This window comes from Oryctolagus cuniculus, chromosome 11, assembly GCF_964237555.1.
Source record: "Oryctolagus cuniculus chromosome 11, mOryCun1.1, whole genome shotgun sequence".
NCBI lineage: Eukaryota > Metazoa > Chordata > Mammalia > Lagomorpha > Leporidae > Oryctolagus > Oryctolagus cuniculus.
Genome location: NC_091442.1, coordinates 27,160,249 through 27,301,157, shown reverse-complemented (window position 1 = coordinate 27,301,157; position 140,909 = coordinate 27,160,249). Strand labels below are relative to the sequence as shown.

The following is a 140,909-nucleotide window of genomic DNA, read 5'->3' as shown; positions in this document are numbered from 1 at the left end:
ACCGGGGCAAAGAGGTCAGGCTTCACTCCAGGCAGTGTAAACACCGGGGCCCTTGACCGTGCAAGGAACGCGGCCACGCCGCCACCTGTGCGCGGACCCCTCCCAACTCACCTCTTCACCGGATGAGTAACTGGGCGCTCAAGGCGCGTAACTGGAGGACCCCCTATCACTACCCCCACCTCGCACAGCCGCAAACTCGGTGCAGCAGAGCCTGCCAGACTAAACGCACAAAGGCGGACCGGGACGGGGGAGGCAGGCAGTCCACCAGACACGGCTGCATCCGGAGGCCTCGGGGCTTCCGGGCTTCCGGGCTTCCGGTCCCCCTGCCCAAAGGCCGGGGCTTCCGGGACGTGCGCGCCGCGTGGGCCGCGCACGCAGGGCGGGGCGTGCGGGGGCGCGCGCGTGCGCAGGCGACGCGCGGAGGGCCGAGCAGAGCCGCGGAACCGCTGCCAGGTCTGCTCTCGGTCCACGCTGCCCGCCTCGCCGCCCGCCCAGCGTCCGCTGCCGCCATGGGAGTGCAGGTGGAGACCATCTCCCCCGGAGACGGTGAGTAGCGGCGTCGGTGGGCCGGGGTGCCTCCGCCGCGCGCATCCGCTCACCGTGCCGGTCTGTGTGTCTGTCTTCTCAGGGCGCACCTTCCCGAAGCGCGGCCAGACCTGCGTGGTGCACTACACCGGTGAGTCTGGAGGGCCCGCGGGGTGGGGAGCTCCGGCCGCACACCCTCTAGTCTGTGTGCGGCCCGCCGGCGCGGCCTGGGGACCTGGGGCGTGGCGGCAGGGAGGCCCGCGTGGCCCGAGGCAGAGGCCTGGGCGGTGGCTGCTCCCCGGAGGGGCAGCCTCGGGCCTGCCGAACCCGGGAGGGTCCGAGCCGGCGGTGGGGAGCCTTGGCTGCGGGCTAGGCTCTGCCTTGCGCATTTGAAGCAGTCCTGTGCCTTAGGTGCAGCCATTATGCACACTGCACACAGGAGGAAACTGAGGCTTGGCGAGGGAAGTCATTTGCCCAAGGTCACACGATCTGGACTGGGCAGAGTCCTGGCCAGGGCCCGTTGGGAGGGATGTGTAGCATTTCTGTGCTACCCCCCGCTTCCGGCGCTCGCTTCAGTGGAGCCAAGAGGGACGAGGTAATTCCGAGTCTACAGAGCTGCCCCTCACCTCCGAGAACTTCGCGGGCAGGGAGTGCACGTCCCACTTCCCAGGTCATTTCTTCGGCTCAGCCTGGCCTTGGGGGAGACAGATGTGCACGGTTTTGTTCCTCTTCCTTTCGAGCCATTTACAAATCCGAGCCTCAGTGGCAGTGGTGGCTCAGGCTCGTGAAAAGCTGTTCCGCCCTTCCGCGAGTCGTGATTTTCTCATCCCCATTTTAAAGATAAGGAACCTGGAGGCTCAGGGCGGGCACTGCAGAGCTGTGTAAGCCAGGGGGGACTGGGAGACCCCAGCCGGGATTCAGACATCAGAATTGTGTGTCTTGAGACCATCTTTTTACTCCATGCCCTTACAAGGACCTCTTGGGTGGTGGGGGGGTGGAGGGGGCCGAGCTGGCGCAGACTCCATGGCTGTTGGCTGGGGGAGGAGGGGAGCGATTGGTGTCGCGCAGTTGTTGATCTGAATACTCCCCCCCCCCCCCTTCCTCAGTTCCTCCTCTTTCCTCCGGTTCTTCTCCTGCCCCCTGCCCGCCCCTTCTCCTTCAGGCCAGCAGACTGGTGGGTTCTGACCAAGGCGCTCCGGGACCGCTCGGCCTCTCAGATCTTGGGGGAGGTAGGGGGAGCGGCTCTTGAGGGAAAGGACTTCTCATTGGGAAGGGACAAAAGGCAGCCCGCAGCTCACAGCCCCCTGCCTGTGCCCCTTTGTGTCTGGCCCGTCCCAGTCCCCGTGGGTAGAACTGGGAGCAGGAGGTGGAAGGAGTGCACTGGGGCCTTGGAAAGGCTGCCGCGGGAGGGGGACTGCAGGGAGCAGACTCAGGTCTCTGAAAGAAACTGCAAAGTGATCCTGACATGGAAGTAGCTGTCTTTGTGGCACCTGAGTCTGGTGCTGGGAGGTCTAGCTGGGGAACACCCTTGGCTTTGGTTTGGTCGATTGTGATGAGTGGGGGGAGAGGAGGAGCTGTCGCCTTTTATTTGCAGTGAGTGAGTACTTCATTCTGTCCCTGCATCTGACTGGGGTGACGACGGGCTTACAGGGTGGAGAGGTGCCTGGGGCACCCCTCGCCAATCCCAGTTTCTAAGTCCCGTCACTGGGACCGCAGTCTGTACCCCAGCCCTTGCCTCGTCCATGTTCTGGGGCTGCTGGCAGGGCCAGACAGCAGCATGGAAGTAGGTCCACATTTCACAGTGCCCGCGCTTGGTCAAGCGTCCCGCCCAGCGTGTCTGGAGCCTTCGCCTGTGAGCACAGATGGCGGTGGGACTGGAACACCATCAGGGCTCCCAGTGCCTCTTCAAGTCTGTGTTTTTCTCGCGGGTGGCACCCACCCACGTGTTCCCAGAACAGCAGCAGGACCCTGGTGTACATTAGCACAGAAGCTTGCTTTATTATTTCATTTTGATAAGCTCTACAAAGATGCCTTAGTGAGAAACCAGCTCTGCCTCCTGTTCAGAGTGGATGGTTCTCCAGCTGCCGGGAGGGCGGGAGGGCACCTTTGTTCCCACGGGGTCTTTGCCTCCAGCCTGCGGGGAAGAACCTGTTTGAGGCCTGTGGGGGCGTGGAGGGGTGGGTAGGTGCTGTGAGATCTCATCTGTAGCAGTTAAGCCTTTTAAGTTACTGGGAACAGACTCCATCTGGAGGGAACATGCGCACAAGGAGACTTGTCATCAAGAGGCAGGGCTGGGGGATGGAGGTGTCTTCAAAAGCAGGAGGCCCCAGGAAAGGAGAAGGAATTCCCATGATGGCCCTGGGTTTCCTCTCCTTCCTCTACCTGGCTGCCTCAGGCGTCTGTTCCAGTTTGCATTTTTTTTGCTTCCCTTAGCTGGTGGATAGTGGAAGTTCCCTGCATCCCCGGCCCCGCCCTTCCCTGTCGCGGCTTCCTGGGCTCCGTGTGAGGGTGTCCCTTAGGTTGCTGGCTCAGAGCATCTGCTAGATGCAGGTTTGGGTCAGGTGAGCGCTCTGGATCCAGTCACCTGGCCAGGTGTCCACTACAGCGGATTCAGGGGCAGGTCCAGAGAAAGCCGTGGAAGCAGGGTGGGCCAAATCTCCCCTCAGCCACCCCCGAGATGCCTAGCACGGGCTCACTTTTACCACGTGGCGGTTTTCAGTGCCACTAGCAGGCTGGGCCGCCAGAGATAGCCCGGCTCTGCTGGCCCTCTGCTGCCTTCTGTGGCCTCTCAGCAGTGCCCGGCACAAGGAAGGCCTCGCCTCTGAGGGACACCGGCACCTCCTCCTCCTCGCGGTGCCTGCGGGGAGGTGAACGTTGTGCCCGCACCAACGAAGCCGTCCCAGGAGCATGGCAGGCCTTGCCGTGGGAGGGAGGAGGTGGAAGCAGCGCCCAGTGGGTTCCCACGCCCCTCCCTGCCTCCAGGAGCTGCGTCACTGTGGTCGAGCTTGCCCAGCTGGGTTTGAGTTCTTTTACTCACATCACAGGCCACGTGCCTGCATGGTGAGAAGGACCTCAGGTGGATCGAAGGAATTCTTTGTTAGTCCTCCTGACAGTAGCTGGATAGCTTGTCCTTGGGATCTGGCTCGAGACATCCATAGCGCCCTGGATTGGCTGAAAAAAGCCAAGTGCCCCTTATCCCCTCATCTTGGTCCCAGGAGGGCCATGAGCCTCCCAGGCAGCTGTGGCGGCTTTTCCTTAGCCGCTGTCCCCACTTGGGCCTATTCTGTTTCCTCCGCTCCCCTGCTGGCTGTGTCTGGGTTGGTGATGTCACATCTGGGGAAGAGGGGCTGAGATGGCCTCCCTTGATGGGTGCCGCCACCCTGTGGGGTAGTCTGTGACCCTTTTCCCTCCTGACAGTTTCCTGGGGACTAGGGACATGGCCAGTGAGCTAGGCAGACAGGCCTGCTGTGGCAGGGCTCCGCGCTTGGCAAGGAGACCAGCATGACCACGTGCCACGTTGGGTCTTGGGAGAGAGTGCAGCAGCGTGGGCAAGGGGACGACAGGCGAGCTGCTTTTAGAGAGGGTGGCTGGGACAGGCCCTGCTTGCACTCCGAGGACACCGTGCGGCGGAGGGGGGAGCCGGCACGTGCAGGAAGACTGCTGTGGTCAGAGTGGGCCGTGTGAGGTGGACGTGGCAGGCGATGAGGGGACGGTGGTGCTTGTCCGTGGTTTCCTTTGAGTCAGGCGGCAGCCATTACAGGTCTTGAGCTGATGTGGATTTTTAACCCCCTCTGTTGCGGCTGCTGTGTGGACTGGTGGGGCAAGGGTGTTGGTGCTCAAAGCAAAGATGTATGTTAGCCAGTAAGCACTGAAGGCTGCCATTTTAAATAGACATCAATGAGAAAGGGGCAGTTGAGCAAAGCTGCAGTAGGTAAGGGAGTGAGCAAGAGAGTTTAGGTAGTGGGAACAGCAGGTACAAAGGCCCTGGGGTGGCAGTGTCCCTGGTGTGAATGCAGAACACAGGAAGCAACCTTTTTGGAGTGGAGAAGTGAGAGTAACCAGGTGAGACTGGGGTGGGGCAGCTCTTACACATCTCCTGGGCTAATTTAAAGGACGTTGGCTACTTTTCTGAATGAGATGGGGGCCACAGGAGGATCTAAGCAGCGAAGTCTTAGGGTCTGACTTCTGTTTGGAGACTGCCCATCTGGCTGTAGTGACAGGTTTAGACTAGGAGAGCAAGACTGAAGCAAGGAGACGGCGGAGGGCCAGAGCTCAGGCCTGTGCGCCCTGTACTCCACAGGAAAGGCCTACTGCTCCGCTGCCAGCTGACCAGTTACAGTGTCCCCTCTTCCCCTCCCCGGGACGTCAGGTGGCAGTGTGATAGTATGATGAGAGTGGAAGATGGAGAGACAGGGCTACAAGGGTTTGTTCTGGTCTATGTTCTTTGTATTGCTGTTGGAATCACGTGGGGTCTTCCCATTTTGGGCCCTCCCTCTGAGAATACACACTTGTCATAGGCCCTAAAGGAATTTAGCCAAATTTAGACGCATTTCCAAACTACAGATGGGAAATGAGCTTGCACTGCATTTGTGATCCCTGGAAATGTGGCAGGGGGCACTGGTTGCCTGTTCGGGTAGTGCAGTAGTCAGCTTTCTGTTGCTGTAACTCCGATATCTGAGAGGAGCTCACTGGAAAAGGAAGAGGCTTACTTCCGCTCACAGTTGGAGATTCACAGTCCCAAATCAGGCCACGCCCTTGGTCTGGTGTCTGGTGAGGGCGGTGGATGGGGAACACACACACGGAGGAATCACATGGAGAGACAGGGAGAACTCTCATCCCTGTCCTTTTGGTCTCCTGACCAAGCTGTCACAGACAACTCTCTTAAGGAACCCATTGGAATGCAGCCGCAGACACCCAGAGGGGAGGGGAGGGGGGCACTGTAGGCGTGAGGCTTTTGTTAACACCTTTTACTTACCTAAGTGTAGAATCCTCCTGCCCATCATGATTGGAACAAGTGGGTGATTGGTATGTTAATGACAAAAGTGCTGTGGTTTCTCCAGATGTTTTGTTTTAGACTCAAATAGAAATCACTTGCAAAAGGGCAGTGTCTTTGAGCATGGCTCTGTTGGTGGAGTTTCCTATTGTAGTTCTTTGGAAAAACTTTGTCTTTTTTAAACGTAGAGCAAGGAGTATTGTGAGGTCATCCAAATAGCAACCTTCCCAGATTTTCCGATCCTTTCTGCAGGCATACGGTGGTGCCCTCGTCAGGTCATTTTTCTCTGGCAGTGTCTTTTAGTGACTTGCCTTTATTGAGCCTTTCCAAATAGCCAGCACTGGCCACGCCAATCCAGCTCCCTGCTAATGTGCCTGGGAAAGAGTGGAAGATGACCCAAGTGCTTGGGCCCCTGCCAAGACTGGCAAGAAGTTCCTGGCTTCCATCTGGTGCAGCCCCAGCCAGTGGCCGTTGGGGGTGGGGGGTGAACCAGATGAAAAATCTCTGTCTCTCCCTTTTTTTTTTTTTTTTTTAATTTGACAGGTAGAGTTATAGACAGTGAGAGACAGAGAGAAAGGTCTTCCTTCTGTTGGTTCACTCCCCAAATGGCCGCCACGGCCGGCACTGCGCCGATCCGAAGCCAGGAGCCAGGTGCTTCTTCCTGGTCTCCCATGAGTGTGCAGGGGCCCAAGGACCTGGGCCATCCTCCACTGCACTCCCGGGCACAGCAGAGAGCTGGCCTGGAAGAGGAGCAACCGGGACAGAATCCGGCACCCATATGGGATGCCAGCGCCGCAGGTGGAGGGTTAACCAAGTGAGCCACGGCGCCGGCCCCTGTCTCTCCCTTTCTCTTTATCTCTGTGCTGAAAGTAGAAGTCCTTTCCTCCCTCTCCCACCTGGGAGGCTTGGGGTCACTTGGTTTAGGTCTTTGGTTTTTTAATCTTAAACTTTGCGTCTTTTGGTTCCTACAAGACGCTGCCTGTGAAGACCTGCAGATTCATGCGCAGCGGTGAAACCGCATTGTGGTCACAGTGAATCGGAGCTTTCGCTGTGGCACTGAAGCCGTCATCTGCCTCCTGCGCTGTCTCCCCTTAACCCAGAGTGCACTGGAAGCAACTCCATGTCTGTCGGGTTATTAGTGAAATAATAACCCTATGAATATCTGATTCCTAGTTTTGGGTCTTCACCATTTTTTTTATGTTCTGTGGCTTGGACCAAGCACCAGCAGCAGTCTAGGGCACTTGTCTGCCCAACAGCTGCTGCCCGAGCCTGCCTCCGCCAGTTTTCTCAACAAGAACAAGCTCAGCTACGCAGCAGGAAGGAGTGGGCTGCCGTGGCGCTGACACACTGGAGGCTCTCCCCATGCCCCCTATCTGTTTTAAGCCCTGCTGCTCCTCCCAGGCTGTGAATATGAGTCTCCCCCAAAGACCAGCTCAGCAGTCAGAAGGAGACCCAGGCCAAAGTGACAGCAACAGCCTCTGCCGGTGAGCCATAGCTTTCGTTCCTTTCTTAGGCCGGAAACCCCCAATTCCTACAGTGTCCTCACTGATTAGTAACTTAAAGGTACCGAGACTCGAGGTGGCCATTGTGGGATTACCTCTGAGATGCTTTTTACCACGTAGGGAGGAAGCTGTAAATAATGGAAGCCTTGTGCTTTCCTGCTGGTTCCTAAAAATCATGCCAATGAAGCAGGTCCAGAAGTGCTCATGAGTGGCGGTATTGCAAGTACCAAGGGCTGAGGCCAGTGCCATGGCGACACAGAACTGACTGCAAGTCTGCATTCAGTTCAGAGAGCCAAGAATTCATACTTGAAATCAAGAATGCAGGGTTAGAGGCGGGTGTTGTGATGTAGCTGGTTAAGCCGCCACTTATAACGCCTAGGGAGTGCTGGTTTGAGTCCTGGCTGCTCCACTTCCAATCCAGCTCACTGCTAACATGCCTGGGAAAGCAACGGAAGAGGGCCCAACTGCTTGGGCCCCTGCCACCCACGTGGGAGACCCAGACAGTTGCTGGCTCCCGGTTTTGGCCTGGCTGAGCCCAGCTGTTATGGCCATTTAGGGAGTGACCCAGTGGATCAAAGATCTCTGTGTCTGTTTCTCTTGCTTTGCCTTTCAAATTAAATAATAGATAATTATTTATTTAAGAAAAAAAGCATGTGGAGCTCTGTGGCAGTTTCTCGGTCATGAGGTGTAGTCTGGCTGCAAACAGCAGGCAGTGCCGGGCCTGTCTCTGCCAGGAGCCCTCCGAGCGTCAGGAATGTCAGCTGTCAGGGCTGCCCTGGGACCTCAGCTGCCTCCTCTCTGAGGATCGTGCTTTCTCTAGGAAATGATGGCACCAACCCGGCAGGCGGTTTCACTGTTCAAGGGCTCCAGGTCCTGGCACAGAGATCTCTGAGTTAAAATTGGAGCCACTGCTGGGATTTGACCTGTTTCCTGCCCTCCATTTTACTGAGGCATGACTGACATCCAGTAAATGCGCAGGTCTACCTTTCACAGATTTGAACGTTGACTCCCCTTGGAGTTCTGCCTCCTGCCCTCTGCTCCCAGCCGCTGCTTGTCTGAAGTTCTGTGCAGAGAGTCAGCCAATGGGTGCTCTTGTCCAGCGTCTTTCTTCAGTTATTGCTGAATCGTTTTCTGGGTGAGGATAGAACTTATTTATTGATGTATCAGTTGTGGAGATTTGGGTTGGTTCCTAGTTATGGAGTATTACAAATAAATGTGCTTGGAAGATCAACATGTGAGTCTTTGTATCAACATAGCCTGTCACTTCCCTTAGATAAATATTCAGGACTAGGAGGCTGGGTCAGAGGGGCGGTGTGTGTAGCTTAACGACCCAGGTTTCCTGGAAGCTTCCTCCCTTTCTTCCCATCAGCGGTGCATGAGAACCCCAGCTCCTTCACTTCCTCTGGAATGCCCGGTAGGGTCAGTCTCGGTTTCACTCCAGTCACCAGGGTTGGGTGTCTCTCCGGGTGGTTCAATGTGCGTTTTGTGATGAATGGGAATGTTGAATACCTTTTATGTAACCTGTGCGAAGTCCTGTATTAGATACTATGCTTTGCAAAAATCTTCCCCTGATCTGTGGCTTATCTTTTCATTCACTAAGTGGTGTTTAAGTACAGAAGTTTTTAATATTGATGCAGTTCCAGTTATTTTGTGGATTTTTGACATTGTATCTAAGAAATCTTTGCCTAACCCAAGGTTACAAAGATTTCCCCATGTTTTCTTCTGGACATTTTGTAGGTTTAGCATTTGCGTTTAGGTCTGTGATCCATTTTGAATTAATATTTGATTCTTAGAAGTTACTTAGAAACAGTCTGACTTTTGTGGTTCTGGAGCAGTGCTCAATTTAGGGCTGATTCCTTATTTCCCACTAGCACCCTGCCCAGGTGCCTGATGAACCGTGAGCTTCCTAGCCTGGGCACTGTTCCTGCAAACCCTGGAGTGGTTCTTTTCCTGGCCTTGAGTACTTAGTTGCTAGAGCATGTGCACGGATCAGTCTTGACTGATCAAGGCAGGCACTCTGCAGGTCTTTCCTGCGGTCCTCCCTCCAGCTGCCTGGAGCTTCGTTCCACTCCCCTGTCTTGGGAAATACCCCAAGGACATAAGGTAGAGCTATCAGAGGGCTCACCATGTTGCCCTCTACCGCCCAGGGGTGCTGTCTTTCATCATGGGTGCCTAGTGCTTGGTTGTTATTTATTCATTGCGGGTTGGTTGGTTTGGTTGCTTTGTGGTTGTTTCCAGGACAAATCCATCCCTGTTCTTCCGTCTTGGCCAGAAGTGGAAGTCCTCACTACCCGTTTTGACATCACAGCTTCTACATTTTGCATTCAGTGCCAACCAGTATAATTCCCATTCTAGACAACTATGTGTATACTCATTCCTGCTGCTTTTGCCGCTGCTGCTTTTTTCTCCCCTAATTTTTTTTTCTAAGATTTATTTATTTATTTGAAAGTCAGAGTTACAGAGAGAGAGAAGGAGAGGCAGAGACAGAGAGGTCTTCCGTCCCCTGGTTCATTCCCCAATTGGCCACAATGGCCGGAGCTGTGCTGATCCGAAGCCAGGAGCTTCTTCTGGGTCTCCCACGTGGGTGCGAGGGCCCAAGGACGTGGGCCATCTCCACTGCTTTCCAGGCCACAGTAGAGAGCTGGATCGGAAGAGGAGCAGCCAGGACTTGCGCCTATATGGGGTGCCGGCACTGTAGATGGCTTTACCCGATACACCACAGAGCCAGCCCCTCTCCCCTAATTTTTATTATGTATTTTACTTCAGAGACAGAACAAGTTCCCATCTGCTGGTTCACTTCCCGAATGCCTGCAAAGGACCAGGGTTGGGCCAAGCTGAAGCCAGGAACTCAATCCACATGGGTGGCAAGAACCCAACTTCTTGAACCTGTACCACCCAGGGTGCACATTGGCTGGAATCTGAAATAAGGATCAGTGGATCAGTCCTGGGACTCAACACCAGGCACTGTGGTAGGGGATGTGGGCAGCCTAGGCTGTGAAACTAAACATCACACCTGCCTGCTTATCACACACCACTCCCCCTCCTGCATCCTTTCCCCTCAGCCAGCCCTCTCACAGCCATGTGCAGGGTGGCCTGTGACTCCTCCCTCGTAAACTCCATTTCCAGCAAAGGCTTGTCCTAGAGCTCATGTCAGTTGTGTGACACCCACTTTGTCATGTGCTGTCCTGATACTACGTTGTTTTTTAAGATTTATTTATTTATTTGAAAGGCAGAGTCACACAGAGAGAGTGGGAGAGACAGAGATCTTCCATTCACTGATTCAGTCCCCAAATGGCTGCAATGACCAGAGTGGCACATTAGCAGAGAGCTGGGTCGGAAGTGGAACAGCCGGGACTCAGATTGGTGCCCATATGGGATGCCGGTGCTGCAGATGACGGCTTTATCTCCTGCACCACAGCACTGGCCCTGCAAATTTTGTTTATAAAGAAATAAAATCGGCCGGCGCCACAACTCACTAGGCTAATCTCCACCTGCGGTGCTGGCACCCTGGGTTCTAGTCCCGGTTGGGGTGCCAGATTCTGTCCCGGTTGCTCCTTTTCCAGTCCAGCTCTCTGCTGTGGCCCAGGAGTGTGCAGTGGAGGATAGCCCAAGTCCTTGGGCTCTGCACCCGCATGGGATACCAGGAGAAGCACCTGGCTCCTGGCTTCGGATCAGCGCGGCACCAGCCGTAGTGGCCATTTAGAGGGTGAACCAGCAGAAAAAGGAAGACCTTTGTCTCTGTCTCTGTCTCTCTCTCACTAACTCTGCCTGTCAAAAAAAAAAAAAGATAAAAAAAAATTAAAAATGGGTGTGTGTACTAGGTCCCAACATCAAGCACAAGTCTGCTTGTCAGATCAGTGGTGGCTGTTTGTGGTCTTGGTTGTTTGTCACTCTTCCTAACAGCAGCACTGCATTGGGTTGTACTAAGTAAAGGTTTACTGCTTACCATTTGGGTTAGTATTCTGTACAAGCAATTAAAAACTCGATTTTACTCAAAGGACACTTTTTATATAAGACTTTTTAATCAGTTTTAGATTCTCAATGAAATTGAAAGGTGAAATTTCCCATATATCCCCTGGCCCACATGTGCATGACTTCCACCCTTTATCAAGATCCTGCACTAGGATGAAACGAGTTAAAAAGCACTCCCTTCCACTGACACGTTATCATCACCTGGGTTCATAGCTACCTTGAGGTTCGCTTGGCTGTGGATGGCTGTGTGCTTAATGACATGTGTCCACCACGGTTTTCACTGCCTTGGAAACCTGCTGTGCTCCATGCAGTCATCGCTCCCTCCCTAACTTCTGGTAACCGCTGAGGTGTTTTGTTTTGTTTTGTTTTGTTTTTTTAAAGGCTTGTGTATTTGAAAGGCAGAGTGAGAGAGAGAGATACTTTCCATCTGCTAATACCCTCCCCTGAGCAAGGCCAAAACCAGAACCGGGAACGCCATCCTGGTCTTCCACATGGGTGGCAGGGACCCAAGTACTTGCTCTAGCTTCTGCTGCCTTCCCAGGCGCACTCACAGGGAGCTGATCAGAAGTGGAGCAGGTGGCACTCAGCCAGAGCTCTGATAGGGGATGCGCCCCAGTGCTGGCCCCAGTGCGCATCTTTACTCTCTCCATAGTTTTCACTTCAGAGCAGACTTTCCTCACTTCAGGACATAATTGGGGCTGGTTCAGAGCATTGGCCTGACCACCTCAAGGTCACACAGTAGCTGCCATAGAGAGCTGCAGTCATCCTCACACAGCAGCATCAGCAGGAAGGAATGACAGGAGCTTTCGTCCTGAATGCCTTTTTTTTGTTATCAGGCAAGACTTCTTGGGAGACTTGAGTAAATTTCACAATAGGTGAAGTAGTGCCTGAACTACGTAAGTCTTGTCTTAGTGCCCAAAGTGGGCCATGTTGCCACCCCATACTAACCCTAATATGGGGGAACGACTTAGATTGATTCCAGTTCATTTCCTAGCCCTGGCTGTTACTGCTCTGGGAAAGTGAGTTGATGTTCAACTAGAAGAGGACAAGAGTCTGGATCAGAGCATAGTTCTAGGTGCCCCTCCAGGCTGGTTTTACCTGGGTTTTGTACAGACAGGCTTTGTAGACAGGACCACTCTCACATGCTGGCCTTGTCCACCAAGTGCTCAGGAAAGCCTGGGCCCCAGCTCGAGGTCTGTTCAAGAGTGCAGACCAGAAAGAGGTTACTTCTGGTTTTCAGTCTCCTTTGTGGCTCACAGGCCCTGTTAGGCTAAATAAAGCCTTTTGCTACAGCCAGGCCCCACTACTCACTGGCTTTGACCTTGGTGGGTTGCTGAGCCCTGGAGTCGGTTTCCTTATTTCTGTTACAAGTAGTAGTCCCAGGAGGGTATGTGGAAAAGCTCCTGGCCTGGCCAGGCAAAGGGATCTGAGAATCCGAGCTGTTCATTGCCTGCACTCACCCTCTACTCTGAGCTCAGTTGGGTTGGGTTCAGCAGGCTAAAGGGAGTGTGCAGAGCGGGTATTGTGGCCAAGGAGACCTCTCTTCTCCCAGGTACTCATTTACAGAGGACTCTTCAAGCCCGGCCAGCCGTTTGTCATGTCTGTTATGAGGTGTTAAATTGTTTTCTGGTGAAGGAATGAGCTAACGGTGAGCCTGCTCCCCAGTTCTCGATCACTGCTCCTGGTTCTGCACTGGCTGTGAGCAGGGACAGCCCCCACCCGCCTGCCCCTCCTTAGACCTCAGCTCCCGACTCCAGGCTTCAGTGGCTGTCGGTGTTGGTGCCCATTCCAGGACATCCGTCTCCCCACCTGCTTTCTTGGGACAGCAACGCTGCCCTCCCCCACTCGCCCGCCCTCGTTTCCTATTTTGTTGAAGTCCGCAGTCTGGTGGCTGTGATAACGCTGTCGGTTCCTCTCTGCTTCCCCTCCTGCTCATGAGTGCTGCTGCTGTTTGACGGGTGGGGACTGTGTCCTGATTTCGCCCCTCCCCTAAATGCACACAGATCCCCATGACACAAGCTGTTCTGACGTGTCTCCTGAGTGAGGCTTACAGCCATGGTGGCTGCGTGCCTTGTGCCTGTCATGTCCATAGCTGGCTGGCCAGGCCACTCTGATCTAGCGAGAGTTCTTGGGAGCCTTGGGCAGCTATCACAATGGGCTGACACTGGCTTCTGGAGGGACGGTGCTGGGGGCGGTGTTTTTGACAGTGGCTTGCAGACGTCTGTCCCAGGGCGGACCCTATTTTCTTGGGATGACCCCGCTTTTCTCGCCTTCCGGGGCTCTGCCTGCAGCTTCCCTTTTCACTGGAGGGCGCACCTGTGTTTGTGTGGCATCTGGGAAGCCGGTCTGGTGGAAGGAATGTGGGCGTTCCAGCCTGACCACTTCTCCCTGCTTCAGCCTCTTCGTTTGTGAGAGAGGGACAGTGCTGAGGAGAGGACCGAATGAGTTCGTCGGGGGAAGATGAGCTTTAAACAAATGGGACTCACAGTTCAGTCCAGGTTGGTTTTTACTTTTCCCAGGAAGATGAGGACAACTCGAGATCTGCCAGCGAGGCTGGACCTTGGGCCCCAGATGTAGGTGTGAGACCCTCGGCAGCAGCCCTCCCTGGGGCTGAGCGCCCGGGGTGCAATAGTGTGTGTGTGTGGGGGGGGGGAACTCGCCCAGCGAACCCAGAGGAGTCTGCCGGCAGCGGAGCAGTGGCAGGGCTGCAGATTAGGCATCATGTCACCGGGAATGTTGCTTCTTGCCCTCTGTGACTTTCAGTGTAGGGCGATGCAGAAGGGAGCTGACATTGTTAGCCTGCGAGGAAATCCGCAAGTTGCTGCAAGATCCTGACAGGGGCATTTATATTCCGCATCTCCAGAGCCACAGAGACCTCCTGCCTCTGCCGGCCCACTCACTGCTCAGCGCAGTCGGGGAAGGACATCCGCACGGCTGGCTCCTTAGGTGCCCAGGAAGTCACAGGAGATCCTCCACGCCCCAGAACGCTCTGTGGGCTGTGAGGGGAACGCTGCCGCTCCTTGTTACTCACGTTACACCTGCCCTTTTTCACAGGGATGCTTGAAGATGGAAAGAAATTCGATTCCTCCCGGGACAGGAACAAGCCCTTTAAGTTTATGCTGGGCAAGCAGGAGGTGATCCGAGGCTGGGAAGAAGGGGTTGCCCAGGTACGTTCTTGGTTTGTTTCCTAGTATCTGCCTTTTAAATTATTTTTGAACATATAGGTAGTTCAAAAATCAAAGGTATAATTAAGTCATATTTTCATCCCACCCCCTCTGCCTGGTAACCTAACAAGTAATGCTTGTTAACAGTGTTTGTTGTGTGTATTGTAGGCGTTCTTGAAGCCCATGTACAAACACATACTCTCATTTTCCCTGTGTTAACATGCACCGTCCATGTTGTTTTCCACTTTGCTTTCTACTACTGTCTCTTGGATGCTTTCTGTACCAGCACATAAAAGAGGAGTACAGGGGCAGAGTGGTGTAGGATGTGTGGGCTTGGGTTTATCTGGCCAGTGCCCTACTGGTGGGCATCAGGGTCATGTTTGTGTTTTGCTGTATTATCAAGGAGCAGAGGTTCGTCTGGGGTGGACTTTATTTGACCTGTGTGCAGGTGTTGCTGTTGGATGAGTTTTTGGAAATTGCTGGGGTGGGTGACTTAAGGGCTTGTGTGCACTGTACCTTGACAGCTCTCGCCCAGTCGCCATCTACAGGAACTCAGATTCTGTCTTCCTCCAGCCCCTCCTGGTAAACTTTTGGACTCAGGGCAACATGATAAGAGGAAAATGGCATCTTGTGGTCGCCTTAATTTGCCTCACTACTGACCATATTGTGTCAGACCATATGGGAGAGGTCAGACCCAGGCACAAAGCCATTTTGTTTGTCTTGGTTCTGTTTTTCCTCACCTCTTCCTTCTCACAAAACTCCCAGGAGACAATAGGAGACCCAGGGCCGCCAGATCTCAGATGTGCTCTGTCTCCCATCAGCTTAGGAATTTGTCTTGGCTTTGCCCAGGTAAAGGGATGCTTTGGCCTGAGACCCTGCATGGGGGCTCTTCAGTCTGTTTCCCTCCCACCACGAAGAAATGGGACTCTACCAAGATGAAAGATTTCTGTCCATCGCCCATCCCAGAATGCACAGGCCCCAGTTCCTCTGTAAATGTCATGGAGTATTCTCCAAATAAGCCGCTTAGCTTTCAGAGATCTTCCCAGGCACCTGGGTTTCCGTTCTGGTGGGGCAGAGGCTGGTATTTGCAAGGAAGAGGATCCGTGTGGTTTACGTCCCCTGGGACACCTGGCCGGCTCTGTCCTGCCTCCTCTCCCATTCCCCACGCCAGCCATTGTCCACCCCATAAGCCATATTTTGCGACTGTTCCAGCGCTGAACAGTACTGTGTTGTGTGGGCTGAGTGCTGTCGCTGCCATCGAGATAACGTTAGCAGCCTGCTTCACGTCGCAGGCTCGGCGAGAGGTGTTGGAGTTAGGGCAGTTGCCCGCACTCCCACTTGGCCCAGAGCTTTGGGGATCAGTCATGGCCCTGTCACATGTGAGGGGAACTTTCCTCCACTGAGTGTCTGCAGCAAGTGAATGAAAAGCCCAGCAAGGGAAGACTGTCCTGTGCCCTTTCCCTTTACTTGGGCTGCTGTTTGGTTTTGCCTGTTTATAGGTTTTAAAAAAATCTATTTGATTAGTGTATTCTGGGCATCTTCCCAGGTTAGCACATTGAAAGCAAGTAGAGTCTAATGGCTAGTCCATGTAGTGAATATGCTGTGAAAACACTCCCTTTGTGATGGCCATTTAACCTGTATGCAGAATATTGTAGAAGTGAAAGGATATGATCGTTTTGGATTTCATTAGACAAAGCCTGACGCTGTTGACTACCTGCCGGTCCTGGTCTGGCATGCCCCAGCTTCTGAGGGGCTGTGAGAAGCAAGGGTCTCAACTGCACCAGAACCTCACGACAGCCTGCAGCTTCTCTTCAGTCCCCACAGAGCCCAGAGTTCACACGTGGAGACTAAACGTAGAGCGAGGCGGAAGGATGCAAGCATAGCAGACCGCCTCTTGCTGTTCAGAAAACAGACCTCTGCACTTACTTGTGTGTTGGATTAGAAACTGAAAAAATACACAAATATATTTAAGTGAAGATTTTTCACTCCACATTTATCACTCTCCACACTCCACACTGTTGTCCTCATAGAAATTGCTGGTATTATTTGTGACCTACCAAGGATGTTGTCTGTTTATGCAGTAGGTAGAAACACATAGAAATATTTGCATAGATAGTAGTATAATATACATGATATATTTTCTCTCAAAAACTCAATCTTTAAAAATTATTATTTTATTGTACATGTTTATAGGGTACAGTCTTAACTGAACACATGCATTCAATGTGTGAAGATAAACCATGTTAAATTAGTTCCATCTCTTTAAATATTTAAAACTTTTGTATTAACAAAAATTGTATATATATATATTGTGTAGAGTGACATTGTAATATACATTTACAGTGTATACTGATCAAATCAGTAACTAACTTTTCCTTCCTAGTGTTCCCCCACACAGTGGTGTAACTGTAGTTAACAATAACCTATTACATATTTTCTGAGCAGATAGGAGCTCTGGGCCAGCATTGGCACAGCAGGTTAAGCCACTGCTTACAATCTTGGCATCCCATATTGGAGTGCCTGCTTGATTTCCAGCTGTTCCACTCCCAGTCCAACTCCTTGTTAATGGCTCGGGAAAACAGAAGATTGTCTAAGTACTCGTGCCGCTGCTTCCCACATGGGAGACTTGAATGGATTTCAAGGCTCCTAGCATTGGCCTGACCCAGCCTTGATCGCTGGAGTGAACAAGGTGGAAGATGATCTTTATATCACTCTGCCTCTCAAATAAATAAATCTTAGAAAGAAAAAAGGACGTTGAGGCTGGTGGCATAGTAGGTTAAGCCTCCACCTGTGGTGTCAACATCCCATATGGGCACAGGTCCAAGTTCTGGCTGCTCCACTTCTGATGCAGCTCTCTGCTGATGGCCTAGGAAGGCAGTGGAGGATGGCCCAAGTGCTTGGGCCCCTGCACCCATATGGGAGACCCAGAGGAAGCTCCTGGCTCCTGGCTTTGTATCAGCCCAGCTCTGCCTATTGTGGCCATTTGGGGAATGAACCAGTGGGTGGAAGACCTCTCTCTCTGGGTTTCTCTCTAACTCTGCCTCTCAAGTAAATATAAATAAATCTTTTTTTTAAAAGACATTGAAGGCTTCAATCTTGAAGTAATGACATATTTTGAAGTATTTTGCTAAGAGTATAAATACAGAAAGTACAGAAAAATAACTCCCAAATATTGCTTTCTTTAAATGCCATGTTTTGGTGGGTTTTTTGTTGTTGTTGTTTTTGTTTTTGTTTTGACAGGCAGAGTGGACAGTGAGAGAGAGAGAGAAAGGTCTTCCTTTTGCCGTTGGTTCACCCTCCAATGGCCACCGCAGCCGGCGCGCTGCAGCGGGCGCACCACACTGATCCGATGGCAGGAGTCAGGTGCTTCTCCTGGTCTCCCATGTGGGTGCAGGGCCCAAGCACTTGGGCCATCCTCCACTGCACTCCCTGGCCACAGCAGAGAGCTGGCCTGGAAGAGGGGCAACCGGGACAGAATCCAGCACCCCGACCGGGACTAGAACCCGATGTGCTGGCACCGCAAGGTGGAGGATTAGCCTAGTGAGCCGCGGCGCCGGCATGTTTTGGTTTTTTAAAAATTGTTTTTATTTGAAGGGAGGAGGGGAAGAGGACTTCAATCTACTCGTTCACTCCCCATTACCCACAACATCCATAAGGTGAATCCAGGAGCCGGGGAGTCCATCCAGGTCTCTGTTGTGGATAACAGGGACTCAAGTACTCGGACCATCACTGATGCTTCCCAGCCCCACTATCTGGAAGCTGGATCAGAAGCAAAGGAGCTGGGTCTCGAACCAGCATTCCAGTATGGGATGCAGGCATCCAACTAGCAGTTTAACCCACTGTGCCATAATGCCTACCCCTAATGTGAAGTTTTGCTCAAAGTGTAGACAGCCCTCCGTATCTGCAGCTTCTGTTTCCAGGGAGTCAACCAACTATGGATTGAAAACATTTGCTTGGGTGGGGGGACAGGGTGCTCCACACAGACTGACTTCTTGGCACTCTTTCCTAAACAATGCAGTGTAGCAGCTGTATCCACAGCATTTACACTGTATTGGGGATTATGAATGATCTGGGGGTGACCCACAGTAGGCAGGTGCCTAGGTAAACACTATGCCTTTTTTTTTTTTTTTTTTAAGGTTTATTTATTTGAAAGCCAGAGTTACACAGAAGGAGAGGCAGAGAGGCAGAGGTCTTCCATCCGCTGGTTCATTCCCTAATTGGCCACAACAGCCAGAGCTGTGCCGATCTAAAGCCAGGAGCTTCTTCCTGGTCCCCCACATGGGTGCAGGGCCCAAGGACTTGGGCCATCTTCCACTGCTTTCCCAGGCCATAGCAGAGAGCTAGATCAGAAGTGGAGCAGCCAGTACTCAAACCAGCGCCCATATGGGATGACAGCACTGCAGGCAGCAGCTTTAACTGCTACGCCACAGCACCAGCCCCACACTATGCCATCTTATACAGGAGACCTGAGCATCTGGATTTCAGCATCTTGGTGGTCCTAGAAGCAATCCCCTGTGGGTTCTGAGGGATGTCGTCTGTGTTCCCTAACAAGAAGTCTGGGGTGACAGACCACTGAAGGGCCAGATGGTGGGTCTGCTGGAGTGATAGCAGTGTCAGTGAGAGCTGGGTGTGAAGGCTGAGGGCCTGACATACAGGTGTGGGAGTCGAGGAGCTTGTACTGCCATTGGTCCCTCGGAGTGTGATGCAGGGATGTGGAGCTTGCCAGCTACTGGAGGCCCTAGGCAGTGCCCTCCTGGCCACCCAGCTCAGCAGCTGTGCTTTTACAGACACAGTTAGGGTGTGTGTCCATCTGAGTCTTTTTCCCTTGTTCTTTTCACAGATGAGTGTGGGTCAGAGAGCCAAACTGACCATCTCCCCAGACTATGCCTACGGTGCCACTGGGCACCCGGGCATCATCCCACCACACGCCACTCTCGTCTTCGACGTGGAGCTTCTAAAACTGGAATGACAGGAATGGCCTCCTCCCTTAGCTCCCTGTTCTTGGGTAAGGAAACTTGATGCTGAAGGGCTGTGACCACCTCAGCTCCTCCCGCGTTATGTCCACTGTTTAACAAGTAGCAGAGAACAGGAGACATGCCACAGGACTTTTCTCACGCACGCTCTTCAGTGTTTATGAGTGTATGCATCAGAGTAGTGGTGGTCACCTGAGGAAAGGGAGACCTCGTGGAGATGGTGCTGTGGAAGCGGCATCTTTGCATATACACAGCTTAGAGCCTCAGAAGTGAGTTGGGGGCCGTGGAAGCAGGCCAAAGTTTTAGTGCCAACATTTTAATTCTTTGGAACTAGGACTCTCAAGGCGTTTGCTCTCCCTTGTTTCCAGAAGCTAGTAAGAAAAGCATCTCTGACATGAACATTCTGTCTTAGTGTGGGCAGCTCTCCCGTCCATACAGTTTGTGGTCATTGCCTGTCAGATGATAGGAGAGGCATTGCTATTTTGGTCCACTAGCCTCAGGGAGCAAGCCCAGGACGCCTGAGGCCAGCAGGCCAGCTTCTTATTAGTGACTGGATAAATGAGGCCAGAGGATGCTCTTGGATCGTACAGTCCTGGAAGGGACCTCAGGCACCTGAGTCAGCCTTCCTGTCTGTGTCACAGGTGGGGAGACTCAGGCCCAGGGAGAAAGCCTCACTCAGTCACATCCAGGAAGGGGCGAGCCAGAACCGGAACCTGTTTCCTGACTCCTTGTTCTACCCTCATTTCTTAGGAAAGCAAGCTCCGTGGCTCAATGACCCCATGGCTTTTGGTGTTGGCTCTAGAAGCATAGACACATGATGTCATTGTCCTCTTTCTAGCTGGCCCAGCCTTTCTCTTCCTCCTGCCCCTGGAACCGGGGGCCACAGATGGGCCGGGTGGGAATACTTGGTTCGAAAATGGCAGTCAGAGCTGCTGGTGACCTTGTCCTGCCCTGGCTGTGTCTAGTGATGGCTTTCTGTTACCTTTGTTCTCTCAGTGGCTTGAGCCCCTCGCACCCAGGAAGGGCAGGCCTTCCTACCAGGAGGGAACCTGTGGCACTTCTCAGAGGCTCCCTTTCTTATTCTTTGAGAAGTGGGTCATTTGAACTTGGACGTGCGGGGCGGTGGGGGGGGGGGGGGATTGTCTCAGGATACCGTGGTTTGGGAGTAGGCTTTCTTTTTTTCTTAAGGGAAAGAGTTTATTGGGGGAAACCCAACAGACTGGAGGGAAGGGGCAAAGAAGGAAAAGAGAGAGAGATCAGGAGACAAAGAGAAAGAGAGGGGAGTAGTAAGTAGGCTTTTCTATAAACCTGATAGGGCAGTGACAGGAGAGACAAAGGCTGCACCTCTCACTGACCTAACCCTCCCACCCACTGCAAAGAATACCTTAGCTTCTCACAGGGGTCCTGAAGTTCAAGAGTGAACCCAGAAAGTTAGAAGGGTGAGTGAATGAACATAGTGAGAACTTCTCCCTGTTTGGTCTAACAGATACCAAGGTAGGGCTGGGGTGCTCGGTCTGGACCACACTGCAGAGTCACCCACTAAGCTTTTAAGAATCTCTTGGTACCTGTTCTATACCCTAAACCAGCTAGTCACGTTCATGTGGGTGGGGGATCCAGGCATTAGTAGGTCTGTCACCATGGCACACCAAGAACAGAGTTGTAGAACTCATGGATGTTTTGTCTCCAACAGATCTGCCATGGAGGGTCTGGTGCTCCAGACACGTGCACATGAATCCATCCGGAGCTTTTCCTGCAGTTCCACGATGCCCTCTGTACAAACATCTGCCCGACTGAATGTGTTCTGTCACTCAGCTTTGCTTCTCACACCCCTACTCCTCTTCCCCTTCCCCTTGTATGTGTGATCACCTAAACCATACGCCATAAACCTCAAGTGACTCGATTTATTCTGTTCTCGTTTTGGGGTGAAGATTCAGTTTCCATCTTGGGTCTAGGTTTCCAGTGAAGATGTGGTCAGGTGTTAACAGCACAAGTGATGGGTTCACTTTAGAACAGGAATTGGTGTTGGGGAACGGGGTTTGCAAGAATCTTTATTTTATTTTTATTTTTTGGATGAGATTTGTATCTATTATGTATTAAACAGTCTTGCTGCGGCACTGCAAAGCCACAGCAGAAGTGAGACGCTGCTGAGGGCTGAGAGGTCCTCGGGTAGAGTAACAGCCCTGCCCAGACTGAAGTGGGGACGGGAGAGCCTTTGCCTCCACAGCCCCAGCCCAGCCTCCCCGGAACCCTCTGCCTCTGAAACTAGATCACTTTCCTGCAACGCTGGACACTACAGGTACCTGTCCCTGGGCCAGCAGGGACCACTGAAGCCTTCTTTGTGACCTGGCTTTTTCTTTTCCCCTCCATCCTGTGGTTTTTCTAGTGGATTTTCAGAACTTTTATAATCTCCTAGCTATCCAAGACTCCCAACACTTCCTAAATTTTAAGAAACTTTTAATTGAAAGTTTAAATTGAAGGTGCTGTTTGTAGACCATCACCCAGCGAAAGCCCGGCCATCACGACACATCCTTGAGTGTTCTCTTGAAAGTGATGCTGGTCATCGCAGCTTCAGCATCTCCTGGTGTTTGATGCTTGGCTGTCTCCGCTGATCTCGGGTTTCCCGGCTCTGCCTCCCACCCCCTTCACACCCCTCTGCTCTCCTGTGTAGTGATTTGGTGAGAGAAACTGTTGCTGCCCCCACTTCGCTCCAGTACCACATGAGTTTCAAGTTTTATTATTGCAATAAAGTGCTTTATGCTGGCTTTTCTCAGCTCTGTCTCATGGTGATCACTTTCAAACCCTGCCCCGACATTTTGGTGTAGGGAGCTGAGGTTGGACTGGTGAGCAGTAGAAACGCAGGGTCTGAGGCTGTGTCTTGCCGAAGACCCACAGCAGTGAATAGCTTTAATGGCCTTCCTCATTGTTCTATCTGGGGTTAGGGGTGAGGGAGAATGAGGGGCAAGAGGCTGAAATGGGCTGGGAGCATCCTCTCCTTACCATCCAGTGACAGTGGAATGCTGTGCGGTTCCCAGGGTTACAAAGAAGCAGGAGGCACTGCCAGGAAGGAGTCACCACGTGGTACAGAGGAGCTCCTTGTGGCTCGACTGTGTCCCAGAAGGAAGGTGAGCGTTTATATCGGTGCTGTTTAGTGACTTCTGGGGTGCAGAAGCCTGCTGTGCACCTGCCCAGTGGCTGCAGTAGCTTCCCTGCTGCCCCTCCTCCACTGTTGCTGAGCTTGAAGGAGAAACATTGCCATGTCCATGTGTCACAGAGCTTACTGTCCAACAAGCCATCCTTTACATCACATTTCAGAGGAGGTGGCTGACATCACCGCCACCCCCCGTGTATATCAGCATACCCCTATCAAAATACAGGGCAGCACCATCACTGGGAAAACCCTACTAGGTTCTTTTCTCAGTCCGCACTGCACCATCTGTTTTTGTTTTCTGCCGTGAATAATGCTGCCTTTTCTAGAAGGCAACTTGAATGAAGTTCTGCACCGTGACCCTCTTGCGCTCAGCCGGCAGTGTGGTGTCTTCACTCACGCACACAGGGAAGCTGTTCTCAAAGTTCAGGGAAATGCTCTGGGTCAGGGTGGGCTGTGGGACCTGTAACAGGCAAAGTCTTGGCCCTGCAGAATGCCCACATCCAAGTCCTTGGGGTTGTGATATGTGGGAAAGGGACTTGCACAGGCCGGTGCTCTGGTGTAATGGGCTAAGCCTCTGCCTGCGGCACCAGAATCCCATATGGACACTGGTTCAAGTGCCGGCTGATCCTCTTCTGATTCAGCTCTCTGCCATGGCCTAGCAAAGCAGTTTGAAGATGGCCTAAGTGCTGGGCCCCTGTACTTAGCATGGGAGACCTGGAAGAAGCTCCTGGCTCCTGATCAGCTTAGCTTGGGCTATTGTGGCCATCTTTTGAGAATGAACCAATGGGTAGAACATCTTTCTGTCTCTCCCTATCTCTGTTACTTTACCTCTCAAATAACTTTTTAAAAAAAACTTGGGCAGCTGTGATGGAATTAAGGACCCTGGGATGAACTGCCCTGGATTGCAGGCAGTCTGGTGTACTAAGAAGTCTTGTGGCTGGCACTGTGGCGTAGCGGGTAAAGCCTTCCTTCTGGGACACAGCCTATGAATACTGGCAATCCCATATGGGTGCCAGTTCAAGTCCCGGCTGCTTCACTTCCGATCCAGCTCTCTGATACGGCCTCAGAAAGCAGTAGAAGATGGCCCAAGCGCTTGGGCCCCTCCCTGCACCCGCATGGGTCACCCGGAAGAAGCTCCTGGCCTTAGATAGGCGCAGCTCCAGCTGTTGTGACCAATTGGGGAGTGAACCAGTAGATGAAAGGCTCTCTCTCTGCCTCTCCTCACTCTGTGTAATTTGAACTTCCAAATAAATCATTAAAAAAGAAGTCATACCAGAGTATGAGACTGAGGCATGGCAGGGGTAGAGGGAAATGTTTGGGATTCTGTGGTGTTAGCTTTGAAAATGCAGGAACAGGCCAGGAGGCAAGGAGCCTATATGAGCCAGGGAAGGTGAAGGAAAAGGGTTCCTTAGGGCTCCTGATGGAACACAGCCCTGGCAATGCCCTAATTTTAACCCTAAAGGACCCATTCTGGACTTCTGGCCCCCAAGACTGTAGGATAATAAATTAGGTTTTTTAAATCCATCAGTTTATGGTAATTTATTACAGCAACACAGGGAATGAATTCAGGACCATTTAGGGTATTTTTGTTTTTTAATTTTTAGTGTACTAGGGCACTTCCAAGGTTTGTGGATACAGGGGCGGACGTGTGGCACAGTGGTTAAGTTGCCACTTGGGATGCCTACTCCACATTGGAAAGCCTGGTTCAAGTCCCAGTTCTAATCCAGCTTCCTGGCAGTGTGCACCTTGGGAGGCAGCAGATGATGCCTCAAGGATATGGGTGCCTGCCACCTGCGTAGACCCATAGTTCCAGGCTCATGACTTTGGCCTGGCCTGGCCTTGGCTATTTCAGGCATTTGAGGGGGTGGACCAACAGGTGGAAGATCTTTGTCTTCCTGCTTTTCAAATAAAATGGAAACTGCACCCATGCAGCTAATGCAGGAGCATACCCTGCTGGAACACAGGTGACAGCAGAAAGTGTCCTTTGCTGCAAGTTTATGAAACAGTAGCCTCTTAATTTTGCCTTGACCTTCAGGAGGGTTGTGTGAGATTTTTGCTTCCTGAATACATGTTGTTTCACTCAGTTGATATCTGGACCTCAGTGGCCTCTTAAGGAACTCTCAAGAAGCCAGGGATCCTTGTTCAGACCTCAGAGTGAATTCAGTGATTTAATGGAGGGCAGCTGACACTAAAAGTGGATTAAAATTAAAATGCAACCAGCAGCACATGCTGGCTTCCACCCGGAGCATGTGATAAATCTCAGTTCTGTGAGTTCCAGGCATGCACTGGGCAGACTGATTACGGGCCCATCTGAGATTGGGCAGGAAGCAGCAGCAGTTGCCTCAAGCAGCACACAGTGGAACAGCTGCCAGCTTTGTTAGGATGGGAATATACGCCAGGGGTAAGGGCATGGCACCGGTATGCTGCTGGATCTGCCTGCTAGGGAGCAGTGTTCCTTTTCCCATTGAAGGTGAATCTGTATTTCTCAAAGCAGTACATGCCCAAGACTTAGACACATTAATCTAGCTAGCTCCAGAGAATATTCACCGTAAGCCATTCCTGGCATCCGTGCTGTTCTAGATGCTCAGAATGAAGACAGGATGGATTAGGGAAAGGCACCGCCCTCAAGACTTTACATCCTAGTGTGTGACACCTAAAACAGATGAACAACAACAAATTGGAAAATGATGCACAAAACCCATGTATAGTTTCTTCATAATATGCATTTTCCTTGAATCTTTTGAAGTCCTCTTGTAATGTATCCAAAGTGTAAAGGCAGTGAGGGGCCAAGTGAAGGCAAGGGCAAGTGCAAATGCCTTGGGGCTGGGTGACTGGGGTGCTAGGAGAACAGCAGTAAGCCTAGCAGGTGGAGATCAGAGGTGTCAGGGGCCAGGAAGTCACAATGGAAGTAAAATGAGCAAAATGATGCCACTGGTGGATCTCAGCAGGTAAATGATGTCTTTTTTAATTTAATTAATTTGAAAGGCAGAGTGATAGAGGCAGAGAGTGATCTCCCATCCGCTGGTTCACTCCTTAACTGGCCACAACAGCCAGGACCAGAAACTCCATCTGGGTCTCCCACGTGGGTGTCAGGGGTCTAAGTACCTGTGTCATCATCTGCTGCCTTCCCAGGTGTGCTGACAGGAAGCTGGACTGGCAGTGGGGCAGCCAGGACTCAAACCAGAGCTCCAGTATGGGATGCCAGCATCATATATGGCAGCAGCTTATCCTGCTATGCTACAGTGCAGGCCTCCCTCTTTTTTTTGATCTCTGAGAATGAAAACTGACTGCAAGACTCCCACAAACAGCCCCAGCGATTCCTCCATGCCCTGTGAATCTAGAATGGCCTCGTTACTACTTTGACTGTTAGAAGGCAGTGAAAAGAATACTCTTGGAATTCCAAGCCCACACCTAAGAGGTGGGGAACTTTTATTCTGTCAAGGACCATTTGGATTTTTATAACCTCATTTGCAGACCATAAAAAAAAAACTTAAAAATTAGCCTGTTACAGATTTATTGAATTTCGAGTCCCACCTATGGGGCCAGACCAAATGATTTTGTGGGCCTGATACAGCCACGGGCCAGACGTTTGCCACCTCTGTGGGCAGCAATGGCTTCCACTTCCTTCTCCGTACAGCACCACCCCTGGGCCTACACTACACAGAGAAGCCCCAGGGAGAACAGGCCCACGGGCCTGGCTGAGTACCAGTCACTGCCAGCGAGGAGCCACTGTGGCTGTGCTGCCTAGTCAGCGACACCACAGAACAGGAGACAACAGAATCATGAGACAAACTTGGTTTACAAGGTGCTTATTTCACAGCAGTCTGTAACAGAAACAGGACAGGGGCAGAAGCAGGACACCAGCGAGCCAGCTGTTGAGGTCGTCAGGCGAGGCAGAGGGACAGACATGAGGCCGACAGGGCTAGGGTTGCAATGTGAGGGAAAGGGAGTTCTAGGAGGGACGCGGCGACTCCTGGACCTGCCCTGATCACTGCAGGCCGCGCCACGGAGATGACTGTGACAGACTCTTAGGCATGCTCGCCGGAAACTGCTGCCATGTGGCACCAGCCCGTTGTCTATACTGTCATTGTTTCTCTTTGTGGCTTTTTTTTTTTTTTTTTTTAAGATTTTATTTTTATTTATTTGAGAGGTAGAGTTACAGAGTGAGAGAGAGAGAGGTCTTCCATTCACTGGTTCACTCCCCAATTGGCCTAAATGGCAGGAGCTGCGTCGATCTGAAGCCAGGAGCCAGGAGCTTCCTCTGGGTCTCCCATATTGTGCAGGAGCCCAGAACTTGGGCCATCTTCTACTGCTTTCCCAGGCCATAACAGAGAGCTGGATAGTGGAGCAGCCAGGTCTTGAATCAGCACCCATATGGGATGCCAGCACTGCAGGTGGCGGCTTAACCTGCTATGCCACAGTGGCAGCCGCATAAATAAATTAATAAATCTTTTAAAAAAAAATCTCCTGGGGCTGGCATTGTGGTGTAACAGGTTAAGCCGCTGCCTGCAACACCGTCATCTTATATGGGTGCTGGCTCGAGTCCTGGCTGTTTACTTCCTGGGAAAGCAGTGGAATATGGCCCAAGTCCTTGTGCCCCTACACCCACATGGGAGACCAGATGAAGCTCTTGACTCCTAGTTTTGGCCTGGCCCAGCCCCAGCCATTGCAGCCATTTGGGAAGTGAACAAGTGTATAGAAGATCTATCTCTCCCTCTCTCTCTGACTTTCAAATAAATAAAAATAAATCTTTAAAAACTCTGCTCCCTCTTCCTCCTGCTCCTGTTTTTCCTTACCTTGTGGGCACCTGGAAGGTCATTTTCACCTGGAAAACTGTCTTTCAGTTTGAAAGTTTTCTTATGTTATTTCTTTGATAGGTATATTTTCTCACAAAAATACGACAAGAGTGATATTATTTTATATTTTTGAAACATCTCTTTAATTCCTGACTCATTAGAACACAAATGAATTCTCACATCCACTTTTGCATTCAATCTATTGCAATCTGTTGTTTTGGTTGAGGTAGATGAAGAAATTATGACTAAGCGCATTTTAAAGGAGACTTGTGTCGGAACACAGAGCAGTAAAGAAACGAAGAGAACTAGAAACACCTGGCATCTCTGTAGTGCGGCCTTTGCTAAGTGGGAGGTATTGAGTTATCTTTTCTGAAAAGAATGTTTCTAGCCTTGCACTGGTAGAAAACAAAACCGGTTTTGTTTCCATGTCTAATAACCACTTAGCAGTCCATGTGTACATCTGATATAGAAGTGTGTGGAGAGGCTGTCAGAGAAATCATGTAGCCAATCTGTAACTGTTATTCACCAGGACAGCCTATACAAAGTCAGATCTCCCCCTCACCTGGTCTGATGGTGGCTGTCACAAAGGGATTCAGCCGCCCAGAGTGACAAACCAACACCACCAGGCATTTTTAACTCAAACTAATCCATATCAGCCCCCAGTGATTCAATAAATGTTTAAATTTCTCTCCTAAAACGGGACAAACTCCCTGCATTGAGCCCTTTTATAATTTCATTCATGAGGGTGGGCCCGGTGATTCAGTCGCTTCCCAAATACCACACCTAACACACCCTCCGGGGCATGAACCTTCAACATGAAGGGGACAAAAACTCTACAGAAGCAGGTGTCAGGCACAAAAACCTTGGAGGAGATGGAAGGCCCTAACACCTACAGCTACAGAGACAGTAAATGAGGCACAACGAGCCAGGTAAACAGTGAAGACTTGTCTACCTCAGTCCCATCCCTGGGTACATTACAGCTGGCTTTCAACAAAAATTATAAGGCATGTAAAAAGCAAGAAAAAACAATCCGAAGGAACAGAGCAAGCATCAAATGTGGCATAGATTTTGGCATTATCATCCTGGAAATATAAAATAAATATAAAGGTGCAAAGAGCTGTAATGAAAAAGTGACAACATACATGGGCAGATGAGTAATAGAAACAGAACGATAGAAACTTTGAGAAAGAACCAAAAAGAAATATGGGAAATCAATACACTATAACAAGAATGAGTATCTGTGATGGGCCCAGCAGCAGACAAGACATAGCTGAGGAAAGAAACAATGGACTTGAATATGTGTCAGTAGAGACTTACTAAAATTAAATACAATGAGAAAAAAGGAAAAAAAAATGAACAGGATACCTAAGAACTGTGGGATAAAATGTGTCGCACACATAATAGGAATACTAGAAGGAAAAGAATGAGAGAAAGGAGCAGAAAACTATTTAAATAATGGCTGAGGATTTTCCAAAATTAATGGCAGACATTAGACCACAAATCCAAGGTTAAAAAACACAAAACAGGAAAAGTAACAAAAAAAATCTCTCCTCAGCATATCCTATTCCAACTGCAGAAAACCAAAGACAAAGGAAATCTTGAAAGAATCCAGAACAGAGCCGGCGCTGTGGCGTAGTGGATAAAGACGCCGTCTGCAGTGCCGGCATCCCATATGGGTGCCGGTTTGCATCCTGGCTGCTTCACTTTCGATCTAGCTCTCTGCTATGGCCTGGGAAAGCAGTGGAAGATGGCTCAAGTCCTTGGGCCCCTGCACCCACAAGGGAAGACCTGGAAGAAGCTCCTGGCTCCTGGCTTCAGATCAGCACAGCTCTGACAATGCAGCCATCTGGGGAGTGAACCAGCGGATAGAAGACCTCTCTCTCTGCCTCTCTCTAACTCTGCCTTTCAAATAAATAAATAAATCTTTAAAAAAAGAAAAAATTTAAAAAAAGAAAGGCGCCAGAGCAAGGGAAAATGCCTTACACCTACTTACAAGAAATATGGACGAAACTTAGGTTGGACTTCTCATCAGAAACCATTCAAGCGAGAACAGAGTGGAGGGGGTTGGGTGTTTGGCACAGCAGTTGAGTTGCCACTTGGGACATCCCATATCATAGGGCCTAGTTTTAGTCTCAGTTTGTTCTCTTTCAATCCAGCTCCCTGATAATGCTCATCCTGGGAGGCAGATGATGATTCAAGAAGTTGGGTTCCTGCCACCCACATGAGAGACTCTGTGGATTTCTAGTTTCCTAGCTTCGGCCTGGCCCAGCCCTGGCTGTTGCAGGCATTTGGGGAGTGAACCAGTAGATGGAAGATCTCTCCCTCTCTGTCTCTTCTTCCTTTCCTCTGAAATAAATTGGAAAAATTAAAAATTTTAAAAACTAAAAAGTTTTCACTAAATAGCATAAGAGAGGAGTGAAATACTTAGTGTTGGAGGAGAAAAACCATCAGCTTAGAATCTGTATCAAGCCGGCGCCGTGGCTCAATAGGCTAATCCTCCACCTTGCGGCGCCGGCACACCGGGTTCTAGTCCCGGTCGGGGCGCCGGATTCTGTCCCGGTAGCCCCTCTTCCAGGCCAGCTCTCTGCTATGGCCAGGGAGTGCAGTGGAGGATGGCCCAGGTGCTTGGGCCCTGCACCCCATGGGAGACCAGGAAAAGCACCTGGCTCCTGGCTCCTGCCAGGATCAGCGCGGTGCGCCGGCTGCAGCGGCGGCCATTGGAGGGTGAACCAACGGCAAAAGGAAGACCTTTCTCTCTCTGTCTCTCTCTCACTGTCCACTCTGCCTGTCAAAAAAAAAAAAAAAAAAAAAAAAAAAAAAGAATCTGTATCAGGCAAAAGTGAGGGAGAAATAAAGATTTTCTTAAACAGAAGAAATTTACAACCAGTAGACTGGCCTTCCAAGAAATATTGAAAGAAGTCCTTTAAACAGCAGGAAAATGATTTCAAAAACTCAGATCCACAAAAAGGAAAAGAGCACCAGAGAAGGACTAAAATGAAGGAAAAGTCGGTTTTTTTGTTTTTTTTTTTTTTTTTTTGTATACCTCCTTGATTCTATAAATAAGTCTTTGTTCAGGTAATAACACAGCAGGGAACTAGGTCATTTTAACACATGGATAGGAGAAATGAAGGGCAAGAAGGCTGTAAGGGATGGGAGAGGGAGGCACTGAATAATCAGTCATAAGGTACCTGCAGTACCCATAAAGTGGCCTACTATTATTTGAAAGTGGACTTTGATTGGTTGTAAATGTATATTGCATACTGTAGGGAAGTCACTAACAATTGATATGCTAAGAGAGGACACAAAACAATCACAAAATGCTCAATTAAAATGTAAAAGGGGAATATTTAAAAACAGAAAAACTGCAATGAATATAAAACATGGTAGACATTAAGCCAGCTCTATGAATAATTACATTGTCTAAATATGCCAATTAAGAGAAATTAAAATCTACTAGTGGAGAACACTGAAATACAACAAAACAAAACAAAAAAACAGGAATTGGGGCTGGCGCTATGGCATAGTGGGTAAAGCTGCCGTTTGCAGTGCCAGCAACCCATGTGGGCACTGGTTCTAGTGCCAGCTGCTCCATTTCCGATCCAGATCTCTGTTATGGCCTAGGAAAGCAGTACAAGATGGCCCAAGTCCTTGGGCCCTTGCACCTGCATGGGAGACCTGGAGGAAGCTCCTGCTTCCTGGTTTCAGATCAGCCCAGCTCAGGCTGGTGTTGCCATCTGGGGAATTAACCAGCAGATGAAAGACCTTTCTCTCTCTGCCTCTGCCTCTCTGTAACTGCCTTTCAAATAAATAAATAATTTTTTTTTTTAAAAAAGGACTCAATTATATGTTGTCTGCCTTAACTTTAAAGTAAATCCACTTTAAAGACACAGATAGATTAAAAGTAAGGGGGTGGGACAACAACGATATTTTGGTGAGAGGGTGGACACACTTGGCACCCTGGTGCCCCACTGAGAGGAATGTAAACGTGCATGCACCGTGAGAAACAATATCGAGTTCCTCAGAATATTAAAAATAGAATTTCCATATGAGCCAACAATCCCATTCTGGATAAATAAGGGGTTTTCAAAAAGCTCACATTATGAAAAATACTATGCATCAATTTCAGACATCTTTACACCAAAGGAAACCACCTTTAATTCCAGTTTTCCATGAGCCTTTTGAAGTGTCTTTATATACCCAAAAGAATTGAAAACTCAAAGAACTATTCATACACTCACATTCATAGCAGCCTTTTCCTCAACAGATGAAATATGGAAACAACTCAAGCATCCATCCACTGACGAATGAATAAACAAAATGTATATACATGAAATAGTAAATTATTTAGCCTTAAAAAGGGAGACAATTCTGACATATGCTACAACTTGAATAAACTTTTTTGTTTTTAAAGATTTATTTGAGAAGCAAATTTAGAAAGGGGGGAGTGAAGTGTCTTCCATTGGCTGCAACGGGCAGGGCTGGGTCAGTTCTCTCATGTGGGTAAAGGGGCTCGAAAGCATCTTCTACTGCTTTTCCTAGGCTCATTAGCAGGGAGCTGCATCCAAAGTGGAGCAGCCAGGATTTGAACTGGCACCCATATGGGATACCAGTGCTGCAGGCAGCAGCTTAACCTGCTATGCCAAAACAGCAGCCACAACCTGGATGAACTTTGAGAGTATTATGCTAAGAAAAATAAGCCAGTGACAAAAAGATGCATGAGGGGCTGGTGCTGTGGCACAGTAGGTAAAGCCCCCACCTGCAGTGCTGGCATCCCATATGGGCACCAGTTCTAGTCCTGGCTGCTCCACTTCTAATCCAGCTCTCTGCTATGGCCTGAGAAAGCAGTGGAAGATGGCCCAAGTCTTTGAGCCCCTGCACTCACGTAAGAGACTCAGAGGAAGCTCCTGGCTCTTGGCTTTGGATCAGCCCAGCTCTGGCTGTTAGGGCCATTTGGAGAGTGAATCAACAGATGAAAGAATTCTCTCTCTGCCTCCTTCTCTATAACTCTGTCTTTTTAATAATAATAATAATAATAATAATAATAGACATACGAGGCACATAGTCACATCAGAAAGGAACCTAGAATGTTGTTGCCAGAGGCAACAGGGGGTAGGATGGGGGTAATTTTTTTAACGAGTGTAGTTTCACTTTTTTGAGATGAAACCAGTTCTGTAGGTGGATAGATGGTAATGACTATACAACTATATGGATGCATTTAATAACACTGAATCATACACTTCAAGATAGTTAAGATGGAGGGGGTGTTTGGCGCAGATGATGGGATAGGTGGGTGTTTGGTGCAGCAGTTGAGATACCACGTGGGATGCCCACATCCCACATCAGAGTGTCTGGGTTCCAGGTCTGGCTCTGCCTCCAATTCACCTTTGCTAACACATGCCCTGGGAGGCAGCAGCTGATGGACTAACTACTTGGGTCCCTGCCACCCATGCGACACCTAGACTGAATTCTGAGCTCCTCTTGGGCCCAGCCTGGCCCAGATGGAAGATCTGATGGAAGATGGAAGCAGATGGAAGATCTCTCTCTCACTCTCTTCCTCCTACTCCCCTTCCCTCCCCCTTTCAAATAAATTTAAAAAAATTTTTTTAAAAACAATTACAATGGAGAGTTTTATGTTATGTGCATTTGACCATATTTTAAAAAATATTTATTTTATTTATTTGAAAAACAGGGTGAGAGAGAGAGAGAGAGAGAGAGAGAGAGAGAGAGAGATCTTCTATGCACTGGTTCGCTCCCTAAATGGACGGAGCCGGGCGCTCCTTTTGGATCTCCCATGTGGGTGCAGGGGCTCAAGCACTTGGGCCATCTTCTACTGCTTTCCCAGGCTATTAGCAGAGAGCTGGATCAGAAGTGGAGCAGCTGTGATGAAACTAGCGCCCATATGGGATACTGGCATCACAAACGATCTCTTAACCTACTAAGCCACACTGCCAGCCCCTCCTTTCTTCAGTTTAAAAAATGTGTAGGGGGCCAGCGTTCTTGTGTAGCAGGTAAAGCTGCTACCTGCAGTGCCGGCATCCCATATGGGCACTGGTTCAAGTCCTGACTGCTGCACTTCTGATCCAGCTCCCTACTCATGTGGCTGGGAAAGCAGAAGACGGCCCAAGTGCTTGGGCCCCTGTACTCATGTGGGAGACCTGTAGGAAACTCTAGGCCCCTGGCTTCAGTCTGCCTCAGCGCTGGCCATTGCAGCCATTTGAGGAGTGAATCAGCAGATGGAAGATCTGTCTCTCTTTGTAATTTTTTCAAATAAATATGTAATCTTAAAAAAATTAAATTATATAAAGTAAAAAAGCAAAAAGGAATTAAATAATTAAAAGTAATCTGAAGTGACTATATTAATTTCAGACTTCAGAGCAAGGAAAACTATGAGGAAGAAAGAGGAAGCCGGTGCCGCGGCTCAATAGGCTAATCCTCGGCCTAGCGGCACCAGCACACCGGGTTCTAGTCCCGGTTGGGGCGCCAGATTCTGTCCCGGTTGCCCCTCTTCCAGGCCAGCTCTCTGCTGTGGCCTGGGAGTGCAGTGGAGGATGGCCCAAGTCCTTCGGCCCTGCACCCGCATGGGAGACCAGGATAAGCATCTGGCTCCTGCCTTCAGATCAGCGCGGTGCGCCAGCCGCAGTGGCCACTGGAGGGTGAACCAATGGAAAAGGAAGACCTTTCTCTCTCTCTCTCTCACTGTCCACTCTGCCTGAAAAAAAAAAAAAAGGGATGAAAGAGGGGCATCACATAGTGGTAAAGGGAACACTCTGTAAGAAGACCAAAATCCTTAGTGTATATGCATGTAACAACAAAGTGCTAAAACAGGAGACAAAAAAGCTGACATGACTGTAAGGAGAAGTAGATGAGCCTGCTGTTAGACATGGAAACATCACCACCCCTCTGAGTAACTGACAGATCGAGCAGGTGGAATCACAGCACCATTGATCTACTAGGTATGACTGACATTTACAGAAATCTTACAAGCAGCTGAATACACATTTTTAACGCTCTCATGGAACATTCACTGCCTTGGGTTTGGCAATGAGTTTTTATGTTCAACACCAAAAGCACAACCCATGGAAGAAAACAGTCATATAGAATTTAAAATGTCTGCTCTGTGAAACAGTGTCAAGAGAATGACAAAACAAGCCACAGAGAAGAAGATATTAGTGAAAAATATGTCTGATAAAGGACTTGCATCCAAATTATATGAACATTTAATGTTCAACAATAAGAAAAGATTCTAATTTTATTACTTAAAATTTTTATTTTAAATTGTTTTTAGAAAGGCAGAGACAAGGGCAAAAGAGATGTCAATTCACTCCCAAATGCCTGTAACATCCAGGGCTGGGCCAGGCTGTGACGGATGGAGCTAGGGCAGTCTGATGCCAGGAGCCAGGAGCTTCTTCCAGATCTCCCACATGGGTGCAGGGACCCTAGCACTTGGGCCATCTCCCACTGCTTTTCCAGGCACATTAGCAGGAGCTGGATCAGAAGTGGAGCAGCTGGGACTCGAACCAGTATCCACATGGGATCCCAGTGCTGCAGGTGACGGCTTAATCCATTATACCACAGCACCGGCCCCTAAAATCTTAACAAAGGCACATATTTATCCTCTTTATTATTTGACAAAACTAAGGTGTTGCCCCTGTTTTTAACAAGCTAGACAAAACAAAACCAAAGAATACAGCTGAATTGATGGGCAGAGTAGCAATGTAACTTTGCAAAGAAGGTTGAATTCTCTCCCTCTATGATTGGGAACAGGATGAAAATTCTGCTCTCATTACTCCTACTCAATACAGCACTGAAAGTTCTAGCCAGTGCAGAAGACAGGAAAAGGAAAGCATGGGAGCATATCAGTTAGAAAGGAAGAAATAAAAGTGTCCCTTCTTGCACATGACATAACTGAAAATCCAAAGAATTAGAAAAAAAAATTCTAACAGCTTTACAAATGAATTTAGCAAGACTGCAACACATTAAGATCAACACACACAAACAATTGCATTTCTATATATTAGAAAAGAACTGGAGATTAACAACATAACACATCTCAATACCACAAAAGAAATGAAACACATATAAGCTTAAAAAACATGTATGCTGGCCGGCGCCGCGGCTCACTAGGCTAATCCTCCGCCTAGCGGCGCCGGTACACCGGGTTCTAGTCCCGGTTGGGGTGCCAGATTCTGTCCCGGTTGCCCCTCTTCCAGGCCAGCTCTCTGCTGCGGCCAGGGAGTGCAGTGGAGGATGGCCCAGGTGCTTGGGCCCTGCACCCCATGGGAGACCAGGAAAAGCACCTGGCTCCTGGCTCCTGCCATCGGATCAGCGCGGTGCGCCGGCCGCAGCGCGCCGGCCGCGGCGGCCATTGGAGGGTGAACCAACGGCAAAGGAAGACCTTTCTCTCTGTCTCTCTCTCTCACTGTCCACTCTGCCTGTCAAAAAAAAAAACAAAAAAACAAAAAAACAAAAAAAAAAAAAACATGTATGCTGAAACCTACAAAACACTGATGGAGGACACCAGAGAAGTGTGACCATGTGAGACATACCATGTTCAAGGATTGGAAAGACTCACCATAGCAAGTCCCAGATTGATCTACAGGTTAACACAATTCCTATCAAAAGGCAAAGGAAGTAGAATAGCTAAAACAATTTTGAAAAAAAAATAATCCCAAGAATAAAATAATTCTCAGAGGTTCCAAGTGAGCTTAGCAAGATTGCAAGGAGGAACTACTCTGCCTGACTGTATTTGTTTTCCGGGGCTGCAGTAACTAAGTCCCATGGACTGGGCACTTTGGGTATTACTGGGGACAATTCATCTTTGCCCCAGGGTGTTATTCTACAAGCTAACCCAGGCTTCTGCACACCATGGTACAAAGTCTTAAGAGGCATCAGCATACTTTTTCTCCAAGGGTCACAACAGTAAATAACTTAACTATACAGCCTCTGTCATAATTGCTGTATTCACCTCTGCCATTAAAGTAGGCGTGGACTGTCTGTCAACAAATGAGCATGACTGTGCTTAATAAAGCTTTATTTACAAAACAGGCAGTCAGCTGAATATGGCCCAGTTTGTAGACCTCCGTTCTACAATAACAAGAGTGAAAGCTGCAAGGCCTCTCAAAGCCTGGGTTCAAAAGTTGCAGAATGAAATTTCTACCTCATCCTTTTAGTCAAAGCAATTTATACAGCACCTGGATTCAAGCGATGGGAAAAGAGAACCCCAGTTCTGGATGAGCAGCGGTGCAAGGGGACATGTGACGATGGGAGGAACTGTCATCTTTGAAAGCAAGTTCCACAGATCCTGTGGTATTAATGTGCCTCCAGGAATTAGCCCAATCTTCCATTCCCTTTTGTTGTTGCTGTTAGTTTGTTTCTTCTTTGTTTTTTACTACTTAAGCTGTTTACAATTTGGGGTTTGTTTCTCCATTTTTATTTATTTATTTGAGAGAGATCATCCATCCCATAGTTCACGTCTCAAATACCCACAATGGCTGGGGCTGTGCCAAAGCTGAAGCCAAGAGCTAAGAACTCAATGCAGGTCTCCCACATGGGTGGCAGAACCACAATCACTTGAAACAACACCACTGTCTCCCAGAGTCTGCATCAGCAGGAAGCTGGAGTCAGGAGCCAGAGGTGGGTTTTGAACCAAGGTACTCCAACATGAGACCCAGCATCTTTATCACTAGGCCAAATGCCTGTACCTGCATAACTTTTAACTCTAAAAAACTTACTTTAGGGGGGCAGTGGGACAAAATCTGGAACATATGTCCATCATGTGGAACCTTGATGCTGCCGGTGACAGAAAGCCAATGAGGAGATGATGAGAGTATACACAGCTTGAATATCCGCAGGTACCTAATTTACAGTGGTTGAAAGTGCAGGCCCTGGAGCCAGACTGCCTGGTTCCAGATTTCACTTTCACCTCCTGTTTACCTTGGGCATTTCACTTAAACTCTGTGTCTCAATTGCTTCATCTGTAAAATGGGACTAATAGTAGGAGTAAGGTGCAGATTCCCTGAGATCATCACCTGAAACTTTTAACACAGGTCCTGGCATACAGCAATAGCTCAGAAATGTTAGTCATTCATCTCGATTGTCTCCTGTGCTGGGACCTCCTTCCCCAGCCTTGGTGCCGGTTGGGAGGCCAAGAGAGCCTCCCCCACCCATCTCAGGAACCACAGCATCCTGCAGCGGCCAGTGGCCCATTGTTCCCACCTTCCTGTGCCGTCCTGCCCAGGACAGGAAGAAACAACAGAGCAGCCACAGCCCTACCAGGAAAGCCGTGGCGCCCTCCCCCACCCCGCCGTGCAGGCACCCACGAGCACTGCACAGTGAGTCCCAAGACCCAGTACTACTCATTTGTTTACTCCCTGCAAAAAAACAGAAAATGACAAAAGGCCAAGCCTGCAGGGCCACCTGTGGCCTAAGCAAGGCATGACACTTGCTTAGGGTGTCTTTCAAAACGCTACTTTGGGCCAGGGCATGGGGGCACTGGTTCAGCCCCTGGAGCCTGGGCCTTGGCAAATTTCTCAGATCATGCAGCCTTTCCCAGATTCCCTCTCCCCAAACAGGCAAGAGGCCAGGGTTTGGTGGTTGGATCACGGTTCTGCTATGAAATTGCTATGTGGCCTCTCTGTATTCCTCCGCTAGTGGCTCCTGACCCCTGCTTTGCCACCACTGGCCGAGTTGCTATGGGAAAGTCACCTGACCCCGCAAAGTTCAGTCTGTCTAATCTGTAAACGGCAGGCTCACCTGGGTTAACCAGACAGTGCCTATCTTGGAGGTCTTTCTCTGTCCTGCTGCCCTCTCCACCATTCCTCTGTTTAGAAGAGGAACTGTGCCAGCAGACCGGGGCTGGCCATGTGCGGGATTTCAGAACAGCAAACTTAGCTGTGTCTTTTGGTGATGGACAGGACCAGGGTAGGCCTTTTGCTGTGCTTTATGCCCTAAGGGTGGGGGTGGGGCGAAAAGCAGGGAAACCCTGTGTGTCCCCAGGCTGACTTGACACTGCGCAGGAGCAAACCTCCTGTTTCCAAGGGAGTATACTGACAACTTGAGCAGCAAGGAGGAGTTGGCTCTTCCATCACAGCCAGGCACCAGCGTCAGAACCTAACAGGGCCCTCCTGCTAGGTTTCACCCTCCAGGGGACATTCCCAGAGGTCACCGTACTTGTGTAGTCTCAGTCTCTCAATGCTGACCTCCTGTCCCCTTTTTGCTGCCACAGGAACTCCTAAATCCTCTGTTTGGATGGGGGCAAGTGTCAGGGACTGGGGTGCCCCATCTCCATCAACTCACCAAAAACTGTCCCAAATAAACAATCATCCTCTAGAAATCTTAGGAAGGTTTTATGTTTTCATAAGCACACAGTCATAGAGCAAGCCCTTCCAACAGTGCTGCCTCCCCCAAGCCGAGCTCCTGCTCTCAGATCTGCCCACCCAGATTCCACAAAGGACTGAGCCAGACCAAGTGTCTTCCACAGAGAGCTGCCAAGAGTGTCAGGCTCCACCATGTCTCCTGCACCACAGCTGAGCCTCAGGGAAAGCCTGCAGGTTAGCAAACACTACCCACTTGTACAGCAGTGCCGGCAGAGGCCCCTGGCTGGGGCTGCATCCCACCCAGCGGGCTGCTCCCTGCACAGCTTGGCCTGGGTCACTGACAAGCAGCAGAAATCTACTGCTCATCGCTCTGGACGAGGTGCTCTCTGCCAGGCACTATGTCCTCTCGGAGGAAGAGGCAGAACGGCTCCCTCGGGTCTCCTTTATAAGGGCACTGTTCTCGGCCATGGCTTACTCACCCAGAGGCCTCGCCTCTTCACACTGTCACACAGGGGATTAGGTTTCAACCATGAATTTGAGGGAACATCAACATTCAGGCCAGAGTAGCCTGCAGGCTATTACAGTCCCAGTCCTGGGGATGTCAAGTGTCTTCCTTTAAAAGAATTTTTTTTTTTTTTAATTCGAAAAGCAGAATTACAGAGAAGAGAGAGGGAGAGAACATCTTCTATCTGCAGTTTCACGTCCCAGATGCACGCAATGACGATTAGGGCTGGGCCAAGTCAAAGCCTGGAGGCAGGAACTCTATCTTGGTCTCCTATGTGGGTGACAGAGGCCTAACTACTTGGGCCATATTCTACAGGGAGCTTGGATTCTAACTGGAGCAACTAGGACTTGAACTCATATGGATGCCAGCGTTGCAGGTGGCAGTTTAACCCACTGTGTCACAATGCTGGCCCCTGGTATCTTCTATACCTCCACCCCCTCCCCAGGGTAGGGCCCTGTGGGGATCAGTGCAGCCCCAGGTCACACCTGCTCTCCCTATCCTGGCAAACGTGGGGATCAGAGCCCAGAACAGAGGCCTGAGGCTGTTGTTAATGCCATCTGTATTTCAAACTCCCTACCTTCTCAGCGTGCACAGGGGTGATACTTCCTTGCCCCCTTGTGACTGGGTGGCTGTCACCTGGCTAATGAGGTGTGAGGAGTGACATCTGTCACCTCAGGCTGGAGCACTTGCCAGATGGAGACCTTTTCCCCTCCACCATGGCTACTGAGAGCCTTTGAGACAGCAGCTGGGTCCTAGAGTGGGCAGACTTACAGACCCCACCTACCCTCCATGGGCATGTGGGACATGTGAGAAGCAAGCTTCGTGGAAGGGACCATGAAGACCTTGGGGTTGTTTGTTGCCACAGCGTTACCTTCACCAGTACGAATCCCTCAAAGGCTAGAGCTGACATGGAGGATGTTTTATCTCTGGAGACCAAATGCCCGAAGTGGGTACCTGTGAGGTCTGGGGCCCAGCAGGGACTGGATTGGCCCTTTGTGGGGCCTTAGATGGCACAGTGGGCTAAACCTCAGAGATAAACCAAACTCTTCCCTGGACAAATGTGAGGACCAAGGCGCAGAGAGGGCAGGACTTGACAGTATCCTGGTGGAGGCTGGCTTAGAACCTGTGATGGAGCTTCAGCCAGCCAGAATCCTGTCAGTCAGGACTCCTCATTTCATAGATAGGAAGACTGAGGCCTGGACAGAAGCAGAATATGGATTCAAAGCCAGATTTCCCATGCTGGGTTCCTCTATGCTGCCTCTTGGAGGTAGATGTCCTTAGGCTGTTTCAGGAACACAGTAAGGCCAGGGGCTGGCCTGGGCCCTAAGTACACCGTGGCAAGGCTGGTGGAGACTGCTTCATGCTTATCCAATGTCCAGGCTTCCTTATCAACAGGTCCCAATGTCACCAGACAAGAGACTCCATTTCCCAGCCCGCCACGCAGCCTTGTATGGTCATGTGATTAAACACTTACCACCTAAGTTGAGTCTACCTAGGACTTCCTGGTGGGCTTCTATAGGGAAATCTATGATTCAGCTGCCCAAGTGTGGGAGACGCCTAGATCCAGGCAGCTAGGCCAGTTCACAGCCAAAGCCCAGGTTCATTACTCTCAGGCTATGTGGCCTCGGGTGAGGTGCTCCCTCCCTGAATCTGGGGGCTGCTGTGAACTCCAGGTGAGATCTGCTTCTGCCTGGAACCAGCCTGCAGAAGAAGTTCAACAAACACCGTTCCTCCTGTTCTCAGCACCCAGCAGTGTGGATGCAGCAGGGGCGACAGAAGCCTGGGTTTTGGTGCACCTTCCAGGTTAAGTGCAGAGGGTCAAAGTGCACAGCAGTGCCCTCTCTGCCCAGTACTCAGTCTCCCTTCTGGTCCTAGCACCTCCGTTGTCACTTGACCCAGATGACTTGTGTAACCTGCAGCCATGAGGAAGCAGGAAATGGACGCTGATCAAACGTCAGCTGTGTCCCAGGCACTTCACATGACTCATTCATCTAATCCTCAGGCCAAGCCTGTGGAGCAGGGAGATGCACGCACGCTGCAGCTCTGTGAGGTTTGGTGAATTGTGCAAGTCACAGATCAGGGACTCGGGTTGACGGCCTGCCCAGCCCATCTGTGAAATAAGGGTGCACCATTTAAGTTTATAACTGTGATGGACTTCTCTAGGAGTCACTCAGTAAGTACTGGGCGTCTCCCTTGCATCAGGCATGGTGCTAGGCCCCAGGGATGAGCACCCCAGACAAGCCCCTGCCACCACAGAACACCCACTACAGACGACACAGGGATTTCACCCCTGGGCCAATTCTAGGTAACAGCAGCTGCTCACAGCACTGCGATGAGAGCAGTCTCTGGTCTCAGCAGGAAGGGGTGCAGTGGTTGATTGCTCAGGTCTGCCCTGGGTGCTGTTAGGGTATATGCTGTATCCTGGCCTCCAGAGCAGAAGAATGCTCTCATCAGAGCATGGTTTCCATATTTTATTTTGGCAAGACTAACCCTGTCCTGAAGTAGTTGAGGGTCAACTAGTAGCCAAAGGGACCCAAGAATATAAGATTATTCTCAAATACTGGACCAGCAGTCTGACCCAGAGGCACCAATGGCAGAGGCCACGGGGGCAGGGGGACCCGGGAGGCTCCTGAGGAGCTTAGTGGATGTGGCTGGATGGGGCAGGGCAGGGACAGGCATTCGGGGAGCAGCAGTGGCAGCATAGGCAGAGATGGCGCAAACCAAGTGTGAAGCAGGGGTCGGGGTCGGAAAGGGAGGCTTCTGACCTGGCAGGGATGGGTGTTGAGGGGACGAGGATGAAGAGGTAATAAAGGGAGGGGGCCGCAGAGGCCGAACATCAGGCCCGGAGTTTAGGGAGCCACTGAAGAGTTCGAGCAAGGACAGACCCAATGGGAGAGGCTCCTTTGTGGCTGGAATAAGAGATGTCAGAGCTGGCCACAGCTGTAAGGCCAGGGGATGGAAACAGAAGCCCTGTTTGGGGGTGGGATTGGGGTGGGCAGGGAAAGAACGGATGGACGATCTCTCTCTCTCTCTCTCTCTCTCTCTCTCGGTCTACCTGTTACACTGCCTCTCAAATAAATAAATTTTTTTTTTTTTTAAAAGAGGAAGAAGGGTGCTGGGACAGTGTTTCTATTCTTTTTGGGCAGCAGGTGCTCAGTCAGGGGTGATGCCTTTCTTGACCTGTCCCTGTTGCTTCCTATGTGGGACTCTTGGCTGCTGTCCCAGGCAAGTTGAGCTCAGAGCTGAGGCCCAAGGCTACTGCAACTCTGCCAGGCTCATCACAGGGACAGTGACGTGGGCCTGCCTGGCCTGGTGAGCAGTATGATACTCACCTCACCCCGAGTGGGTGCTCTGTGTCATGTCTTAAGGGACTCCCCAGCAAATGGGTTTCTAGTCCCTCCCTGGGCACCAAGTGTGACAGGCACCCTTGACCAACCAAACCAACCAGGATCTAAACTAGATTCCTCCTTTCCTATTTCACTCTACCTTTATATGATTATTTCAGGAAATAAGTACTACAGTTAAAGTTTTTAGAATTTAAAAAGTACCCAAAAAAGATACTTAAAAAAAATTTCCTGCCTGTAACACTGGCATCCCATATGAGCACTTGTTCAAGTCCTGGCTGCTTCACTTCTGATCCAGCCCCCGGCTAACGTGCCAGGGAGAGCAGTAGAAGATGGCCCAAGTGCTTGGGCCCCTGCCACCCACACAGGAGACCTGGATAGAATTCTTGGCTCCTGGCTTCAGCCTAGCTCAGTCCCAGCTGTTGCGACCATTTGGGGACTGAACCAATGGATGGAGTACTTCTCTCTTTCTCTCTTTGTAACTCTGACTTTCAAGGAAAAAAAAAATTTTTAAATCCCTTCACCCAGCACATAGCTCGCTAGTGCCCCTACAGGAGACAACCAATGTAAATTCTCTCCTAAAACCACGAATCAGCTCCATCCTTACCAAAATCCTAAGCATTCCTAATCTAAAACAAAACCACCACCCAGAAACAGGCACACACAAATGTAAGCTAAAAGCTGCCAGGCCACGCCCACTGAGACTGCGCCTTTCACGCAGTGCCACACTTACTTTCCAAACAACAAAAACAGAATGCGAGCGCAGTCACACCGCCAGAGTTCCACTCTCACCAGGGCAGGAGCGCCTCCTCAGAGCGTCTTCCTCCGCAGACCGCACAGCCTTGTGATCTTCCGCAGACGACTTCTCCAGCTGGGCCGCAGGGGTGGGCATTTGGGTTCCCTACATTTCCCAACTGGAAGCAATGCCGTCTAAGGCTCTGAGGCCTCTAGGTCACAGATTTCTAGAGGAGAGAACGCTCAGTTACGAATTATGGCCATAATTACAAACTATGTTGTTGCTGTTGTCCAGAGTAACTTATTCGTAGCAAATGAAGAAACCATAAATAACTCAAAAATTATTCCCAACGGCGTGACCCCTTCCGCAGCACTCAGGCAGGTAAAGTCATCTTATTTTAGGGGGAGATGAACACGTAAGAAGGGAAGTTCTTGACATCTCTTGTACGAGTGGGCAGCAGCTGACACAGACAGCTCAGAAACACGCTCCACCGTAAGCTGTGCGCTACATCAAGTTTATGCTCCTACTGAGGCGAAGACCTTAGTGCTCAAGTGAAGCAAAAGAGGACTTGTGGGTACTTTTTGATCCATCTATTTCCTGTGGTGCGCTCCAGCCCAGATGGCTGGTGGTTTGGTATGGCCATTCTTTACAGAGCTTGGATATCCATCTGGTCAACTGTGTTCTCCATGATCAGCAGGACTAGGTATCTAATCTGGATGCAGGCTTTTTCGGGGAAAGGCCTAGAGGTCTTGGTTCATAGCCTGCTCAACGGCAGCTGTGGGTGCCCCAGCCCCAGCTCTCAGCCTAGACCAAGGCCAAAGGTCTCCTTGGGCCTTGCCACCTGCCATGTTTACCCAGCCACAGGGCCTCAGCTGGGCCCAGCCCAGCCCAAGTGAGTCACTGCACAAGAGGCGGGTACCACCCTTACTCGAGCAGGAACCAGCTGGGACAAGGGCCATCACCTTCGTGGGAGAACACAGTTTCGGCAGCGGCTGGAGGACACAGCAGCACCCGACTGCAGGTAAGAGCTGGCCTGAGCTGGGTAAGCAAGACCTGCCTCTCCCCTCCTGGGGTGTGCTCTCCTCACTCAGCTCTGGGTCGGGCTTTAGGGTTGGGGATCTGTTTGCATGGTCATTATGAGGACCCAGGTCCTTACGACTGTGCTCAAGGCGGTGGGACCCACACTCTGCTCCTTGAAGTGGGTGCTGGGAAAGCCCAAGCCGAGGCTGCTTCCGCGACCCCAGACCTCCACTCGTTACTTCCCTCTCTGCCTGAAGCTGTTTTTCTATCAACCGTCTCCTTGCCACTATAAGGAAAAGCCTGCTAGAGAAGCGGGCCAGGGCCTTTCCCTCTCTCAGAAGTGGTTTTCGCACCTAGAGACTGGAAACGGGCCAGTAGGGAGAACTGCATGAGGTGATGGACATGGTGAGGCATACGCCGCCTCCACGTAGCAGGGGCTAGGAACAGGGAGCTTAAATGAACCTGCTGTTTGCTGGCCAGGGCCCAAGCTAGTAACAGAACCTACCACTATCTCTCACCTGGGCTCCCTGCTTCCATCTCTGCCCCTAGTCTAGTCTCAAACATCAGCTAGACCACAACACTGCTGCTCTCAGTTCTCCAGTGGCTCCCACCTCACCTGGGTAAACATGCAAGTCCACGCAATGACCACAGTCCCTATAGCATCTGGACCCTCTCACTACTTCTACTCCCCCTTGGCACAGCCTCCCTGCTCCAATGCTCTCTAAATACAATTGGCACTCCCACCCCAGGGCCTTTGCATGGCTGTGCCCTCAGACTGGGGTGCTCTTCCCATCTCTTTAGGCATTTACTCAATGTGCCCCCCTCGCTTGAAATGAGGCTCTTCTGGTTTTCTTGTTCCCCAACCCCGCTCCACTCCCCCTGCCCCAGCACTTCCCACCACCCCCACAGCCCACAGTCACAAGCTTATTTACCCAGCTCCCACTAGAAAAGGGCACTTCTCAAGGAGCAATTTTCCCTTTGTTCGCTGCCTTATTGCTGGCACCGAGAACAGCACTTGGACTTCGGAGGCCCTCGGAAGTTATGTATTGAATGAAAGAACAGAGAACTGAATGGCTATTACGGGCCAGGCACGGTGCTAACTGCTTCCCATACACCAGCTCTTAATCAATCTGTGGAGCACTATGGTGCAAGTACTGCTACCCTTATTAAAGGCAGAAATGACGCCCCAGAGCCAGCCTGCGCTCCTCTCTGCAGGTCACAGGCAGTCCGTCTGAACTTGTCCTGCTCCTACCCTACCTCCTCTGGACCTGGCTTCAGAAATGTGATTTGTGAAGTAGATGCTTTTTTCTGGGGTGGGGGTGGGGGGCATGCTCGTGGCCTAGCAACAGCCTTTTCTATTCCAACTCACAACTCCCTGGGCTAATTTGGCCCTGCAGGAGCTATTCCTCTGACACTCTAACCCACGCTTCCCTCCCACACGCTGTCTTCCCAAGGATGGATGAGCTGTCCACAGGAACAGGTGGGAGTCCCACAGCTTCAGCTCTTTGGAACAAAGTGTTCTCATTCCAAGTTCAAAGCTGAGGCCTGAAAGCCCTTTTCTTTTCAGCCCTGGTGATCTCCCAGGGACCCGCTTGCCGTTGTTTTAGTGGGAGCTCATCCGTACAGGAGTGCCGGAAGGAGACCTGGAAGCGGCTGTGGGAAGGAAAATTCCTCTTGGAGGGAAGGGCCTGCTGGGCTCTCCCGGAAGGCAATTCTTAGCAGCAGAGCCAGAGCCCTCTTCCCGAGGAGCTGGCCAGCCTTCCACTCTCCCCCGCCAGGGCGGCATGTCCTCTCCCTTTCTGGGCCGGGGGCAGTGTCCAGCAGCAGGGAGGTTTCACTCTCTGATAGTAAACACAGAGACTTTCAGGCTTTCTTTCCCTCTCTGTCTGCTTTTCCAGTCCTTGAAGAAACATTAACCAGCCGCCTGCTGTATTAGCACTGGCAATTCATAAATGAGTGATGATCCCTGACCAGTGGGGGAGACAGGCAAATACAGAGAATTCCAAACCAGGAAATGCAACAGGTCCTGCTCACAGTAGGTGCTTAATGAACATTTACACAATGCAGGATTAATAGATAAATATGTGAGGCGCTGTGGTCTGGAGTGTGGAGGGCTGCCGACCTCTGTGGGCAGGTGTGTGTGTGTGAGGATCTGGGGGGAGGGTGAGAACTGAAGAGGGGAGAAGAGTTCACTGGATGAACCAGGCGGCGGCGGAAGGCAGGAATGGCACTCAAGTCAGAGGGAACAGCACCTGCACAGCTGGGAGGCACGCGCTAGCCAGCTGCACGCAGGACTCGCAGGTAGTCTGGAATGAATGTCATCACAGAGCTGGACGAGGGAGGAGGTGAGCCCACGGGCGTCGCCAGGAATGACGGTGTGGAAATCTGACTGCCAGGTTGAAGTCTAGGATTTATCCTCAGGGCAAGAGCTGCGTGTAGCTTCGAGAGGAGGGACAGGCAGGAGCTGAGGGGGACTCCCACATTTCTGGTGCAGCCCAGAGGTGGCTCTGGCGGGGATGCTGTGGGTTGGTAGCGCTGCTGGGCAAAACCTGTGGGCTCCCTTTAAATAACCTGCAGGAGGCATCAGGACTCCCTGATAGGCACGGGCCTCCCTATCTCTGGACTGGCATCCTCCACCCCGACAGCCTGAACCTCCATCCCGCAAGGCCCAGTCAGGGTCCTCCTTCCTGGTTTGCCGTGGCCTTTCGCATGCACTCTCTCCTGACCGCCTGCCTGCATGCCTTATAATGGGCAAAGGGTCTGGTCTCACTGGGGGAAGCCATCAGGCCGTCCCCTTCCGTGGGCAGCAGGGCCCAAACACTCAGTCACAGGGAGCCAAGGTGAATCCGCGTGGGGCAAGGCGGGGCATTTTCAGCTCTGCCCTCCGTCGGGAGTCAAAGCCATGCCAGAAAGCCGGTTCCCAGAGACGAGAAGAGTGACGTCACACTGGGTAGGAAACACACCTTAGAGGAGCTTCCGAAACCAGAGAGCCAGGGAGGCTTCCTTTTCAGTACCAGCAACGAGCAGGGGGAGCTCGGCGCACAGCCTCGGCCTCCGTCCCTCCCGCGGCTGCCTCAGTACAGAAGCCTGTAGGTCAGGAGGGGACGGCTCAATGCACCCCGCTCCCTCAAGGGCAGTAAATAGCGCTCAGAGGCCAGGTGCGTGAGAGCCAGGGCCCACTCGCCCCCTAGGAACGCGACTGGACCCGCGTAACCTCCAACGTGGTGAAGGGGACAGGGAGCCCGACCTAGCCTTGCCATCCCTTATTCTGCCGCTTTACCTGATTTCTTTTTGTGGTTGCCGGCGCCACCCATGGGCGCCTGGAAAGCCTGAGGCCCGGCAGACTCTAGCGACCCACCCAGCCAGCCCCACAAGCGGCGTGAATGAAGACATTTTCCGCTCCGCGCGGCCGCAAAATGTCTTGGGAACCGCTCGGAGGCTGGCAGCGAAACGCATGCGCCCCAGACTCCACCGCGCAGCTAGCGGAGGTTCTGCGCAGGCGCCGTAGCCCATAGCAACCGGCAGAAGGCGCTTTCCGCCGTTTCGAATGGCGACGGTGTGGTAGGCGGAGTCTTTTGGGGGTCGTGCAGCGGTGTGACGCGTGGGTAGTCTGAGGCCAGCAGTGGAGGGCAGATCCTGGAGACCCTCGGGGCTCTCTCCGATGCCACTTATCAAAACTGCAAATAGAGATCTAGGGAACAAGCAGGTGCAGCCCGAGGCTACAGGCGACGACGACTCCTGGGTAAAAAAATAAATAAAAATCGATGTCAATAGGATGTCATGTCTTTATAAAGGAGAAATGAAGAAAATGAAAATAATTTATAATAAAAGAATATGTAAACGCTCACACTGGATTACTTCCGATCACGCTTGTATCTAATTTACCAGTGGGTTTGGATTTATTGGAAGACAATATGCAACTGAACTGCTCCAGGAGTTTATATTTGGCACCTTTTAAGAAAAAATTTATTTGAAACGCAGAGTGACAGAGAGCAGGACAGAGAGGGAGAGACATCTTGCCAACTGCTGGTTCACTCTCAAAATGCTGGCAACAGCCAGGACTGGAGCAGGCAGAAGCCAGGAGCCAGGAACTCCCTCCTAGTTTCCTACATGGGTGGCAAGGATCCACATACTTAGGTCATCATCCTTCTCAGGCACATTAGCAGGGAACCGGATTGGAAGCAGAGCAGCCAAGACGAATCAGGCACTCTGATGTGGGTTGTGGCACTCCCACCCATTTGACCTCTTGACTCAATGACTAAACATATTTGTTTGCAACTGTGGGGTCGCTGTGACATCTACAAATGCAGACAGACAAAGTGGTTAATCCCGATCCCGTACACTCCTAACAGGCCTGGAGCACAGCACATTATTCTCCCTGCACACCTGCTGGCTTGAGTAGCCAGGCCACGCTAGTGCATCTGAGTTTTGGGGCATGCAGGAAAGCATATAGTTCGTGATCTCCCTTTCCTTCCAGCTTGTCCCAGGTAGGCCCAGGATCTAGATTCTACAGCCCAGTGTCAGAGGATCATGATGCTATGGAGTTTCTTTTAAAGATTTATTTATTTATTTGAAAGAGTTACACAGAGAAGGAGAGGCAGAGAGATAGAGATAGACATCTTCCATCCGCTGGTTCACTCCCCAATTGGCTATAATGGCCAGAGCTGCGCCAATCTCAAGCCAGGAGCCAGGAGCCTCTTCCGGGTCTCCCACGCGGGTGCAGGGGCCTAAAGACTTGGGCCATCTTCTACTGCTTTCCCAGGCCATAGCAGAGAGCTGGATCTGAAGTGGAGCAGCTGGGACTTGAACCGGCGCCCATATGGGATGCCAGCACTGCAGACAGTGGCTTTACCCTCTACGCCACAGTGCCTGCCCTTACTATGGAATTTTGTGAGGGAAGGCCATAGGCTCAGGAACCACACAGACTGGCTCAAACCCCAGTGCCCTCCTTTCTAAAGCGGGGATAATAACACCTTTGGCTGTCTTTGTCCCGCCTGAGTGTAGCCTGGCACCCTCACCCCTCCTCATGCCCTGGACTCTGCAGGTGTCTCAGGGAGCAGCCATGTCCGCCCTGTATCCATCTCTGGAGGACCTGAAGGTGGACCAGGTCATCCAGGTAAGCCATCTGCTACAGGATGTGCGTGGATGGGGTTTGGCATGCTCCAGCCTGGAAGCCCCTCCCTCCCTCCATCCCACTGCCCTGTGGTCCCAGAGAGGGTTTGGCACCTTGAGACTTTGGAGCTCAGAACTTGGTTCAGAGATGGGCCTTGCTACCTGGGTTGTGATACCTGGGGAGTGTGGGCCCCAGGAGAACCCCCTCCCGGGGATGGGCACATCTGCAGAAGCCAGTCTCTGTGAGCTCTGAGGGCACGCAGGCCCCGCCCCAAGCTGTCCACACATGCATTGCCTGGACCCGCAGCTGACCGCACTGCCCGTGCTTCCGCAGGCCCAGTCCAGGATGCCTGCCTTGCTGCTCCCGGCGGCAGCCACCTCCACGTCTCCAGGTGAGTCTCATGCACCCCACAGCCTGTAAGACTCTCCCTGCCCCACCCCCACTGAATGCTCTGTAGATCCTGGAGGGTCCTGGGCACCGGGAGAGGCTTTGAGGCGCTGGGGAGGCCTTGGTCTGGGGCAGGGCGGTAGCAGCCCGAGGCCTTGGCCTCCCCTCCTCTGGCGGTTTCCAGGTGCTCATCTCTCACTCGCTACCCATGCACATGGCCTCGCATGCATTCCACCCTCACCAGAAGCCTTTAAGGGGACACCGGGAAAGCTGGCCTAGTGAGGACAAGGACTTTCTGATCAGAGGAGCCCTGTACCCTGGGGAGGTCCCAGGAGGTGCTCAGGTGGTCCTGATGCAGGTCCTGTGGTGGCAAACTTGAACTCAGGGCCTGCACTCGCCCTCCCACAGTGTGGTCTGTCTCCCCCACATTCTGGGGTGGGGGTACCCTTGGGTCAGACACCTGCCCCCTCCCAGCCACAGACTGTGGATGTCCTGAGGCCTCAGCGCCAGCACTATTCTTGGTGTCCCATGTCCAGTCACAGCTGAATGCCAAGGTGGTAACTGATGGACTTGGTGTCCCAGGCCAGCCCTGGACAAAGGCAGACGCCTGCCCTGCAGATCTTCAGAGGAGGCCACATCGCCAGCAAGTGCCCCTGGGGAATGAGTGCTCCCAGGGACCCGTGGCAGTCCTGGGAGGAAACAGCATCCTCACGCTCCATCTCTTCTAAAAATGCACGGCCACACGGGAGTGCGGCAGAAAGGGTCGTGGCCACACCCTCAAGTAACACCTCTCTGCTTCCTTGCTTCCCTCCCCAACCAGTTTTGTACCCAAACCTGGCGGAACTGGATAGTTACATGGGCCTTTCCCTCTCCAGCCAAGAGGTCCAGCAGAGCTTGTCTCCAAGCGCCGAGGGGAGCACGGTGCGTATCCGCCTCCTGCCTGTCTTCCTGGTCTTGCCACTCCGGCAGACCTCCTGTGTCCCTGTGTTTCTGTCTCCTCTTTCCCCCAGGATTCTTGGGGCTCTGTTTCTCAATGCACTTTCCATTGTGAGCCCTCATGAAAAGCAGCCTGGGGTTTCCATGGTTTCCTGTGGGGGCCTGCCCTTTGACCTCTGGCTTCAGGCTGCCAGATGGGATATAGAGCCCAAGCCTGGTGTCCCCCAGTGCAGGCTGCCTGTGACACAGGAGCAGCTGCGTGGACAGAAAGACCTGAGAGGGCAGGGGCTTGTCACCCACGATGTCATGTTTTATTTCTCCCTTTCTAGTCTGCATGCCCGCTGCCCCTTTTCCTCCTTACTGCGCGGGCTGGGTCTTCCAGTGCTATTTAAGAGTAGTCGGGAGAGTGGACACCCCCACCTCGCCCTGCCTCTTAAGGGGAAGTGGTCGATAAGTTTTTATACTTTTAGCTTAATTTTTTTATAACAAAAATAAAATTGAGTCCTTCTGTCCCCAATTGCACCTATTTGCTGTGAATTTATTTTCCATTTTAAGTGGTTTTAAACTTTTTTTTCCTGATCCCAATTTCCCTTGGAAATTAGTCCCCTTCCTGCATCCCGGTCCCTGGATGTGGACTTTGACGCCCCCTAGTGGCCCCACGAGGCCACGTTCCCCTGGGCTCCTGCGGAAAAGAGCTGCGGGGGCAGGACCACTCCACCTCCTTTCCCCATCCACACCCCTATCCGTGGTGACCCCGGTGGTAGGGGGCCCCCGAGGGCCGGGCTAACCCCTTTGCCCTCCTGTTGTCTGCAGGTAGCCGTCTCTGGCTCCTGGGCAGGCCAGGTAGTGGCACCCGTGTCCGGGAACAACCTGGGCGTCCGGCGTGCGGAGATCAAGCCTGGGGTGCGGGAGATTCACCTGTGCAAGAACGAGCAGGACAAGATTGGGCTGCAGCTGCGCGCCATCGACAAGGTAGGCGGCCCGGCGGAGCCCGAGAGCAGGCGGCACTCTGGCCCCCAGGGCTGCTCCCCAGTGCTGGCTGGAGGCAGGAACCCCACCCCTCCACCCCCTCCACCAGACCCTCCATGGGCCGTGATCGTCGGAGACCGCCTTCCTCCTGTGACCCTCCCTGCGATCCTCCATAGACTGTGGGAGCCAGGTGCCTCTGGGAGAGGCCGTGTGGCACAGTGGTTAGGGTGTGGCCTCTGGCCAGGTGTGAAATCCTGACTCCCCTCCTCCCAGCTGTGCAGTTGGGAGTGATTCCTCCTAGGAGCAGGGGACCATTGCACCTGCCGGGGAGCTGTGGTCCTGGTACCCAGTAAGCCCCAGGAGCACTCGGCGGAAAGCCACAGCTTGGAGGAGTGCTCTGAGCCCAGGTGGGACCAGGGACACTGACTCTGGGACCCTGCCTCTCCCAGGGGGTGTTTGTGCAGCTGGTTCAGGCCAACACCCCCGCGTCCCTCGTGGGGCTGCGCTTTGGGGACCAGATCCTGCAGATCAACGGGCAGGACTGCAGCGGGTGGAGCACAGACAAAGTCCACCGCGTGCTGAAGAAGGCGTTAGCCGAGAAGATCGTCATGGTTGTTCGTGACAGGTGAGTGGCCAGGCCCGAGGACCGCTCATTGTGACCCAAGCTGTGTCCCCAGCCAGGCCCAGCTCACCATGTATCCCCCGCCAGGCCATTCCAGCGGACTGTGACCATGCACAAGGACAGCGCAGGCCATGTGGGCTTCTTCATCAAGAAGGGCAAGATCACCTCCTTGATCAAAGGGAGTTCCGCAGCCCGCAATGGGCTGCTCACCAACCACTACGTGTGTGAGATCAACGGGCAGAATGTCATCGGACTCAAGGTAGGCGACGCCGCAGGGCTGCTGCTTCCACACCCTCAGGCTGCCGTGAGCAGGAGACAAAACAGGGTGCCCAGTGCATAGGAAGCACTCAATAGACAGCAGCTGTGTACTGACCTGGGCGGCCAGCCGTGCCACGGGAAGAAGGCGAGGATGAGTGTGCCCAGGTGGCCGCGGGCTGCATGGCCACCCCTTTCCTTTGGTGGCCCTTGGTGGTGGCCTCCATACCCCTGTTCATAGGAGTCTTTTAGAAAATGGTGCTCATCTCAGGAGTGGGGTGTTGCATCGCTACAAAGTGAGAAGGAGCAGGGGGTGAGGGGGTGTAGGGCCAGGGCTGGAGGCCGAGTGTCTTCTGGGCCCACGGGCAGGGAGGAGCCATGCGAACCTGTGAACCCAGCACCACATGAGCCGAGAGTGGCTCCTCATTTGGCCTGTGATTTCTGTGAGTGCCCCTTCCCACCCTGCAGCCACAGCTCCCTCTGCAGAAGGGCCTGCATGGCTCAGTCTTCTCATCTGGTCGTCTGCTCCCCACCGGGGCCATCACCGAGCCACCCAGGCACAAGTCTGCCTCTGTGTGCTTGGCAGGCTCCTCACTGCCTTGGAGACTTGTTCAGGTGGCTCACGCCTGCCCAGGGTGTCTCCTGCTGCCACCCCCTGGCCCGTCGTCCAGGGTCGGGCAGGGTGCTGCCCAGGAAGCTCACCAGAGTTAAAACGTCTGTTCAGGGTTACAGGTTCTGAACAGCTTGAGCTTTCCCACCACAGAGACCCCTGCTCCTTTCAAAGCTTCCAGCTCTGTGATCTCAGCTCTTCTCCGAGCAGCCATTCAGAGCTGTGGCTCTGTCCTTCTCACTGGTGGCCCAGGATGTGGTCATGACCTTGTCCACTGCACCACAGGGCCTGCTTTTAGGGACTGGATTCATCCTTTGCTTGGGCCACTGCAGCTCTGCGTCTCGGGATTGTTTATCTTTGCAAAGTTTGGTATTTCCACCCTGCGGCCATTACCAGTCCTTATTAGCACACCTTCTTCTTTGTTCTGGAACAACTAAGGTGAGCATATCTGGATGGCACAGGTGCGAAGTGCAGGGCGCTCGGCTGGAGTTGGGGCCAGAGGCTCTACCAGGCCCTAGCCTCAGGGTTTGGACTGTCTGGCACTCCTTGCTCAGTAACTGTTAATTATCTTTTAAAAATCATTTATATATTTATTTGAGAGGCAAAGGGACAGGAGAGAAAGAAGGAGATGGAGAGAATGCTTCCATCTGCAGGTTCACTCCCCAAATGCATACAGTGACGGGGCTGGGCCAGGTGAAGCCAGGAGCTAGGAGCTCAGCCCAGGTCTCCCATGTGGGTGGCAGGGACCCAAGTACTTGAGCTATCACCTGCTGCCTCCCACGGTCTGCATTAGCCGGAAGCTGGAGCCAGGAGCTGGAGGCAGGACTTGAACTCAGGTACTTGGCTGTGGGATGCAGGTGTCTTAACCACTAGGCTAACCCCTCCCCCGCTGTGCCTTTTCATTTCTTGTTCTCTCACCATGATCTGAGTGGCTTCTGTCAATGACACATAAGAGGAAGGGGGTCCCCAGGCTGGATCAGGCTGGCCAGACAGCAGGGTCCTAGGGCAGGCAGGTGCACCTGATGTCTCCCACTGGATGGTTACTCCCTTGTGCTTTGGGCCAGAACCCAAGTGTTCCTGGTGCCAGAGAGATGGGATGGAAAGGGAAGGAGAATGAGGTTTGTGTGGCTGTGCTGTGTGTTGGGGCCACAGCATGTGTGCACCCCGTGCCTTCAGGAGAGTCTGGGGAGCGGCCCACCTACTTGACCCGGGTCCTGAGGTGGGAGCCCACAGTCTTGCTCAAGAAAGACCTCACCTGCCAGGGTCGGAGGCAGCCTGGCATCAGGTGTCAGTGCCACCCTCTAGCATCCACACAGGGGCCTGCAGAGCTGCCCAGGCTCCTGGTTCCCAAGAGTGACTGCTCACTGGTTTCCTTTTCAGGACAAAGATATCACAAAGATTTTGGGCACAGCTGGGAATGTCATCACCCTGACCATCATCCCCTCTGTGATCTATGAGCACATGGTCAAAAGGTAAGCCTGCCACCTGCCTGCAGTTCACCTTGCACCTCCCGGCCCAGCTGGGCCTGCCCTGCCCTCCCCTCCTCTTTCTCTTCCTCCAAGGGGGGCTGTTGGCTGCTGGAGATTTGGTCTCAGATCTGGGAGTGAAGGCCCACAGTGGGTGCACAGGCTCTGCGGGGTGGGCAAGGGGAGGACCTGGCAGCCTTGCCCACTGTCACTCTTGCTATCTCCAGGTTGTCCCCAACCCTGCTCCACCGCACCATGGACCACTCCATCCCAGATGTCTGAAGCCACGAGGCCTCGGGCCTGCCCACCGTCCTGCAGGTGGGGGCAGCTGCCCTGGGCTGACAGACAGATTGCAGCTGGCTTCTGCCTGGGGTTGGGGCCACCGTAGGGGTGGGCAGCGTTCCAGGCGGGTGGACATGAGCTCGGGAAGGGATCCTTCCATTATGCACAAAGCTCTCCTGGGAGTCTGAGACACTTGGCTGGGCTGAGGCACTTGGTCCTGGTTTAAATGCTGGGCATGTAGGCAGCCAGCTGCACACTTTTCAAGATTCCGCCTGAACCAGGAAAACAGTGTTGAGAACTCTCAGTGAGAGCGTTGCTTTGCCCTTATGTGATCTTCCACACGGTCTGCACGCAGCCGTAATCCTCACTGTCTTCTGATTAAAGATTTGATTTCAAACAAGATCTTCTTCTCAAAGATCACAGAAATGCATTGTCTCATGACAAGCCAGGGCTGGTTTTCTTTGAAACTGACCCAGGCTGCGTCGCTGCCCCCAAGAGCGGTGATTTGGTTCTGTCCGTCACTTGCTGCCTGCTGGCTTGGCGCAGGGATGGCTGGAACTGGGGGGACTGTGAGGACTGTGGGGCAGCAAGGCTGGGAGGGGAAGCACTAGCTTTGGGGGTCCCCCAGAGTGGCCCTGGCTGCTTTCTGCATCTGGAAATGGGCATGAGAACCCACCTCAGAGGCCGCTGGGGAAGGCAGTGTGCTGTCCTCACGGTGCCCGGCAGCATCTTACGCCAAGGGTGGGTGGAGGGAGGGGGCTGTAGACCCTGTGCCTGACTTCCCATGGGAGTGGCACCCCGCGCCTTGCAGGGCCTTAGGGGCTCTCTGCTTCCCCCTGCATCAGGGCAGAGGCTGCCACCTCGCTTTCCCTGTGCTGGGGAAGACACCAGCCCCGCAGCCCCGCCTCCTTAGAAAACCACCGCGATGTAAAGAAATAGCCGAGGGCCTCGCCATGTTTTCATGCTTTAATTCAGAGCTGTCTGAGGCAGGTACAACTCTGTCTGAACAAAGGACAAAGACGACGACGAGAGTGATGACCCCTCCCCACCTCCCCCCTTCCCACATCCCCTGGACTCACTGTCAAGGGGATGGCCCAGTGGGAGAGTGCAGTGTGACCCGTGTGCACTGTCCCCAAGGTCAGCAAGGGAGGTGTGGGCCTGCTGGGCACAGGCCCCTTGGAAAGCCTTGGTCCCAGAACCTGTGGTTTGTGCCCGTGCCCCTCCCCCACAAAGTGCTGCCAGACCCCCGTGTCAGTGGTGAAGGAGAAGCGTGTTCCAGTGAAAAGCTCATTATTCCCTTGGGGGATATCTGTACTGACCTCCACTCAGGGCCAGCTCTCCCATGTGGAAGCCCAGGTTCAACTCCCAGTTTCTTCCTGAGCCAGGACAGGTGAGCTGCTCTGGCCAGGGCTATTGGAACTAAGGAGAACTCGCTTCTGGCTGCTGGATTCCAAGGGACCAGCAGTTCCAGAAAGTGGATCCTGGGGATATTGCTCTGCAGGGCTTAATCAGCAAGGAGCTGGGGAGAGGGAGACTCCAAGGATTTCTGCTCCAGGAGCCATGGGCGGGAGGGCAAGGTCCCACCCACCAGCAGGAGGAGGTATAAAGCATTAAGCAGGAAGGCAGAGGGGAGCATTGGAGGACAGTGCTCTCAACAGGAAGCCCAACCCTGACCCTAGCCTGGTCACCCCAGCCCCACACCCTGTGCCCTGGGACTGGGAGCCTGAGCCAGCAGCTGCTGTGTGCCCACCACTTGGAGCACAGCACTGCACCTTTTGCATAGATGCGGGATTCAGAGTGCACACACACAGGCATGCATGCACGTGGGAGCCGGGCCAGGGCCACTGGGCCAGCGTGGCTCCAGAGTCTGTCCCAGGGATGGGCAGTGAGCTGCCTCCTCCACCCGCAAGGAGAAAGGCCCTAGGAGGCCCCACCAGAACCCCTAAAAGAGAGCATCCTCAACACAGTGGTCAGGACCCCCGATGACCCACACAGGCAGGCCTCAGGCCCAGCGATGCTCAGCCCTTCACAAGGGCTTTCTCTAGCAGGAAAGCAGGAGCAGAATGGTCCACGGCCCCAGCCCTGCCCACGTCCACCAACACAGACACGACGGCAAGGCCACACACAGCAAGACACAGACAGGAGCAGGGGGCCACAAAGCTTGACTGAATTCCAGTGGTGAAAATATATAGGCTTTATGTTGTCAAATATAGTTCATACATTTATTTTCCCAGCAGAGCTTGGGCTATTTCTAAGGAGATGCTATGCGTCTCTGTGAGCACATGGCCAGGGGGGCTGGGTCCGTGGCCAGGCCTGGCTTGGCTTTGGATTGGTTTGTCCCTTGCCTCTCCATGACACAACGCAGTGTTCTGTGGGGTACCCCCAGCCAGGCCCCAGTCATTTGGGTTTGGTTATGGTTGGGGCGAGGGGGTTCGTGCTCCCCAAAAGCTGGTTGGTCTGAGCCCCGATCGAGGCATGGCAAAGGGGGCCTGTGCCCCATGGCTGGGGTGGCTGCTCACGCCCAGCCCATGCAGGTGCCCCCTTGAGGGCAGGGCCCAACAGTCAGGCAATGGCTGCTGGGCAGCAGGGAGAGGGGCAAGCGACCTTGGCAGAGAACCAGAGTGGCCCCTAGGCCAGGGGGGCAGGTGAGACATGGGGTCCCACCAACCTCGCAATGTGGGTCTAACTTCTGAAGACGGGGTGGGGTGTGCAGGTGGCTGTGACCCCTGTGGGGAAGAGAAGCCATTTTGTTTTGTAAAATAGCAAATGTCAGCAGCTTTGCTGGGGGACTCAGACGTCTCGGTGGAGGAGGAGGGAGACGGCGAACCTTCTCAGGCTGCCTGGGATTAGAGAGTGAGCAGGGAAGCTGCAGGCTCCTGCCCAGCCTGGCACACCCCTGCCCTGGGGAAACACATCCCAGGGCGCCCTGCTTTGGCCTGGACCAATATCATGGCTTTGATCCTCCCGTCTTGTGACTCTCCTGCTGGGATTCCCACCCTTCCTCAGAGGCGGGGGGGTCTCTGAGTTAGGAAACCTCACCCTGAAAGTAAGCAGCCAGCCACCTCCTCGGAGATCCAGGGATGGGTGAGAACCACACGTCTCAATGAGAATAGTGCAAAGCAGGAGTTGGGCCCGAGGCCCCTGGAGACATTTGGGGTGGGCTCCAGGGGCAGTCATGGCCTCGGGCTTTTCCATCGAGCTGAGGATTCCTGAGTGCAGCCCCTCACTGACTGCACATGAGGGGCCTCGTGTCGGGAGGCGGAGGAGCCCCGAACCCTACGTCCTCTTCTTGGGCTGATGAATTCTCCAGACGGGAGCTGGGGCTCAAGCACAGACTGTCGGGCTACGCTATCTCCCAGGAAGGATGATCCAGGACAGTCCGAAGCGCCAAGAGGAGAGCGGCTGCTGGGAAGGCCTGGGATCAGCAGACACCAAACCCGCGCTGCTGCCTGCCCCCACATGGTCTTTCCTTAGGCTCGTGGCCTTGACTGTGCTTCTGACTCCCACAGCGGGGTCAGGTTAAGGAGGCTGGATCTTCAGTCCTCGGGTCAGATACCTGCCCTTGGGGCCCTGGCTGCCTCAGCTGAGCAGTTACTACTGGCTCAGAAGCCTGGGTGGAGGGCGAGGACAGGCTTGGGAGAAGCATGGAGAGAGCAGTGTGCAGGCCAGGGTGGTGCAGGCAGGGGAGGCCTGGACGGGCAGTGCAGCCTCCCCCAGATACACACAGCCAGAGACTTCCTGAGCTGGGTCTGCCCTGTCTGCAGGGCCAGGGGGACAGAGGGGCCAGGCTGGGACCCTCACCGCCTTGTCTTTCTGTACTTTGCCCAATCAGGGTGCCTCCCTGCCTTTCTCTTTGTCAATGTTTTGGGGTACCTCTCCCAAACCTTATTACCAGTCCCAGACACTAATATCCTGGGGAGAAAAAAAACAAACCCCCAAAAAAGTTCCAAACAAAAAACTAAATAAATAAGATGATGTCCCAGGGGGTATGGGTGGCGGGGGAGAGCATCTCTACGATACAATCACTGGTCAGGCCGCCTGGGACGGGCCCCTCAGAGCTGGGAGCCACCGCCTGCAGAGCTGGGACCCGGCTGGCCCAGCGAGCGGCAGCTGATCCTGCGGATGGAGTGCAAGGCCACGGTGCAGCAGCCCCGCAGCAGGGAGCTGATGTTGTAAATGGGCTGGCCCTGGCGCCGCTGGGAGCGGCAGAGCCAGGCCACCGTGGGCACGGCTGGCACCACCACAGCCAGCAGATCCACGAGGTAGTGGCGGCTCCAGTAGCTCTTGGGCTCCTTCTCAGCAGAGGCTGCTGCCTCTTCCTCCTCTTCCACGGGGCACACCACACTCACTGATGGGCCAGGGTTGGGGTTGGCGCTGGGATGGTGTGGGGTAGGCCCACAGGTGACGGGCTCCGGGGCCTCGAGCTCATCACCCACCGTCACCACCACTGCTGAGTTAGGGTCTCTGGGCCCTGGGGGGTGGGGGCCTGGCTCTGGGCGCCTGTCCTCTGACTCGAGGACTGTCCCGTAGACCTGGGCCTGGGTCACTTTCTCCAGGATGGTGTCCAGGTCAGGTTGGTACTGTGCGAAGTCTGTCTGGATGGCACGCTCCTGCATGCAGCTGGCCTGCACGCCAGCCTCCATGCCACACAGCAGCTTCTCGTAGGTGTTGCTGGCGGGGAAGCGGGGGCCCAGGCTGAAGGAGCCGTGCAGTGAGGTCTCCTCCGGGCCGCAGTCCACCCCCGACGACAGCAGGCTGCTGGCCTCCAGGGCGTCCGTCCGGCTCAGCGAGTCATCTGCGGCTGCGTAGCCGCTATCTGCTCCATCCTCGGCGGAGGCGCTGGGGGGGTCCCCAGGCTGGCGGTCACCACAGACAGCTGGGTCACTCAGCTTGGTGTAGGTGGAGCTGCGGGTGAGGGAGCGGGCGGGGGAGCCGCCGGCTGACTCCCCGGTGCCGTCCTCCTTGGCTGTGCCACTCTGGGCCACCTCTAGGCTGTGCAACAGCGTCTCCAGCTTCTTGTTCTGGATGTTGATGTCCACGAAATACTGCTGCAGCCCCTTGTCCTTGTCAATCAGGTTGTTTTTGACGGTGTCAATGACCTGCTTGAGCTGCTTGATCTCCTTGCGGGCCTCCTTCAAGGCCAGCTGGGCCTCCACGCGGTGGCACTCCTCCTCAATCCAGTCCTCCTGCATGCGGGACAGCTGCATCTTCAGGTCATCAATCTCAGTGTCCCTGCAGGCAGATGACACGCATAGGCTCACTGCCTGCCTGCCCTGCCACGGCCACCAGGTCACCAAGGACAGGGGCTCAGAGCTAGCGACAAAAGCAGGAACTCAGCGCCTTATTCCTCTTTGTCTTCTACAGGGTGGAGTGAGCATGGGTGGGGAGTGCAGCCCAGGGGTGACACAGGAGAGACAGTGGGAGATACTACCAGCACTCACTCCCCAGAGGCCAAAACGCAAATTAATTTAAGGTTTAAATCAATCATCAAGACAACAAGGAAGATTCTCAGGTTTCAGGGGCTACTGCTTTAAAACCTAACACAATCTTAATGTTATGCACATACTCACACACAAGGAAACCTCTGCTCTACAGAATGGGATGTGGCCATCAGAGAAGGTTGTGAAAACATCCCTGGAGGAACATTTGACAGGAGGCCCCTGGGGAGGGGAGTGAGGGCTGGGGAGGGCTTGCTGATGGCTTCACAGCCTCCCTCAGTGGAAGGATGAGAAGTGGTGGATGGGTGGAAGGGGAAGTGTGAGGACAGCAGGGTTATCTTTTCATCGGTGATAGAAATTTCTTCTTTGTAGCTACCACACAAAGGAAAGGCTGAAGAGAGAAACAAGAAAGACACAGAGCTACCCTTGGCAAACCAGACAATGGGCAGGCTCAGCTACCCACTGACCCACTCAGACTCGTTCAGCTTCCCTAGTCACAGGCAAGTCCAGGGCATAGGGAGGGAGGTGAGACCAAAACAACAACAACAAACCTCAGGGCCAAGCCTGTGGCCTAGCAGTTAAGACACTGGTTAGGGTACCTGAGTACCATATCAGAGTGCCTGGGATTCATACCCTCTTCCAGCTCCTGACTCCAGCTTCCTAACAATGTGCCCTCTGGGAGGCAGTGATGATGGCTCAAGTTCTGGTTAGGAACACTGCCATGCAATTGTGTGGTTCCAGTTACAGGGAATTCCAGAACAGACAAATTCACAGAGACAGCAAGAGGAGGTTTCCAGGGACCTGGTGGTTGCAGAGGAATGGGAGTGCCTGCTAATGGGAATGGGGATTCTTCTGGGAAATAACAAGATTATGGAATGACAGTGGTAAAGACTGCACAATTCTATGACTCCAAGAACCATCCAGTTGAACACTGTACCTTGCTGAATTGTATGGTATGTCATTTATATCTTAGCAAAGCTGTGATTACATTTTAACAGGACAAGAATAGAAAGTGGTGTGTTCTCTGCTCTGAGCTCCAGCATCCGGCTCTGGATAGGCTGTGTGTTTGACAGACACTATCCAGGGAAGGATGGCTAAGATAAAAGGTGCCCAGGGGCAGCCCCAAATTGTCAACCATAAGAGCAAAGCCACCAGGCTGCCAAGACCAAGACTGGAGGTCGGGATAGAGCAGCTTCAGCTCCTTGCATCATCTATGGGCAGGAAGTTGGTAAGGAGGAAAGTTTCTGGGGCTTGAACTGGTGGACCAGGAGCCTTCTGGAACTCACTTGGGTGGAAGCAAAGGTGGGATTAAGGGTAGTTTCCTCCAACAGAAACAGGTAAGCCAGAAAGAAGCCCTGTGCCAGGAGCCAGGGCATAAGTCATAGCCCAAAGGGGCTGCTAGGAGAGCTCTGACACAGGTGGGAGGCCCAGACAGACAGGCTGTTAAGGGGAATCACTGACCACCTGGCCCCAAGCAGCTACCCAGAGCAGTCCATGGGAGTAGCTGGGGTTAGAGGTAGGGGCACTTTGCCCATAAATGGGCTCAACTCAAAGCGGCCTTTGTGCTGGGAAGGGAGAGAGTAAGTGGATGCTGGGAAGCCCCCGACCACTCCTTCCTCTTTGAGTGCCTCAGGGCCCTGGTTCAGGGTGTGGAAACAGCCATCGGCTCCCAGCCGTGCTCACCGGTCCTGGAGGCGGTCCTGTGTGTCCTTCAGCCGGGCCTTCAGGTGCCGGATGCATACCTCCTTCTGCTGCAGCGGAGTCAGGTACTGCTCTGGGGTCGGGGGCTTGATGCCATGGTTGTCACTGCACAGCGTGTACTTCATGGAGCGCCTGCAAGGGGACACCGTGGCCAGGGAGGAAGGCCGCAGTCAGGCGAGGCACAGGAGCAAGGGGACGTGGGCCTGAACACCACCCCCATAGCTTGGACCTAGGCCTCCTGCACAGGCCCATGTGGGCAGAACTCCCAGCCCTCTGAAAGGTGAGTTTCAGCAAAGCCTGGCTGTGTGAAGTATACAGGTCAGGGTGGGAAACTCAGGATCCTCCAGTGAGGGGTGGCGGACAGGTCACAGGGCCCACCTGTGAGCCTGGTACCATCCTGAGCTTCACCAACACTGTCTATCAATCCTCACAGCAGTCTGCACACACACAGGGCCTACATGGCTCGCCAGCTTGACATGCTAGCACTGGCCCAGGCCCCACAGATGGTACCAGCGGTGCACCCAGAACCAGGCTTCCTACCTCCTAGCCCACAGCATGAGTTTGTGGGCTGGAGGTTGGGGTGGGAGGTGCAGACCCTGAGTCTGCATGGTGGACAAGCATCTCACTGGGAACTTTCCAGAGCTGAGCGCAGGTGTGGCCTGGGCATGGGGCAGCCTACACACAGGTCCAGCTGTCTCCAGACACTCTGATCACTTGCCCCTTACCTGTCCTCACATACATGTAGGCAGGTACCACATGAATGCCCACAACCTGGGTGTGTGGGCACCTAGGTCCATCAGCTCCTAGTCGTAGGTACCTGCACACCCCATACCTGTACACACACCTGGGCCTGTACTTCCTCATTATCGTGCTGCTGTCTTCACAGGCCCACGCACATGTTCACTCAGCCTCATGTTGGTGGCTCAGGCCAGTCCATGTGTGGAGTGTCCACAGCGGTACTCTGTGTGCATAGTTTTTCTAGCATAGGGCGGCACTTGCAGTACCTGTGCACACACCTTGGCCCCACCAGTGCAGAGGAGGGGGTGTTTCCACCCAGAGCAGATGAGGAAGGGATGCCAAGGCTTCCATGAGGCAGGAGAATGCCCTGTTCCACAGCAGACGATGGTCCAGCGGCTTCCACCTGCAGCTTCCTGGCTGCTGGTTGTCCCATTCAGAGAAACCTCTTTGGGTCTTGGCTTTAAAACCTGGGCCCCCTGGGAGCCGGTGTTGTGGCACAGCTGGTTAAGCCACTGCCTGCAACACCAGCATCCCATATGAATACCAGTTGAGTCCCAGCTGTTCCACTTCTGATCCAGCTCCCTGCTAGTACAACTAGGAAGGCAGCAGATGGTGGCTCAAATCACCATTTCCTTCAAGTCAGGCCAAAGCCCTAATAAAGGCAGTTACTGGTCATCGGCCACCTAGAATGTATAGGTGGTGTGTGGAATCAACTCACGGAAGCCTTGAGGTTATGAGTTCCATTTTACAGATAAGGCAATGGAGACTCAGAGACAGGATGTGAGGGAATCCAAAGCCCATGCCTGTCCCCCATACTCCCCTGCCTCCCACTTGCATCTCAAGGATGGGGAACAGGATGGGGGACTGCCTCACTCAGCTCTGACTTCCTGGTCTTCACAGGCCCCCAGTGCCCCTGAGCCTGTCTTTCCAACCTGGTCTTACTTTTCTGCAAGTCTCCGTCTACCTTACCTGGCGTCACAACTTACAAACACCGCACACACTGGTTAACAGGTTTTGCTTTCGGAACCAGCTCCACCTCTGCCAGTTTCTCAGTGTCTCCCTGAGACGTTCAGGTTCCCAGCCAGCAGGCCAGGCCTGGAGAGCAGGGGTTGATTACCTGGGCGTGGGGCTGCTGTCGCTGCCCTTGCAGGAGCCCGAGTTGCTGCTGCTGCTGAGGGAAGAGGTGCCGTAGGCATCCCGCACGCTCACGGGAGGAGAGGTGCGCCTGGAGGCAGGGAGAAGAGGCAGGTGCTCACTCTGGCTGGTGGGCAGTTGCGGACACTGGGCGAACACTGCCAGGCCGCTGCGGCCCAAAGTGCCCCCGCTTTGGGATCACCGCCGGGGACAGAAGCAGAGGGGAGGAGATGCACAGACAGGGGTGACAGAACAGACAAGGCAAATCAAGATGGAAAGCCAGAAGGAGGTCAGTCCTCCCGGCTCCCCAGGGATAAGCGTGCAGGCTGGGCAGGGTGCAAGCCAAGGGTGAGGTCCCATCTACCCTCACCCAGGGTCCTCAACTCTCAGGGTTCCCCTAGCCTAGGGGAGGAGATGTCTACATGGATAGAGACATAGGTAGAGAAGAACGGGGTGGACAGCAGTGGGGAAAGGAGGAGGGCCCGTGGGGGTGCCAATCAAGGAAGGCCAAGTGCACCCGAATGGGCAGCTATAGGATTAGCCTCAGGTCAACAACAACACTGATGAGGCTGAGTCTGGTGGGAACCCAGTGGCTTAGGCCCTCAGAGCACTTTTTTATCTACCATGTCATTGAGCTCTTAAATAACTCCAGGAGGAGTGAGAACAAGCTCATTTTAAAGATGGGAAACGGGACAGGATCTGCTCAGAGACTCTGCAAGTCAGTGGTAGGTGGAGTCAGATGCCCACCCTCCTCTCAACCACGGAGGGCAAAGGTTCTGGCTGAGGGGGAAACTCTCACCTGCGGGATCCAGCAGAGGCCCGTCTGCTCCCCGGCAGGGACATGGCCATGAGGCTGCGGGTCCGGGTGAGGGGCGGGATGGGCGGTGTCCCGGGGGCTGAGGAGAGAGGGCGGGTTGTGGGGGCCGCGGGGAGGGCCGGGCCCGGCCATGTCATCCTCTCGCTGGGGCCGCTGCCCGGCATGGCTTCTCCTCTCACCCTTCGGCAGGACACCCCGGGACAGAGCGTGCTTTGCCCACAGCTGCCTTGGCTAAGCAGCTTAATGGGACTGGTGCGAGGCTTCCTCCACCAGTCTCAAACTCACAATTGTCAGAGCCTCAGGGGCAGCTGCGAATCATCAGTCCAACCACCCCGTGTCCTCAGATGAGGGACTGTGCCCCAGGGAGAGCAGAGGCCTTGCCCAGGGCCCAGGGCATCGGGTGGCAGGCCTCTTGCCCACGGGTGTAGCACTGAGTCTTCTATGCCACGCACGAGCCAGGCCTGCTTCTTCCCCAGCCCCTGACACTCAGATCCCACCCCTGGCTCTTCAGTCCTCCCTCCTTGGCAGGGGCGGCAGACTGGAGGACCCCTGGAGTAGGACCAGGAACCCCAAATTGGGCTGGGCTGGTATCGCCGACCTTCACCTTCCCAGTTGGCACGTGGTTCGGGACTTCCTGTCTACAGGGGAGACAAGACAGACCAACATACCAGCACACGTGTAGAAAGACATATGGATATGCATGAACATGCCAGGGTACCATGTCCCTGCCATTCCAAGATGCACCACACATGTGCCAAGGAACATGCTTAGGCAGCCTGCCCCCAGTGCAGGCCATGCAGCTGGGCCCCTGCACCCAGCCCTGCAAACGCGCATGCTGACTTCCGGCACCCACCAGGAACTTAGGGCCCAGGTTCAAAGCAGATGAGGACTGGGATGGGTGAGAACAGAAGCATCTCTCTACTTCCTGCTGGGTACTCTGGTGGGTAGACCCAGTAGGAACCATCCATGGCTGGGGAGACCCATCACTGACCCTCTAGGTAAGTGGGTAGGTGGGTTCAGCCCTCTGTCCCCTGCCTGGGGGGGCCTTACGCCTCCTTCCTAGGTGGGGCTTGGGTTCCCAGAGCAGCCCTACAGGGGCTTAAGAAGGAGAGGCCCCATTCTGGTCTGGGTGTGGGCTATGGTGGGAAGGAGGTCCACACTGAGCATTAGCTCAGAGACCCTGGAGTCTGAGAGAGAGGGACCACCTGGGTTCTTCGCTGCCAACGTGCTCATCCCGAGCCAGCTTCAGGGACCCAAGCACCTTCCTCCCCCTCCATGCTCAGAGCAGAGACCAAAGACAGTAGCCTGGGTTACAGGACACCCAGCTGAGGACGTTGTGCCCTGCACCTCCCGCATGCAGGGAGAGGAAGCGTCACCCAGCCCCACTCCTCTCCAGCCCCCGACATGCCCAGCACGTTACGTACATTACGCCAGTGACGCCTCCCAATAACCCTACAAGGAAGTGCTGTGATTAATCCCCTTTTGTAGGTGAGGAATCTGGAGAGAAGGGAGTTGCCCAAGTCACACCCCAGGTGTATGGCAGGGCTACCATCTGAACCAGGTCAGCATCAGAGGTGAAGGGGCTGGATCTCAGACGCCGGAGTCCTTGGCCCAGGGACCACCCCTTCCCACATCAAGGCCTCGCAGGAGCCTGCTCACGCCTGCCAGTGGCGGGGCTGCCTCCTGCGTGGACAAAAGCACTACTCAGATGGCCTGTTTCCTGGCTGTGACACAGAATGTGGCCTGTTCCCCTGGAGGGCTTGGACACAGCCAGCATTGTGTGCCTGGAGGTGTCGGGTGCCGGGCTGCAGGAGCCGTCGACACCATGCCTGTCACCTGAGCTGCTCGCCCCAGCTTGGCAATGCTTCCCATCTACCGTGCCCCAAACACCCAGGCAGGGCCTCCTGGAACCACAGGGCTGGCCCCAGAGCAGGAGGTGTGGGACAGCAGTGACAACTGCTGCTCCTCCATATTCTCAGGATGGCTGCTGTGGCTCATGCCTTTGGACATATGGCAACCTTGACCAGGAGTAGCTGGGGGTGGGTGGGCAAGGGCTTCGAGGGTCACCTGTCATTGACTGACTCCTTCTGTGGCCAGATGACCCCGCTCAACACTTTCATGTGCCTTGCTCCATTGCACCAAACCACAATCCTGCAAGGCAGCCCTGACATTTTCACTGGGCCCAGGTCCCACGGCTGCAGGTCTGACAGGCTCTGGCTTCTAGCCCACGTCAGCCTGGCCTCCCTGGCATTCTCCCACCATCACCCCCTCCTTGCCTTCTGTGTCTGAGGAGACTGCAAGGTAGAGGTGTGCCTTTCAGAGGACGTCCAGCACAGCAGGACTCCTGTCTGCAGAGGGCCTCCCTCTTCCCTGCCAACATGGGTGAGGTTGCCAAGGAGCAAGCAAAGTGCAGGGAGAGTTCTAGACACAGGTCCTGGGAGGCAGGCGAGATGCCAGGTTTGCCTTGGAGCTGTGTGTAGCCTTAGGACAATGAAGCCTTTGTCCTGGCTGTCCCTGCTACTACCTTGCTTGGCAGGTCTGTGCCTCCCTCCTCTTGAGTTCCCTTTTTTCTGCCTCCTCGGCCTAGGGGTAGGAAGTGGGTGGCATTTGTACCTGGAGGCAGCTGACAGTCTCCTGGGAGGCCAGAGCCAGCCATTCATCTGGGACGGAGGTGGAAGCAGCATTTCCCCTGCTGGGATGGGACCTTGTAGGCAGGGTCTCTTGTGGGAGAGCAGAAGTCACCCGGGCCCAAAGGGAGCCACCTCTCCAGGATCCTGCTCCAAAGCCGCAGTGTTCACCTTGTGCTCACTCAGGTCCCCTCTCCTCTAGGCACCGAGATGAGGCAGGTCACCATGGTGTTTGTCACCATGCCACCTGCTCAGCCCGGAGTCCCACAGGCCTGTCCCCAGGCAGCCAGAGGCTGCCACTTGGATAGAAGGCGGAAAGGAAATGGGAGTCTAGAGGGAGCTGGGCTGAGGGTCTCTCATCTCCTCAACCCTTCCCGCACCCCAGCCTGCCTCCACTTCTTGCTCTTATAATGGCCCTGCTGTACCCACCCCTTTGGCTGCTGCCTTACATGCCCAGTGTCCTGAGGGCCTCAGTGGAGGTCCAGGAACAGGAGACTGAAGGATGCAGTTCTGGCCACCTGCAGCTTCACTCCTTGGGCAGTCACCACGCTGCTCTGAGCTGCAGCCCCTCTGGAAGAGGGGCTGTCATAGAGTGCACCTCCTTCGGTTACTGTGAGAATCACGTGGAATCAGACAGGAATGGGGCCCAACCAGTGCTCATGACACAACAGACACAAAAATGAGCACGGCCAGTATTCTGGAGTAGACTATCGCCATGTGATGTGAGCTTCAAAACAGAAACACATTCAAGGGACAATGGTGGCCTCAGGAGCATCAGGGGGAAGTCACATTTGTACTAGGTCTTGAGGGATGAATAGGAGTTCAGTGGTGGGAGGGTGCAGAAGCCTGGGCAAAGGCAGTGATCATTCAATAGCTCAGGAAACGAGGGGGACTACTAAGAGCTGAGGCTGCAGAAGGAGGTGGGGGCAAGGCCAGCCAGAGCCACCTACGCCAAGTTCTTGTCCCGCAGGCAACAGGGAGCTGTGGGAGCACTTTCAAAGGAAGAGGGACACAATCAGGTCTGCATTTGAGAAAGCCCTAGGGTAGGGAGCCTGAGCCAAGTAAGGCTGGGAAGGGACAAGTGACTAAAAACTCCTAAGGGATCAGCTGGTCAGGCTTGGGTCAGGGCCCTGGCAGAAGCAACAGAGAAGAGGGCCTGGTCCTGCTCCAAATCGCTGGAGGCCCCTGATCCAGTAAAGATGAATGACAAACTCCTGATCCTGGCTTTCAAGGCCCACTCTTTCCAACACTCTTTTTCTGGTGGCCCCTGGGAGGGACTTGTTGGTCAGTCACCGCGCCTCCAGCCAGCAGGTCTGGATCCCACTCTGCCTGTAGGCCCCGCCTCACCACCTTCCCACCACATACTGTCTCGCCCACTTAGCATGCCATGCCTTGGGCTGAAACTCAGGGAATGCCACCCGCTGGAGAAGTTCATGAAACCAAACACAGTTGACACTGCACTCTGATAACACCAGGTTCAAACACACACACTCAATGGATGAAGGAGTTGGCTCAGATGGTCTCTAAGGAGTTTCTGGATCTGCCAATCTCTGATTGTAGGGCTGCTCCTGCCTGGATGGCCTTCTAATCGGTGCTTTCCACCTGGCAATGCCTAAGGTGCCTCGATCTCAATTCCCACATCTGTGAAAGTATGAAGGGCCTTCTCCAAAGAGCCACTGTGGCCTTACACTCAATCAGCAAGGCCTGGGGAGAAACCTGGCTTCCTCTAATTTTGCAGCAAGGCAAAAGCCCCTGGATGTACAAGGAATTCACTTCTTCTAAAGCATTAGCCATCAAACGAAAGAAGAAAGCTACCCTGAAATCCAAGGGAACGGAACAATCTGTGCCTGATGACTCAAACCACCGACAGCTGTGGCCACAGCACTGCACCCAGCAGAACAGAACTTGGGAAGTATCTCCTCTCTGCCCAGGCAACAGGAGAATGCAGAACACGCTGCCCCTCAACCAGCAGAGCACCTGGTGCTCCCCGAAGGCTAACACAGACAGAAGTGGTGAGGGAAGGGCAACCTGAGAGTCGCCAGCAGCCATGCTCAGAGGATCAGTGCCACCAGAGCTATTTACAGTGAGGTGCTGAGCAGACCCCCTACTGACTCCATGGCCTCCTCTGTGCTCCATACTGAAGCCAGGCCCTTCCTTCCTGGACTATTTACTGCCCAATCCACCTGCAGAGCTGGAACCACAGATAGCAGTCCCTGGATTCCTTCTTCTCACAGTGGACCAGCAATGTGGGCGAATGCTGTGAGGGGTCCCCAAGGCAATCAAGGGATTGTGGGCGGAGTCGGCTGCTACACTGAACGTCTCTGGTGAGTAACCTTGGATGCACAGTTTAGAGAGCATGGAGCCTGAGTCCCACCCAGAAGGACTTGCCTCTGAGACTGCGGCTTGAACCTTCTTCCCTGTTCCTCCTGGTGAGGCTCCTCTCGCATCTGCCTACCTTTAGAAGGTCTGAAGGTTTTTACTTTGTAAAAAGGGTTTACAGGGCCGACACCGTGGCTCAATAGGCTAATCTTCCACCTAGCGGTGCAGGCACACCAGGTTCTAGTCCTGGTCGGGGCGCCGGATTCTTTCCCGGTTGCCCCTCTGCCAGGCCAGCTCTCTTCTGTGGCTCAGGAAGGCAGTGGAGGATGGCCCAAGTGCTTGGGCCCTGCACCCCATGGGAGACCAGGAGAAGCACCTGGCTCCTGCCTTTGGATCAGCGCAGCGCGCCAGCTGTGTTGGCCATTGGAGGGTGAACCAACGGCAAAAGGAAGACCTTTCTTTCTCTCTCTCTCACTATCCACTCTGCCTCTCAAAAAAAAAAAAAAAAAAAAAAGGGGGGGGTGGTTTACAGGTTCAAAATCTATGTGATAAATATTTTCCAAAATGAGACATTACTGCACATTCACCTGGATGTCTATAATGAGAAAGACCGACAATGCCAAGTATTGTCAAAGATGCGGAGAAATGGGAGCTCTTATGTCCTGCTGGTGGGAGTGTAAGACAGTGAAGCTGCTGGGAAAGACACTGGCCAGCTCCTCAAAAGTTAGGCATAGAGCTACCATAGGACTGGCAATTCCACTACTAGGTGTGTACTTCCCCCAGCAGTAAACAGGTGTTCAAACAAAAAATGTGCACAGGAGCATTCATAACAGCACTCTTCCCAACAGCCAAGACAGAGAAACACCTAACTGTCTATCAACAGAGGAATGGGTAAGCACTGAGTAATGTATCCATGCAATGGAATATCACTTGGCCCTAAAAAGGGATGTAGTGCTGGTACATGCTAGGGCAAAGATGGAGCTTGAAAACTTGTTGCTAACTGAAAGGAGGCAGACACCAAAGGCCATATCATGCATGACTCCCCATTCATATGAAAGTTAAGCAGATTAGAGTTGCCAAAGGCTGGGGACTGGTGCTGTGGCATAACGGTTAAGTGGCTGCCTGCAATGCCAGCATCTCATATGGGTGCTGGTTCAGGTCCTGGCTGCTCTACTTCTGATTCAGCTCCTGCTAATGCACCTGGGAAAACAGCAGAAGATGGTCCCCTGCACCCACATGGGAGACCCCAAAGAAGTTCCTAGCTCCTGGCTTTGGTCTGGCCCTTCCCCAGGCATTGCAATCATCTGGTGAGTGAACCAGCAGATGGATGATCTCTATCTCTCCCTCTCTTTGTAACTCTGTCTTTCAAATAAATAAAATAACTATAAAAAAAAGAAGTTGCCAAGGGTCAGGGGAAGCAGAAATAGGGAATGACTGTTATTGGGGATGAGATTTCTTTTGGGGGATGATGAAAATGTTTTGGAACCTGATAGTGTTGATGGCCACACAATTTTGTGAATATGTTAAAAACCCCTGGGTTGTACATTTTAAAAGAGTTAAATTTATAGTATATAAATTATATCTGAAAAACTAAATATTAATTTATTTGAATGGCAGAGAGACAGAGACAAAGACACACAGACACATACACAGACTGACACAGGCGGACAAAGACTTTGCATCTGCAGGTTCATTCCCCTAATGCCCACAACAGCCATGGCTGGGCCAGGCTGAAGCCAGGAGTCGGGAACTCAATCATGGTCTCCCACATGGGTGGCAGGGACCCAAGTCCTCGAGTCATCACTGGTGCCTCCCAAGGCGTGCGTCAGCAGGAAGCTGGAATTAGAAACAGAGCTAGGGAGCTGGTGTTGTGGCGTAGTGTGTAAAGCTGACCCCTGCAACACCAGCATCCCATATGAGCAGTGGTTTGACTTATGGCTGGTCCACTTCTGATCAAGATCCCTGCTAATGTTCCTGGGAAAGCAACAGAGGATGGCCCGAGTGCTTGGAACCTTGCACCCATGTGGGAAACCCAGAGGAAGCTCCTGGCTTGGGTCTAGCCAAGCCCCAAGCCATTGTGGCCATTTGGGCAGTGAACCAGTGGATGGAAGATCTCTCTGTGTCTCCTTCTCTCTCTCTGTAACTCTGCCTTTCAAATAAATAAAATAAACCTTAAAAAAAGATAATGAAGCAGAGCTAGGACTTGAACCTAGGCATTCCAATATGGGATAACAGGCAGCCAAGTGGCATCTTAACCACTGCACCAAATGCCCACCCTTCAGATTTTTAAAAATTCATATAATGCATATTTTAAATGAATGGCTCAGCAAGTTGTGGTAAATGTGAGCTAGAATCAGGGCCCCTCCCTCTACCTATCTGGGCTTACAGTGCTTGCCTGCGGCTCCTGACCCTGGGTCAGCCTGGAGGAGACAGGTGACTGGGGATGCCCCTTGTGAAGTCTTTGCATATCCACAGCACCACAGATCCTCACAAGACCCCTGTAGAGCAGGGCCCACGGGCCATATAAGGCTAATGAAATCTTTGGTCTGGCCCTGCCCATGTAACACAGGGACTCGACATTCAATGAATCTGTAGCAGGCTCATTTTTAAGTTGATAATTTTGTATGGCCTGTGAATGAAGTTATAAATATCCACATGGTCCATGGCGGAAAAAGGCTCCCCACTGCTGCTACAGAGGGAGACCAGGAGGAGACTGTTGCATCTGGCCTGTGGGGAAACTGGAGCCACAGAGGCCACAGGAGTCACCCAGGGTGGCACCCAGGTGGTAGGCATCTGAGATTCTGCACCATGAGGTGTCATAGCACAGCATATCTGGGACACACATCTTTGAGGTGCATACAAGGAAACACCTAGCTTCTGAAATACTGTGGGAGAGGTGAAGGAGCCTATCCCCATGTCCTGGGCTCCTCATGCTTCTGTAAAGCAGGACATCAGAAACCAGTGGAGAGTACAGCACAGAAGGTCATTTAGGAAGAAATTCTTTACAGGCTTTCTCCCCAACCAGCATAAGGTGTCCCCTTTTCTCCCAGAACCAACCCTGTGGCAAAGAAGCCCACCGTAGCCCATTGCTGGAGATGCCCATCACTGAGAGATCCCTGTGACCCCCAGCCATGTCACATGAGCTCTCTCAGCCACCTTGGTCTCCTGAAGTCTCAGCTACTTCATACATTCCGTGGGAACCACACTCCAGCTCTGCTTGTCCCCTTGGCATCTGACCAAGGTTAACGACTGGAGGACCTGGGGCAGTTGTTGGAAAACGGGAGGACTGCAGTTTTTCTTGCTGTCACAGCCACTCCCTCTGGAAGGGACTCTGTCTTGCTCCTTCCAGATACAGTTCATGCTGATAAAGCTCAGGGATTCAGAACATGCCCAGGGGGTGACTCTGAAGCTGCCAGCACCCTTTGCCACACCAACAGAATGGTAATGCTGGGCAGGCCTCCCCACGTGGGCAGGGAGCGGGTTGGGGAACTGTGGTTCCCATACTTCCACCATTGCATCTGCTGCAAGACTGCTGCTCTCTAGACACCTAGGGAGAGGTGCCAGCCCCAGCTTGGTGGCTGCCTGGCAAGTGGCTCCTGGCAGATGGAGGCCCTTCAGCAACTTTGGCCACAGCCATCGCTTCCCAGGACTGCCTGATGGATAGAGCTGTCAAATCTTAGCTCTGCTCTCCTACCTGAGCCCTCCTCTAAAGGTTGTAGAAAGATGGGGAGACTTGTACCCCAAGGGGGTCTCCTTTCCTTTCAGATTTCTGTTAGTACCAACAGGGGAGAACATACTATCAAGATCCTAGAATGGAAAAGGTCTTGCAAAATTTTATAGAGAGAGCAACTGTAATCCCAAAGGAGCAAGCAACTGGCCTGAGGCTGCCCAGAAGGTGGAGAGCAGAGGGCTGGGGGCTGGACTCCTGACTCCAGTGATGAGCCCAGCACTGCAGCCCCCACCTCTCACCCCATTTAAGTCCAGGGAAAAGTTCAATAATGTAATACCAAAAGGTAATTTTTCAAGTGCAGGAAAGCCCTGGGGTAAGACAGGAGAAAGGCTGCCAACTTCAAGGCAGCTCACAAATGACCTGTGGCAAACTATGCAGTGATCCTGAGGGAGAGGGCAATCTCATAGCCCGACCACAGATACAAACGTGATGTCAACAGTGAGGTTCAGGATTGATGCTGAGCTTCCTGGCCACCGATGCAAGAAGGCAGATTATGCTCAGTCTTGCTGTTCTCATGGTGAGGGGTGAGCAAGAAGCAGGCAAATTGTTCGGGAGAAATAAAGAGCTCCCTAAAATGAATGTTAAACATTTTTACATGGGATTTGCTGCAGGGGAGGAAGAACACGTGTGGGAGCCTGCCAAGAGGATCCCAAGGCAGAGAAAGATGGGGCCCTGAGGACTCAACTCGGTCACCCTCTGCGTGCTGTGCTTCACTCACGTGAGACAGGAGGGCTCACGGACCACAAGACCAAGAGGCTAAAGAGATGTGGAGGTGTGATGTGCTCTGCCTGGGGCCAGACCCCTTGTCATGGAGAACGCCCCCATCCAGTCTGATGTCAGAGAGCTCCCATCTTCCCAGGCATCCACAACAGGGAACCACCAAAACCTATCTCTTTTTCTGTCCCCCTCTCTACTGCCGTTTCAAGACAATGTAGACCAACTGCCGCATCTTCTAAGCAGAAAATCCAGGACTTGCCAAAGGCCACAGTGTGAGCTCTGGAAGGCTAAAAGGTGAGCTGGTTCTATCTGATCGCACCACCTGCTCCAGACCCTTTGCTCCTGTTGGAAGTCAAGACTCATCCATCTTCTAAGGGCACCTGGGGCTCAGCACAGAGGGAGATGTCCAGCAGCTCACCCAGCCGCACCTGCTATAGCCCAAGAGCCCTGCCCACCTCACGTCTGCATCCTCCCTCCCCTGCTCCAGCTGCCAGCTGCCTGTCTGCCTCAGCAGCTGATCCCTGTACAGCTGACTGCCACCAGCATTTCCCACATCTGATGAATTCCTTCACCTGCAGCGAGATCCATCGACAAGGCCCAGTGTGGCCCAGGCTGGCTCGAAGGGAGTGGGTGATTAAGAAGCCCTTTTCCCAAGAAGCCTTCCCTCCCTGGAGGGCTGCCTCACTTCCTCATTTTGCCAAATGCAAGCATTTTCACATGCTTTCAGGGAGAGATTCTTTTTTTTTTTTTTTTTTTTGACAGGCAGAATGGACAGTGAGAGAGAGAGAGAAAGGTCTTCCTTTGCCATTGGTTCACCCTCCAATGGCCAACACAGCTGGCGCGCTGCGCTGATCCAAAGGCAGGAGCCAGGTGCTTCTCCTGGTCTCCCATGGGGTGCAGGGCCCAAGCACTTGGGCCATCCTCCACTGCACTCCCTGGCCACAGCAGAGAGCTGGCCTGGAAGAGGGGCAACCGGGACAGAATCCGGCGCCCCGACTGGGACTAGAACCCGGTGTGCCGGTGCCGCAAGGTGGAGGATTAGCCTAGTGAGCCGCGGCGCCGGCCCAGGGAGAGATTCTTACAAACATCTACATCCTATTTTAAAATCTTTTTGTCCTAGAATGAGTTTTCCCCCTTTGTTGAGAGGGCAGATACAAACTGCAGCTTTGGCAGTAGATGCATTTGGGTCTGATTTCCAACCCCCAAGCCCTACATTCGTGACATGGGATATCACTTTCCTTCTCTCAGCCTCAGTCTCCTTGTCAGTCAAAGGGGCTGATTCCAGCTGCTCTGCACCGTCGGCAGTAATGCGTGCTAAATGCCTGTCAAGGACCTGACGCAGGAAAGTACTTTAGAAGCGTCAGTCATTATTCAGCACCAAAATCTATTCTTACTGTTAGTGGTATTCATACACATTTTCTCAGTCCAAAATCGCATTCTGTATTATAATTATAGTCTGTATCTAAGAAGTTCCTGACTATATGATCACTTTATCCCTTTGTAGGTCTACTGGCAAAGGAAAAAGAAAAAATGGAAAAGAAAAAAATATCACAAACCAATACTGTCTCCCAAACAACAGAATTTCAGGACATTGCCCTTTGGTCTAACAGAACTTCTCAATATTGACACATCTAAACCACAAATTTCTGATCTTTCCCTCAAAAATCTGTATTTTTCTGTAGCTTTCCCCGCCTGAGTTAGCAGGGACAGTATTGGGACAGGATTCTGGTTGGCTGGTTGGGTTGATGCTCACACCTGTCAGAAGAGCCCGCCCATTTTCCTTCCCCATACCTCTCAGCACCTCCAGTTCCTCAGTCCAAGCCACCACCGTCCCTCTCCTGAATGATGCAACAGTCTCCCTAAACCCTACAATTTGTGCTATGGCCAGAGGGATCCTTTCGGAACATGAACTAGATCACGTTACCACTCAGTCCCAAATCGCTCTGCTGTGGCCCATCTTGGAGGAGCAGCCCCAGTCCTTACCCCAAGTCCTGCACAGACCTGTACATCCCTAGGCTTCTGTGGCCCCATCTGCCACTCCCCCTCATTCCCTCTGCTCTGGTGACCTTGCCTCCTTGCACAGCCCCACCTCAGGGCCTTCGTACCTGCTGTTCCTTCAGCCTGGGATGATGTTCTCCCAGACCTCGGCCCAGTATGTCGCCTCTCCCCCTTCAGCTCTGAGCTCCAATGTCACCTTCTCAGTGAACATTCCCTGACCACTTTAAAATACGAGTCCCCTTCCCATTTGTCAATACTTCCTCTTTCTTCCTATGCTTTGTTTTTCTCCATAGCCTTTAGTAACGCCTAACTAACTTACATATATATATATTCCTTATGTATATAAATTATACATATATATATTCCTTTATTGTCTAGGTAAGCCTTGGAAAGGGGAGGCTATATGCCCATTTTTTTCTCCTCATTTAGTCTCCAGTACCTACACGGGAAGCCAATACACTATAGGCTCTCAATAAATATTTGCTGAATGAAAAAGTAAATCTAGAGTCAGCAGGGTGGATGTTACTACCCCACAAGTGTGGGCTTCTTAGCAAGTCAGCAAAGGGACAAAGCAAGCTCTGTGGGGCTTTGTTTCTATTACTACTCTTTCTTTCTTTTATTTTCTTTGTTTCTTTCTTTCTTTCTTTCTCTCTCTCTTTCTCTCTCACAAGATTTATTTATTTATTTGAGTAACACAGAAAGAAAGAGGTCTTCCATTTGCTGGTTCACTCCCTAAATGGCCGCAATGGCCAGAGCTGGGTTGATCTGAAGCCAGGAGCTTCTTCCAGGTCCCCCACATGGGTGCAGGGGCCCAAGCACTTGGGCCATCCTCCACTGCTTTCCTAGGCCATCAACAGGGAGCTGGATCAGAAGAGGAGCAGCTAGGACATGAACCAGTTTATCAGATGGGATGCCCGCACCACAGGCAGAGGCTTAACCTACTATGCCTTAGCACCAGCCCCTACCACAGTCCTTTGTACATAGTGGCCTCTTTAGTGGGCTTTTCTCCTGCTAGGTTACAGCTGGAAGGGTTTCACTGATTTGTGAGTTCCCAGGATCTAGCAGAGACTGGACTGCAAAACTCTTGGTAAGTGGATCTTAAGGGGAATAATGAAAGCAGCAAAGTTTTAAAGCTGCCATTTGATTAGCATCCACCGAGTGCCAGGCACCATTCTGGATCTTTCCCATTCATTCTCTCAATTCACCCTCACAGCCTCCCATAGATTAGGGAGCATTCTTCCCATTGACCTTTAGGAACCTCAGGGTCCACAGAACAACGACCTTGCCTAGGGACATAGGGGAAGCTGGCAGTTACAGATAGAATCAGATCTGATTCTGGTTGCTGTTGCAAATGACACTGCTACACTCAGAAAGCCCAATTTGTTGTGTCAACACCCTGAAATCCTGACAGCTGCCCTCAGAGAAAGATGAGAAAGCATCACAATCAGTCTCCACCATTCTTGGATTCTGGGTTTGGGAATTCACCTACTTGCTAAATGTGTGTATAATCCCCAGATCAATACTTGTAGTGCTTTTGCAGTCATTCATGGCAAGCACAAGATGACAAAAAAATGGAGTCACCTGAAGTACATGTCCCCAGCTAAGACAGAGTGAGGTCTCGCCTTGTCTCAACTCGCACTGGAAACAAGAGTCCTTTTTGAGACCTCGTTACTGCCACCCTTTGCATGCTTTGTGCTTTTGGTTGGTGCCTTCCCTGTTTAAAATGGGACCTCAGCTTGGGTGTTCAAGTGGTGTCTGGTGTTCCCTGCACAAGAAGGCTGCAACGCACCTGATGGAGAAAATGCAAGTATTAGGTTTCATTCAGGCAGAAGTTACAGCTGGCTGTGATTTTAGTGTGAATGAGCCAACAACATGTGTTAAATAAGTTATATTTAAACAGAAATACACATCAGACAAGGTTATGGGGGCTGGCATTGTGGTACAGAGAATTAAGTTGCAACTTGTGATGCTGGCATCCCATATCAAAGTGCCACTATGAGTCCCTACTGCTCTGCTTCCAATTTAGTTCCCTACCTGGGAAAGCAGTGGAAGATGGCTCAAGTACGTGAGTTGCTGCTACCCACATGAGAGACCTGGATGGAGTTCCTGGCTCTTGGCTATGGCCTGGTCCAACTATTGCTTTTGTGGTCATTTGGGGAATGAACCAGTAGGTGAAAGATTTCTCTCTCTCTCTGCATTTCAAATAAATACAAGAATAAGTAAATCTTTTAAAAAAGGACAAGACTATGTGTTGACAGCATGTGACCAGAGGCTCTCAGGAATCTAACCCTGCGGCTCCTTCAGGAGTACCTTAGTTCAGGCTGCACTCATTCGGGGCTGGCAGCGACATTACACAATGTAATTACAGTTGGCCTTCCAAATCCCGGGTTCTGTATCCACACAGTCAACCAGCCAGGGATCGAAAATACTTGAAAAAAAAAATACCAGAAATTTCTTCTTGTTTTCTTGTCATAATTTCCCAAACAATATAGTATAACAACTATTTATAGCATAATGCTGATATTGTGCTAGGTATTATAAGTAACCTAGAAATATTTTAAAATATATGAGGGACTGGTGATGTGGGGTAGTGGGTAAAGCCACCGCCTGCAGTGCTAGCATCCCATATGGGCACTGGTTCGAGTCCTGGATGCTCCACTTTTGAGTCCTGGTTGCTGCACTTTTTGATCCTGGGAAAGCAGTGGAAGATGGCCCAAGTCCTTGGGCCCCTGCACCCACGTGGGAGACCCAGAAGAAACTCCTGGCTCCTGGCTTCAGATGGGCACAGCTCCGGCTGTTGTGGCTATCTGGGAGTGAAATAGTGGATGGGAGATCTCTCTCTCTCTTTCTCTCTCTCTTTGCCTGTGCCCCTCTATAACTCTGCCTTTCAAATAAGTAAATAAATCTTTAAGAAATATATGAGAGGATGTGTATAGATTATAAGCAAATATACTATTTTATGTGAGGGGCTTGAATATTTGAAGATGTTGATATTAGCGGGGGTCCTAGACCTAACCCCCTGTGGACACTAAAGACTGGCTGTACTGCATTAACAAAAATCATTATGCCAATCACTGCCATCCAGTACACAGATGCGCACACAGTAGGTTTTGTTGTGTTCATGCACAAATGTACACACAAAATCACTCTCACCTCTGAATGCTCGGCTCCGTGTCCTGAACACTGCCTGAGCACTGCACCTGCAGGGCCCCTATAATGACTATAATGCAGATAGCATACTTGGACACTCCAGGATTAAAATCCCAGCTTAATAACAAGTGTGTACCCTTAGGCCAGGCTCTCTTAGGGCCAATTTCTGCAGACAAGGGGTCTTTCAAAATTCACGGGAAATGCATATTATGAAAAAGCAATAGATTTTCACCATTATTTTGTACCAAAATAGACTTTTATTTTAATCGCACTTTCCCATGAACTTCTTGAAGTGCCTTCACATATACATGAGGTTAATCATTGTCATGACGGTGACGGGAGGCTGGGTTGTCAAATGCAGTGCTGGCAACAAGCTCAGGGTCCATAGTCCATGCCACAGCTGGGACAAGGCCAGTGCTAAGCACACAAGCTGTGGTCAATGTCACAATCAGAATAGGATTTCAAGAAAGCAGCAAAATAGAGCCTTTGAAGCCCAGGTATTTGGCAATGGTGAGCCTGGGAGATCAGGAGACCCAACCTTAGGGCTGCCTCCACCTGCTCCTCCTACTGAACAGACCAACCTAGTTCTTGCAGGCCTGGGTTTATTCTGCCCCATGCTGACTCCAGCAGCACTGGTATACCAGGAGACCAGGAACCAGAAGGTCCAAGTCAAAAGATGCTTGGAGGTAGGTGACTTCCACGGCAAGGGGGAAACTGAAGCCTGGATCATCCATGGCCTAGATTGAAAGTGAGACCCCCTAACAGCTTCTCCTCCTCCTATTTCAGTATTTCTCATACACGGTGGCTTGGGTTGGCTGTCTCAGTCAATATTTACCAAGTGTCTATTGTGTGCTGTGCCCTCCTCTGCCAAGAGTCCCAGTAATTGTAGCCTGGTCTATCAGGGAGGGGTTGGGTAGAAGGGGGTGAGTTTCTCTGCAGAAGAGGTGCCCTAGAGCAGAGTATGAAGAAGGGAAGCAGAGTTGTGCTCTGGGCACATGGGAGCTGGTGGTGGGGGAGTACAGTAAACTCAGTGCATGGGCAAGGGCTGATGTCTACAGAGTTATGGGGGAGTAGGAGAGCTACAGGGGGCTGGGGGCTGTCGGTGCAGCCACATAAGGGCCCAGAGGGAGTAGAGAGGAGGCCTGGGCGAAGAAGAGAAGGATACCTGTCAAGCCTACAGAGAAAAGTTTTGAGCAGTTCTAAGGTCAAGATTAGGTTTAAGGTTTATGGTCAGGTTTATATATCATAGAAGATGATCCTGTATTAGCTCTGCCAAGAAGAGATCAGGAAGAGATGGGGAGAGGCACCTGAGCACTTTCTGAAAAATGTACATTTGATTACCATTCTACTCCTAGGTATTTACCCAATTAAACAGAGAAGTAGGTGTTTACTGAAGGATTTATTTATTTATTTATTTGAAAGTCAGAATTATATATAGAGAGAAAACTTCCACCCACTGGTTCACTCCCCAAATGACCTCAGTGGCTAGGGCTGGGCCAATCTGAAGCCAGGAGCCAGGGCTTCATCTGGGTCTTCCACATGGGTGCAGGGGCCCAAGGACTTAGGTTATCCTCCAATGCCTTCCCAGGCACATTAGAGGGTAGCTGGATCAGAAGTGCAGCAGCCGAGACTTGAACTGGCACCCATAAGGGATGCCGGCGTTGCAGAAAGCAGCTTAACCCGCTAGGCCACAGTGCTGGCCCTCACTAAATGATTTAGACACAAATGTTCAAAAACAGCTTTATTTGTAATAGCGACAAACTAGGAAAAAAATGTCCATCAGCAGATGACTGTATGGGCCAGGCATGGTGGTGCAGTGGGTCAAGCTGCAGCTGGTGACAACAGCATTGCATGTGAGTGCCAGTTCCAGTCTTGGTTGCTCCACTTTTGATCCAGCTTCCTACTAAGGCACCTGGGAAAGCAGTGGAAGATGGCCCAACTATTTGGGCCCTTACCACTCATGTGGAAGACTTGGATGGAACTCCAGGCTCCTGGCTTTGGCCTGACCCAGTCCTGGCCATAACGATCATTTGGGGAGTGAACCAGCAGATGAAAGATATCTCTCTGTCTCTCTCTCTGTCTCTCTCTCTCTCTAACTCTGCCTTTCAAATAAATGAAAAAATTTCTTTTTAAAAATCAGATAAAGGAACTATTATTCATCAATAAAAAGAGATAAACTATTGATATACATAATGAGATTCTCAAAATAATGATGCTGGGTGAAAGATGACAGACCCCTCCTCCAAAGGACACGTTATATGATTCCATTTCCACAAACTTCTGGAAAATGCTCAGTAACTTAGTGATTGGGAAGCAAATCAGTTATTGTCTGTGATGAGAAGAAAGGCAGCTCAAGAGGAGGAATTACAAACAGGCACAGGACATTTTGGGGGATGATGTGTATTTTATACTTTAATTGTGGTGATGGTTTCATGTCAGAACTTTTGCACCATTTGTTGTATATTGGCCGTACTCCAATAAAGTTAGGAGGAGGAGGGAAAGGGGTTGGGGAGGAAGGAGTAGCAGTTAGTAGGAGAAGTCTTAGGACACTGTGCATATAACACACACATATGCATGCATGCATACTCACACACATGTACACACACAGTGTATGAAACTGCATCATGGACTCCAGGGCCACTCCAAGAGTTTCTCAACCCAGGATTCCACATGAGAGGGACACCAGGGGTCCCTGTCATTTGTTGGGCTTTTTTTCCAGAAGCTTTCTGTGTTGGGTTGTGTTGGGCACTGGGGATTGCCATAGGAAATTCCTTCTGGTAGCCAGGGTGTAGGTAACCTTCTCAATCCACCCTAAACATTTGGTCACATGTTCTCTTCACAGGCTTCACTGAAGCCTGGCCTCTAAGACCTGATTTTGTTTTTAGCCTTTCCACCTCACATGAGAAAGCCTTCAATTAGCTCATAATTCCAGCAGAATTTGGTCTTCTGTCTGTGTTAAATAGACATCTAGGCTGAACCCCAACTTATTTCTAACAATTGACTGAGATCTGAGTCAAATCTTCACAGATTACAGAAATTCAGGGCAGGAAAGAAGCTGAACATTTCAAAGCCCAGTGTCCATGCGCCTGAAGCCCCTGGCTATCTCCAGGGGGAGGGAGCTCACTACCAAGTGAAGACGAGCAGGGCCTTGGAAAAACTGGGAATTTTTTCTTTCCTTGAAGAAACTTCCTTTCAATGAAGTTCTTTCCTTCCAACTATGGAAGCATCTACTGGGTGCTAAACCCTGTGCTCAGGGCTCTACACATAAGGGGTTTTAATCTCATGTAATTCTTGTGCCAGCTTTGCTCCTATGAGGCTGGGATTAACTAGGATGAAGATTTTTGTTAGTGATTTAAGAAAGAGAAATTAAGTGACCCACTCATGGTCACAAACTAAGTCCATGACTGAGGCCAAGACAGCAGTCCAAGTGTGTCCAAATCCAGCCTGTGCTCTCCGTTCCAACCCCTCAGAGAGCAGGGCAAGGGGCCTGATGCTGTCTAAGCTTGGATCCAAGTTGCTTTCATCTGTACGCTGACCTCTGGGACTCCTGCCCACACTGATCTCCTATTGTGCTACTGGACTCTGAGGCCTATCCTTAAGCAGGGGTCAAGCCTGTGGAGTGGGGAGTGACTCTCCAGAAGGAAGCCACCAAACAGTGAGTTGGTTCAAGCTGTTTCATAGCTCTAATCTGGGCCCTGGGTACAACCCAGGGGGATTGGTCACTGCAGGGCAGGGAACAGTAGTGGCTAGAGGAGTTAGGTGCTCTCCCTCCTCTGAGGGAACAGAGCTTAGCTTGGTAACTTAGGAGCTTTGACTCTGTGAAGGAGCTGTGGACCTTGGTGGAGGGACCCCCGAAAGATGGCATTTGAACCTTGAGGAAGATCTGAACTTGGGAGAGAATGAAAAGAGGAAGACTATGAGGATAGGAAGAGGAATAAAATTACAGACATAGGGTGAGTCAAAATAATTGGGGTGGCAAGGAGGGACATGGAAGGCATATTGCTGCCCTGAGGTGGTATGTGTCCAAGGTCACCTAGGGACTTTTCTGAAGACAGAAAGTACCATGAGGTTCCTCTCTAGCTCTCAGGCCAGTTTACTCCAACCAAGCCCTGGGTTAGCAATCTGGCTGTTGAGAGCCCAGCTAAGAGCTGGGAAGGCAGGGGTGGCCAATGAGAACAGCATTAGGGAGAAAGAGAATGAGAAAGTAACGGGATGGAAAGAGGGGCAGGAGAATTTGGGCTCTGGTGCCAGCTATTTGGTGGCTTTGCCTCCAGGGAACAGGCATGGATGCACACACCAGTCGCATGGATTCCCCATCATAAGCTGCCTTTTCTATGACTGTGCTGTCAGGAGGCTGGTAGAGGTCACACAGCCCTTGCCCACTATACAGTTTAGCTGTTATTCATATGGTACAAAAGCTGGGACTCAGAAGGGCAGAGGAGCCACTGGGCCAGTAGGAGGAAGGAGAGAGGAGGAAGTTATAGCTGTGGAGACATTTGCTGCACGCCAGGCCCTCTCTCACAGAGGTCATAGCAGAGCAGCCCATCTCCTGTTGTCAAGAGCAATTCATTGCTCTTTGGAGGACATGAAAATGACTCAGGGGAGCAATACAATTTGTCCTGTGTCCTAGACTAAAAAGTGGCAAAATGGAAATGAGCCTGGCCTGACTGTGAAGCCAGGGCTTACCTTGAGCAGGGAGCTGCTGCCAAGAGAGCCAGGGCCACTCAAATGGACGGAGCTGGACCCCTACCCATCCCTCGACCAAAGCCCCAGTTCTGTGCTCCAAATGTGAGGCAAGTGCCCTCTGCCCAGTGCCTTCACCTCCCTGCAGAGGCCCTTCTCCCACTTGAACTCACTGCCCCAAATCTGCCGCTTCTGAAAGGGAGGATGAAAGGAAGGAGAGCAATACAATGAAGGGTGGAGAAGGGGGGTGGGAAGTAACAGGGGGAAGAAGAGCCCAACTGGGCTCCTAAGAAGACTTTGGGAAAGACCCAGGATTTACTGTGCCTCTGCTTCTACCATTTAGAAGGCCAGAGAGAACAGCGAGCTGTCTTCTGCTGACAGGCACCAGAGTCTGGGTCAGCCAGACGAGTGCGCTCTGTGCTCCAGGACGCCTCACTTTCAGCCCGCCTCCTCTCCTTTCCCCCACCCTTCTGCTGCCAGCTCCTTAGATCATTCTCTGTTCTCTCCTCCGCTAGGAAGCCTTCCTGGATACTCTCATCCTATAGATCTCCTCCTGGGAACACCAGTGGCCACCTGCTACTTGCATCACCTGTGAACGGCCCTCTGCTGGAACTCCAGATCTTCTGGACCACAAGACTGCCACACACAGCTCATGGCCAGATCCTTTCTAGGACATCCAGCAGCCCAGAGACGAGACACTAGCTCAAAGACACACCATTTTGTTGCTGATAAGTTTGTATTTTAGAACACTCTCAGGGTCGGCACCATGGCTCACTTGGTTAACCCTCTGCCTGCAGCACCAGCATCCCATATGGGCACCGGTTCTAGTCCCAGTTGCTCCTCTTCCAGTCCAGCTCTCTGCTGTGGCCTAGGAAGGCAGTGGAGGATGGCCCAAGTGCTTGGGCCCCTGCACCCGCCTGGAAGACCAGGAGGAAGCACCTGGCTCCTGGTTTCAGATCGGTGCAGTGCCAGCCATGGTGGCCATTTGGGGAGTGAATCAACGGAAGGAAGACCTTTCTCTCTCTCTAACTCTGTCAAGTAAAAAAAAAAAAAAAAAAAAAAAAAAAGAACATTCTCTCTTGAAAGGAGTCAAATTTACCTCCTTTGCTGGCCCCTGCAAGCATGGGCCTCGGATCGAGGGATCGAGCACTCGCAGCATGTGGAAGATTCAGACTCCCTTCCTGTGACTGTACTTGGAATACCTGAACACTACTGTTCTGTCACTACAGTGGTATGAGAAGCCATGCCCTCACCACCTGGGTGGGAGCCCTGACCCCACCACTTCGTGGTTGTCCGACTTTGGGCCAGTCCGTGCTTTTTGTAGCCTCACCTGTCATATGTGTTCAACAAATGTTATTGGTTTTTTTCTATTCATGAATCACTGATTTAGACGCAGTGTGTTAGAGGAAAGAACATGGCTTTGATGCCAAACAGTGTAGGTACAGCCACAGGTCAGCTGTGCAACCTTGAACAAGTTACTTCCCCTCTCTGAGGTGCAGTGTCTATAACATCTATAACATGAGGGCAGCATATGCTAAGTGGGCTGAAATTGTTTTGCTGTTTCTTTATTTCTGGGATCCATCTGTGTTTTGGCCTTTCTTTTGGCACTGCCCAGTTTTGTAGGCTGCTAATAACGTGGTGAATTTGTGGTGTGCTAGGCACTGAGCACTTTGGTGGCTAATTCTGCTCTGTGTCTACACCCACCCTCAGCAAAGGGTGCTGGGATGGCTTACACCTCACACTCAGAAGACTCACAATTGAGTGGAAGCTGGTCTTTGTATTTCCATTTGCCAGGCCTATGCACCATCCATACATCTTCCCTTCAACCAGGCTAACAAGCTCCTTGAGGGCAGGGACCACCTCTTGGTGCCCGCGTATGGAGAAGACACTTGGTGCACACAGTGGCACATAGAGTGTACTGGTCAAATGAATGGATGGAACACTTCTTTGTATTCCCCCACTGTGGCCAGAATAGAACTTTACCACATTAGGTACTTGATGAATATTTGATTAAATGGAGCCACAAAAACGTGAGCTGTCATCAGCAGCTCTAATCTGAAGTCCTGGGAGCAGGGTTCCTCCTCTAACAGGAGCTGCCCTGAGGACCATCCCTGAGTGTGTTCTTGGCTTCCAGACCCCAGCTTCCCCTGTCAGGATCAATGGCAGAGCTCTGTACAGAGCCCACCTGCCACCCTGACCACATCACAACCAGGCAGAAGGCAGCAGGAGCTGTGCTGCAAGGCCTGTGTGCCTTCAAAGCACAGGACCGGATCTGCCCCTCCCCAGGAGGCGCTGCCAGAAGCCTCTCCCATGCCTGTCTCTCAGAGGTGGCTTGGCTGCCAGGCTACACAGGCCATCATCCAAGTTCCCTCTTCTGAGGCTGCCGACTCGGCTTCCAGAATCCTGCAGCAAGGAGGCCTGGCTAGGACCAGCTTCATGGGGGCAGAGATGTGCCTGGAGACTCAGTCCCTTGAGGCTCAATCCTGACAGCACTGCCAAAGGGAAGGGGCCCAGTTTGGGCTTTTGAAATCAGGGGTTCAGAATCAAAAGACTACAAGCTGCCAAACTAAGGTCAAACTCCCTGGCCTTGCAGACCAGGCCTGTCCTGGCCTACATCTGCCCTTCCAGCCTCATTTCCTGCCTCTGTCCTCTTCTGTATACCAGCTGACAATTACCAAACATTACATACCTGGCACATTTTAGTGTGTACATTTAAGAAATGTGGCTGGTTAGCAGTTAGCCTAGTGGTTAAGATATCTGTGTCCCATATTTGAATACCTAGGTTCCATCTCTGGCTCTGGTTCCTGACTCCCAAGTTCCTGCTAATGTGGACTTTGATAGGCTGGGTGACAGCTCAAGTAATTGGATTCCTGACACTCATGTGAGAGACCTGGATTGGGTTCCTGGCTCCCAGCTTCATCCTTGGCCCAGCACTAGCTGGTTGTGGTAAGCATTTGAGAGTGAACCAGAGGATGAGATCTCCCTTTCTTTCTCTCTCTCAAACAAAAAAATTTTTTTAAAGATTTATTTATTTATTTGAGAGGTAGAGTTACAGAGAAAGGGAGAAACAAAGAGAAAGGTCTTGCATGGGCTGGTTCACTCCCCAGATGGCTGCAACAGATGAGCTGAGCTGATCAGAAGCCAGGAGCCAGGAGCATTTTCTGGGTCTCCCATGCAGGTACAGGGGCCCAAGCACTTGGGCCATTTTCCACTGTTTTCCCAGGCCACAAGCAGAGAGCTGGATCAGAATAGGAGCAGCTGGGACTGAACCGATACCCGTATGGGATGCTGGCACCACAGGTGGAGGCTTAGCCAAAGCCATAGCACCAGTCCCACAAAAAAATGTTTTTAATGTTGCCTAGTTGACTACACTAAAACAATTAGGAGATTTCACAAATAGCAGATTGCTGTCCTATATCTCAAAAGAGTTGACAACACTGGGCCCACCTTCTAGCAGACAAGAAGGGTGGGAGCAGCAGAGCAGCTGCCTCTTGTAGCAAGCACTTTCCCACCCATCTGTTTTGGTTTGTAGACATCTGCATTTGCAGTCCCTTACTTTGTATATTTTATTTTGGCATACAGATCTCCTAACAACCTCAGGGGATGGAATGTATCACTCTTGCTTTTCACAGAGGGAGAAACAGCAGCCTGACTCCAGAGTCAAACCCAAGGACACCTGTCTGTGGCAAACATGAGCAAAATATAGACAATGCAGTGAGCTTTTCATAAAGGAAAATGTATTCAATCTGAAAGAGCACCTTTTTTCCTGGTATTCTTACTTGGGGATAGAGGTATTAAAATGCTGTTTTGCTTACTACATGCTAGTAAACAAAATTTTAAGCATCATTTGAATCTCCTCTTCTGGCACAATGAAAATCTGGCCTATCTAAGATAGATTCCTCAATGATCTCTGCAAAACGGAAGGCCAGGAACCACAGCTCTGCTATACAGCCTTGCTGTCGCAGGATGACAGCAGGCTTCTGTCTCCCCCATTCAACAAAATCAAACTCTAAATACCAACAGCCAGCAACAACTACCTCTTTCTGTACCTGCGTCAACCCATCTTTGAAGAACGGCTTTTGAACTGAGCCTTCCCAAGCCCTCCCACCTCCAGCACATCCACTGTGCATTTGTTCATGCTTCTTGTATTTATCTCCTCCCTCCTCCAGTTACAGTTATCTGTATCCTACCCACCCTTGGACCCTGTAAAGCAGTTCTAGAACAGAAGAAAGGGCTGCTGCACTGTTGCACACTTAGAGATTGAAGGGTGCTATAGGCCCTGACTCGCATTTTGCAGGTGCGGGAAAGTAAAGGGCCTGACCTCAGGCTGCCCAGTGAGTCACTGGCAGTTCTGGGATGAGGACCTGAGTCTCCTGACTTGTCAGGCAGGGCTGGCTCTTTCCACTGCTCTAGGCTGCTCCTATACACTGCCTTTTGGTTGGCTCAGCATCTCCATCCAGAGTACTGTGTTGAGCATGTGACAAACACTTCATAAATAGCTGCCCATCCAGAGACACAAAGCAGCCTGGGGAACACAGTCCTCCCTATCCAAAGGCCCTTGGATCAAGCTTGGTTTCATTTGCCTCAAAACTTTGCTAGTGCCAGCTGCTCACTAAAGGATAAAATGCCCCTCAGGTCCTTGGTGGCCTAGATGATGAAAGACCCCACGTGGCAGTCCCCATTAGGCCTGAGTTATAGCCCAACTCTGCTGAGCCAACCTGGGTACATGTCTCGGCCCCTGCAGGTGCTAATGGCTCCTCCAGACAGGTGAGATGCTGTGAATAGACAGCAGGAACTCACCAAGCCTACTAGATGGCTATAGGTACAAGGCAAGAGTCCTGCTTCTAGAAGCCTCTAAGGATAGCAAAGGTTATGGTCTACCTGGAATAACTGGGCAGTTCCTTGGAGCTGTGCCATGGAGTGAGCCTGTATAGTCCCTTACACCTATGGACACCTTCTAGGTGGTTGGAGACAGAAGCTAGCAGGTTTCTCTAATAGTTAGGAAATGTTCCACCCTGGGTAAAACCATTATTTATTATTATTGTTATTCCCAAACTCAATGCAGAAAATAAGAAGACAATGGCATCATCTCTCTAAAGCTCCCTGACTGTCTCAGAAGGAAAGACCATCCCCTTCTCTCTGTCCCCTGACACCCATATCAGTGTGCCTCATAATTCCCTGACGGTTTTCGTAACTACAGTCAAATGTGTCTACTTTCCTCTGTTAGATGGAGCTTCCTGAAACCCAGCATCACCTAGAGTTACAGAGAGAGGTAGAGACAGAGAGAGAGGTCCTCCATCTGCTGGTACACTCCCAGATGGCCTCAATGGCCAGAGCTGTGCCTATCTGAAGCCAGGAGCCAGGAGCCTCCTCTGGGTCTCCCATGTGGGTGCAGGGGCCCAAGGACTTGGGCCACCCTTCACTGCCATCCCAGGTCATAGCAGAGAGCTGGATTGGAAGTGGAGCAGCCGGGTCCAGAACCGGGGCCCACATGGGATGCCGGCACCTCAGGCCAGGGTGTTAACCCACTGCGCCACAGTGCCGACCCCAACTTATTTTTCTTTTCTGTATCTCATGCAGTTAGCACAGGGCCTAGCTACTAAAGAATAACAAATGCTAATCAATGTTAGTAATAACAATGCTAATCTCCTTCACCCCCTCTACTGAGACAGGGTTGCACTGAGGCCTCTTTGAGCCAGGCAATATCTCTACTGCATTTGAGATAGGAACACCTCTCTTCAGAAGGAAACTGGTTTATCCTAGGTTATCCAGTTAACAGGAGGGCTCAGACCAAAAGCAACTCCTGTGCCTCCTAGGCCACCATGTTTCCAACTAAATGTTCCCCAGGTTCTAGGACATATTAGCTGCACAACACTGAGAAAAGACTCTTCGCTCTCTCACTTGTACAAAGGATAGAAGTATGTATACTGCCTACAGAAGGGAATGGTCTGGGAAGTGGATAATTGAACTAAGGTGAAACAACACAGTAGGGGCTGGCACTGTGGCAAAGCAGCAATGAGAGCATCTCATGTTGGAATGCACTGGGTTCAAGTCCCCCAGATGCTCCACTTCCAATCCAGCTTCCTACCTGGGAAAGCAGCAGCAGATGGCCCAAGTGCTTTGGGCCCTGCTGTCTGTGTGGAAGTCCCGGATGGAGTTCCAGGGTCCTGGCTTTGGTATGGCCCAGCTCCAGCCATGGAAGCCAGCTGGGGAGTGAATCATTGGATGGAAGACATTTCTCTCTGTCTCTGTCTCTTTCTCTGTCACTCTTTCACATAAATAAAATAAAGCTTTTTAAAAAGTAATAAAAGCTTCATTTAAAAAGAAAACAGCATAGTACAGAAGAGGCACTCATGTCTGTCATGACTGTCTCTCAGGCCCGTCTCTCAGGCCCAGCCACTTTCCACGATTAAGGAGCAGCCATCACTAGCGGCAAAGCAGAGCTCACTCTGGAAGGAACAGTCTCCAGTCCTGATTCACATCCCTCAATTCAACCCAGCGAGTCCCCTGCAGCAGCACTTGGGGGACATGCCATCATTCCTGTCATGAGTCCTTCACAGCTTTCCTGTCTCCACATCCCTGAGCATAAGCAAGTACACACACAACTCACAAGACAGCATAGGAGGAGGCACAAAGCCTTTGGAAGAGCACGATCATCTGAGTCAGACAGACCAGGTGTCGAGTGACAGTTCCACCACCTCTAGCTGTACAGTCACAGGCGAGTTACTTCATCATTCTAAGCCTCAGTCTCTTTATCTTTCAAATAGGTATCATTTATTATAAGGATTATCTAAGATGGGTGATGGCCTGGCATTTCATAAATGAGGCTGAGAGTAATAAATAGCTGTCTATGTCTATTGAACAAAATGTCAGAACATGAAAGGGCCACAGGATCATTGAGTTGAGTCACCTTAGTACATACATGGAAACACAGAAGCCTTGAGAGAAGGCCTGCTTGGCCCAAGGTCACAGAATGAGGTGGCTGTTGCATGGAACCAGGGACCCAGGTCTCCTGGCTTTCTCCTTCTCTGCTCTCCTCCCTCTGACACAGTGATGGCTCTCTTCCCAGTCCTCTTCCCTCCACTGTCACATCTGATAGCAACCAGCACCGCTGAGATTCCTGTCTGACAACATCACTACTCTCCTGAGCACACCTGCCTTCTTCCCACCCAGTCAGGAGCCCTAGAGGAGCGATGAAATATCAGCCAGCCACTAAATGACAATAACAGTATTACTAACAGCAATAATGAAAACAACCTACAATTGGTAGAGTATCCTGCTCTTCTAAGTGTTTTTACCTATACCATCTACACACTGCAGTTTCTCCCTAATGTTGGCTTAGGGACATAATTTCCTCAAATTTATTCAACACTTACTGAGCACCTATTTTATGTCAGAGGCTGGAAACGCACAGAGAAAAAAGGGCCTCTGCTGAGAGGTGTTCACAGTCTAATGGAGATTTGGGGCAGGGTCTGGGAGGTACATGATGACTTCTTTGGGCCCACATGGTGTAGCAGCCAAGTGTCACTCTCTACCCCAAGGGGAACCTCCTTTACCATGTTGTCAAAGGTGTCTGTAGAATAAACTGGAGCCAGAAAGGTCCAGTGCTAGGCTGACAATGACAGCCTTTGAGAGAAGATGAATAGAAAACGGAGGCAGCCCAAACTTGATGGCCTTGTCTCAGAGCGTGTCTAGGGAGAGGCTCCAGGGAGGGCACGAGGAAAGCAGTGGGATCCGTGTGAAATCTGGCAGCCTCGGTCGCCCCACTGTCACCAGAAATAAGATTCCAATGCTTCTATTCCCTTAGGGAGTATCAGGATTTTCCAAACCCAAGGCAGGGTTCCACATGTCTCCTTGGGACCATCATTTGCTAGAATGATGTCACAGCTTTTGCAACGGAAATGTTTGTGCCTCCTGGTTGCTGCCGTGGCCCTCAGTCTGGGGGCCCAACACTTTCCAGCATTCATTATGCCCTGGCAGGGATACCGTGGCAAGGATGTGGGAGAGACTGGTGTGGGAATGGAGGAGAAAGAACTAAAAACAACCACTCCCTCATGTCTCCAGGTCTATCTCCCAAGTTCTGAGTCCTTGAGAACCCACTACATGCTCAGCATATACAGAGAAGTGTGGGTGCTTCCATATCCATCTCAGAGGCATGAACCCCTCTTTCCCGGTTAACAGATGAGACAACTGAAGCTTGAGGAAGGAAAGCAGTCATACAGCAGGATGTCAATACAAGACTGACAGCTCTAGTCCATGGCATCCCCAAGGTTAAGGTTTCACTTGAGAAGCGCAGCTTTGAAATCAAGGGAGGAAACCCTGATTATTGGATGGACCTCAATTTAAATGTAGATGGAAGTACCCCCCCACCAGCACAGAAAACCTGCTCAAACGATATAACTGTGCAGACCATCTAATCCAACTCCTGCATGTAACAGATGAGCAGACAGACACCCACGCCTGAATTGTAAGATGGCTACTGTGGCCAACTAGCAAGTGAAGGGCCTGGAAGCCCCATCTCTGGTACTTTCTTTACACCACTCTGCCTGCGGAGACCATGGTTTTCTGGGAAGCTCCTCCAGTGCAGCCCAGCCCAACCCACACTACCAGATGGGTAGAGAAGGCAGAGGAAACAGGCAGCCTGTGACCAGGCCTCTCCTGCAGGGTTGAGGAAGGGAGTCCCAGGCTGTTTGATGTTGTAAACAGCCCAGCTTTCTGCAGCAGATTGGAAGGAGATGGGAGGCTCAGATCTCCCACTCTAGGGGTCAGGGGCATTTTCCTTGGATCTACTGCAGAGCCCAAATACTTCCCTGAGGACAAGATGGGAAGGGAGCAGTCACTGGCATTTGACCTTGGGGTACGTGTGGGGTTCCCATCCTCCCCCTCCCAGGTACCCTTGCTTCTCCTCCAAGAGGAATAAATGCTAAATCCCAAAAGAACAGGCATATAGGCATGGGGGAGTCCCCTAAAACGCTCCTGATGGCCCACCTTGGGCATCTCCCCTGCTGCCATTAGCTTCCCTAATTAGTAAATTTCAGAAGGTGGAGGTGGGGGGGGGGCTGCTCCTAGAAGGAAGGGAGGGTAAGAATGAGTCACGATTAACCCCTCCCTGGCCGGTGCTCCCTGGAGGGATTCTACCCGCAGCGGGGGATCGCAGGCTGCCCCACCCGCGGCCCAGCGGCCTCCTCACCTGAGTCCCCTGGCCCTCCGCAGTCCCGCCGGCTCGCACGACTCCGGTCCCGCTTGGCGCAGCGTCTCTGCAGTCGCTGCTGCAGCCGCCTGGCCCCGATCAGCAACCTGCGGCGGCGGGGAAGAGAGACAGACGGGGGCGGGTGAAGGCGGGCGGAGGAAGCCCGGGAGACCAAACCCCTGACTGCGGGCAGCCGGGCCGCAGCCGCGAGGTTGGGAGGGCAGCTGTCTGCGGGCGCTCGGGCTATGCTCCGTGCGGCCCGCGCCCCAGTCCCCGGCCCGCCGCACTCTGGGCGGCGGCTGGCGCAGCTGGGCCCGGGGGTCCCTGGGGTTCTTGTCATCACCTGCGGAAGCGTCCATGGCTTGGGCTGGCCCTGCCGGGACAGCCGGATCGAGCTCCGGAGCCCCTGCTGGAGGCGGCTAGCTGGGTGCTCGCCGGGGCTGGGGCTGCCGGGAGGGAGGCGGGGAGGGAGAGGTGGATGCAGGGGCCGAGCCAGTCGGCGGCTCGCCGGCAGCTGCGTAAGCCGCCCGTCTTCACTTTCCTTCTTAAAGAGATAGTTGGTGTCTCGCTCCCGAGGGCCCTGAGTTGGGACACAGGCCCGCCGGAAGTGGGACCCTCTCCCCCCAAGGTACGCCAGCCTGTGCTTTCCAGGTGCGTGATGGGGCGTGGTGGGAAGCGGTTGGCCTGCTGACCCACTGTGTGGCCCTGGGCAAGTCCCGTAGATTGTCTGAGCCTCAGCTTTCTCATCTGTAGCAAGGGATGATAATCCCAGTATCACTCCCTGGCACGCACGTGAACTTTTATTTCCCAAACCAAATCTCAGTACCAGGTGTGGTTCATGCTTGGTGCTTTTATCCATCCTGAACTCTGATTAATTGATGTGCTTAGACAACCTACATTTAATGTGATTACTGATATGTCCGCATCTAGGTCTATCCTTTTATTTTTGTTTAATGTTGACGATTTCAGATTTTGGTTTGACATGAGACCAGGCTGAGGGCTGGTACCAAGCACATAGACTACAGAGAAAAATGATCTTAACTATCCGAAAACAGAAGTACTTTCGTCTGAAGTATGAAAATGGTGCTTCATGGGAGGATAGTTGGAGGATTAGCTGAAACCCACGGTAAGTATTCTTTGGGGATCTTCTCTCTTTGTCCCTGTCTGATAGCACCGGGGAAACGGGACCGGACGACCAGGAATCTGGATTTCCACTTCCCATTTCTAGCCCTAACGCTTCTAGCCATGCAACATTAGACAGTTAACTCACTCTGTGGGTCTAGTTTCTTGTCTGCTCATCCCTTTCGGAATCTGCCCTGTCTGATCACCCATTCCTCTGCTCAAAAGAATTTCGTGGCATTCAGCCTGGCGGTTACCTGCTGGTTAGGACCCCGCCTGCCTTCCACATCTGAGTACCTGGATTCCATTCCTGACTCCAGCCCCTGATTCCAGCTTCCTGCTAATGCAGACTGTGGGAGGCAGTGGTAATGGCTCAGTGGGAAACCTGGGTAGAATTCCTGGCTCTAGGTTTCACTCCAGCCTAGCCCTAGCACTGTGGGCATTTAGGGAGTAAACCAGCAGATGGGAGCACTCTCTTTCAAAGGACTAAATAAAAACAAAGCAAACATCACTTTCTGCTGTCTGCCCTCATCTTACTCTACCTCTCTGATGTTACTTTCTCTCCCCACCCTCACTTCCCTCTCATTAAACTACATTTGCTGTGCCCTTTGCCTGGAACATTCTGGATACCTGCACTGTTACTCTTCCACTTCCTCAGGTGGTACTGTCTCGAGGACTCCTTCCTTGATCACCCCACATGAAATACTGAGGCTCTACTTCACTTCTCTTTTGACCTAGTTTTGTTGCATTTAATTACCAGTTGACATATTATTATTATTGATTTTTTGTCACTTATCACCTCCACTAGAATGAGAAGAGGAACTTTGTTTTTTCCTCTTGCTCCATGCTCAGTGCCTAGAACAGTGCTTAACACAGAGTAGGTGCCCAATAAATATTGATTAAATGAATGAGAGAGCAAGCACTCACACATTGTGTGCAGCCCATCTTCTGTAAGAACACTGGTCCAGATGCCAGCCCGGAAATCCTCGGTCTGAAGTCTTGTAGGGCTGTGATGTCCTTGAGTCTCCGGCTACTCTTCTTGGTAATGCTGAAATTGGCAGCCTGTGCTGTTCGCCCCAGGCTGACTTTTCCAAGAGAAGGATTTATAAAATGACTTGACTGGATCACACCATGACACTGCAGTACAAGTCTGGTGATAAATAGTTATTAGCTATAATGTACAAGAAGAAACCATTATTTCAAATCTGTTCCTTTTTACTTTTTTACAAATTACTATTTTGTCACAAATACCCACAACTTTAAAAAAATTATTTTGACATTGGCTACCAAGTAAGTTTGTTTGGGTTCAGAAAGGTTTGGAAATCCACATATAGTTTTTTTCATGACACACATTTCCACGAACTTTTTGAAAACTCCTCATTTTTCCTGCTATTTGTGAAAATGAATTCTATCAGATAGTCATATTGTTTTGTGGAGACATACAGCCGCAGTTGTGGCGGGAAGAGGTAATTGTAGTTGAAAAAGGCAGGTGAAATGTTGAGGCCTGCTTCTGAAAAACCTTATGCTGTATTAGTAAGTTCATTGATCAAATATTTTATATTCTCTAATTCTCACTTAAATTATATAAGTGACTTCTTTACACTGTAAGCAAAACCAAAGAAATCCATGTAGTTACTGTGTTTCACAGGGGAAAATTTGAGATTTTCATTAAGAAAAAATTTTTGTCTTTTTTGGTTGATGCCTAGCAGACTACATTTCCCAGAAGTCTTTCACAAGGAACTTGTCCAAAGCAAGAGAGCTTCTCTACTCATTCCCATCAGAAGTGGTGTTAGGGGCTGGCGCTGTGGCACAGTGGGTTAACACCCTGGCCTGAAGCACCGGCATCCCATATGGGCACCAGTTTGAGACCTGGCTGCTCCATTTCCCATCCAGCTCTCTGCTATGGCCTGGAAAAGCAGTGGAAGATGGCCCAAGTCCTTGGGTCCCTGCACCCGTGTGGGAGATCTGGAAGAAGCTCCTGGCTCCTGGCTCCTGGCTTCGGATGGGCACAGTTCTGGCCGTTGTGGCAATTGGGAAGTGAACCATCGGATGGAAGACCTTTCTCTCTCTCTGCCTCTCCTCTTTGTGTAACTCTGACTTTCAAATAAATAAATAAATCTTTAAAAAAAAAAAAAAAAGAAGTCACATTAGCCTGGGAACAGCTCTCCTGAGCATCAGAGAGCAGGTAACTGAGAAAAGAATCAGTGTTTGTTATAACATAAACTGCACAAATGAGAATTCGAAGCATAAAATGAAATTATTCCAAGGGAATCAGTAATTTGGTATTGTTTTAGACAAATTGCAAAATACTTAATTTTTTTTTAAGTTCCAAAAACCAATGTTTGTTCCAGTTCTGAATTAGTACACTCCTCCCACTGAATGAAGCAATAAGACCTGAACAAAATGCAGGCAGCAGCTACTTGAGGATTCTGAAGAGAAAATGTAAGCAGGTACACTGGGGAAGAAGGCCAGACTGCGATGCTCCACGAACTCAGGAGTGGTGAGTCTTTGGCTCCTCTGGTAGCCCTCGGCCTGGTCTCATGTCAAACCAAAATCTGAAATCGTCAACATTAAACAAAAATAAAAGGATAGACCTAGATGCAGACATATCAGTAATCACATTAAATGTAGGTTGTCTAAGCACATCAATTAAGATAGAGATCAGGATGGATAAAGATTACTTTATTAGATACAACCTACAGGAAACTCACTCAAATATAATGATATAGGTAGGCTAAAAGTAAAAGATGGTAAAAGATATGTTACATAAACAATAATCAAAGGAAAGCTGGAATGGCTATAATATTATAAAAAGTAGACTTCAGGGGCTGGTGCTGTGGCATAGTAAGCTAAACCTCTGCCTATGGTATCAGCATCCCATATGGGTGCTAGTTCATGTCCCAGATGTTCCTCTTCCTATCCAGCTCTCTGCTTATGGCCTGAGAAGGCAGTAGAGGATGGTCCAAGTGCTTGAGTCCCTGCACCCATGTGGGAGACCCAGAAGAAGCTCCTGGCTCCTGGCTCTGAATCAACACAGCTTTTCCATTGCAGCCATTTGGGGAGTGAACCAGAGGGTAGAAGACCTTTCTCTTTATTTCTCCCTGTTTCTGTGACTTTACCTCTCAAATAAATAAATAAATATATTTTTAAAAAAGTAAACTTCAGAGAAAAAATACCAAGAATTATACAGTAATAAAAGAGTTACCTCACCAAGAACATGTCATTGTAAATGTATATGCACCTGGGGCCAGTGTTGTGGCGTAGCAAGTTAAGTTGCTATCTGCAAGGCTGGCATTCCATTTTGGTGCCGGTCAGAGTCTCGGCTGCTTCACTTCTGATTCTGCTCCCTGATAATGTGTCTGGAAGGGCATTGGAAGATGGCCTAAGTCCTTGGGCCGCAGCACCCATGTGGGAGTCCTGTATGAAGCTCCTGGCTCCTGGCTTCGACCTGGTCAAGCCCTGACTGTTGTGGCCATTTGGAGAGTTAAGCAATGGATGGAAGATCTCTATCTTTCCTTCTCTTTCTGCAATTCTGACTTTCAAATAAAATGAAAATTTTAAAAAAATTTGTATGCACCTAATGGAAGAACTTCAAAATACATGAAATACATGAAGCAAAAGCTGACAGGACTTGAAAAGAGAAATAAACAGATCCATGATTATAACTGGAGGCACCAACTCACCTGTGTCAGTAATCAGCAGCACTAGTGGTCAGAAAATAAGATAGATGAACAAGAGTACTGTCAACTACTTAAGTCCAACTGACATTTATGCAAAATGGCCAATCAACTGAGAATATTTCTTTTCAAGTGGCCATAGAACGTTGACCAAGACAGACCCTATAAGACAAACATAGCAAAGTTAGAAGAATCAAAATCACTTAAAAGATACTCTCTGATTATGGCAGAATTAGACAGGAAATTTATTACTAAAAAACTAATCTCTCCTAGAAGTTGAATAACGTAGTTCTTAATAACTCACAGATCAAAGAAGAACTCTCAAAGAAAATTAGAAAATATTTCTAACTAGGCAAAATATTTTTTAATTACTAGTTTAAAATATTTATTTATTTGAAAGGTAGAGTAAGGGAGAGGGAAAAGGAGAGTGAGCCCATGTGGATGGCAGGAACTCAAGTACTTGGGCCATGATCTGCCACCTCCCAGGATACATTAGCAAGGAACTGGCTTGGAAGTGGAGAAGCTGGCACTAGGAACTGTGACAGGAGATGTGGGCAACCCAAGTGACAGCTTAACCTGCTGCACCACAAAGCCTACCCTTGAGCAAAATATTTTTAACTGAACCTTTCAAAGTCTGTGCTGTAACTAACGCAATTTTCAGAAAGAAATATATAGCATTGCATGTTTACATTAGGAAAAAAGGAACATCTCAAATCTACTATCTATGCTTCTACCTTAATAAAATCAGAAAGAGAAGAGCAAAACAAGCCAAAAGCAAGCTAAAGGAAAGAAATAATAAATATTAGAGCATGGGGCCAGCACTGTGGTATAGTAGGCTAAGCCTCCACCTGTGGCGCTGGCCTCCCATATGGGTGCCAGTTCATGTCCTAGCTGCTCCTCTTCCAGTCCAGCTCTCTGCTATGGCCTGGGAAAGAAGTAGAAGATGCTCCAAGTCCTTGAGCCCCTGTGCCCACGTGGGAGACCCAGAAGATGTTCCTGGCTCCTGGCTTAGGATCAGTGCAGCTCTGACCATTGCAGCCATTTAGGGAGTGAACCAGTGGGTGGAAGACCTTTCTCTGCGTTTCCCTCTCTCTGTTTGTAACTCTGCCTCTCAAATAAATAAAATATATTTTTAAAAAGTAAATATAAGAATGCAAATAAAGAAAATTGAAAACAGATAAAAAAACTGATAAAACCAAAGCCTGGTTCTTTGATAGAACCAATACAACTTTAAGCCTCTAGCACAACAGAAAAGAAGAGAGGAAGACATAAATTAGTACTATCTGGAATTAAAGAAGGATTATTATCACGGATTCCAAAGATACTGAAAGGATAATAAGGGAATGCCTAGAATAATTTTACACACATAAACTCAAAGTAGATGAGATGGACCAACTCCTTGAACCACATACTACCAAACTCATTCAATGTGAAATAGATAACTGAATAGTTCTCTCACTATTTTAAAAATTGAGTTCATAGCTTAAAATCTTCCAAAATATAAATCTCCAGATCCAGATGACTTTGTGGGGAGAATTCTACCAAATGTTTTTATTTTATTATTTATGTATTTATTTTATTTGGGAAAGAAAGGGAGGGAGGGAGTGAGGGAGGGAGGGAGAGAAAGAGACAGACAGAGACCTTCCATCTACTGACTCACTCTTCAAATCCCCATAACAGCCAAAGCCAGGAGCTAGAAACTCCATCTGGGTCTCCCATGTGGGTGGCAGGGACCAAAGTACTTGAGCCATCGTCTGTTTCCTCCAAGGGTGCACATTAGGAGGAAGCTGATTGGAAGTGGATACAGGACTCCCTCCCAGGTACTCCAAGGGATCTGGGCATCCAGGGTGACAGCCTAACTCACTGCCCCACAGCACCTGCCCCCTTACCAAACATTTAAAGAAGACATCTATAATAGGAGAAAGTACTTTACAACTTATGAGGCCAGTGTCACTCTGATTTCAAAACCAGAAAAAGAAACTATAAGAACAGAAAGATACAGCCCAATTTCCCTCATGCAAATAGATGCAAACACCTCAACTAAATATCAGTGAATCACATGAAAAGATGCTTAACATTATTATTTTTTTTAAAGGAGATCTGAAACACAATCTTATTTATTTGTTGTCATTAAACCTTATTTTTGACTGGACTCAGATTTAGAAGTAGACGCTCTCAGAGAAGACAGCCTACATCTCTTGGCAATTTGTTCCTGGCATTTTTCTTTGGCCTCCTTCATTCTCTTGGCCAAGAATTTAGCATATTCTGCAGCCTCCTCCTTGTTCTTCTTAGTACGCTGTTTCTTCAGAGCAATTCGCCGGCGTTTGTGTTGCAGGACACGTGGAGTAACCAGACGCTGAATCTTGGGTGCTTTGGTCCTAGGTTTCTTACCTTCTTTGTTTAAGGGCTTTCTTACAACATACTGGCGTACATCATCTTCTTTAGAAAGATTGAAAAGTTTACGAATTCTGCTGGCTCTTTTAGGACCCAGGCGACGAGGCACCGTGGTATCAGTCAATCCAGGAATATCTTTCTCTCCTTTTTTTACAATAACCAAGTTGAGAACACTCAAATTGGCATTGACAATGCAGCCCCGAACTGATTTGCGCTTTCTTTCTCCAGTTCTCCTTGGTCTGTAACAGGAATGCCCCTTACTCAGCAGCAGGCGGACCCGCCCATGGGTCAAGACACCTTGCTTCATGGGAAAACCTTGTTTATCATTCCCACCACTGATCCGGACCACATAACCCTTCCATTCTTCACCCAGAGCATCGGCAGCAACTTCTGTGGCCATACGCTTCTCATAGAAAGTACGAAGTTTACGTTCATCGTCCACTTCGATGAGTTTCTGGCAGCCAGTGGCTGGGAAGGAGATATTCAGCTTCATTTTGAAGCAGCTGACCGGCTCGGAGGCGCCAGGGGAAAGAGGCCAACATTATTTTTTTATTTTTATTTTTTGACAGAGTTAGTGAGAGAGAGAGAGACAGACAGACAGACAGAGACAACCTTCAACTGGTTCACCCCCCAAATGGCCACTACATTGGTTCACCCCCCAAATGGCTGCTACGGATGGTGGCCACACCGATCTGAAGCCAGGAGCCAGGTACTTCCTCCTGATCTCCCACACGGGCGCAGGGGCTCAAGCACTTGGGCCATCCTCCACTGCCTTCCCGGGCCACAGCAGAGAGCTGGACTGGAAGAGGAGCAGCCGGGACTAGAACCCGGTACGCATATGGGATGCTGGTGCCGCAGGCAGAGGATTAACCAAGTGAGCCGTGGTGCCGGCCCCAAGATGCTTAACATCATTAGCCATTAGTGAAATGAAAACGAAAACCATGACATACCACTTGTATGTTGGGTGTAATACAAAAAGAGGGACAATAACAAATGTTGATGAAAATACGGGGAAATTGGAACTCTGGTGGAAATGTAAAATGGTGCAACTCTTTTGAAAATAGCTTGACAGCCCCTCAAAATGTTAAACACAGAGTTGTTATATGACTCAGCTAAATGAAAACATATACATACAAAAGTGTATGTACTAATGTTAATAGCAGCATTATTGTACTAGTCAAGTAGAAACAAACCACGTGCCCATCAACCAATGAATAAACAAATTATAATAAAGCCATATAATGAAGTATTATTTTACCATAAAAAGGAATGAAGTGCAGATATATTTTACAGCATGGATAAGCCTTGAAAACATTATATTGAGAAGAGCCAGGTAACATATTGTGATTCCCATTTACATAAAATTATTGAATATATAAATCCATAGAGATGGAAAGTGGATTAGTGATTGCCAAGGGTTGTGGGAAGGGTGGAATGGGTCATGATCACTAATTAGTGTGTAGTTTATTTTAGGGGTAATGAAAATGTAGATAAAGGCTATGGTAGCATAATACTGTGAATACACAAGACCCACTGAACTGAATACTTTAAATAGTGGGTTTTATAGTATGGGAATTATGAGCATATCTCAAAAAAGCTTTTAAAAATAGAGTAAATCAGCTGGCACCACGGCTCAATAGGCTAATCCTCCACCTAGCGGCTCTGGCACACCGGGTTCTAGTCCCGGTAGGGGCGCCGGATTCTTTCCCGGTTGCCCCTCTTCCAGGCCAGCTCTCTGCTGTGGCCTGGGAAGGCAGTGGAGGATGGCCCAAGTGCTTGGGCCCTGCACCCCATGGGAGACCAGGAGAAGCACCTGGTTCCTGCCTTTGGATCAGCGCGGTGCGCCGGCCGCAGCGTGCTGGCCACGGCGGCCATTGGAGGGTGATCCAACGGCAAAAGGAAGACCTTTCTCTCTGTCTCTCTCTCTCACTATCCACTCTGCCTGTCAAAAATAAAAAATAAATAAAGTAAATCAAATTCAGTAACATATGAAAGGAATAATATAAAATGAGCAGGTGGAATTTGTCCTGGAAATATAAGATGGGTAAAAAATTTAAAGTCTACCAGTAAATACCACCATATTAACAATCTAAAGAAGAAAAACATCATGATTCAATTAATTAATACAGAACAAGCATTTGACAAACTTCAGCATCCTTTCAAGATTAAAAATACTCGCAGCAGGCTAGGAGCAGAAAGAGATGTCCTTGCTATGGTTTTGGATGTGGTTTGTTCTCAAACACTGGTGTGCTGGAGGTTTGATTCTCACTGTGGTGGTGTTGAGGTGATGGAAACTTTAACAGATAGGGCCTAGCAGAAGATGGGTAGGTTATTGGTGGTATGTCCTCAGTTAATTCCTGTGGGAGCAAATTGTTATGAAAAGAGCAAGTCTGGACCTTGCATCTCTCTGGCTTCTTATCTTGCTCCCTCTTACACTTGTTCCCACTGTGATGCCATCAGCCATGTTGTAACATAGCAAAAAGAGATGTCACCAGTGGCTGAGCAGACTTACCTGATCTTAGCCTTAGAGTCTCCAAAATAGTGAGCCAAATAAGACTCTTTTCTTTATAAATGCCAGCCTGAGATATTTTGTTACGGCAACAGAAAATGTAATAATACGGCCCTCAACCTTACACAAATCACCCCTGTCCCCCCAAAAAACGAAACCAAACAACTCAAGTATGGTTTGTATCATATTTACCAGTGAAAGAGTGAAGGCTATGGTGGGCACTTTGCTCAGTGGTTAAATTGCCATTTAGGAAGCCTGCATCTCATATCAGATAACCTGATCTGAGTCCCAGCTACTCAGCTTTGCATCCAGCTTCTTGCTCACCCACACCCTGGGAGGCAGTGTTCTGGCCCAGCCAGTTCTGGCTGTTGTAGATATCTGGAGAGTGAAGCAGCAGATAGAAGAGCCTCTATCTCTGCCTTTCAAATACAATGAAAATAATAATGTAAAAAAAATTGTAAAAGAGAATGAATGCTTTCCTCCTCAGAATAGGAACAATGCAAAATATTCAGTCTCACCATTCCTAGTCACCCCATATTGGGAGTTTTAACCAATATAATAGATAAGACATTGAAATACTGATGACAGAGGAAGAAAACTATCCCTCTTTCAGACAACTGTCTTTGTACAAAATACTAAAGAATCTACAAAATCTACAAAAGCAAACAAGTAATAAAACACCTAGAACTAATTTATGAGTTAACAAGGTCGCTGGATATAAGGTTAACCCACAAAGGTTAGTTGTACTAATGACAAAAATTATTGCAATACAGAGCAGCTTAGTGCTTGCAGGGGCTAGGGACTACAGAGGATGGCAGACAATGGGAAGCACAGTGATCCTTGAGATGGAACTGTGTTTCTTGACTGTGGTGGTAGTCACAGAAAGCTACACATGTGGTAAAATTGCATAGAAGCAAATATGCACACATAAGCGAGTGCATGTAAACTATCTGAATAAGGTAGGTGGATTGTATCAGTGCCAGTTTGCTGGTTGTGAAACTGTACTTAAGTGTTGTATGCTGTTTCCACTGGCAGAAATTGATACACAGTATCTCTCTGTATTATTTCTTACAATTGAATGGGAATCTAAAATTATCTCAGAATAACAACTAAAGGAAAAAAAATCACCTGGAATTCCATCTGGAATATCTATCTAGAAAATGATTTGGTAATGTATTATAAAGTTAACATGCACTTGCCACATGACTGAGCAATCCTACTTCTAGAGAAATGAAAACTTAGATCCACACAAAAACTGCACACAAATGTTTGTAGCTCTACGTAGTTCTACGTTGGAGACAACTTAAATATCTTTTAATGGATAAATGAAGAAACTGTGACATATACAGATAAGAGAATATTACCCAGCAATGAAAAAAGAACAAATTACTGACACATGCAACAACTTGGATGAATATCAAAGACCTTACAATGAGTTAAATAAGCCAATATCAAAAAGTTACATGCTGTATGATTTTATTTATCTGACATTCACGAAAAGACTTAAGTGTCGTCATGGAAAGGAGTTGTTGATAGTAGAAAGAGGGAGGGGTGTGACTACAAGGGGATTGGGTGATGTTATTATTTGTTTCCTGATCACAGAGGTGGTAACTGGATTATATACATATGGGGGTACTTGAAAAAGTTCTATGAAAATAGAATTACAAGAAGTTTATTTTGTAGTAAAAAATAGAAAATCATGTATAACTTTTTCATAATATACATTTCTACAAACTTTCTGAAGGTCTTTCATATGTTAAAATTTATAGAACTATGCATCAAAACTTAGAAGTCAATTTTTCTGCATGTGATTTTAAAAAATAAAGGAAAAAATTTAGAGCTATTTTAAAATTAATTATAAAATTATATATTATATATAATATATATTATATATTATAAAATTAATACCCTCAAAGAGGTTATTTAGAACTTGTTGTTTGTCATGTAATTCCATAAAGAATACCACAGGCTTCAGTTTACAGTGTACTGTGGAATTCACAGAGAATAATATGAACATTTCCTAACTAAAATTTCAACTAAGAAATTGTTCTAAGGGAAAACAATGATCTTAGTGTCAAAAATACTCAGTAAACACCAATAACTTTTTTTTGTTTTAGTGATATTTCTCAAATTATAACTGCAGATAACATGCTGAACAAGGGTCTGCTAATTTTTTTAAGATAAGAAGCAGATTAGTTTTGCTAACACATTAATTTTGGGTTATAATAATTGTGAACTAGTAAGCAAAAAAGTTAAATGACCTGTAAATAGATCAAAAGTCACTCAGGTAATTTAAAACAAAGATAAATATTATATTTTAAAATATTTTTAATGAAGATATCAGACTACAAACCATGGCATTAGCTTACATCACAGTGATAATGCATTAGAATCAGATAAATGTATTCCTTCTGTAGCAATAAGAAAGTATTCATTATTAACTTATTCTACAACATTTAAGTAAATAATCCAATATAAAAATAGCCTTTTGAAAAAACATCCTTGAATGTTTCTTAAAGAGATAGAGTTTTTAAAATATGTGTCCTAAATGTACCCTAAATGCAACATTCAAGCTAGGGAAATGATGAATGCTATACATTCAACATAAACAGGCCAAGTTTAAGAATTACTTAGCTGTAGTTATTTCTTTAAACATACAGATTTTCAGTCTGGCTATGATAATCCTGACCTTACAGGGAGGATACAGGAGGTCAGCCAGTCTCTGAGGGGGATCAGACCTTTAGTGGCTTCCAGATGGCTTCTGCATTAAATCCAGTCAACACCGAAATTCCAGTGGTGACACAAGTCTGCATGTTCTGGATTTCCTTCATATTTTATGGAACATTGGTCCCACAGTAGCTATAATATCTGCATAGGGAGCACTCTGGCTCAGTTCAATAGCCCGCTGTTTTTTTAGGACAAGAAAGCCATAAAATTTGGCAGCTGCTTGTTTTCGGTTACTATTTCTGCAGAACTTCATCAGACTAAAGGACTGCATTCCCATCTTATTGTATTCCTGGGAAAATAATTTTAAAAAAAGGAAAAAAGAACAAGACCATCAGAAATAAAGCAGACAGTAGATGTATGATGAACAACAAAATATTGACACTTTTAATAAATGATTATGAAATCTTTAGATGGAGAAATGCAAATGATTCTTTAGAAATTTTACAGAAACAATATAGGTCATTGAACACAAGCTTGGTTCATTGAGAAAATGCATGCAAAGACCTCTAAAGTTTTATACAAATATATAATGTGTTTTACAAATGTTACATCCTTTCAAAGTCAGTGTTAACATACATTTCTTTGGTGGGAAGTGCGAATAGTTTAGATTTGCAGGGAGGAAAAAAAATGCACAGGACTTTGGGAAGCTTCAAAAGCAATAAAAATGACCAACCTATCAGGGGTTTGGGCGTGACTATAAACAATTCCAGTGGTAAATGTTGAAGCACATTTACATGTTTCAGTAGCAGGAGATTATAGTATATAAACTCCTCCCAGTTTCTTTGTACAGATTAAAAAGACATTGGATTCACCATATGTCACCTGCATACCCTCTAGAAATGACTGAGGTATGCTAGAGTACTTAGCACTGGATGAGGTTAACTCCTTTCATAAATAGGATTTGAAATCGAATTCTTACAGAAGCAGAGTGCTTTAGTTAGAAACAGTGTAGTGATTACTGGGCAGTATCTCCTTGGAGAGTCATGAGACATTTCTGGAAATACTGTATAGAAGTTTTTGTCAATCCATAACATTGCACAAATTAATGTTAAATACTTTATTGTACATATCTCAACCAAAGGTTGAATGCTTTTATGTATTTATTTCTGGGGTCAGCAATCTTTCCTAGATGCTATAGCCACACCTCCATTTAGTCCCTTCCTTGAGACAAGACACAGATTTGCCTGAGGGACAGCAGAGAGAGCTTTTTCATGAATTCTCTTGAAGAATGATAAGGGGACAAGAATGTAACATTCAACCTAAGTTCTTATTTTTGTTCCCTTAAGAAACCCCTCTGAAATGAAGTTATAGAAATAAAAAGTAACACAGGAAGGAGATAAAGAAACTGGAAGATGTAATGGACATAGCTGAGTTGAGAAAGCTGAAACCTAAGATCCAGCAGAAAGGAAAGCCAACAGAAAGCCCATGATTTTGAGATACAGAACTCTGGAAAGTTCAGGATTGGAGGTATCACTCTGTCTGCATGAGAGCAGTCAGATCCTCTGTCTACTCCATCACCTCAGAGAGCCAGAGACAACTATTCACAGCAGGAGGCAAGAAGGAGATTCCACCCAGTGAGGCTCTGGACTTGGGACATGGGCACTGTGGATGGTGAGAAGTGTCCTACCACAAACGGCTGTTAGTGAAATTCCACACTGTCAACAATGAGACAAGCAGCCTCTTCCCTGCCTCCTTTTGGCTCCTGAACCACTGGTATCATGTTCAAATTGCCCAGGAATCCCTCGGATTCCTCTGAGAAAATTGACCATTCTAAGGATAAAAACTTTTTGGTAACACATCTGGAAATAGGTGGGGGGGTGGGGAGGAACACCACCCAATGACCAGAAGTCTATCAGCCCCAATCATGCATATATAATCCTTTATTTTTGGCATCCCACTCTTAAGTAAAAATACTATAACCAAGGGTCCACTAGACATTTGAGTAAAATGTCTAACATTGTACAGCAAACAAAAAAAAAATCAAGGAAAGAAGGAAGGGAACAGAAGAAAATGATAACCTCCTAACAATGATAAGATTGCTGGTGCAGGAAGGCAGAGAGTGATCCCCTGGGGTTGGTGGAAGTAGTGGAAGGAACATGTCAAAGGCTTGTCAAATGGCACAGGGAACCTTCTGGGTTTTAGATTTGTTCACCATGTTGAATGTGATAGTTCCACCGGGTATGCATTTGTCAAAACTTAACCTAATTGTTAAGTTTATATACTTTATATAGCATTTATTGTATATTAATCATACCTCAATAAAGCTGCTTTTTAAAAACCTAACAAAATAAATAATTATATATAAGTATTAAAATAGGGGCCAGCGCTGTGGCATAGTGGGTAAAGCCACCACCTACAGTGCCAACATCCCATGTGGGAACTGGTTTGTGTCCCAGCTGCTCCACTTCTGATCCAGCTACCTGCTCAGCTGCCCGGGAAAGCAGCAGAGGATGGCCCAAGTGCTTGGTCCCCTACACCCACGTGGGAGATCTGGAAGAAGCTCCCAGCTCCTGGCATTGGATTTTCCCAGTTCCAACTGTTGCAGCCATTTGAGGAGTAAAGCAGGGGATGGAAGATCTCATTCTCTGTCTGTCTCTCTCTCTCTCTGTAACTCTACCTTTCAAATAAATAAGTGAATAAATCTTTTAAAAAAATTAAAGAAGCAATTCAGGACACTCAATATCTGACCTACAGGCCCTCTCCAAAGAGAGAACAGGTAAGCAGGGAGGAAGTCCAAAAATTTCCCAGAACTTAATAAAATGACATTTCTGAATTAAAAAAACCACTACACATTCAGCTCAGTAAGTGAAGGGAATAAAAAAATCCAAAGTACACCATCACAGAATTTCAGAGCATGAAGGATAAAGAGACGATCTAAAGCTTACAGGGAGAATAAAGGTCACCTACAAAGGATCGTGAACCAAGGCAGCATCCGAGCTTTCAATAACACAAGAGTCCTAGAAATGTTATGAAGCCTTCAACAGCCAAGAGAAACCATTTTCAACCTATGTCGAGAGACAGCTTATCAAATCAAGGGTAAAATAAAGACGTTCCTTGGCTTATTTGCTAATCTTTATCCCCTATGCACTCCATTTCAGGAAATCTGGAGAAGCCATTAACCACCAAAAAAAAAAAAAAAAAAAAAAAAAGAAAAGATGAAGGAAGACCAAAGCATCAACAAACAGAGGAACCAATACAAGAAAGACAGAGATTCTCATGTTTACAACAAAGGCAGGTCCCAGCACAAAAACTGTGGTTTAGCCCCCCAGAACAATTTGAATTGGAACAAGAGGGTGATGTTCTCCAGGAGGGGTTCATCAAGAGAAAAATGGAACTGATGGATCAGTGGACATATTTACCACACCAAAGGGGTTTTATTATATTGTCAGAGTTCGGAAAACTAACTAAGGGTAGGTGTGTGTGTGTGTATATATATATATATATATATATATATATATATATATACATACACTAACATTAAGCAAATGAAAAAAAAATGAGGTAATGACTTAAGCTGCAATAATAAAGTTGACAAGCAAGGTAACCATGAAGCACTATGAAGCTTCAACATGAACTAATTTTTTGATAGTCTGTAGTGACAGCCAGTGTCCTTTAACATCTACTCTCCCCTTCTTGCATGGTAGTGGAATTTTTAGTGGGACCTACGGCCATCATATAAGGACTTTCCCAACTAGATTTGTCATTGTGACTAAGTAAATGCTGGTCAATGAAATGTGAAAAGTTGTAGAGTCAAAATCAAAATGGAGTGAGTGTGGCTAAAAGCTAATTGCAGATTTCTTGCTTCTGTATTAGCTTTGCTTGCTAACAGCTAAGGGTATATCTTGTGAAACTATGTGGGCTCAAATTCCAAGGAAATGAGAAAAGACCAACCCAAGTGTTCTGCCTAAGTTGACAGAATTGGGCCCTGTACCTGTTTTCTTACAACCATATCTTGGGTTTGTTATTGTTCCTGGGTTTGGTATTGTTAGCTGTTATCTTACAACCATATTCTGAGCTTTTTATTGTTCACTGCATACCAGAGGTTTGAAATTGTGACCCCTAGTGGACAGAATACTATAAAAAGCTGTGTATCTTGCTGTTGGACACACTCTGGTAAGGAGTGTTGGTCCCAACCGGTTGCCTTGCTTCTCTTCTCAATAAAATTCATGTGTGACTGTTACTGGTTTTTGTAATATTCTATTTTAGCTGATGAGTAGATGCAACAAAGTGACACAATTTCTGGGTTGGATCCTTAATGGAAACTTTGTTGTTGATTCAAATACACATATGGTAGGGAGTCTGCCATTCCTGATCTTGAAAATGAGGGGAAAAAAGACAAAAGGCACCTGAGTCCCTGACAACTCCGTAACCATAGCTGCCATTCTGGATTGGATTTATCCCTGAGAGAGAAATAAACTCCTGTGTCTTTGAGCCGCTGATATTTTGACTTCCCGTTACCCTCAATCTTCATCTTAAATGTCACAATTATAACATTGTAAACACTGAATACTAAGCTGAAAGTATACTGGAGTGGGGAATATAAATTTTCATTCTCTGTCAAAAGAAGTCACTAGATAAAAAGCTGACATATCAAGAATGAGTAGTAAATACATGCCAATTAGAAGAATGACTAAAAGAAGAGTTTAATTCAGTTGCTTCTGAGAGCAAGATTTATGGATAAGAAAAGGTAAGACTAAGTTTTATAGCACAGTATTATCTAAATTTTTAAAATTATAAACATGCATTATTTTGATAAAACATAAAATTTAAAACTACCCAAGTCACCACTCAAACTGTTAAAAGCTTAATTCAATAATTAGAATTAGTTGATAGCTTCCTAAAAAAATTAAGAATAGGCCTGAGAATAGATGTCTAGGCATATAAGCATTGGTTAAAAGTTGATTTGAATATACACACAACAAAACTAAACTCCTATATTTAGTCCTGGGTATATAATTCAAAATCATCTCAGTCTAGAGAAATTTGGCTCACAAAACATAAGACAAATAGTTTTGTTTTCATAAATATTTAGATGATTGAACTCAACATTTTATTTATTTGTAATAAAAATATGGTTAACAAACCCTCTGCCTTACCCGTAAACTATTTAACATCTGAAGCATTCTTCGATTCCATCTCTCTGTATCAACACTTTGTTCATTCCCTGAAGAGTCCTGTTTGAATGGTTGACAAAATATTTAAGTAAAATTTACTGAATGCTTACTATTTGCCAAGCATAGTGTTAAATGTTATAAGAAAATTGACTATAATGCTGGGTCCTGTAAAATAAAGTGCTCATAGCCTGATAAATGAAAAAATAAGACTAACATAGATTAACTTTTGCAGGATTATACCTATACTCCCAGGTGGTCTTCTAAGAAAGGACTCCAAAGTAGAAGATTCTGCAGTCTCTATTGGTAATGCGTCCCAGGGCATTGTGCCCTTAGTACTATGGAAAGTAAAGTTGGCAAAGACAGCCTCTTGCAGCTAGGACTATCCTACTTCTGGTGAGTCTAAACTCAGCTGACAGGAGCAAGTATAAAGCTATAGAAAAATTGCTTCATCAACCCCTGTATCTGAACTTTCCTGGTGATATAGAAGCTCTAAAAATAACTGGTGTTTAGAGAATTGTGTTAGAAACCTTTCAGAAAAAGAGCCTGTCATGTTATCTCAAAAGATTCATTCTCTTGTCTTTAAAGTTTTACTTTTCAGAAATACCTCAATATTTTGAAAGTGTAAAGCTGAAACCCCTTTGCAAGAACTCTAGTTCCTTACCACCTAATACCTTATTAGCTGAGAACAGAAACTGGACATAGGAAAGGTGTTGATGAATCTGATAAAAGAGCAGGCCTACAAAGGGTTGGGGAAAGGAGAGTGACGCAAGTCTGACCTACTTTATCATTTTTTCTAGGCTAGCTCTGCCATGCAGCCTAACAGCATATCTGCCACCCTTATCACATGCCCACTGTTTTTCTGGCCCACACGGATAGTTCTGGAGCCCACACACTTCCTACAAGTGCTTTCAATTTCATGGAAACCAAGATGAGTTCAGAAAGCTCCAGAAGATTCTCAATGGCATTTAAAATCATTTGAGGCTAAGGGATTCTGATCTGTCCAGGAACTGCTGGATTCCCATTCCCACCAGCTATACCTGCTTCCTGATCTTGCATATGTTGTATCTTATGTCCAAAAGCAGCTGATTTGAAAACATATTCAGTTATTGAGAAGAGTTCTTCAAATCCCTCCAGCTACAGTATGTTTATCCATTTCTGGTCTGAACTTGGATAAATGGGTTTACCCACTTACAAAAATGTTTATTTTATTATTAAATACACAAATGATATTTTTGAAATGTAAAAACCTCTTTGTTAAAGGTCCATGAGATGAGGCAAGTGCTGTGGCATAGAGGGTTAAGCCTTCACCTGCAGTGTTGGCATTCCATATGGGCACTGCTTCCAGTCCCCACTGCTCCGTTTCCAATCCTGCTCCCTGCTAACGTGCCTGGGAAGGCAGCAGAAGATGACCCAAGCACTGGGGCCCCTGCATCCATGTGGGAGACACAGGGTGGAAGGTGTGTGGGGGTGGGCTTCTGATTCCTTGCTTTGGCCTGGCCCAGCCCCAGCCTTAGTGACCATTTGAAGAGTGAACCAGCAGATGGAAGATTCTCTTTCTCTGTCTCTGTCTCTCTCTCTCTCTCTCTCTCTCTTTCTGCTTCTGGTTCTCCTTCTCTGTAACTCTGGTTTTCAAATAAATGAATAAATATTAAAAAAACAATCCATGAGACTTCAGCAATACCATACAACTAAACCAGAACAAAGCTCAGAAGAAATAGTCTCTGCCTATTGCTAAAGCCTGTTCACTTGATCTATCTGGAAACTGTACAAGTGAATCTATTGTGTGGAAAGCCCAGTGGATTACTAAAACAGCTGAACTTGTACTGTGTTGTTTGCTTGACCATGTATGAAAACAATCTGTATCTACGGAAGCAAAGAGAATGGTGAAAATGAATCAATCTGCCTCTGGCTCAGTGGCTTGGATGTTTCAAGTAGAAAGTTCAAATTCTTTATTCTGTCCTAGATTATCCAGAAAATTTGGCATGTTTTCTATGTCTGAAAAAATAATTGAATAGTCTTGGAACTCATTATAAAAATAATTTATTTAAAATCAAATTGACACCAGGCATTAAGAGATGTTTTGATATTAGTTACTGAAAAAGTTATACTAAAATTCCTTACAATCCAAAAAATGCCTTCTGTACTCTGGGCCAAGGACCAGAGAAATAAGGTAGTAACACAGAGGTAGTCAGGTGATCCAGATTTTACTTCTGATTTTTACTATCCATTTTTTGGCCTGCTGAGTAGACCGTTTTCTTTTTCTGGTTTCCAGATGTCTTATACATATATAGGCTTTGAGAAAAATGTCATAAAAAGTGCCCATACTTTTTTTTTTGTAAATGAAATAAAATAGAATTTCAAATACCCTAAACCTATGTTTCTCTAGAGATTTTTTATTTTTATTTTTATTTTTATTTTTTGACAGGCAGAGTGGACAGTGAGAGAGAGAGACAGACAGAGAGAAAGGTCTTCCTTTACTGTTGGTTCACCCTCCAATGGCTGCTGCAGCCGGCGCACCACGCTGATCCGAAGGCAGGAGCCAGGTGCTCCTCCTGGTCTCCCATGTGGGTGCAGGGCCCAAGGACTTGGGCCATCCTCCACTGCCCTCCCGGGCCACAGCAGAGAGCTGGACTGGAAGAGGAGTAACTGGGACAGAATCTGGCACCCCAACCAGGACTAGAACCCGGGGTGCCGTCGCCGCAGCGGAGGATTAGCCTATTGAGCCGCGGCGTTGGCCCTCTAGAGATGTTTTAAGAGTAAATTAAAACAGTGATTCACAACATTTTAAAACCTTTCATTACCTTTGATGAACATAAAATTCAACATTGTCTTTTAAAATTGTTTCCAAAGAAAGAAGGAAAGAAAAAGTGGCAATTCTGTATGCTTTGTTAAACATCTTTACTGTGATCACAATTTAAATGATAAATTTAAAATGTCACACAACAACTCTAAAAACCACTTTGTAGGTCTATAAGACCTTATTTAGGAACAAAGTTTTTTTAAGAACATTCCCAAGACTACACATATATTTACCAATTCAACCGGACAATTTTCAATTTCCTGTGCCGTGAAAGCATTCATCAAAGATGATTCTTCAGCAGTTGACGAAACCATTTCAACAATATCCTGTTAAAGCAAATTAGAAGGAAGATAAGTAATTTTGCTAGTGGTTATCAGAGGTAATCCAATTTTGCTAATTGAATTCTCAAGCTACTTAAAATTATTAAAATTATACCACATGTTCTAAGATTATTTTGGAAATATCCCAATAGGCAGTCCCTGACTTAAATTTTCCTGTTTTACATATGCTCCCACAAATGAGGAACTTGCAAGCCTGTCCCTCCTTGCTTCCCACTGTTTTCCTTCCTGCTCTCTCCACAGCAGGCCTTGTAGCAAGTCTCCAACACTGTGCTGCTGAGACTGCTTTCCTTTGAAGCATTTTATCTAGCCCCAGCTCCCTGCCTCTAGTCTCATGCCAGCAGCAGGTGGCAGAGGGAAAAGCTCTGCAATGGGTAAGCAGAGGGAGTGAGAATGAGGGAAGGGATATTAATATCTGTACACAGGACCATGACAGCATTCTTGCTACCACTGCCGGAGCTGTCACCAGCAAAAGGGAAGAAAAAACTAGGCTCTATAGATGGGAAGACATAAAAGAAAATGGAAAAAGAGAAAGCCAGAAATACTCCATTCCCCATAATTTCTGCCCCTTTACGTTGCTGTAAAAGCCATCATCCCTTTTCTTCTTCAATCTTTCTCTAAGCTTCATTCCCCAGCTGTTATCCCTGATCTTTTTTCTATAGAGCATCTTTTGAAAATTTATTTATTTATTTGAAACACATATTTACAGAAAGAGAGAGAGAGAGAATCTTCCATCTGCTGATTCACCCCCAAAATGGCCACAGCAGCCAAGGCTGGGACAAGCTGAAGCCAGGAGCTAGAGCTTCCTCTGAGTCTCCCACGTGGTGCAGGGGCCCAAGAACTTGGGACTTGGGCCATCTTCCACTGCTTTTCCAGGCCATTAGAAAGGAGCTGGATCAGAAATGGAGCAGCCAGGTCTCAAACTGCTGCCCATTTGGGATGCCAGTGTCCTAGGCTCTGGCTTTACCTACTAGGCCACAGCACCAGCCCTTATTCTTGATCTTAAGAGCTTCTTCTAAAATAGTTTGATTTTTCACTTCAGCTTTTAAAAAGTGTGGTAATATGATAAGTGATATCTTATTCTTTAATAAACATTAATTATAGAACCTTATGATTTTTCTCTTTTAGTTTCTATGAATAGTGTATATTTTACTTTCAATTTTGCAGTTACTGTATATAGAATTATTTCATGAAGATTATAAAATGATTATTCAGAATCAATATTTTCTGTCTCTTCAAACTTATGGGTACCCCCAAATTTGACAATATTTCACATTTGTTCACCACGTTTGAAAGCAAAATATGAATGCATTTGAAGGTTAAAGTACACCATAGGGTACAGGAGTAAAGATTCAAGAGAACAGGTATATCCATCTCTTGCTACTTAAGCACATGGGAAAAATATATTTTGTTAATGAATCTACAATAATTGCAGTAATAGTTCTCTTCCAATGAACCAGAAGCTAGATAAGTTTGTATAGTTATAATTTTCAGTAGGTATACTCTAAGAAATGTTCAAACCCAAGTAAGGAAGAGAATAGTACATGCATCCAAATAGTTCAATACCTAGCATATTATCAAATATTTAATAAAACACATTCTGTGAAATTGTCTTTTTTTCCAAGGGCATTCAGTTTCAGTGTGCGTTAGCTTTGAATTCCCAGAGTGATTACCCAAATACAATAATGATGTAATAGACCAGAAAAGCAGTGGTTCATTTTTATGGTACAGCTATAATATTTACACTTGAATGTAATAATGTGACAACTGAAAAAAATATTTTGAAGCAGATTGTTTCCAACTCTGTTTTCAAATAGTTATATTTTTTAAGTAAAAATTATGCCTTCAAATAAAATTTTTTAAAAAATTTTGTTTTGGTCACTGGTCCTTGGATAGTCTTTCAGATTCAAGGCCGAAGTAATTGGTGGGTCTAAACCATATTATTCTTAGAGTTAAGGAGGATAAATTTATGAGAAACAAAACAGAGGTTTATTGGTTAAAGCCCTGAAAGATTCCATGTCATATTGAATAAGGGGCCTAGTAGGTTTCTCAGTATATAACTGGACTCAGGTATGGATAATTGTTCATTTAATGCATGATGTGAAATACTGTTTTAGTATGATCCCACCTTATGTCATGATTTACTATCACCAAATTCTAGAGAATATTGTTATATAGAATAATATCATGCTTTATCCCATTGTGCTCTGCTTACTAAAGAAATTATAGAACAGAAGATGAAATATGAATTATAAATACAAAATATATACTGGAGTCCCAATATTCACAATACTAAATGTGTCAGAAAAAATAATTTTATGATTTTCTCCTGTTAACTCACCTCAGAGTTCATATTTTTACTGATATCCTCATGAAAGCTACACTTAGATCCATTAATCACATCCTTCCAAGTTCGGGATTGACGTAACTCTGGCTGGGAATCTGGGTCTTCCATCATGGAGGTCTCTGAATTATCAAAGAAGCAAAGAAGATTTCACCAAAATATCTTTCAAACTTGAACTGGGATATGGTTATTAGAAAAACAGGGTGTTTGACAGACAAGTTGGAATCCAAGAATTTAAGCAAAGGGTGCACAAACTTTCTTAAAGCTCCCCAAGTCTCACATATTCATCTTCACTTTTGGTCTTCTGTCTCTTTTTCACCTCCACTTCCCATCCTCTGCCAACTGTCTTCTCCTCCACACCCACTCTCACACATTTCACTATCAAGACAAAATGCTTAGTTCCAGCCCATCTTGGTATTATTGTTCAGTTGATTTTAATGTCTTCAGGAAGCTGATCAAGAAGCGAAAGCCCACTAACTACATGTCAGTTTTATTATTACTTTATGATTGTCACAGTAATGATCAATGATTATTAATACTCCATGTGTCCTCTGGGTAGATGGAGATACCTCTGTCTCAGGTTAACTGTATTTTTTTTCATTGGTTTATGCAACTTTATTGAAGAAAAATAAATCAATTACTAACAGAGCTATTAGTTGATCACTCATCCATTGACAACTTGCATCATTTATTCAGTGCTATATTAAACAGTATATTGAAAGATAGATTAACTAATAGCTCCAAGCCTCCTAACAATTTAAATGAAAATTACAAAATGATTGAGACCCTATTTTGGAATACAAAGGGTGTTTGACTTTCAATTTCCATTCTCTGTAGAACAAGAACAGGTCATTCCTTTACTGACATGCATAAAATACATCACATTTTCTGTTCTGCTGATGCTATAAATTCAATACCAATTCTCCAGCCACCTCAGTTATGAGCATAAAGTATATCATGTAACCTCAAATCTCTAACAGTGGAAGGTTTAAACAAGAATGGATGCTGCTAGAATAATGCTGCTTCCTTTGATGTGACAACTGAGCATCCATCTCCCTCCCTCTCAGATGATTTCTTCAGTATGTTAGAGCAGTGAGGAATGGTTTTAGTCTCATAACCAAGTTAGAGTGAAGACATTGGCCACATAATACACATGCTCCATTTTTAAAAAAAAATTCTGAACCTTGGGCAACTGTTTTCTTGTAACTACTTTACAGTTTCTAAAAGCAGTTATTGTCCAAAGCTGGAAGAACTTAAGTCTTCTCAGATGAGCATGTGAATGAATGGAGGGAGGTAAACAAAAAATAAAATTAAAAAAGATGAGGTCTGATAGGGGAGCAGCTGGATAAGAAAATCAAAAAAGGAACAGTAATTTAAAGTTTATTCCAGCTATAATGCAGGTTATTCTGACTTTAAGGTAGCATCACATGGCATACTTCTAAGTGTATTCCTAAGATATTCTGTTGTACTTATCTCTGTCTGTTTTATAGATCCGTGCAATCTCTGGCACTAGCGGGTCATCTGGGTTTGGATCACATAGCAGTGAACAAATGGATAAAAGAACTTTAGAAATACTTAAAGCAAGAGACCACTGTGATCTCAGAATATCGAGACAAATGCTGCCATTACTGTTAATATTTGGATGATAAACTCTTGTTGTAAATGCAGCCTTAGGTGGTTTGAAGGGATAGTCTGTAGGAAAATGAACTGTCAAAAAGAATACACCGCCTTGATATGGGCTGTCATTAGGTCCCATAATTGCGGCTTGCCAGTGAAACATATCATCCCCAACTGGACCTGCAGAACATTGTGCTGGAGGGTCACGGGCCAAATCACTAAGTTCCTTATTAATCCGTTTCAGCGCCATAGTCTGTGCTTTTAGTCTGGCTCCGCTCTCCCTCTCTCGGTGTATGCTCAGAGGTCCGGCCAAAACTCTTGATTATCCGGGCGGCAGGGAATGTTGTCTCTTGGTCTCACGCCGGCTCTGCCAGACACAGGCGCTTGGTATGGAGGTGGCAGGTCTCATGAGAATGACGTGGATGGCTGGGGTTAACTGTATTGTATAAGTGATGTTCTTATTCCTCTGGTATTTTTCATGCTAGGTGTTTTAAAATGAGACATTAGCTTGCTTGATACAAAAATTTCCTTTTTTTGAGAATTTATGAGTGCTGCCTTTGGAGAAAGAGTAGGTGGGAAAGAGAACAAGAATGATTCATGTATATAAAATTTTTAAAATGAAATCTCTAGGACAAAAACTAATCTGAAAAGTAGAAACATGTAATACTGAAGTAATAATTTCTTTTCAGTTCAAATATCTTTCTAGAGATAGCATTATACTCGAATAGGGGTGAGGAAACTTCTGCCAAGATTCAACTGGATATTGATAACATCATTCGTGGGCCATACAAAATTGTCAACTTAAAAATTATCCTGCTATGAATTTATTGAATTTTGAGTCATGCCTTTAGTTGCCTTGATAGGGCCAGACCAAATGATTCTATGGGCTGGATGTTCCCCAACCCTGGAAAGAATGAACTCCCATCTTCATTTTGAAATGTAAAATAAAATTTTTGTTTCCACAACCTTCCCCTCAATATCAAGAGATTAGGAAGTCTTACCTACTATCTTTTGGCTTCCTACTTCTTTCCTTACTGACTCTTTCTGCATCAATTTTCTCCCAAGTTTCAAATCAGAAGACAAAAAGCACCTTGTGAACAACTGGAAAAATATATACATTTTGTTTCTTGGTTTCTAATAAAAGAATTCAAGTAATTGAATAAAATAAGGCAAGCACAAATGCTGAAAAGTAAAAACTATAATCCAATATGCATATCCAGGAATTTAATTAAAAATGAGAAACTATTTTTCCCAAGTTTAAATATATGTAAATATATGTGTATATATGTAAATATGTATTTATTTATTTATAACCAAACACCACACTCATGCAGAAGGATGGAAACTGTTACCATTTTCAGTTCAGTATGAATCAAATCCTGGGCAGCAGTTGACAGAAGTGTGTCCACTCCTCCCCTCTTCTTCCACATCATTAATCTTTGGGTAGGAGGTGCAAGTTCCAAAACCATGAGCGTATCCACAAAGGAAGTAAGCTGTTTATGCATACTTTTGCTGCTGATCTCCTTGACAGGATCTATCAGCAATCTCCTCTTTTTGCCTTTCCTTTTCTCAGCAATATCTAAATGTGAGAAATAGACATAAATGTGATTGGTTCTACAACTCCTCAAAATATTCTAGGCACTGCATGCACATCCAAGAAATGTCTACCACAATACAAACTACAGAGTTGCATTGGGAAGAAAATCCTTTTTCTTTTTGTTTTATGAATTTTGTTTATACCTAGAATACTTGAGCAGTCAATAACTAATCTATTTTATGAGTGTTACTCAAAAGTGCTTAGGAGGGGCCGGCGCCGTAGCTCACTAGGCTAATCCTCTGCCCGTGGCGCCGGCACACCGGGTTCTAGTCCCGGTCAGGGCACTGGATTCTGTCCTGGTTGCTCCCCTTCCAGTCCAACTCTCTTGAGCCCTGCACCCGCATGGGAGACCAGGAGAAGCACCTGGCTCCTGCCTTCGGATCAGTGCGGTGCGCCGGCTGTGGCGGCTATTGGAGGGTGAACCAACGGCAAAGGAAGACCTTTCTCTCTGTCTCTCTCTCTCTCACTGTCCACTCAGCCTGTCAAAAAAAAAAAAAAAAAAAAAAAAAAGTGCTTAGGAGGAACTCTATTGACCTGCTAAGTTGGCAAATGAGAAAATGTGGAGCAGAGTCTCTCTTGAGAAAAAAGTTACCCAATCAGGAGATTTCTTAAAATGCCTAGGATAACTTTCTTTGTATTTCTTATGTTTCTTGAGGATAACTTTCTAATATAGTAAGTTTTATTTATCAAGTGTATTTTCCCCACCCAGCAGCTAAGTCCATGGGATTTCGTTCCTTTAAAGAATTTTAGCAGGCAGAAAGTAGAAGCCTTTCTTTAGTAAAGCTGCAAAGGGGGACAGAGGTCAGGTTTTTTGGAATTTGTGAAGATTTGAGATCAGATGGAACCAGAAGGAACAGGGACCTGTTTGCTGATCTGCATCAGTAAAATCCTAGGAATGTGACAAGATTCCAGAAGGGCTGGCTATGTGATGATCACAGAGGCTCTGCAGCCTGGGACAGCGGGCACCACAAACTGCTGTGTTCCTTTCCACTTCCCTCACCCTTCCTGTGAACTTTGGTGCCACACAGCTCAGGGTGAATGAGGGAATTATGCAGACTGAATTCCCTGTCAACCCAGTGAGATAGAGGCTCGGAGTTAATTCCATAAAGAAAAAAATTCAAAATATTTCATTCCCTGCATGCTTGAGTCTGTAAACTGAAACTCATATAAATTATACTACTTAAAACTAGGACGTTCCTAAAGGACCTAGTTAATTTTAAAATCCATTCTTATTGTTTATTCCTAAAAACATGCTTGAGGTACAATGTCAGAGGGCATAATGTCTCTTCTGATCCTTTTTATTTTGCCTTCTATTATTTTCACTTGAATGTTTACCTTCTTGATTAGACTGTAAATTTCCTGAAAGCAAGAACTGTTCTTTCACATTCCTGCACCTAACATCAACTAATGGCTCAATAACTTCTTAAAGTGAAAACAGTTTTATTTTTTTTCTAGTTTCTAAAACTAGATACATGGTTTGAACAGGACTGAATATAATGAAAGAATCATCTCAAATTTTATTCACACTATTATCCTATCATAATATAAATTCTATTACCAGATTGACTGCCTCTTATAGTATTTCATAAATTATTCAAATATCTCCAAATAAATTAGTAGTGTATCAAAAATAAAATAAAAACATTCATGAATGCCTCTGACCTGAAACATTGATTGGATCAAGGGTAAATCTTTCCTCTTCATTTGATAACCATATTGATTCATTCACTTTTTCATTTTCAGGTAGACATACTTGCTCTGTATCATCTGGTTTTATTAAGCAACATCACCAACAAAGTAATTATTAAAAAAAAAAACATGGTTACGTTACAAGCTAGAGGACTATATGGAAAAGTAAAAGATGAACTAACTGAAGATTCATATTGCATCTGTTTCTTTGACTCATATATTCAACAGAGATAAAAAGATTTAAGGTCTGGGACTCACAATATTCAGGTGCGTCAGTATTGTCATCCCCCTTTGCATATGCAACATCTAAGACTGGGCTATATAGTCACAGTGGAATTAAAACCAGTGGTAACAACTGCAATAAATACTGACATAAAAATTTTGTATTCTGTTAAATCACTCATCAGATGAATCATACAAATCATATCTAATGTTTTTATTGCCTAATTCTCATATTTTTAATTTATACTATTGAGTAATAAACCAAATATAACAATAAAAGTTATAAAGAAACAAAATGGGGCAATTATACTTTTAAGAAAAATCAGGCCAAAAGACTTCAAATCATCTGAGGTAGTCTCATTATCAATTTTAAGTAGGGAAAATATAACCCCACATTTGTACTGTCTCACATTGTATGAAGATTGTGAAAGCATACTAATTAATATTTTTTCTTACCATGTAGCATATATTTTAATGATTCAAAAGCAGTGTTTTGGCTGAGTACTTAAATGTGCTCTCATACTGAACCCACTCCTGCTTAAATGTCCTTCATTATACCTCTCAGAACCCAATTTCCTATTATGTATTGCAGAGAGTCAGACTAAAAACATTTCAGGGACAATGTTCCTTATTATCTTTCACTATATTATACTGCTATTTGAACTCAGAAGTTCTGGTACTACTTAATTTGAACATCAGTATCTGTTCCCTTTGTGCACAAAGAAAAATTTCAACATACCCATTACAGTATTGGGAGGTTCAGGAGGCAGGGTAATTTCTCTGCTCAAGTGCGTGTCTTCTAACAGGATATTCTCATCATCTTGCAACAGATTATCTTGAAAAACGTAATAAATCTTTTTGTCACACAGATTTCATTCTATCATTTGTTCACTAACCATTTATTAACATTACGCAACATTGTGAAAGGATTACAGACTTTTAATGTGAGTCAGATAATTTTTTAAAGACCAATATGAATAGTCAATAAACAGTCTTTAAAATACATGAATTTGGATTTCCCAGTTTTTGTCTACCTTATTTTTAGAATTGTTTTAGAATAATATCATAATATAAATATAAAACAACAATATAAAATGCTGGAAAATTGTGGAATCACCGTCCCATATTTTTTTTTAATATTCATTAATTTATTTGAAAGGAAGAGCTATATGGGATGCTGGTGCCACAGACACTTACTTGCTGTGCCACAATGCTGGCTATCCTTGTCCCACAATTATGTTAAAGAAAACAATGTTTTCCCCCAGTATTATCCAGTATATTTTATGAGAAATATATTAATTTCACTATTTCTCCTCCACGAATTAGGGACTTATAAAAATAGAAACAGGCAGTATTTCCCAATCTCTAGGGAAAATGTGTTTAAACAGCTGGCTGTGTACTTAGGCCTAATCAAATATACCATACACTTTGAAAGCTTATGTTAAAAAATGTGTTGACCTACATGACACAGAACATATCTGAAAGTTTAGTACACTGTTAGAAAGTTACTAATACACAGTAGTAATGATTGTCATAAATATTTATTTCTGTATGACAGACAGCATACCAATCATTTCTCCCGCAGCTCCTTCATCTCCGAATGCATCTCCACTGTCATAGAACAGAGATTTTTCTCCAGTGGGGCTTCCAGAACTATGCTCAGCTACAGGGCCGCTGCAATTCAGTAATATGTTGTCATCAAAGAAACTATGTCTTCTGAGAATTTCAGGTTCATCACCTAAGTAAATGCACATCATTAACACTGTTAGTCATAGGAACACAGAATATTTTAAAGGAAATTCACATATTATCTGGTGCAACATTCCCTCATTTTATGGATAAGGAAAGGAAAAGCTGAAAACGTATGTGAATTATTTAACTAAAGTCACTCAGTTAATTATTAGACTAAGATTTCTAGTCTAATACTCTTCCCAATACAACAGAAAAAAATTATAAAACATTAGCTAGTTTATAGTTGTGATATGGTTTAATGATTTCCTAGAAGATAGAATTGCTATGGCAGTGGGATGATTTCTTACTTTAGGTAGATCAAGTTCTGCTTGACTATTAATTCAAGGACAATTACTTGTACTATTTTTTTATCCATAATGGAAAGTTGGAATATAAGGAGCCTATCTGCATTCTTAGGAAATGAAAAGTTAGGAAAAATATTAAAGAATGGGCTTACAGCATTCATTCACAAATCCAGTCAGCTAACATTAGCTGAGTACTTATTATGTATATTTTATTACATAATAGAAGATGTTATTGTAGCCCTCATTTCCAGATGAGGAAATACATCCACAATGAAGTTTTGTAACTTCAACACTGTCACAGCCTTATAAATGACAACTCTCTCTGACTCTAAAGCCTGAATTCTAATAGTTACCACCACTACTGAAAGTTCCATGGGACCACAAGTCAGGTCCTGCATATTGTTTCCCTCGTGTGAATTTGACTCTCTAGGTCTGAAGTCTGAAACCCCCAAGGTCAGAGGCTGTTCTTCTTTGACCTCCCTCTAATAACTCATCTCAGCATTAGATAGTAAGAAAATCATGAGGTGTAACTCATACTGAAAATTCTTCTATAGACCCACATCTTCTAGAAGAGTTGGAAAAAGCAAACTTTATCATCCTTGATAGAAAAGATTTAGCCACTTTTCCAAAAGGAGCTAAGAACATGCTTCCATCATTCACATATGACTTGATAGCTCTCAAAGGAAAAATAAGCTTCACCAATCAGAGAATAACATTTGGCATAGGCAAAGACTTCTTAGAAAAGACCCCAGAAGCACAGGCAATAAAACATTTACAGACAATGTATTCTGAGCATTGAGCATCACAAAACAAGTAATTATTGTCTTTAATCTTCTAATATAGTCCAGAATAGGGTGGGTTAATATTAAACATTTCCTAAAGGACATTAGGTTTGAGGTAATATTTGAAAGAGAGAAAAACCATGTTGGTGGACAGAATTTTAGTGGGAATAAGGGAAAAAAACCCTAAGATGTTGCTAGTAGTATTCCAGCTTTACAGATAGAACAGTAAGACTCAGAGGTCATGCAATCTGCCCAATGACCTACAGCAAGTCAACAGATAAGGTTCTGGTTCAAACCTAGGTCTATTGGTCTACTAAGAATATTTCTTCCCAGTATTTTGAATTTTTATAGGAGACACAAAACTAAATTGTATCAGTTGGATAGTAAGACATTTGATTAGCCTAAGTTGTCTGTATTAAGGTAAAATAAAGTTAATAAAATAAAGAAGGTGATAAGTTGGTAGAGGACCTAAAGGACAGGCAAGGCATTTGGTAAATACACCACAGTGATCCAAAGAAACTAAGCAGAGGAATGAAATATGAGAAAAAAGAATTTAAAGACCATTCATTCTCAGAGATGTCTAAAATGTGCAAAGAGACTGGGAGAATGATTTATAGGAGGGCATTGCAGTACTCCAGGCCTTTGGTATTAGTGATCTATACTGGAGGCTGAAGAAATAGAGAAATATATAAGAGACATTTCAGAAAAAAATATTTTAATATAAGCACTAGTATGACTAGTAAGAAGCTAATAGAAAGTGTAGTTGAAAGTGACCAAAAGAAAAAAGGCAAACAGGGACCAGCATTGTGGCAAAGCAGGTAAAGCCACCACCTACAACACTGGCATCTGATGTGGGTGCCAGTCGAGTCCCAGCTGTTTTACTTCCAATCCAGCTCCCTGCTAATGATCCTGGGAAAGAAGCAGAGTGCTTGGGCCACTGCACCCATGTGGAAGACATAGATGAAGCTCCTGACTCCTGACCTCTGGCCCAGGACTGTTTGTTGCAGCCATTTGGGGAGTGAACCAGCAGATGGAAGACCCCTCTCTGTCTCTCTGTATCTGTCTCTCTCTCTCTAACTCTACCTTTCAAATAAATCCTTAAAAAGAAAGGAAGGAAGGAAGGAAGGAAGGAAGGAAGGAAGGAAGGAAAGAAGGGAGAAAAGAAAAGAAAAGAAAAAGGGGTGGTGCTGTGGCACAGATTAAGCCTCTGCCTGCAGCACCAGCATTCCATATGTGTGCCGATTCAAGTCGTGGCTACTCCATTTCTGATCCAGCTCCCTGCTGATGGCCTGGGAAAGCAGTGGAAGATGGCCCAAGTACTTGGGCCCCTGCACCTGTGTGGAAGACCTGGAAGCAGTCTTCTACTGCTTTCCTAGGCCATAGCTGAGAGCTGGATCAGAAGTGGAGTACTGGGACTTGAACCAGCACCCATATGAGATGCCAGCACTGCAGGCGGCGGCTTTACCTGCTATGCCACTGTGCCGACCCCCAAAAAATTTTTAACCCCCCCAAAAGGAAAGGGGATATGGAGCATTTTTTTCCCATGTTAATATTAAGGCATCAGATTCTTGGTAAATCACTATAATGAAGCAGCTATAATTAGATAACTACTCTTCATATTTTGAACCTAAGTACACTTCTTTAAGATTTATAATTATAATTAGAAAGCTTGTTATGATTTATATGCTAAAGAAAAAGCTGTCCAAGACTGGAATTCAGAATATCACATTAATATTTATATAGTTTTGATAACTCTATCAAAAGAGGATAATAGCTGTTAAAACTTTAGTGTAAGGTCACTTTAAAATTATATGAAACTAGGGGCTGGCACTGTGGTGTAGTAGGCTAAGCCTCCACCTGTGGCAGTGGCATCCCAAATGAGTGACGGTTAGTGTCTCAGCTGCTCCTCTTCCAATCCAGCTCTCTGCTATATCCTGGGAAAGCAGTAGAAGATAGACCAAGTGCTTGGATCCCTATACCCATGTGAGAGACCCAGAAGAAGCTCCTGGCTTCTGGCTTTGGATTGGCCCAGCTCTGGGCTCTTGCAGCCATTTGGGGAGTGAACCAGTAGATGGAAGACCTTTCTCTCTGTCTCTCCCTCTCTCCGTCTGTATCTCTACCTCTCAGATAAACAAATAAAATCTTTTTAAAAAATTGTATGAAACTCAAAGCCCATTAGTAAAATTATTAATAAAATCTCAAAGTAAATTGAGAATTTTAATGCTTATTTTTAAATCTTATCACATGCTCTGATGTATGTACATGTTTCTATGGCTTAAATAATTAATGTTATTACTTGATACATTTCTGTAGTGAATAATTAATGTTACTATTTCATTGTTATACCATATGTGCCCACTGAAATTTTTTTTAATTGCAAAATATTTCAGATATACAGAAAAAATAATATAAATGCCCTTATAACTCTTCACATACTATTTTGTTATATTTGCTTCTGATTTTAAAGAAATAAAATGTTACACTTTTGTACTAAAAGAGAAGGAAAGAAAGAAAGAAAAGAAAAGAGATCCTGAAGTTTTTGGCCTAAAAAAGAATACAGGGAACAGGGTAATTTGCAAAGCATGTTTTGGGTAGTAGGGAATAGGATGATCTGTTAGTGTGTTACATTTCTAGGTCTGGGTTTCAGCCAGGAAGAGAGCTGTGCTACTCACAGTAAGGTCTATGGGCTGGCTTAGTTCACAAGAAGGTAAATATGAAAATTAGAAGTGAATACTTAGAAAGTTTTATAGCAGGGGCTGGCTCTGTGGCATAGTGGGCTAAGCTTCTGCCTGTGGTGCCGGCATTCCATATGGGCTGGCTCATGTCCCGGCTGCTCCTCTTCCTATCAAGCTCTCTGCTGTAGTCTGGGAAAAGCAGTAAAAGATGGCCCAAGTGCTTGGGTTCCTACACCAGCGTGGGGAACCTGGAAGAGACTCCTGGCTTGGGATCAGCCTAGCTCTGGCGGTTGCTGCCATTTGGAGAGTGAACCAGCAGATGGGAGATCTTTCTCTCTGTCTCTCCCTCTCTCTGTCTATAACTCTACCTCTCAAATAAATAGATAAAAGCTTAGAAAAAAAGAACGTTTTATAGCAATTTGATATAGTACTTTTATATACATTGGCTCTAATAACAACAATTTGAGGCATGTACTTTTATTTTCAAATTTTAAAATTTACTTTTATTGTATTTTATAAAAATTGACAGAAATTATAAAACCAGTCCTTCACCACAGGTTGTCTGAGAAACATAACTGCAGATTTTAAGAGTTATGGAAGTAGAGTGAGAATGAGAAATTGAGGTTAAAGAAGTAGTTCAAGTGTTAATTCCTTTACCCCCCTTCCTAACCCAAAACAGATTTAGGGCATACTTCTCCTTCCATAGCCTTGGAAACTCATAACTGGTGCATAGGGAGATTACTGATGCCATAAACAGGAGTGTCAATTGGTAAAGTCAACAACAGGAGTCACTGTGCACTTACTCCTCATGTAGGATCTCTGTCCTTAACGTGCTGTACACTGAGGCTTAATGCTATAACGAGTACTCAAACAGTATATTTCACTTTGTGTTTCTATGGGGGTGCAAATGACTGAAATCTTTACTTAATGTACACTAAACTGATCTTCTGTAAAAAAAAAAAAAAAAAAAAAAAAAAAAAAAAGAAATTATCAATTCCCAACTTGACTCTCACTGGGATTAAACATGACAATAGGTCTGATCTGATTTCATCATCATTTTAAAAAAATCATCTATTATTTTTCACTTTATGTTTCTGTGTGGGAGCAAACTGTTGAAATACTTACTTAAGGTATACTAAGCTGATCTTCTGTATATTAAGATAATCGAAAATGAATCTTGATGTGAATGGAAGGGGAGAGGGAGTGGGAAAGGGGAGGGTTGTGGGTGGGAGGGACGGTATGGGGGGGAAGCCATTGTAACACATGAGTCGTACTTTGGAAATTTATATTCATTAAATAAAAGATTAAAAAAAATAAAAAATAAAAAAATAAAAAAAAAAGAAATTCAAAGATGAACATGACACAGATTCTACTCTCATCAAGTTTGCAGACCAATGCAAAAGATGTATACATATCATAAAAGAAGAGAGGTAGATGCCAGAAAAAAGAACAAACACTACATAGTTAAATTGTATCATGTCACTTCAATTTCAAAATATATTCATCTCACCCAAGAAGATTCTAACATTTAAAAATTTTATTTATTTTATTTGGAGTGGCAGGAGAGGCGAGAGAGGAAGGGAGCGAGGGAGGGAGCGAGGGAGGGAGAGAGAGAGGGAGGGAGGGAAGGAGGGAGGGAAGGAGGGAGGGAGGGAGGAGGGAGGGAGAGAGAGAGACTCCGAACTGCTAGTTAACTCTCCAAATGCCCATAAGAGCCAGAGCTGGGAAGCAATTGAAGTTCCCCATTTGGGTGGCATGGACTCAACTACTTGGCCATCATCTGCTGCTTCACAGGGTTTGCATAACTAGGAAGCAGAAATCAGGAGTGTAGCCGGGACTTAAACCCAGGCACTCTGATATGGAATCTGGGCATCTCAAAGCATATCTTAACTGCCATGCTAGATGCCTGCCCTGATAATGCCATTTTAGTTCTTGTTCATTATATGTGATCTGTTATTATTCCTATTCAACATATTTCAGAATCTTTTACTTATCTATGACACAATACAATTTTATCATATGGCTTTATGTGGGTCTTCTTTTTTCTTTTTAATCTTCCTCCTCTTCTTGTTTTGATTTACTGATGGACCATTTGGAAGTTCATTTTCATCTGGAAAGACTCTGATATGGCATGTGGACATCCTAAGTGACATTCTTTTTTTTTTTTTGACAGGCAGAGTGGACAGTGAGAGAGACAGAGAGAAAGGTCTTCCTTTTGCCGTTGGTTCACCCTCCAATGGCCGCCGTGGCTGGCGCGCTGCGGCCAGCCCACCGCGCTGATCCAATGTCAGGAGCCAGCTACTTATCCTGGTCTCCCATGGAGTGCAGGGCCCAAGCACTTGGGTCATCCTCCACTGCACTCCCTGGCCACAGCAGAGAGCTGGCCTGGAAGGGGGGCAACCGGGACAGAATCCGGCGCCCCGACCAGGACTAGAACCCGGTGTGCTGGCGCCGCAAGGCAGAGGATTAGCCTAGTGAACCGCGGCGCCGGTCCTAAGTGGCATTCTAATTGTTGCACCGATGCCCACTCCCAGATTTTAACATTTAAAAAGTCAACTTCTGGGGCCAGCGTTGTGGCATAGTGGGTTGAGCTGCCACCTGTGTGGCATCCCATGTGGACACTTGTTTGTGTCCTGACTATTGCACTTCTGATTCAGCTCCCTGCTAGGTGCCTGGGAAAGCAGTAGAAGATGGCCCAAGTGGTTGGGTCCCTGCACTCACATGGGAGACCAGGATGAAGCTCCTGGCTCCTGGCTTCGGATTGGCCCAACTCAAGCCATTGAGGCCATATGGGGAGTGAACCAGCAGATTGAAGATCTCCCACTCTGTCTCTCCCTCTTTCTCTCTCTGTAAGTATGCCTTTCAAATAAATAAACATTTTAAAAATCAACTTCTGTTTCATAATTAATATGTATCTTTCGGTGGTAGTATTTTCTCCTCTTCACCCTCAAGCTGACTTAATATCTGTTATTTTGTAATTGGTATCATATATATGATATTTTGAAGGCATTTTATGAACATACATGTAAAACCTTGCATATATATACTTTTTTAACTATAGCGACTATTTACATGTCTCTCTCCCAGTCTGAAGTTCCTTGAGGGCAAAATTGCTCCTTTAAACTTTGGTGCTGCCTATGTCTTGATAGTATCTGACATACAGCAGGAATTCAACACAGAATTATATACTGAGAAGGAAAGTATAGCCTAACACTGATTCTTAGCATTGGCAGTTCTGCTAGAAAGAGACAAGGAAAAACTGATTGGGAGATTATACATTAAAAAATTGATTCTGTAGATATTTCTACTGGCATTATTTCAATATAAAATTAATTGATTATTTGTATATAACTTACTATATTTGAATTTTGATTATAAATTTTGATTTCTCAAATACTATTACCAAAGCTCTCAGCTTGGAAAAGTAGATCATTGCCATATTCTTCTCTAAGTGTAATTTCTTCAGGTTTACTTTGATTCTGAGTAAACTGTTCTGAAACATCAACAGCACTATGGAGAAATACAAGATTAAGGAAAACATGTGAGCAGAACACAATAATTTTGCAGTATAATGAAAAAAACCTAAAACAAAATCAGGTTTTATTATAAAAAATTATTTTCTCAATAGTATTATAAACATTAGCTTGACATACATATAGCCAAATACTTCTTGGTCCTAACCAACAGCATTTGAAATAGATGTTTGCTCTTGATACAGACTGAATGTTTCTACCCCCAAAGCTCATATGTTGAAATGTAAACACCAAGGGGCTGGCGCTGTGGCACAGTGGGTTAAAGTCCTGGCCTGAAGCACTGGCATCCCATATGGGCACCAGTTCTAGTTCTGGCTGCTCCTTTTCCAATCCAGCTCTCTATCATGGCCTGGGATAGCAGTAGAAGATGGCCCAAGTTCTTGGGCCCCTGTACCCATTTGGGAGATCCAGAAGAAGCTCCTGGCTCCTGGCTTCGGATCGGCGCAGCTCCGGCCGTTGCGGTCATCTAGGGAGTGAACCAGTGGATGGAAGATCTCTCTCTCTGCCTCTCTCTGCCTCTCTCTGTAACTGTCTTTCAAATGAATAAAATAGGTATTAAAAAAAAAAAAATGGGGCCGGCATGGTGGCGCTGTGGGTTAACGCCCTGGCCTGAAGCGCCGGCATCCCATGTGGGTGCTGGTTCGAGACCCGGCTGCTCCGCTTCCTGTCCAGCTCTCTGCTATGGCCCGGGAGGGCGGTGGAAGATGGCCCAAATCCTTGGGCCCCTGCACCCATGTGGAAGACCTGGAGGGGGCTCCTGGATCCTGGCTTCGGATTGGCACAGCTCCAGCTGTTGCAGCCAATTGGGGAGTGAACCATCGGATGGAAGACCTCTCTCTCTCTCTCTCTCTCTCTCTCTCTGCCTGTCCTCTCTCTGTGTAACTCTTTCAAACAAATAAATAAATAAATCATTTAGAAAAAGAAATGTAATCACCAAGGTGAAGGCATTAGGAGGCAAGACCTTTGGGAGGTGATTAGGTCATGAAGGTAGAGCCCTCATGAGTGAATTAGCGCCTGTATACAAGCAGCCCCAGTCTGTGGGGAGCAACCGAGACTAGACTAAATTACTGGAACTGCTAAGACTAATTCTATGCATCTGATCTCCCATCATATGGCGCTGAGAGAGTAAACAACTTCCACACAGCTGCCTCATCAATTCGACTAACAAGCTGCAGGAGCTGATCCTGCTCCTGATTGGAGGAGAGCAGCATGCTCAGCGCGTGGGGAGAGAACGCCAGGAGAGTTGGGATTGGCGGAAGAGGACTATAAAGGAGGAGAGAGACAACACGCACCAGGAACATCTGAGGAACATCTGAGCAACCCCTGAGAGAGCCGGCTGGCGGTGTGCCACTCCTCCGTGGAAACGGGGGAAGCGGCGGGGGTGCTGCCCCTTCGCGGAGGCGGGGGGCCGGCAGCTAATCCGGGGGGAAGCGGCAGCAAACCCAGGAAGGGCTAGGGAAAGAGAACAGCACAGGGTCCAGTGTCATTCCTCCGCGAGTAGGGGAGCAACACCGGTCAGAAAGCTGCTTTGTCCCTTCTTCTCTTCCTTCTTTTTTGTGAAATTTTTGTATTTATTTGAAAGTCAGAGAGAGAGAGAGAGAGAGAGAGAGAGAGAGAGATCGTCTACCCACTGGCCTACTTCCTAAATGGCCACAATGTCCAGGGATGGGCCAGGCCAAAGCCAAGAGCCAAGAGCTTCATCTGGGTCTCCAATATGGGTAGCAGGGACCCAAGTACTTGAGCCATCATCCTCTGATGCTTTTCCCATGCCATTATCAGGGAGCTGGATCAGAAGCAGACTATCTGGGACATGAACCAGTGCCAATACAGGATACTCCACAATGCTGGTCTCTGCTTTGCCCTTTCTACCTTGTAGGGACATGGTGATAAGATTGCTATCTATGACCCAGGAAGGAGGCCCTCTCCAGACACCGAATCTGCTAGCAGTTGGATCTTCAACTACTCAGACTCTAGAACTGTGAAAATAAGTTTCTATTGTTCACAAGCTACCTACTTTTTAGTATATTGTTATAGGAGCCCAAACAGACTAAGACAACTCCTTCATGGAACATAATCATCTCTTGGCTTCTGAGACACCACTGTCTTGATTTTCTTTCCACCTGCTCATTTTTGACTCCTTTGCTATTTTTTTCTCATATCCAAGACTACTAACCACCTCCCTTCTGAACCTCAGACCAAGATATTCAATCACCTACCTACTTCATGTTGATGTTGTCTTAGTCCATTAAGGCTGCTGAAACACCTTAGACTGTGTAATTTATAAAAATAAAAAATTTATTGCTCACAATTCTGAATGATAGGAAGCCTTAAATCAAGGCACCAGCAGATTTCATACCTGGTTAGAGCTTCACGTTGTAGAAGGGGCTAGGAGGCTTTTTCAGGCCTCTTTTAAATGGTACTAACTTCACTCAGGAGGGGGTTCTGCCTTCATGATCTAATTACTTCCCAAAGTTCCCACCTTGGGGGAGGTTTCAATATATGAATTTTAGGGGAAAACATACATTAAGATCATAGTACATGTGTAACTGTCATCTTAAAACATGTCCAAAACCTTCCTTCTCTTTGTCTCAGCCCCTCTTAAACTTCTCATTCCCTAGCTATTCTAATCTCATTATATAGTTACTTTATTCTGTAGCCAAAATCATAATACACTTCTTTCTCTTAGAGCCATGTCTAATTTGTTAGCAAATTCTGTTGGCTCTGCCTTCCAGAGAAATCCATAATTTGACTGCTGCTACCTTGGTAAACCGAAGACTGAAAACTGATCACAGATACTATCTTTTCTCATTTGTCCTTTTACTGCATTAATCTTGTCATAGGCTCTCTGCTTCCTCCCTTTCCTTCTGACAGTGAGTAGCCAGAGGGAGCATGTTGAAATCAAGTCAGACTGCTCACTCCTTGATTTGAAACCCTCTTGTACTTCTCGTTTGAGTAAAATGAAAATCCTACTGTAGCCTACCATACCCTACATCTGCACTCCTAGCTGCCTCTCTTATCTCATCTCCTACAATTCAGCAGGTCATTTACATCACTCCAGTCTCATTTGCCTTCTTGCTGTTCCTTGAAAACGTCCAATGTGCTCTACCGTAGGGTAGGGACTTACCACTGGCTTTACCTGGAATGTTTTTCCCCCACATTACTGAATGATTTCTGCCTTCACCTCCTTCGGGTTTCTGTTCTTACTCCATCAGAAAAGCCTTTCCTGCCCATTGTTTTATGTATTTAATTTTTTATTTCTCTTTATAATTCTGATCATCACTTGGAATATCATGCTTGCTCATTTATTTATCATCTGTCTACCACAACTACAGTGTAAGAGTCATGAGGCCAGGAGCTGTGTTTAATTCATTGCTAGCTCTTCAGTGCCTGGCACACAGAAGGCATCTGATGAGTATTTACCGAAGGAATAGATGAATACACTGTCCACACTGCAGCCTATACATTCAGCAGTTTGCTTTTTCACACTAAGTTTAAGTCTTTGCCAATTGCATGTTTTACCTGTTAGTTGTTAACTTCATTTCATTTGCCTTCATGAAATCTGAATAGAACAATAACAAAATATCAAGAAAATCAAATTGAAGGAAAATAAATAAAATAATTTACTTCATATTATGGGTATCGAAATCATAAAATTCTTCTGGTAATGTGATAGTGCTGTAAGCCGCTTCAAAATTCTCTTTTGGAAGGTCAACCAGTCCTGAAAAAAATTTAAAAATTGCCTTCAATAAGCAATAATGCTATATAAAACTTTTTAAAGTCCCAACTAAATCTTTATTTTCTCTCATTGAACTTCTGCTTAGTCCCCTTAACTGGTTTCCCTGTATCTACTTCTACCTCTCACAATTTGTTTTCCATAAGGCAGCCAGGGTGATATTTTTAAAAAGCAAATAGATCAGATGATGCCCATGTTTAAAATGCTTTAGCGGCCGGCGCCGCGGCTCACTAGGCTAATCCTCCGCCTTGCGGCGCCGGCACACCAGGTTCTATTCCCGGTTGGGGCACCGGATTCTGTCCCAGTTGCCCCTCTTCCAGACCAGCCCTCTGCTGTGGCTAGGGAGTGCAGTGGAGGATGGCCCAAGTCCTTGGGCCCTGCACCCTATGGGAGACCAGGAGAAGCACCTGGCTCCTGCCTTCGGATAGGCGCGGTGCGCCAGGCGTGGTGCGCTGGCCGCAGTGCGCCGGCCGCGGCGGCCATTGGAGGGTGAACCAACGGCAAAAGGAAGACCTTTCTCTCTCTCTCTCTCTCTCACTGTCCACTCTGCCTGTAAAAAAAAAAAAAAATGCTTTAGCTACTCTTCCAGTGCATTCAAATAAAATCCAAATTTCTAATCAGGACCTCTCCAGTCCTACAAACTGTCAGACACCCTATTCCCTGCCTCACTGGTGATACTTCTAACATATTAGCCATTTCGTTCCTTGAAAATGTCAAACGATTTCTCCCCATAAGACCTTTGTCCTAGAAATTCCATCTGTGTACAATGTTATTCCCTCATGAACTTTTCATACGGATTGGTACTTATTTTTCAAGTCTCAGCTTAAATTCTATCCCCTCAGAAAGGCTGTTCCCAAGTATCTTAACTAAAGTGGATTTATCTGTTGTAGTTCTCTGTTTATTTTACTTTATAACACAATTATAATCTATAATTGTTGCAACACTTTTACAAAACCTTTTCATTATCTGATTTCTTCACCAGACTAAAAAGGACCTTATTGATCTTGCTTGTCCTATATTCCAGAGTCTAATACAGTGTTTTGTACAAGGTAGATCAATAAATATTTGTGGAATATATAAGTAATATAGTAAATGAACAAATGAGCCATATTTGAAATGAGTATAAATCTACTAAGCGATTCTACCACATTTTAAATGAAGATGATTTAAAAAAAAGAAACCTATCAATCCCAATTCAACAAATATTGATTGGGGGAATAGTGTCACGCATAAGGCACTGAGACAGGTACTATAAGAGATTCAAAAAATTAAGCTGCTGTCTTCAAGGAGCCTTAAGAGAAGTAATAGAGGTGAGACCTATGCCTAAATAATCATAATACAAAGTGGGAGATAAGTGGAACAGATATTATGTAAATTAAATTTTCAATGGATTATATTTGTGACACAAATAAATCTCTAGCATTTTGAAATGTAAAGGGATTTTTAATACTGTTTCATAAATAGCATGCTATTTAGTGTCCTGAGAGTTCTGAAAATAATGATAATTATTGATTTTTTTTTTTTTTTGACAGGCAGAGTGGATAGTGAGAGAGAGAGACAGAGAGAAAGGTCTTCCCTTGCCGTTGGTTCACCCTCCAATGGCCGCCATGGCTGGTGCGCTGCAGCCGGCGCACCACGCTGATCGGAAGGCAGGAGCCAGGTGCTTCTCCTGGTCTCCTATGGGGTGCAGGGCCCAAGCACTTGGGTCATCCTCCACTGCACTCTCTGGCCACAGCAGAGAGCTGGCCTGAAGAGGGGCAACCGGGACAGAAACCGGCGCTCCGACCAGGACTAGAACCCGGTGTGCTGGCGCCGCTAGGTGGAGGATTAGCCTATTGAGCTGCGGTGCCGGCTGATATTTATTTTTTAATCACAGTATTTCTAATTTCTCTCATAAAGGCAAAAATATATGACAGATGAAATGAATCACTAAAAATGGAATATCAGAGTTTCCTAAGTGTGATGATTTTAAGTATATTTCTTTTATAAATAGGTGGAAATATTACAAGATTTGGAATGCATAATCTTTTCCTGAAAATATGGGAAAAAAGCAAGGGAAATAATATAATTGTCCTTAACCATGGAAACAAGATTCAGTCAAAATGAAGTTTATATTCACTATTCTCACCTGCAATTAATTACAGAGTACTGCCAATTGAAAGAGCCCACCCAAACAACAAATGTAAAAGAGAACTAAGTAAAATGAGACAACTCAACATTGCATATATACCTGGGCGAAATGTCATCTTCATTTTAAGAAATGCTTCGCTGCAATCTGCCAAAAGATATTTGGCTTTCCTATTATAGATTCGAACAACTCCCAAAAGAAGGTGTCCTGAAGTTCGAAGTGCAATTTTCACCTTTCAAAAAGTTTTTAAAGTATTAGAATAATAAAAATTAGGTTCATAAATCCTGTTCTTTGAAAATTACTGAAATCATAAGAATGCCTTTTCTTTTAAAAGCAGACGTTTCATATTCTTACTTAAAGTAAATAATTTAACTTTTGCCTCACCTTATAAAAATGATTAATTTCCTTGTTTTATGCAATGAAGACAACATAATGTGGCATTTAAGTGAAGTGTACTATTGTTGGTATTATGGGAAGAACACAAACTCAGACAGACTTGTGTTCAAGTCTGAGGCTGAGCCACACTTAACCGTCCTGAACTTCAGTTAATAAAAATGGCTATAATTTATTATATACTTATAAGCATTGTCCTAATAGCTTTTTAATACATTAAGATAATTTTGACAATTACCTTTGTTTACAGAAGAGAAAATTACGTAGATGTGTTAAGTAATATGCTAAAATAATAAAACTACTGGGAAAGCAGTTATTAAACATAAATCTGACTAACTCAAAAGTTCATGCTAACTACCACACTTCACTGAAGTTCAAAGAAGACAATCTCATAGGGGTGGTATGAAGATTAAGTAAATTAATAGGGGCAGGCATTTGACATAGTAGTTTAGCTGCCTGCCACTTAGGCTGCCCACATTCCATACTGGAGTGCCCAGGTTTCAACCCTGGCTCCACTCTCTATTTCACTTCCTGCTAAAACACACACACTGGGAGACACCAGGTGATGGCTCAGGTACCAGGTTCCTGCCACCTATGTGGGAAGCCTGGATTGAGTTCCAGACTCCTGGTTTTGGCCCAGCTTAGCCTCAGCTGTTGTGGACATTTGGGAAGTGAACTAGAGGATGGGAGATCAGTCTGTCTCTCTGCCTTTCAGATAAATAAAATAAACAAATAAATAACATTTTAAAGTTTAAAAAAATACTAAAAAAGTCTAGCCTAGTGCCTAACACACAATAGTTTTTCAATTATAATTCATTTTTCTTTCAAGCAGAAAAATACTTAATCTATGAAAGTATTAATATTTTAATGGCTGTTTTACAGCAAAAATAGTACTTTACTTATGAAGTGTTTTCACATTTTTTAATTTATCATTACTCCTTTCTACCTTCTCCTTTCATTCATTCATTCTTTTTTCTTTTTCTTTTTTTTTTTTTTTGACAGGCAGAGTGGACAGTGAGAGAGACAGAGAGAAAGGTCTTCCCTTGCCGTTGGTTCACCCTCCAATGGCCGCCGCGGCCAGTGCGCTGCAGCCGGCGCACCGCGCTGATCTGATGGCAGGAGCCAGGTACTTCTCCTGGTCTCCCATGGGGTGCAGGGCCCAAGCACTTGGGTCATCCTCCACTGCACTCCCTGGCCACAGCAGAGAGCTGGCCTGAAGAGGGGCAACCAGGACAGAAACCGGCGCTCCGACCGGGACTAGAACCCGGTGTGCCAGCGCCGCAAGGCGGAGGATTAACCTATTGAGCCACGGCGCTGGCCTCATTCATTATTTTCTAAGCAATACTTATCAGGTACTTACTATGTGTTCTGAAATATTGTTAAGTAATAAGAAGGGATTATGAAATATTCACAAAACATGGCCTTTATCTTTCAGTGTTCAATCTATTCATGATAAATGTATCAATACGCAAGTATGTTTATATCCCAAAAAATGCTACAGAAATTAAAACAGACCATTTGAGAAGTAAAACTTCCTTATGGAGCCAGTGTTGTGGCATTTTGGGTTAAGCTGCCACCTGCTGGCATCCCATATGGGCCCCAGGTTCCAGTCCCAGCTGCTCCTCTTCTGATCCAGCTCCCTGCTAATGTGCTAATTATATCATGGCCCAAGTGGGAGAGCTGGACAGAGTCCCTGGCTCCCCTGCACTCGTGTGGGAAACCTGGATGGAATTCCTGGCTCCTGGCTTCAGCCTGGTCCAGCCCTGGCCGTTGTGGCCATTTGGGCAGTGAACCAGTGGATAGAAATCTCTCTCTCTCTCTTTATCTCCCTCTCTCTCTGTAACTCTGCCTTTCAAATAAATAAAATAAATCTTTTAAAAAAACTTCTTTGGAAACATATTTCATGTTATAAATCTATTTTGATTCCTTTCTTCAGAAGTCATGGAAAATACAAACTGTCAACTTAATCAATAACCTACCTTAGGTGAAATAATTCTTTCAATGGTTATCTCCAGGTTACATTCAAACACTTGGGCCTTTGTGAGTTTTCTCTCCCAGTGAGCTGCAAGCCATATTTTGGCCAATGGCCCTCGTTTATTCATAAGCACGTGGGTGTAGAACATATTGCCTGTATTCCTTAGCTGTATTTAACTAACTAGAGGGAATATGAAAAGATATTTAGAATTTGATTACAAAAACCATTCAGTGATTTTACAGTAAGAATATTTTCATTAATTATAAAAAATCTGATTATCTTCTAATTCAATGTATCATTCAGTTCAAATTATTTTCTGATGAAAGAAGCTTATTTAGTATGTGAACTTGCCCGTCCCTAAGAAGCTAAATTAATAGAACTCCAAAGGGCAATAAAGTGGAAAAATGACGAAAACAAGAAACCATAGGAAAAGAATTAGAAGACAACAAGGAAGGAAACAAAAAGTCATATGTAGATGTTTTGAAATAAGAATGGCAAAACAAAATCTTCGCTTAAAAACGCAAAAATTAATGTACATTTCCACAAATTGTCCTACCCTTGTTAATACCTTAAGGCTCTATTTTTAAAGCCAGAAACAAGAGGGGATACTGTAGCACTTTGGCTCCTAAAGGAGAATCAATCTTCACTTATATAAAAGTAAACATAACCTGCCAAGATGGAAGCTTCTACCTGCTTCTTTTCTACTGAAACGTTTGAAAGACGAGACCAAACGACCACCGAAAATCTGCCACAGAATTAAAAAGGCAGGTGTCCATTTCTACCACCAAGAATCCCATCACCGCGCCCAGACTAAAGGCCATCTCCCAGACCCCAGGGCCCCAGGGTCCTGAGGAGGCCGGCGGCGAAGGCTTGCCCCTGGCTCTGGACGCGCTTTCTTCCTTTCCGGTCCGAGTTTTGGTATTTTGGAATAAATTCCCATTTATCTTTCTAAAACTGCTCCCAGGGGTGTCAAGTACTATAAAATGCACTTCGCCGGGAACAGACGTTTGAAAAACCCCTGGCGGTCTGCTACTTCGGAGACGCTGACCTGCCCTGGCTCGCACTGACCCCTGCCCGCCCCCGGCCAGGCCCGCCCCGTTCCGAGCCTGTATGTTTCTAGATGGAATTTCCTCGGTAAGTAAAGCTGGGGGGAGCTGCCCGGGACCAGAGGGCAGCGGCGTGGCGAGCGCGAGGAAACCGCGTCGGGACACGCAGGGACTGCAGCTGGCGGGAGACCCCGGGCAGGGGCGAGGAGGAGGAGGAGGAGGAGGAGGAGGAGGAAGGTGCTGGGGGCGTTGACCAGGACTGGGAGGAGCACACGGAGACCGACTAGGGCAGGGTCGCCTCAGAGTGAAACTGAGGCAAGAGGCGTCCCCGCCGCCACCGGGCGAGAGGAACCCGGGCCGCGCCTCCAGCCCCTGAGGGGATGCGAGCGGCGGCGTTCTTCTCTCAGACTAAGCGCCGCGGGCTGAGGGGTCGGTGAGGGGCCGGAAGGGACGCGTGTGCGGCTGTGGGTGGCCGCGACCCCCATCACAGAGCCCACCCGGCCTCAGGCTGCGCCCTACTTTCAGCGCCGGGTCTGAGAGAAGCGCGCCGGAGCAAGAGCTGAGAGGAGCCGCCGACCCCGCACGTCGGGTCTGAGGCACTTAGCTGAGCAGCTGCTTGTTCGCGGAGCGCTGTGGGGCGGGGCGAGGGGCGGGGGCGTGCGTGGGGACTGGGCGGGGCGAGCGGGGGCGGGGCGTGCAGGGGCGGGGCGTGCAGGGGCGGGGCGTGCAGGGGCGGGGCGTACAGGGACGTGGCGAAGGGCGTCAGCGGCGGCAGTGGGCGAGAGGCAGGACCGACGGAAGGCTGGGCGGACAGAGGGCGGGACGCACCAGTCCGCGGTCTTTTGTGTTGGGCTGGCGCTCAGACCCCGGTCGTCATCTGTGCAGGAGGGTGGCAGGGCCGCGGCTTGGCCCCATGGTCCCATTGTGAAACGTGAACCTTGCCACCTGATCTCTGAAATCCAGCCTCCTCCCTGGAGCACTTTTCAATTTAATCCCCTGAACCTCAGTTTTTTTCATCTGTAAAATAGAAATTGACAGCAAACATTTCTTTTTTTTTTTCTTCCTTTCTTAAGACTTACTTATTTCAAATGCAGAGTTACAGAGAGACATCATCTATCCTCTGGTTCACTCCCTAAATGGCCACAATGGCCAGGGCTGGGCCAGGCCAAATCCAGGAGACAGGAGTTTCATCCCAGTCTCCCACACGGGTGGCAGGGGACCAAGCACTTGAGCAGGGAATTGGATTGGATGTGGAGCAGTCAGGGCTCAATCAATGTCCATGTAGAATGCTAGTGTCACGGGCGACAGCTTAATCCCCTGTGCCATGAAGCCAGCCCCATGGAATGCCACAGCTTTGAATAGCCAAAGCCACTTGCTAGAACCTGAGAGAAATTGTACCAGGGCCTAAGAACTCAAGACTGGCTTGTTTATTTGAGCATCACAGTAAATGCTAATAAATCTTGGAACAGCAGTGGTAACCAACAGAAGGTTATAGATAAGGCCCAGACTCCTTGGTGGCATTCTCACGGGTTGTCTCATTTACTCTGCAAACTACCTCCCAAAATAGTAGTTTCCCCCCTTTAGTG

General features: G+C 48.1%; 5 protein-coding genes, 1 non-coding gene and 1 pseudogene across 17 annotated transcripts; 3 read left to right on the top strand and 4 right to left on the bottom strand.

Annotated features, from left to right (window-relative positions):
* The first annotated feature begins 373 nt into the window (after positions 1-373).
* Positions 374-21,899, top strand: FKBP1A (FKBP prolyl isomerase 1A). Of its 3 annotated transcripts, XM_070051984.1 has the most exons (5): positions 374-546; positions 629-676; positions 14,047-14,159; positions 18,997-19,161; positions 20,820-21,899. In XM_070051984.1, exons 1-4 carry the CDS (start codon positions 510-512, stop codon positions 19,123-19,125), a joined length of 327 nt encoding a protein of 108 aa, XP_069908085.1. In that variant the 5' UTR covers positions 374-509; the 3' UTR covers positions 19,126-19,161; positions 20,820-21,899. The 3 variants fall into 3 exon arrangements, with proteins under 3 accessions (XP_069908085.1, XP_069908087.1, XP_051700875.1); XM_070051986.1 differs by lacking the exons at positions 374-546; positions 629-676 and adding an exon at positions 1,638-1,754; XM_051844915.2 differs by lacking the exons at positions 374-546; positions 629-676 and adding an exon at positions 13,367-13,490.
* Positions 21,900-43,852: 21,953 nt separating this feature from the next.
* On the top strand, positions 43,853-55,035 carry SDCBP2 (syndecan binding protein 2). Of its 2 annotated transcripts, XM_008256191.4 has the most exons (9): positions 43,853-43,994; positions 49,038-49,109; positions 49,440-49,497; positions 50,314-50,414; positions 51,243-51,401; positions 51,848-52,023; positions 52,108-52,279; positions 54,266-54,357; positions 54,579-55,035. In XM_008256191.4, exons 2-9 carry the CDS (start codon positions 49,056-49,058, stop codon positions 54,631-54,633), a joined length of 867 nt encoding a protein of 288 aa, XP_008254413.1. In that variant the 5' UTR covers positions 43,853-43,994; positions 49,038-49,055; the 3' UTR covers positions 54,634-55,035. The 2 variants fall into 2 exon arrangements, with proteins under 2 accessions (XP_008254413.1, XP_069908084.1); XM_070051983.1 differs by lacking the exon at positions 43,853-43,994 and having other exon boundaries at positions 49,013-49,109.
* A 550-nt stretch (positions 55,036-55,585) lies between these two features.
* Positions 55,586-93,388, bottom strand: SNPH (syntaphilin). 9 transcript variants are annotated; one of them, XM_017341719.3, is made up of 6 exons: positions 93,219-93,388; positions 92,876-92,982; positions 64,444-64,540; positions 63,628-63,834; positions 61,755-61,904; positions 55,586-59,865 (listed from the first exon to the last, which is right to left on the bottom strand). In XM_017341719.3, the coding sequence occupies exons 3-6, from the start codon at positions 64,491-64,493 to the stop codon at positions 58,686-58,688; spliced, it is 1,587 nt and encodes a 528-aa protein (XP_017197208.1). In that variant the 5' UTR covers positions 64,494-64,540; positions 92,876-92,982; positions 93,219-93,388; the 3' UTR covers positions 55,586-58,685. The 9 variants fall into 9 exon arrangements, with proteins under 9 accessions (XP_017197208.1, XP_008254417.1, XP_069908082.1 ...); XM_008256195.4 differs by having other exon boundaries at positions 63,628-63,735; XM_070051981.1 differs by having other exon boundaries at positions 92,876-92,992; positions 93,220-93,388.
* Positions 93,328-96,114, top strand: LOC108176618 (uncharacterized). The gene is made up of 3 exons (XR_011379957.1): positions 93,328-93,526; positions 93,845-94,001; positions 95,701-96,114. It is a non-coding gene; the product is annotated as an uncharacterized protein (transcript).
* Positions 96,115-99,754: 3,640 nt separating this feature from the next.
* LOC100339973 (small ribosomal subunit protein eS6-like) lies at positions 99,755-100,604 on the bottom strand. Its single transcript, XM_051845163.2, has one exon. It carries the CDS (start codon positions 100,556-100,558, stop codon positions 99,809-99,811), a length of 750 nt encoding a protein of 249 aa, XP_051701123.2. The 5' UTR covers positions 100,559-100,604; the 3' UTR covers positions 99,755-99,808.
* Positions 100,605-104,505: 3,901 nt separating this feature from the next.
* RAD21L1 (RAD21 cohesin complex component like 1) lies at positions 104,506-139,959 on the bottom strand. Its single transcript, XM_051845161.2, has 14 exons — positions 139,843-139,959; positions 138,282-138,457; positions 136,012-136,141; positions 133,673-133,766; positions 129,919-130,025; positions 122,590-122,760; positions 121,762-121,857; positions 120,774-120,878; positions 118,867-119,093; positions 118,516-118,615; positions 115,895-116,019; positions 113,449-113,541; positions 110,398-110,475; positions 104,506-105,590 (listed from the first exon to the last, which is right to left on the bottom strand). Exons 2-14 carry the CDS (start codon positions 138,423-138,425, stop codon positions 105,402-105,404), a joined length of 1,659 nt encoding a protein of 552 aa, XP_051701121.1. The 5' UTR covers positions 138,426-138,457; positions 139,843-139,959; the 3' UTR covers positions 104,506-105,401.
* Positions 116,488-117,976, bottom strand: LOC100339717 (ubiquitin-conjugating enzyme E2 D3 pseudogene; annotated as a pseudogene).
* Positions 139,960-140,909: the final 950 nt, after the last annotated feature.

Coding starts and splice junctions, on each gene's coding strand:
- FKBP1A (XM_070051984.1), top strand. CDS start 510: ATGGGAGTGCAGGTGGAGACCATCTCCCCCGGAGACG. Junction 547..628: donor GACCATCTCCCCCGGAGACG/GTGAGTAGCGGC, acceptor CTGTCTTCTCAG/GGCGCACCTTCCCGAAGCGC. Junction 677..14,046: donor CTGCGTGGTGCACTACACCG/GTGAGTCTGGAG, acceptor CCTTTTTCACAG/GGATGCTTGAAGATGGAAAG.
- SDCBP2 (XM_070051983.1), top strand. CDS start 49,020: ATGCCCTGGACTCTGCAGGTGTCTCAGGGAGCAGCCATGTCCGCCCTG. Junction 49,110..49,439: donor AGGTGGACCAGGTCATCCAG/GTAAGCCATCTG, acceptor GTGCTTCCGCAG/GCCCAGTCCAGGATGCCTGC. Junction 52,024..52,107: donor GTCATGGTTGTTCGTGACAG/GTGAGTGGCCAG, acceptor ATCCCCCGCCAG/GCCATTCCAGCGGACTGTGA.
- LOC100339973 (XM_051845163.2), bottom strand. CDS start 100,558: ATGAAGCTGAATATCTCCTTCCCAGCCACTGGCTGCCAGAAACTCATC.
- RAD21L1 (XM_051845161.2), bottom strand. CDS start 138,425: ATGTTCTACACCCACGTGCTTATGAATAAACGAGGGCCATTGGCCAAA. Junction 130,026..133,672: donor TTCGATACCCATAATATGAA/GTAAATTATTTT, acceptor ATTTCTCCATAG/TGCTGTTGATGTTTCAGAAC. Junction 122,761..129,918: donor TTTCCAAGCTGAGAGCTTTG/GTAATAGTATTT, acceptor GCATTTACTTAG/GTGATGAACCTGAAATTCTC.
- SNPH (XM_051845165.2), bottom strand. CDS start 64,625: ATGCCGGGCAGCGGCCCCAGCGAGAGGATGACATGGCCGGGCCCGGCC. Junction 63,835..64,443: donor GCCTCTGCTGGATCCCGCAG/GTGAGAGTTTCC, acceptor GTGATCCCAAAG/CGGGGGCACTTTGGGCCGCA. Junction 61,905..63,627: donor GACAGCAGCCCCACGCCCAG/GTAATCAACCCC, acceptor GTCCCCTTGCAG/GCGCTCCATGAAGTACACGC.